Source organism: Myxocyprinus asiaticus, chromosome 8 (assembly GCF_019703515.2).
Source record: "Myxocyprinus asiaticus isolate MX2 ecotype Aquarium Trade chromosome 8, UBuf_Myxa_2, whole genome shotgun sequence".
NCBI lineage: Eukaryota > Metazoa > Chordata > Actinopteri > Cypriniformes > Catostomidae > Myxocyprinus > Myxocyprinus asiaticus.
The window spans coordinates 37,287,393-37,431,571 of NC_059351.1; the positions used below are offsets into that span (position 1 = coordinate 37,287,393).

General features: G+C 39.8%; 1 protein-coding gene across 2 annotated transcripts; it reads right to left on the reverse strand.

Moving 5' to 3' along the window:
* Positions 1–2,823: 2,823 nt before the first annotated feature.
* Positions 2,824–94,022, reverse strand: LOC127445445 (vascular endothelial growth factor C-like). Of its 2 annotated transcripts, none has more exons than XM_051705526.1 (7): positions 93,597–94,022; positions 69,412–69,622; positions 68,994–69,184; positions 43,043–43,182; positions 15,828–15,931; positions 7,726–8,047; positions 2,824–4,815 (listed from the first exon to the last, which is right to left on the reverse strand). In XM_051705526.1, the coding sequence occupies exons 1-7, from the start codon at positions 93,705–93,707 to the stop codon at positions 4,701–4,703; spliced, it is 1,194 nt and encodes a 397-aa protein (XP_051561486.1). In that variant the 5' UTR covers positions 93,708–94,022; the 3' UTR covers positions 2,824–4,700. The 2 variants fall into 2 exon arrangements, with proteins under 2 accessions (XP_051561486.1, XP_051561485.1); XM_051705525.1 differs by having other exon boundaries at positions 69,412–69,625.
* Between the last annotated feature and the right edge of the window lie 50,157 nt (positions 94,023–144,179).

Genomic DNA, 144,179 nt, shown 5'->3' on the forward strand with positions numbered 1-144,179 from the left:
CACTCTAGCTCGACCAACAGGGCAGGAAGAAGGTGAGGTCTGTTCTCCAGCCACATGGGAGTGTGAAAGAGACTGGTGGTAAGCAGGGATTTGCATCCTGTGGGTCAGGTCAGACTGATCTCACTGTGAATTCAGTGACAGTAGGTTTAAAGTTCTGCTGATTAAATCAGACTGTGCTTCCGAAATTCGAACAACTGCCCTTAGTGGCCAAAGCTGGAAGTCTTGTTGAACATATGGGCATGTGTGAGCTCCAGTTTCCAGGTGACATTTCCACAGAGGGGTGCCAAAAGCGAGTTACATTTTTAGTTGTAAATGATGTAATACAGTGAACAGGAATGCATATTTTGTTAACCAAATGCTCTAACTCAAACCCCAACCCTTAACCTAACCGTCAATGGAGTAAATATGCAAGTTTAGAGGGGAAAATTCACCCTTAGAATCGCGCTCACCATTGATATTGGAAACATGATTACTTCCTGGTTTCCATGGGACCAGAACCTATGTCTTGGAGGTCGCTTGCAGAAAATTTAAACACATTTGAACTGATGCCAAAATGTCTGATGGAAGATGGTGCTTATTAGTAATTTAGCAGAATTTCAGGGCACTGAAACATTTGGTAGCAACATGTCAATTTTCTGTGTAATCATATAGCTCGGTCAGGTTGACCAGCCTTATCATCCTATTCGATATGGTATGGACGGGTCCAGGCAATCCATGGAATATTTTTCTGCTGCAGATAACTACACTAACTAAAGCCAAGGGGTCAAGGTTAGCATGGCCTAGTTAATCCATGCTGGTACAGTAGATGCCATAACTGGCAACAACTTGGCTGCAGCAAAAAGCATTTTTCTCTGTTAACAGCCATTCACAAGTATCCATGGGTTCTGATTAAATATTTTCGCAAGCAACATCTAAATCACAATTATTTCATTAAAGTATTATAGATGGTTTTCCAGTGCCCAATTATGTCTCTTTAGCACGTAAAATGGATTCAGGAATAGATACCCAGCATTCTGGGGCCTTAAGCAGATTGGAAGTCAAGACTGTGCAAATAAATAAGAAACAATTAAATTAATGAATTAAGGTAAGGCAAACGCTAGGCTATATACATTTAGTGTAAATAGTGCCACATGCTTTTTGATTACTGGTGTTAATTGTGGCAGATATGATTTGCACAGTAATTTATTATAGTGTATTATGAAACAATATATAAAATAATATATTCAGTGATTGTAGTGTATGTATTGTGGCAGAACTAAATACACCAGTGGCAGTGTGACAAAACATGCCTGATTTGTTGTGTAATGCTGGAACAAATGTAAAAAAAAATCAAATAAACAACTCGGATGGCTGACAGCATACAGCAATTGTCTGTCTTCACTTACATGGAATGGACGTGGAGAGAAGAGTGAAACTGCCAAAATGGGGACTCAAACTCATGTTGCCCACACTTCAAGTCAACAGTTATACTAATATCACCACACAAGTTCCTTAGTATATAACTGTCAAATTTACATATGTATGTCTCCATGCCTTCTCTTCAAGGCTTACTGTAAGCCTTGTAGAGAAGGCATGGAGACATACATATGTAAATTTGACAGTTAAATACTAAGGAACTTGTTCAGTTAAGTAGGAGGCGTGCCTTCATTGATTTAGTCAACTATGTCTATAATACCCAAATAAAGTTATCCTTTAGCTTTCCTATTCATCATGTTGGGTTAACCTCCACGTGGTCGCTATAATGTGGTTCTCGCTCTCGGTGGGGCGCATGGTGAGTTGTGCATGGATGCCGCGGAGTATAGAGTTTAGCTTTTCAAGCTAAACATTTCACAAAAATGAAAACTGACTTCATACATCCAATAAAAATCTCCTTGACACCAGTTGGATAAAAGTATAGTTGAAAAAATAGAATTTAGTTCTGAGAAAAGCTCTAACATAATTTGTTTGCAGATTCTGCTTGGTTTGATATTTTTGTTTCTAAGTCTGACTAAAGCATCCAAACATGTCCAAATAATTTTTGGGGCTACTGTACATATAAAACTTGACGTAACTGGAAATGGAGTGCTTGCAAGTTGAAAACACGGATGTGCAGGCATAAATGCACAGACTGTAAATTCAGACGTTAGCTTGAGGACAGGACTCTTTGACTTGATGGCCTGCCCCTCTGTAATGCCACAAACAGAAGTGCCAGATAACAATCAACTATAACAGTAAACAGACTCTGCATTTCCCCTTAAGGTACATGCATACAATGCAGACCTCTTTCATGTGAGGATAATGTGCATGAAGAGAACAATATCCCTAACAAATTGTAACATCAAAATCCATATTGAAATAATGCAGTCAAGTTACATAACATCCATTTCATGATAGGACAGTATTGACTGCCAAATAATCTGTGTTGCAGTGATGGCAAGGTAGCAGACACCTAACTGATGCCAGGTGTATGATGCTGGATCCCTCTCAGGTGAAGAACATGGGGAAAACATAAAGCTTTTATGGACTTGAGGATTAATCTGATGCACTCTGGTCAAGGTTCCAGAGACCACACACAGTGAGGGATATTTCTAGATAATACACCAGTCAGCCACAACATTAAAACCACGTGCCTAATATTGTGTAGGTCCCCTCGTGCCGCTAAAACAGCACCAACCTGCATTTTTCCACTTACTGACATTTCTCGACATTTTTTTTTTTTTTAAGTATAATAAAATCTGTGTGACTGCATTTCCCCGTAAATTCATTGTCATTCTGCATTTCATTTGTCACTTATTTATGTTTATATTGCATAAACATGTAAGCTGGGATGCCTGAAACTCCGATCAAACTCATTTATTTAGATGTCTGTACAATCCCTAAACTTGTTTTCGTTTCAGTTTCTTAGGAATGTACAACCACCAAACAAGAATCCATGTTGAAACATAAACCTCATCCCCGTTTACCACTGAAAAAGGTAAGTGAGCCCAGGCAGAGGAGGGAGATCAGGCTGGACATGGCTTCCTCCATTCTCAAATACTCATGCCCACTGACTGGGCGGCTGTTTCTAGTTATTTCATGGTGATTCACTGTGAGTTCACACATTATTTTTCTCAGGTCTCTCCTGGGAGCTTGCAGCGGATGCAGATGGCTATGGTAGAATCTGTTACAATCCAGGCTACAGGGGAACCCTCGTTGTAGTTGGACATGGATAAACAGTGCACAATATTAGAGTAGAGAGTCTATGGTAGCCTGTCTGAGAATGCTATGTTAAAGAAAGAGGAGGAGGGGGAAGTGTAATACAGTCCAGATGCAAATCCCTGGTAAAAGTGATACGACCCTAGATTTGAACTGCCCTTCAGAAAAAGAAAAGCAGGGATGAGTGTGCATATGTGTGTGTTGGCTGGGGTTATGACACAAGGAAAAGAGGCCAACTGCTGTTTGAACATGCTAGAAGACAAAAGACATGCTGGATTTAGGTGTAGAGCTCATGATGCTTTCCATCCGATGACTGAAACTTATGGTTCCATCATGGAGCTACAGGGGGTCTCTGTGGAATGAGAGACAATGAAAAATCACACGCACACATTTGGCACACATTGGTGCAATGAATGGGATGGAAGCAGAGGTGATTTATTATTTTTACAGTGTCAAGCTGAAACAGTGGGTGGATAACAGGTGGAGTCGGGCCAATCACATTGCTTCTATTTACACATCCATTCTGCAGCCCATCCTCTGTTTTCTTTCTCACTTACTGGCATGCTTGCTGGCCACACTGCATGTGGGAGTAAGTCCAAAAAGTCCAAAACGACATCCCTCCTTCTCACTTTATACTGCTTCTATTTGAAGAGGCAGGTTGGAGTTGGTAGTATGCAGGGAATCCATCCATGTGTAATTTTTCACTTACGAAACTCTTATAAAACTGCAAAACATGTAGCAGCCATTTTCACCTATTAATGTTTTCAGGTTTCAGCTTTTTACGGTCCATGTCCGGGTTTTAGAATCCTTTGTATTCTAATGTCAAGCCGTATTTCCATGTTTTCCAATTTGAATTCATTGTTGTAAGTTACTCAAGTCCTATGATGGTCTCTTAGATTGTCAGCAAGCAATGTTTCCAGCACAAAAAACAAAACAAAAAACAAGTTGTGCATCATTTTGCTGGCTTGCACTGATTTAGTCTGGAATGATAGGTTATATATTTGGTAGTCAAAACTGATTACATTTGAATCATGTGCAGTACTATTTCAATAAGATATTCTAGCTTATAAATAAGTTAACAATATATAATACAACTTCATACTTTATTTTACGGGACTTAACATGATACAAAAATATTGATCACAGTGTTTTTTTTTCTTCGCAAGAGATTCGAAATTGCAATGAACAAGGGAGTTTCAAAACGTTTCATGGCAATAAATTATATAATCTGACAATTATCTGACAAGTAACGAATAGACAACTCAATTAAACAATAATAATAATAATAAAAAAAGGATGGCTCCAGCCTTTATAAATCTCTCTTGGTCCTTTATAGCTCCCCCCATGCCTGATATGTGCGGTTGAATGTGGACATTTCTTGTCTCTTGTTAACGAATCGTTACTCCACGCTAGTCCACATGACTAGCAGCATATGTGAGACAAATAAGCAGCAGCCAAACAACAGGACTGCTCCAAATGCCAGCATCTCCATTAGCATTCAGTGCCACCTGTCCTGTTGGTTGGGTTTAGTCCAGTCTCCCCCAGTATGTGGGTATACAGTGACACAGTTCCTCACTGAAATACTCGTTCTCCTTACATCTTCTTCTCCGGGGGTCTACATTACACGGCGGCCTGACACAACTAACAAAAAAAACAAAACAAAAAAAGAAAAAAGAAGAAAAAAATTACATTGATGAATTATGGTGATTTGTTGTTACATTTATGGTAGCTTTATAAAATGACCTAGGCATAAACAGCACATCAACAAAGTTTATTTGAAACTAGGCATGGATATTGACATTTTAATAAATGCTATTAAAATAACTTATTTTAAAATTTTATTTCCCTTCCTACAGATACATTGGCATTTCCATGTTTAGGACACTATTATGATGGTAATATATTAATATTCTTTGAAGTACCTTGAACTACCATGTAAATATACCATGGCATCTGAAAATGGTAATTATAAAGAACCATGGGATCACTATCTGATATAATCACTGTGCCATGGTACCGCCACAATATATTTTTGAAAGGGTTATTATTGCAATATAAAAACAGCTCCAGTTGTACACTATTTTTTTTCTTGTAACCTAAAAATGTGCTTTACGTGGTAACATCTGAATTATTGTAACTGGTTTTATTCATTTCAAAAATGTTATTTAATCTGACTACATCAACCTGAAAGTGATTTTTATGGGCTGGATCAAGCAGAATTAGATCCTTTTTATATTATATATTTATATATTTATATATAATCAAAATATATTGGAATGAAGCGATTAGACAGATAAATGTAATCTTTAACTGCACACTAGAAGTCCACCAACCTTATTTTGGGTAAACTCCCCCTTTTTTAAAAAAACAAAACAGAACAATACACATTTAGAGTAATTAGAATAGCAACCTTAAAACAAATCACTAAACATTGGCTTAAACCAGAAATCCCGCAATCTGAAAGATCGAGAGAAACAATATTGGAAATATATTAAATGGAAAAAGTAACATTTAAAATTAGAAACCAAAGTTTTGAATGTGAACGTAGATGGGAGTTGCTTAAAAAATGTATACTATAACATGGATAGAAGATTTTCCTCTTGTTGATTTTTGTACCTAATTAGTTAAAGATGAGATGAAGATGCAATGCTACTTCACTTGATATTATATGAAGATGTGATGCCAAATGTATTTATTTTTTTAATTATATATAACTTGTAAATGAATAAATTGTATACGTTAAATATGGAATAGGTAAAAAATTATGTTTATAAAGAACAATTGCCCGTGTCATTTTTTTTCTTTCTTTTTTCCTAATGTCTTTAAATGTTTTTGATGATTGGTGCATGTATGCTATGTATTTTTCCTCAAAAAAAAAAAAAATAAATAAATAAATAAATAAATAAATAATAATAATAATAATAAAAACAAATAAATAATAATTGCAGGTTACCACTTTTTTCAGTGTAGAAATAGTTGTAAACAACAATAACAAAATATTCTATAAATCTTTGCCAAAATGAGGCAATGAACTAAACAGGTAAAACTATACAGTTTACAATAATAAAACATTCCCAAAACATTTCCAAAAACTTATTGTGGCTATGCAATCCCCAACCATAGACATTTGATTCCTGCTTTTACATATACAGCATAAATCAGTAAGTTAGCAGTTCTGGCCCTTGGGGTTGAGAAACTAAAAGCTAAATTAAATGCTGACTATGTTGTATCAGTTACACAGGTCAGAGAGTGCAAGTTCGAAAAAACATGTTAAACTAAACAGGCTGTACTGTTATTCATCTTGGAGCTGATTTAGACCACAGGCAGATCCTATATGGGAAGCCAATGAGATCACCAGTAATCAAAGAACATTCTTGGAATCTAATTTAATCAAATATTCATTTTAAAATGTCTGTAATAGTATGTAAAATCATTTAATCAGCTGACTTACTTTGCAGATCTTGTCAAATGAGATAGGACATTATTTTTATTTTTTTATTTTTTTATCTCCTTTTCTACCCAATTTGGAATGCCCAATTCCTAATGCGCTCTAAGTCCTCGTGGTGGCATAGTGACTCACCTCAGTCCGGGTGGCAGAGGACGAATCTCAGTTGCCTCCGCGTCTGAGACCGTCAATCCGCGCATCTTATCACATGGCTTGTTGAGCGCGTTACCGCGGAGACGTAGCACGTGTGGAGGCCCACGCTATTCTCTGTGGCATCCACGCACAACTCACCACGTGCCTCACCGAGAGCGAGAACCACACATTATAGCGACCACAAGGAGGTTACCCCATGTGACTCTACCCTCCCTAGCAACCGGGACAATTTGGTTGCTTAGGAGCCCTGGCTGGAGTCACTCAGCACGCCCTGGATTCGAACTCGTGACTCCAGGGGTGGTAGTCAGCGTCAATACTTGCTGAGCTACCCAGGCCCCGAGATAGGATATTATTTAATTAAATAACATTCTGATAAGCACTAAAAATCTATATAATGACTGCCCTGTCATCATTTTCCATATAGCATTATGTAGCAGTTTCATGCAGGGGTGAGTATTGTGGTTAAAAATATAAAACCATAATTACCCTCAGTTCTGCTAATGACTTATATTTAACTCATGAACATACCACATATGCTTTATTTGTTGGTTCACAGTATCAGTAGTATATGTACAGTTTGACACTTTGCTTGGAGCAATCACATAACATACTTTATTCTTCTCTATACATGTTGACATAATGAAACTTAATCATTAGGATGTCACATTAAGTTTGAGAGGGGTTCTGAATGCATCATGGGCAGAGTTCCAGATGTGGCAAATACAAATGCTGCTCTATCAGAGGAAATAGACACCAGCTGTTCTAGATCTTTAGTTGTAAAACTGTACAGTCTCTGTCATTACAGTGTATGCGATACAGATTAAAGGGATAGCTCACCCAAAAAAGTTTCAAACTCAGCTGGCTTTCTTTCTTCCATGGTTTGTCTCAGTCAACAATTGCTTTCAGTGCATACAATCTCACATTTGATAAATTACAGCAAAATCCTTTCTCACCTGCATGTGCCTGGGTGGAACCTCCTCCCTTTTAAGAAGCACTTGTTAGGGGACTCTGTGCATTCACACACACATTTGGTGCGGTTGAGGGGCTGACTCTTAGGACACACCTTGGCACAGGTGCACTGGCAGGTGTCCTTGTTAAAGCTCTGTTGAGGCCCGCAGGTGGAGGGCTGTGCTTTACACACGCACTGACAGGTGTTCTTGTCCAGGTAGTGGTATGGTCCACAGCCTGCTGTTCTCAGCTGCATTCGACATACACATTGACAGGTCTCATTATCCAGCTCTTTATCAGGACCACAGAAGTCTTGCTCAAAAGAGTCTTCAGTGGAGAGAAGAAAAATAGAAGAAGTCCTTATTTTCATCACTTATACTTATTTTTACATTTTGTGAGGAAATCTTTGGTCAATGCTACAGAATGATTGGCCAATTCCCAGAACGTTACACAAGTAAAGAACAATGTCCAGCCTGCACATTTGTCAGACATGATAAACTGTTTAGCAATACAACATTTCTGCCCAGCATTCCTTACATTATGCTACCCCCCCAAAGGCCTAAACAGATGTTTTTCTTTGCAACTCATTAGAAACATTAACTCTAGCTAAACTGAGCAAAATGACTAATTCAAATCCTTTTATTTTGCTCCTTGTCTTGGAGTGCATAAAATGGCCTTAGTACTTGGTGGAAGAGGGGAACTGAATTTCTGTCACAACTGCTTTTGTTTTCTAGTAATAAAACTCATATAATGGTAGCCACATTATGAAGAATCTTAATCTGACCTTCCAGGTTGAAAGATTTTATAAATGGCCATGCACATAAACATCAGCTTTTTGTTAGCATGTTGCCGCTTCACAGATTTGGAGGGGGCAATGCAAAATTCATAAAATGTTATGTAATTTAAACCAGCCATTGGATACAATAAATTTTTGTTATGTGGTTTTATATTGCCGTTTCTATACATTTCTCTTGGGTACTGAACAGTTACGGTAAATAAAACACTTAATTAGGTTTTCACTGTTGGAGTGACCATTGCACAACAGAGCGTGTAACGAATGAGGCTGGTATCCCTTCAGCCGACCACCAGAGGGAGCCCTCTCCCAAATACTGACACTATACCGTTTCTTCTATGATGACTTCCTGTTTGTACTATATGAATAGCCATGCTTCTCCATTGTGACTTTGTGAAGTATTGCCAGTTTCACTGCCTTACCAAGCGTTATTCTCATTGTCTGTTTCATTGCCTTCTTGTTATGACCATTGTGCCTGTTTTACTGGATTACCGATTTTGGATTACGGTTTTGCTCTGTTTGCCTGATTGGACTGCTTACCTGTGTAACAACTACTTTGCCTGCTTCAACGATTACATCTCTGCCTTGTGTCTTGGATTTGTTTGCTGATTATAATAAACTTCTTGCATATGGATTGTACCTTCGCCTCCATGTCGAGTCCCTTACAGAGTGGGATTTTTGTTCAAATCTAATTGTCACTGTGTGTCCAACTCACATATGATTTCACAATGTATTCCCTTTAAGACATATGGGGTTTTCTTCCATCACCATATTTGAGATTCAAGTCAGGATTCATCTTGGCAGAGGTACCATGAAAAGTAAAAAAAATTTTTTGTTGTTGTGTGAAACAGAAAAATGGATTTTGACAGTTATTCAGGTACATGTCTAGGGTATTACTGAGTGTGGAGGTGAGGGTGTGGTTGAGCACCCGTCTGGGGAGAGAGAGAGAGAGAGACCGGTAAGGACATCCACCTGAGATGAATTGTGACTAATTACCATCCCTATGTTCACAGAGTCGGGGGAGATAAAAGGACAGCCAGTTCACAGAGAGAGACAGACAGACCAGAGTCTTCATGTCTGTCCCCTAAGAGAGAGAAAGAGCCTTGTGTTGTGTGAAACTGAAAAGCGGACTGTTTATTTGAGTGACTCCTAAAAGCCGTCTTGTGCTTTTAGTGAAGCTGTACAGCGATTGCTGGATATTTGTGAATAAAACGGACTCACGTGAACGGGTGAAACCGGTTCCCGCTTCGTCCTTTATCTGCCCAACCTGAACCTTTGTTACACTGGTGCCAAAACCCGGGATAAGGAGGAAGGTACACTGCTATGGAGTCGTCTTCGCCAGTGGAGGAAGTGTTTAGATCCTCACCAGCATTCGCCAGGTGCAAAACCAGGCCCTCATGGATCTGCGGGCGGAGCAGCAACAGCGCTTCGAGGCGCTCCTGAGGCCAAGAGGAGGACTGACGGGCGTTGCGGAGCTTGGCACCCTGGAGGGAGGGGCACACGCTTCGACCCCAGCAATAGTGAACCCTCATGTGATGCTGGTGAAGATGGGGGTACAAGATGAGCCGGAGGCCTTTCTGGAACTCTTCGAGCGCACGGCCCAAGCTCTGGAATGGCCGTGGGTGCAATGGGCAGTCCATCTACCACTGCTGACCGGGGAGGCCCAACTCATGGCCCAACAACTCCCGGTCGACAACCTCCTGAGGTACCCTAAGCTGAAGAAAGCCATCCTGCAGCGGGTCGGTCGCAGTGCCGAAGAGCATTGCTGGCGGTTCCGAACCCTGATGCTGAGCGAAGTCAGCCACCCGTTTGCCTTTGTTTAACAACTCAGCAATGCCTCCTGGTGGTGGGTGTTGGCCGAGAAGCCCAGCGACGTCGGGGATGTCATCAATCTCATGGTACTGGAACAATTTTTTGCCAAACTACTGGAAGGAACTGCGGAGTGGGTCCAGTGCCACCGACTGGTGGATGGTGATCTGGGTCCCCGACACTCCACAGGCATCGAGCCGGGACATACCAAATACCCGTGAGTATTGGGGGTGGGGGGGGGGTCTGGTACATACCAATCCTTGGTAGATTCAGGTTATAACCAAACCTCTTCATCAATGCTTGGTTCAAAATGGGGCATTGGATTCAAATACACTGAACAAAATTATAAACGCAACACTTTTGTTTTTGCCCCCATTTTTCATGAGCTGAACTCAAAGATCTAAGACTTTTTCTATCTACAACCGATAATTTTCTATCTAAATGATCGGTTGTATCAAGTGATGCAGGATGCTCAGACAAAAGAAGATACAACCCGGTTGTTAGTACCAAGGAGCCGTCGGGAAATGTTCCAGGGGACTCATCATAGTCCTATGGCAGGTCACTTGGGACAGGGGAAAACAAGCCGTCTCAAAGCCCATTTCTATTGGCCGAGCATTCGCAGGGATGTTAGCCGGTGGTGTGCAACATGCTGCGAATGTCAGCTGGTGAATCCGCCGGCCACTCAAAGCACCATTGCGCCCTCTTCCGTTTATCGAGGTTCCCTTTGACAGAGTTGGCATGGACCTCGTCATTAGAATGGTCAGCACACGGGCATTGCTTTGTGTTGGTTCTGGTGGACTACGCAACACGATACCTGGAAGCAGTGCCTCTTTGCAACATCTCGGCATGTAGTGTTGCGGAGGCACTCTTCAGAATAATCTCCCGGGGGATTCCGAAAAAAATCCTCACTGATCAGGGCACTACTTTCAAGTCACGTACACTACATGAGCCACAGAGAATAAAACTGACTCACGTGAACTGTTGAAACCGGTTCCCACTTCCTCCTTTATCTGCCCAGCCCAAACCTTTGTTACATTGAGGTTGGATGAATGACCTATTTATCTGTTTAAATGAACAAGAGCAGCCCAATTTTTGCAAGGAAATCTTTGGTCACCAACTGCTTTACGCTCAAGCTATATATTAGAATTTTTTTATTCATTCAAAACACACACATAAAAACATATATCACTCTACGACTAGTAAGATGAACAGAAACTAAAGCAAATATGCTGTGAAATGCTGTTTATCCATTCCAAAATATTCACTCTAGAGAATAAGAGATACAAGCACCAAACAGAATCCAGTCAAAGTTACATCAGTGCTTTTGCAATGTTGCTATGTCATGGTCAAGCCACATAACAGCTTCTCATAAATGCCCCTCTCACTAAATCATTTAAGCTTGTGCCTCTAAGGACATTCAGGACAGACTGGGGGAGAAAGTAGAAGACAGCGAGAGAGAGAGAGAGAGCGCGTAATGGTAAAGAATGACTACTGGAGACAATTTGACCCTTAAAATTTAAATCAGTGTAGCATCAGTTCCCCTCATCTAATCTGCCACTACATCTGAAGATCGTCTCCCTCCCTACCTTTGAAGTGAACATCTATATGTTTGAGAGGGAGTATAAGCATGGTCCAAAATGAACACTCACCAAAGCACCGAAGTTGAATAACAAGAACGATAATCTGTATCACGCAGATGTAAGCAGCATGAGCGATTTCAAATCAAAGACATACAAACCGTCTCAGAAAGAAAACATCTGTTGAGACTTTGGCATCTTCTAACTTTTGCCTCAGTTGAAAATGTCATATTATCAGATTATCTAGGAAGTGTTTTGTTTTGTTTTTATGTACCAACACATAAGTGGAAAATTCCTCGCATTAAGGCACCAAAACAAAAATCAAAATGTTTCTTCGCTTTTTGTGACAGATGCAGTAGATACTCTAGTATATGATGCTCGATATATCAGTTTACAGGTTAATCGGTGCAGGCAGTTGCTTTTTGGAACTATCGGTTATTAGCAAAAATGTATGCCTATATTTTTTTTTCTTTGTTCTACAGTATAACAGCGGCCTCTGGAGGTGAAAAAAAAAAAAATCACACCTCGTGGGGATTTGCAGTATCTAAATTATTCATCCTCCTATCCTCACTTTAGTGTATTTATTGTTATTTTTTAATTGATAAATCAAGTGTTCTAAATTGAAGCGAGTGCTTGAAAAAAATAAATAAGACTATGGAAAAGTGCCCCATCAGCACATCATGTGTTGTGAATAATCATACAAAAGCTCATCTGGTGATATATATATACACACACACACACACACACAGTGCATTCAGAAAATATTCAGACCCATTCATTTTTACATATTTGTGCCCAGATCATTTTGTCACTTACAGCTAGAGATCGACTGATTGTGTATTTTGATGATACCGAAAACTAAGGTGGCAGAAAAGGCAGATAACCAATTAATCGGCCAATAGTTTTTAAAACTGATTCATAAATTGCTCAAAAATGTTCTTAATTTTTCCTTACTAAGACGGGCACAGACATAGAAGCTACAAGGCCAACGTGAATAAAATTCCATATGCAGTTTATTGTGCAACCATAAAGTGGAACTTTTAACTATAAACAAAAAATACACTTACTTATTCCAGAACTCTTATTTTGAAATGATAGAGATTGTTAAAATGTTCTATATTTAAGGATTTAAGAATTTACCAAATTAAGCTTTTTATAGCTTATATATTCACTAGAATATAAAAAATATATATAATAATAATAATAATAATAATAATAATCAAATTAATTACATGGTATCCCGATTAATTAATCGAATTAATCGCATATATAAATATTTGCTGAGAAAGCCCCTCAAATAACAATAATTCAATATGTAACAAAGAAATAATTTATATATTATGTCACATTATTATGTCAATGTGATATTTAATTTTTTTCTTTTTAATAAATTTGCAAAGTTATCAAAAATCTGTTTTTTGCTTTGTCATTATGGGGTATGGAGTGTAGATTGATGTGAAAACCATAAAATAATTTAAAGCATTTTAGCATAAGGCTGCAACATACCAAAATGTGAAAAAAATGAAGGGGTCTGAATACTTTCTGAATGCACTATATAATCGGTTATCTGCCTTTTCCGCCACCTTAGTTTTCGGTATCAGCAAAATACACAATCAGTCGACCTGTACCTGTGAGTGACAAAATTATCTGTGCACAAATATTGTCACAAATACAGTATACATGGAAAAAATTCTAAATACCACCATTTTCATGGGGGACAAAAATTATATTTATTAATTAAAATAATGCAAAATATGGTTTAATGTATGGAATACCTCTGCCATTGGCAGGTGTGACAAAACAACTGAGGATCTTGACAGAGGTAAATCCACAGTGCTTAGCTGTTGGAAGTCAAGATAAGCTGATCCCCAAGATAATGTGCTATTACAGTGTGCATTTTAAAGCTTTTCTGGCAAAAGACTGAGCCAAGTAAAAAGTGATTTCCATGAAGCAAGCAAAAAGAATAACGATTCTGACACATTCCTCGTGTGTCTGCTTTAGAAAAGATTAATTTCACCTGCATTTCACTCCTCAACCTCGACAGTGGAGCTGAGCGCAAATCTTATTTCACTTTGGTGTGACAGTCAACAAAAAAATGTGTTACAGCAACACAACCGAACATTCTTTATCAACCTGTCCCTTCAAATCTAATACAGTGAATATGAATACCACATAATCAGTATCTAGACATTGGATCTTACACATGCAGTATATCTTCCTGTCTAGTTTGGAATCTGATGTCTGCTTCTTCTCTAGACTCGACACTAGTGTTACACATTAGCCTGGGGGTCTTCTGACTGTATAGCTTATGCATTCATATACCGAGTGCCCCACAGTCTCTTATGCCCACATCAGGTTTGACTTGTCACATCAACTCAGCATGAGGAAGGTACGCCACTCGAACCTGCATTTCATCATCTGCACACTTAAACTACAACTCTGTTTTGAGATTGATTAGGAGGATGATTAATTACTTGAGTTTAACAGAGCACACTTTGCTGGGGATATTTTTGTTTGCTTGAAGCATTCTTGACCAATTGTTGCAAAGGGAGAAAGCAGCTATTATGGCAGCTTTTTCCTTCAATAGAAACTTGTGGGTTTAGAGTTTAGACTGGAGGCCTTGTTTTGTTGATATGTAGTCAGGGGTGTTAATTTCTGTGTTTTGCTCTTCTGGCAATAATGCAGACTCTTGCTGTATGATGATGCTCTCTGCCTTTAGGATAAAGGATTGGCATAGAAAGCATGGTTGCACTGCCGCCACCCACTCTGAGTACAGGATATTAATTTTATACCCAATACTGAAGTTTTTCATCACTTCATTCATTTTATCATCTTTTCTAAATACAGCCAACACTAGCTGTTCACCTGTAACTTTGTTTTAGGTTCATACTATGATGTAACCACATAATCAGAATTTATGGGAACAAATGTAATAATTGAAGAATTAAGCACTGAAAAACCCATATCAGTCAACCACTAATCTGAATATTGGAAGTTATGGCCCTAGGATTATACACTGCATGCTTTTCTATGTGATTATAATGCCAGCCATTACATGCAAAGTGATATTTGTCATAACATACTAAAATGTTTCAGAGCATTTCAGTTATGAGTCATGACAACTGTGAATAGGAACATAACCAGCCCTAAACCTTAATGACTGCATTAAGTTATATAGCATGTTATTAGCATGTCATAGTTCAAGCCCAGTCCTGTGCTCGAGCCCCTCCATTATGAACAGCATGCTAAATCAGTTTAGGCTCCAGGACTATATGAACCAGTGAACTTGTGAAATACAGATATGCAGATATATACTCTACCTGTAGTGGTAATTGTGCGTGAAAAAGTTGTTTCAAATTCAATTTTGTTGAATCAATAATCTTTTAATTGAAAATATGAAAAGAAAAAACAAAACAAAAACAAAAACAAAGCTTAAGTGTGTAATATCTGTGCCATTAGCGTCACCAAAAGGGACTGCAAAAATAATCACTGTTTTCAAACAGATACCAGAAAACTCCCCTTCTTCCATTGGTTGTACAATCAGAAAGTCCCGACCCTAACACACAACACTGGTTGAGCCAATGTTGCTGTGTTGGGCTGGTCAGGATGCTTAAACAAAAAGAGGAATGTTTGCCACAAAGCCACAGTCTGACACTTTTAGTTGAAATCAACCACAAATGGCTTACTTTTAGTTGACCCTGCATATTAACCTGGGATATGAGAAATAATTTTAACAAAAAAAAAAAAAAAAGTACAAATTACACACTTCAGCTTTAAAAATTTAACAGTGATACATAAGACAAGTTTTCTCTATTCTTTGGGTCACTTTTTATATGAGCCCATTTCTTTTGCATATAGGCACAGTAGCACACCCAAACACATGCAAAATGCAGTATTGTAGGCTGTAAACATGTGCATTAGCACTTACCAGAATGTGGTTTTGAAAGAAGGGTGTCAGGCAACAGCACACATCTGCATAACCGATTACTCCAGTTGTGATTTTTTGGACATGTTTTATTTGCCCTGTGACATCTGTGAAGGAAATAAGTGATTAACAAGGAGACAGATGGTAACATTGGATAAAAAAAAAAATAAAAAATAATCTCACAACTGAAAATGTTGGTTATAACTCAGAAACTGATTTTTCAAAGTCACTTCTCTTTTGATCACAGGCTGTGTGTCTAACCTCACTGCAAATTAGCCTGTCTGCTTTTAATGATTCAGTAATAAAATGGGCAAAAACTAAATCTCTTTTTTCAAAGAGGACATTGAAAGTGACTTCACTGCCTAAAAAAGAACAATGTTTTATTCAAATCACTGACTTAATTTCTTAACTAAACACACCTCAAATGTAACATTGTGAAAACACAAATTAATTAAACAGTTGTGCCACTTTAGTGTGTCCACTTTGCCATCTGCAAAAAGCAGGTACATTTTCTAGTGATCATGGCAGCAGTAATTAATCAAATAATTATCAAATGATGTAGAAAAGCAGTGCATGCAGTGCAGTAAGTGCACTTTCGACATTTAAAAAAACAAGCTAAATCAAGTGCTTGAATTTCAATGGAGGAGCGATGCTGTACAATCCCAGCAAAGTAAGATTGTGGTAGTCTGCTACATCCTCTACAACCTGGCTCTAACAACCAGCCTGCAAGATGGGGAATTGCGGTGTGTAAACTGTATTAAGCACTATTTTTGGTGGGCCGTGTTTGAGGCACAACCTGAATTGCATAGCTTCTTCAGTGAATCGGGTGCTACAACAAAACAGACTGGGCTTGAAAATAAACAACGCTATCAGCTGGTACAATTTTCATCGTTTTATACTGTGTACTTGGTTTTGCTTGACTCTGTAGATTCTGTCCACAGGAGGGAAGAGTAAGTGTGATTTAAGACAGAAGGAAGGAGGGAATGATTCTATCAGAGTCCCTTACTTTCCTGCTAACCAGTAGCACATGGTGGAGTTGGCATGCAGGTCATATTGAATGATTAAATCATGAGCAGTATGGGTCAGATCCTTGAAGACCTTTCAAACAGCATATTCAGATGCCACAAAATCAAAATCTCTCTTAACTGATATTATTTAAGAACCTAACTTTATCCAATAACAGGTCTATTATGAGACATGACTGAAGAACACTCACATGGAAACCTAAATGTAACTTCTTTCACCCTCATTTTGCAAGTTGAAACATTCACCACACATTTCATGTCATAGTTGTGCCAGCCAACTACAGTATGTAGGGGTGGGATTTACCAGCAGTGAAATGTTTCAAAATGTTTTTAATATAAATAGTGTTATTCTTTGAATGTTGTGCAATACACCAAGTATTGCAATTCAATTCTGCAATACAATGCAAAACTTTTGTGCCTTATATTTGACATTGCTTGCAAAATACATGTTTCACATCAAGCTTATTCTTCCCTGTAACAGTGAATAAATCTGAAAAATTTTAGTGCAAACAAAGCATCATCTGTGAAGCCAAGCTACTGGTTTTGCCATCACATTTTTTATCCACTGTAAAATGTACTTCATGTGGTAACATCTAAATTAACTGGTTTCATTCAGTTCAAAATGTTATTTATTCTGACTAAATCCACCTGACAATTAGGTACACCAACAAAAGTAAGTTTTATTGGTTAAATCAAGTAGAAATACATCCTTGGGTAACACTTGCAGTTACATTTTTTTTGTATGTATTTCTGTCCTAAAATGAAACAAAGACAGAAATTTAACAACCAGGGCAGTGGACTTTGTTATATGTAGCAAAACAAAATGGTATTGAAATATCAATGCCTTGTATCAGTGTATCAATACAACTTTGTGGCATGAACAACTATGACACCAAATTTTCCATCACCTCGACTATCCATCATTGACTCTGAGGAGGGCCCAGACTTAACTTATAGATTGTCTTAAGCCAATCTCCTTGTCTGCACCAGTATCCATCTATTTTCTCATGGCCTCAGACTTTAAATCCAGGCAGCAGCTACTGGGCAATGAAATCACAGGCTTTCCCCAATATAAACTTTACTCTGGCTTTTCTTTTTTGACATGAGATGAATATCCAAAATTGGATGGAAAGTGAATGCTATTCTTAGAATGGATTGAGATTGGTGTAAAGTGTTTCTTTGCTTTCCCACGTGTGTCCAAGTGTGGACTGCAATTCGTCTGAGACTTGATATTGCCTGCAGGCAAGAAAAATGATATGGAGCAACTCATTGACAAGAGTCTTGTTCTATTAAACTGTGTGAAGATGTAATTCCTGAAGCCTCTTTGAATTTCAAGGCTACCTTTTCCATTTGCATTGAGTGTGATCAGTGTATATGCATATGGTTCTAAACATCTGCTGTGCATTTACATACATCCACAGCTGTAAGGCATCTATAAACTTCAACACCGTGGGGCCTACTGAAATCTATTTTTAATTATGTCTCCATCCATAGAGCATTTCACTATCAATGTTGGGAGCCAAGCCATTAACAAACCATTGATTCTACCTCCCAATCTTCTTTAATTATTAACACAGAACAAAATCTCAGCAACACCACTTGAAACAAGCCATGTTGTGTAGTCTGCAGTAAAACTGCCACACTCCATACAGTCCAGTCTTGACCCCTAGCAAAACAACATCCACTAAAAATCTGGAGAAACTGGTCTGACAGAGAAAGAACTGTGTTTGAAATTACTAAACCGCATACGCTGTGCATTTGAAATTTTTTTTTTTAAATAAATAAAAAAATCAGTTGTTTGAAATGACTAAACCTCATACTTTGTGCATTTGAAAAAAAATAATAATTCAGTCAGTGCACAATTAATAATTTTCAGTAAACAATGGACAATATACAACAAGAACAAGGTATGATAAAAGTTCTTCCTCCAACATCTGACCCTATGGCAAATATCTAGGGATGTTTCAAGTGCACCTGGGAAGCTCATACTGTAAGGTTGGGCATTTGTTGTTATGACACCTTTCATGATTACACATCCATTTAACATCACAACTAGGCAACTCAGGTATTTTAACATTTCAGAGTTTCATACTGGTAAATATGACTTTGCTTGCAAGTGAACGTAACTCGTAATTACTTATAATTCTGACTCCACTGGAAGGCTGTGTGGTTGCATAATGTATATTGTCTTGCATACTAACTCAAAAAACATGCATTATACAGTAAACACTTCTTTACTACATTGGGTGTTCTTCCAACATCCTGTAAAGTGTATGCACAGAAAAAAAGTTATCCTAACAACAGGTTTTATTCAAGACAAAAAGTACAAAGTATTTATCATGACTGAATCAATCTAAACACATTAGGTTAAACCAACAAATAAACTTTTGTTCCTTGTGGTAACAATTAGAGGGTACCACTTTTTACAGAGTTTGTTTACTTTAAACTAAGCCATTCAAAAAGTAAATTTTGACCTACAGACCCCTCTCTCTCTAAATTTATCCAGAGGAAATGCCAGTCATGAACAAGTTCATGGATGGAAAAAAGACAGAGTGAACAACCAGGTTGGGGCCCTTTCTGCTCTCTATTTGCAAGCCTGTTCTCCTTAATGACCTCCCTCCCATTCTACCACTTTCCTCTCCCTCTCGTTCTGTAAGTTTAAGTGGCTTGGGCATTGTGTCAGTTCCCTAGGCAGATCTGGCCTCAGAGTAATCCAGCAAAAAAAAAAAAAAAAAAAAAAAAAACAGGATCAGATGTGGATTTCCCCTTTAGATCAGAGGGACACGAGACTTCACAGTCTGCCCCTCAACCTTAAAGCTGGAAGATATCCATGTATGCGTGCAAGTGTGTTTTCTTGTGTGTTTATATGTGTAGCCTCACACCCTGCTGAGAAATTACTCAGATGTAACAGCTCCAGTTATAGGTCCACTACCATTAACCTCCCTTTGCTAAAAGGTGAGTGGTCAGGACCAGTTAGCATGACCCAAGAATGGATCATGGGGAAAGGAGGACCACTCTCATGCATAGATCAACTCTCCCTACCATTCTGTCTGCCAGTCCATGAAATCACCACCTTTTCATCAAGACAGCATGGGTGATATATTACCCATGTAGAATTGTTTGTCATTATGAGGGCACAGAATGAAAACTTGAGCCTGATCTTGAATAAGCCTGTGACCAAAGCCTATTGCTTTATGGCAACAAAGGCAACAGTAGGTTTAACTGATGCAGATTGACACAGGAGTCCACGAGGGCTGCTAGGAGGTCCCTAAAACATTTCATAGATTTATATATATATATATATATATATATATATATATATATATATATATATATATATATATATATACACACACACACACACACACACACACTGATCAGCCACAACATTAAAACCACCTGCCTAATATTGTGCAGGTCCCCCTCTTGCTACCAAAACAGCGCCAAACCACATCTCAGAAGAGTTACTGTAGACTTTGTCAGTTCAAGCCAGTCTGGACATTGTCTGTTGACCTCTCTCATCAACAAGGCATTTCGTCCACAGAATTGCTGCTCATTGGATGTTTTTTGTTTTTGGCACCATTCTGAGTAAATTCTAGAGACTGTTGTGTGTGAAAATCCAAGGAGATCAGCAGTTTCAGAAATACTCAAACCAGCCCATCTGGCACCAACAATCATGCCACGGTTCACTGAGATAATTTTTTTCCCCCCGTTCTGATGGTTGATGTGAACATTAACTGAAGCTTCTGACCCGTATCTGCATGATTTTATGCACTGCACAGCTGCCACTCAATTGGCTGATTAGATAATCGCATGGATGATTGTTGGTGCCAGACAGGCTGGTTTGACACAGGAGCCCAATGTCTGTGTTTCTTTGCCCACTCTAAACTTTTCTTTTTGTTTTTCTGTTTCAAAAGTGGCTTTTTCTTTGCCATTCTTCCCATAAGGCCTGCCCCCCTGAGTCTTCTCTTTACTGTTGTACACTAAACTGAACTGGTGTTGAGTGGGTAGAATTCAATGAAGCTGTCATCTGAGGACATGTGAGGCATCTATTTCTCAAACTAGAGACTCTGATGTACTTATCGTCTTGTTTAGATGTACATCTGGCCTTCCACATCTCTTTCTGTCCTTGTTAGAGACAGCTGTCCTTTGTCTTTGAAGACTGTAGTGTACACCTTTGTACGAAATCTTCTTTTTTTTTTTTTGGCAATTTCAAGCATTGTATAGCCTTCATTCCTCAAAACAATGACTGACGTTTCTAGAGAAAGCTGTTTCTTTTTTGCCATTTTTGACCTAAAATTGACCTTAAGACAAGCCAGTCTATTGCATACTGTGGCAACTCAAAAACAAACACAAAGACAATGTTAAGCTTCATTTAACAAACAAGTGATGGCTGCTGGAAATGGGGCCTGTCTCGATTTCAAAAAGTCAAAAATGACTTTTCTTCAAATAGTGATGGTGCTGTTTTTTTTTTACATCAGTAATGTCCTGACTATACTTTGTGATCAGTTGAATGACACTTTGGTGAATTAAAGTACCAATTTCCTTCTGAAACAGCTAAATCTGTACATTATTCCCAGATTTTGGCTGCCAGTGTGTGTGTGTATATATATATATATATATATATATATATATATATATATATATATATATATATATATATATATATGTAAATAATAATAATAATAAAAATACAATTGTTTAATAAAGTAACATTTACAGAATTTGACATATTTGATATATATATATAGTACATTTTTTTCCAGATAATATTTTAATAATTTATTTTGACTGAAGTACAATTACAATATCAAAGCCAATTATTTAATTTTGCTAACAAAAAGTTGTTGTGGCACGGGGGGGGCGTGGTCATGTGTCGGTCTGCGAGATCGTCACCTGGGTTATGATTACTCTAACACCTGTCTCTGATTATAGTGATGGTGGAGGGAGACCTGAAAAGGCATGCCAGGGCATCAGAGCAGGGGGAGAGAGCACCAGGGATGAGCTACAAGCAGAGCTACACAATTGTCCCCTTTTTGAGTTGGCTATAAGCCGTGTCAGTGTGACCTTGAATAAAAATAAAGAGACTGACATTAACTGTTTGCTGTATCTTGACTCCTCCATTGCCCACGAACCTAGAGCTTTCACAGTTCAATTTTACTCTTACTATTTTTCAAAGTATCTATACAGTATACATGAAAATGTGTAGCTGCCTTTATGTTTTAGGTAAGGGGCCCTATCTAAGGGGATCATTATATCTGTCCTTGGCATGAAAACTTTGAAAACCCTTGTTCTGCATATGATGTATGTGGTTATATTGCCACTACGGAGCAACAAGCTTGCCTTTACGACACCGTGCATCATAAACACCACTGAATGTCAGTCCGCCATGCATTCTACACATCAAACATACCATGCAAGCTATTCAAACAGATGTTGGCATAGTTAGTGATGCGGGTTGTTTACCTACAAAAAGAGAAACAGGTTGTTGAATATCGGAACCGTGTAATAAAGCAAATTGTAGATGTCGCGCCGCAATGGTTCAGTGGTGAGCTACACATGTAGGTTCCCAGTCTGTTTTCAATTACATATGCTCAGTGGCATAAGACAACACATTCTTGAGGGGGGGGATAAAAGGACTTTTGATATGGTCCACACGAGGTGGAAGACAACCTATGGGATGACTCAAAACAGATGAGTCCATTTAGTCTGGCGAGGTGTCAGAAAGATAATATATAACCCAGGACAATTTAGAGAGCATGTTCCTAATATGACAATACTGCCCTACACATCCAGAGGCTGCATTGAAATCTGTGTTCCCTCCTCAAAAGTAATTCAACCGAAAGGTCAATAAAGCCCACATGTTGTTTGTTATGGAGAGCTGTATCGTTCTTTGCTGGGGGCAATCTGAGGAGGTCTGTAGTTTAAATTATTTACATTTAAAATTCTGAAGCTGTTATAAATATACATTTTCCATATGTTAAAGTAAACAACGCCACCAGGGATGGCCAGCCTGCACTTTGAATCCCATTAAAATGTCAAAATGTAGGTAGACCATCCTCGATCACATAAACACTTACTGTATTTCGTCTCATCTTCACTCTTAATTTCTCAACACCAGAGATACTACATGTCATACCTACAATATTGGATGGCTAAACATTTATATTCCAGTAATACAAACTTGTGTAAGAGATTGCAATCAGCTACTATGACCAGGAGATATTTAAACTTAACACAGTGGGGATAATTCACTAAAGATTAATTGCACCTGCTGATAAGACTAAATTCTGCCAGGAGTGTCATTTATATTCACTTGATCTCTGTGTTGTTTTAGCACCCAATTCACTTAAGGAATTATGCACATCAGGTAACCGTGGAATACCACTATCTAGCATTTTTTACTGGAACAGTATAGCATTGATCCACTACAGGCACCTGAATTAGCCTACCAGGACTCAAAGAAAAACATAAACATATCTGCATATTTGCAACATTATTTGTACATACTTGTACATATTGCGGCAGTTTCCTTGTGCAATGGACACTTTAGAGGCACTAAAACAGCAATTACTTTTACTCCTTTTCACACAAAACACGAGTAGAAGGGCATATTATCAGTTAATAAACATACTTACTCAAAACATGCATGACTTGTAAGATGATAGATTTTAATATCTGCATAACATAATTAACTAGACTTTCATTATAAGGTTGTTCAGGTGCAATAACTTTGTGCAGTAGCTCAACTGATAAAGAGGTGCACTTGCAATGCAAAGGACAGGGTATGAATCATGAACACGTGAGTCAGCACATGACGAAAAGTGTCATAGAAGCACCACAAAATGGTGTGGTTACTTCAGCAATTGCATTTATCTCACATTTGACACTATAGGTTAGGTTTAGGTTTAAAGTTTAGGGTAGTGTTGATTTAACCCCTCAAGTATAAACCTTAAAAATCTGATTGAGGAAATTTAACATATTTTTAACACCACTTAAAGGACATTTCACCTCAAAACTGCCACGATATGTGAATGGAGCAACGTTATATCACTTTGCTACACACATTTATATATATATATATATATATAAAGCAGGACACATTTTTTCATGAAATCTTTTCGGAATTAGCTCTTTAAAATGCTCGACAACACTGCACTTTTAGATACTGGACAAGTTATAATGCTCTTCTCCATTACATAATGTAATTGCCAGAAAATATAAACAAACATCTAATTTAAACATTGACATAATTTTCTTATCACCGGCTGCTTTCCACAGGCAGTAAAATGTTAATTGCTGCAGGCAAAGTCTAATTAACATACTATTTGCTCTTTAAAGTTAGACAATAACATAATTTAAATATGGTGCAGTGCTATCTCAGCTCATATATCATTGCATGTGGTTAGTGAATAAGATGCAGGTTTTCACGCTGAAATACAGCACGCAAAAGTGGCAAAATTATAAAAATTACAAAATATTTTGTGAATTCACACTAGTATAAGGGAGTAATATACTGGTCATGAATCTGGCATGAGCATGTTGTTTGCAATGACATGGGGCTTTGTTTCTGCTGCCATTTGTGTTTTCCTTATTTACCAGGGCACGTTTCTTGGAGAGTTTTGGTCTAGTCTCTATAGCTTTCCTTAATAACAAATAAAGTACAGTGAATTTTTACTGAGTAATTTCCTCTGCATAAACAGCACGTGGGATGGTGTTTCACTGTTTCCTCAAAACTAACTGTCTTCTGATTGGGCATATTGGCATTCACACATTCTATGTGTGTTAGTACTGGATACATGGTTATATAAGAAGCCTGTAGTTTACAAAAAAGTGTGGAAAAACAATAGTAGACTGATGATTATCTGAATAAACACATCCATTGGCATATGCACATTCGACAGAGCAGCTCTAGGTCAAATGTCATTAGATAACAGTCTGAGCTGTGTTTGATAGCCTCAGTGATGTCTGAATGTTTATCCTCTGTGTGAGTCTCTTCTTCCTAACATAGTGAGTCATCACCTCCCAAAAAATAGAGAGTGAGAAAATGCATAACAAAACCCTTGCCAACTGCTCATAATCACAACCAGCCCTCTGCCATTGCCTTGCACAAACCTTGATAACACCAATAGCTTTTATATGCTGTATTAGCCTCCAAGACCACACATTTGAGGTTAAATGCATGCATGCCCAATTCCTCCTTCACGCCAAATAGTGTTGTGTGGTTTGCAACATCCTTTGATTGAATAGCAAGTCTTTGAGTGCATTTACATGCAAAATCTTACACTGATTATGCTTAATAAGCTGACAATGTGTGGGGTCATGTAAACTCTTTAGGGGTAAGGTCATAAGCAATTTAAGCAAAAAAAAAAAAAAAAAAAAAAAAAAAAGATTGGCATGTATAGATTTTTGGCCATTACCCCAAATTTCACACTGCATGTAAACACCTTTAACGGCGTTCTTACCAGCTTAACTAACATACAAAAGTGTTTAGCGCATGTCTGTTTAAGAGTTGACGTCAAAAGCAGAGAAAAATCAGATGATTTCAAATCTCAACACGTTTTTTATACGTTGATTTTAGGTAGTTATTTGTGTGCATGTAAACACACTATGTTAGCAAGCTGGATGCCTGATGTATGCGAACCACCCCAGGTTACCCCCCCCCCAGCAGCACATAGTGAGCTTGCCTTTATCAGATGGCACAGGTTAGAACAGGATTTTTCAAAATATGAGATAAGAATCAAGCTGAAATCAAGCATTCAGAGTTGACCTGGAGTGATCTTGGATTAGTCTGGCCTTGGAGTCAGATTAAATGAAAAATGTAATGTTGAAGAACCAATCCAGAGAGCACACTATACATTTTTTTTTACCAGACTGCAAACAGTGTCCCCAGCACGGCTGTTGACCTTTATATCTGTAAAGACTGCTTTACAGACAGCTGTAAATAAGTAAAAGTGCGTAAGAGTCAAAAACGTCAGCTAAAGGTAAGCTATCGTGGAAGCCGCGTAACTGCATGTCTGCATTGAACTCTCAGCCTCTAAAAAGTGGCATCTCACATACACAGACATTATGCTGTCCCCACTTGTGTGAAAGCACGAGAGGAATGAGGAGATGAAGTCTCAGTGTATCCAGGAAACCAAAACAACATATAACACACTTCCACAGTGCAGGTCGCCCTAGGAACACATCTGCTTTTTCTTAAGGAAGGCCTGGCTGTGCTGGGTGATAATGCCTCTTCCCTTTTTATTCCCCCTACTGCAAATCACTTTGACAGGGGATGGCTTAAGAAAAAAGAATGCTGAAACTCATAACAATAAACAGTTCTTTTCTTTAGTTCATTGATGGACTCATAGATTGCTGGAATAATGCCATTTTAACATGTGAAATGAATAATTAAAGAGATAGTTCAGCCAAAAATGAAAAGCTTGTGATCATTGACTCACCCTCTGTCTTTCTTTTTCCATGGAAAATTAAGGAAGAATGTTAACCTCAGTCAACATTGCCTTTCATTGCATCTTTTTTTTTTTTATATATATATTTTTTTTAAAATAAAATTAAAGTGAATGGTGACCAGTGTCAGAAATTCAACAAAAATAAATCAATAAAAAATACCCCTGAAATTCAAAATGTGGGGGCAAACAATGCCTTTGTAAAGAATGTAGCATCTGATATAATTCTTAATATTCTATTATAGACTTAGCTACACATATTATGCATAATATAAAATATAAATTAATATTGATTTAATTCTCAGGGTAAGAGGTAATAAACTCTCGATTTGTATGAATAATTTGTATCAATGAACTGATTAAATTGAAGTATTTCATATAAATGGAAGAGACACAGTGGGGGAATCACTAAGAATAAATTGCGCTCTGTAAAAGTGCCAGTTATATACATGCGCTGTCTGCACAATTCACTAAAGGAATTACGCAGATCAGGCAACAACACAAACGCGGTCACATTGTGAGCCGATTCTGAGCGCTATATAGCAAAGGATGCAGCAGACCACCATTATCTGACACACTTCCTTGCATCCTTGACATCTTTTATCCAGACACCAGAATCATCTTTTACATGCCGCAGGTGCGCTTTACACTGCACATCTGGATATATGCAAGGTTATTAGGGATGCTCCATTCAGGATTTTTATAGCCGATACCGATCACCAATCATCTTGTCACCTCATCGGCCGATCCCGATACGATCCCGATCATTTCACCTTTTATCAGGATCTCTGTCGTAACTGGCTATATATAAGCTTTCTGCACACACTCTCTGTTAATTAAATTTTCCTCTTCCCTGTGATGTCACTTTGGCTAGTTTTTCTGACAAAAAAGTTTAAAAGTTTAAAAGGCTTATTAAAAAGCTTTAAAAAAAAAAAAAAAAAAATATATATATATATATATATATATATATATATATATATATATATATATATATATATATATATATATATATATATAAGACTTTAAAACAGGTATAGGCTAACAAAATATTCTCTATATTAAGATAGATAGCCCTATAAAAAAAAATTAAGCTTTGTGTCAAACTGAAGACAAGCTAAACTTAATGTCACATTTTGGCTATTGATTCATTGTCATTATTTCATATAATTACAGTGTTCCTTATTTGATTTCTATTTTATTTATTGCATTATATTTAACTTGGTAACTTAATGTTGTATAAAGAATTATTTTATTTATAAATTCCTTCCATGCCCATTCATTTAGATGGATGATTGTATTAACAGTTAATTTTTTACTTGTTGCTGCTTGAACTTTAATGAGGGGAACACATGCTCTCTCATGAGATGAAAGGAAAGCAGAGTAAGAGCGCATGTTTCTGGACTCTACAGGTGTTACTATTGTTAATGCTGTTAAATCGGGAGATATTTAATAAAGATGTTTGAATTACACCACATCTTGTAACTCGCATTATTACTGAGATGCCTATGCCCAGCGGAGACTGAGAAGCTACCACCATGAATGATAATAAGGACCGTTTCACAGCTCGCACTGTTCTCACTTTGCATTGTCGTGTGTGAAACACACAGTACACATACTTTTCATATTCGCCATACCTCTCCCACTGCATCATTCTTAACTGCTAAATCAAGTTTGTTGTCTTACAACACTATGCCAGTATTCCAACAGTCCGTGATGCTATGACAGTGCTGCTGAAGTCTTAAAGGTGCCGCACGTCTTTTGCAACATGAGCCATCGGTTTATGCCATTGGCCAAATTACAGATCACTGATCGAGTCATAGGATGTGAATATCGGCCGATACCAATCAGTGGCTGATCGATCAGAACATCCCTACAGGTTATATCACTCTTCTCCATCATTTGATCATTATTTGATGAATTACCGCTGATATGATTGTGAGAAAATGTACACAAACATCTCTTTTAAATAAAATTCATTTTACCGCCTGCTTTCATCTGATGGTATTAGAGTGAAGTAAATTGTACTGGGCAATTTTTGTGAATAAAGTGCAATCTATACTAAGCCTAATTTATACAGAAAGGAGGTAGGCATGTAACGATACACAAATTTCACTATATGATACAATATAATGCAAAGCCTCACTATATGATATGATACAAAAAAAAAAAACAAACAAAAAAAACAGTGCCCACAAATGTTTCGCTCAAACATATTCAAGGATTCAGCATAAATGTCTTTTAAATCATAAATGACACAAAGTAACAAAAAGTAGAGCTCTATTATAAAGTAACTTAAACAGAACTGCATTTATTTTGTTTGATTGTAATGAGGAAAAACTCATATGAACTCACAATTTTCATGTTTTTCTTGAGAAAAATTAGTTTGTCAACACTCATCATTTATATTTGTATAGCACTTTTCACAATACACATCGTTTCAAAGCAGCTTTATAGAATATCATGCCTTAATATCAGTGGTCGAAAGAGTACTGATTTGTTTTTTTTTTACTTAAGTAAAAGTACTGCTACTGAAAATTAACTTGAGTACAAGTACTGAGAAATATTATGACTCAAGTAAGAGTAAATAGGTAGTTTACTGAAAATCTAAGTAATTACGCTACGTTACTTTATGAAAATTATATTATATATAGTATATACGCTTCTTTTTTTAGAACACAAAGACATTTTTGTTCTTGAAGAAACTTATGCTTCCTTTCACCAATGTTGCATTAAATTGATCAAAAATGATTATTTTAAGTGGTATTTATTCCATCGTTTCTTTACCTGTGATGGCAAACATATACTGTGTCACCTATTCCTTACAAAAGAATTCTCAAGAAAATTTTCATATTATTAGAACAATTGAAAATGGTTGCACTACCATGCGGAAATCACAATACAGTGTTTTTTTTTTCCCCCATTTGCTGAGGTATTGAGTTCTTACAAGTTGCTTTACACCTGCAAGTCAAATTTTGGTTTTAAAAATAGGCAAATAGAAACACATTTCTCCTGAAATTAAATTTTCTCCTAAAGTCTATTGTTTTAGAGAGATAAAGGCTATTCCATGCATTACTGTTTTGAAAAAATTATCTCTAACCACTATAGAGAGGGAAGTGGACGGTCAGATGCACATAAGTAAATCACAGTCTCTAGTTTGAGAAACAGACTCCTCATAGGTCCTAAACTAGCAGCTTCTAAATGCCAAAGACCTGCATTGCTGCAAGAGGATTCTTGGACAAATAGAACATTTTAAGAATACAAAATGTATTTAAATAGAAATAGCCATTTGTAACATTCAAAATGTCTCTAAATTGTCTCTAAACTACATAATGTGCATTGTGACTGAAACATATTCCTATATCAGGTTTATTCTCATTCACGTATGTCCAAGTATTTTGGCTATTAAATTAACATACAGTGCAAAACTAATATAATGCAATATCATAGAGGAGGACATTTATCCTCTATGATATTGTAGCAATTATCCAGATATGGAATAAGATTATTAAGCAAACTGTCATCAACTCCTACATGCCAACTGAATAAAATAAGGCAAAAATTAACATTTCACACTGTGTTTAGTGAGATATATGATTGATTCAAACACTAAAAGTGGTTGTTCTGTATATGTATTATTGTATTGCAATTGTAATAATAAAGTCTTAATTAACATCATGGTTATTTAACATATTGAGATATTATTATTAAGTAAATTGTAGCATTTTGTGATTTCTCATACCTTCTTTATATAACATCCATCCCTTGCGCATTTTTGGCCTCTAGCAGGTGAGACAGGGCAGGTAAGTACAATACAGTACCATAAGCAAGAGTGTTACTCGCTAGGACAGTTTATTTTGAACAAGAGGGGCAAACAGTTATGGAATTTAATGTGGGAGTACAATACTGAACTGATGTGGATTGATAGAAGTGGAGAGCCCATCTGTGCACACAATGGTGCGTGGAACCGGACGGCAGGAAAAAAATTATGTTCAGTGAAAATTCAAAAGAAGATTGCAATGTATGTAATTGTAACTATATCAGATATTATTAATAAAACATGGGAACTCATTGAATTTCTGGGATATTTTTGTAAGATTCTGTGGCATTTTTGCTCCGAGTCCCTGTTAATTTCTGACACTATTGGCATTGTATCTTTTTAAGGTATATAAAAAGTTTGTTTTAGACATATAGTAGCAAGTAAACAAGATATCCCCACATATATGTCAAACTACATTGTGTTAATGTTTGACACAGTTAAAACATTGCCTACCTTAAAACAAGTGAAGTTTGATCAGTGGTTAAACGTGTTCAGACGGTTCCCTCATACCTGAATGAATGGCTCCTTTCCAGAATAAAATGAAATATGCAGAAAATCACAGTATTACAGTTCTTGTATAGTGACATGGCAGAAAGTCTTGGAGAAGCTAGAGAAGAGAGGACACTGGCAGAGGTTTATGCGAGATGCTGTGCTCACGATGCTGTGCCCTGCGTGCTTCAGTCGTGCCACACACAGCGCATTTTAGTTTATAAACAGATTTAGCGCTTATAACTTCCTTTTTCCCATAAATTCAGAAATATTATGTTTTTTTTTTTTTTTTTGTACTTTGTAATTGTGGTGAAAAATAACTATAGTGAAGTTGAATACTTCATTTTTAATCAACTCAAGTAAAAGTACTATTATTTATTTATACTTAAAATTTTTTTTGAAAAATGTGAAAGTTACTCAGGTACTGTAACTAGAGTAGATGTAATTAGTTACTTTCCACCTCTGCTTAATGTCTTAAAGCCCCCACAGAGCAAGCTAAAGTGACTGTAGCAAAGAAAAAGTCCTTTCAATGTTATTTAGAGGTGAAAAAAAAAAAAAAACTAGAGAGGAACCTGACCTTTGGTTTTACGCTATATGTACATTTTTCCAATATTATTTAGCGGCTTGAGCAAAAGGTGCAACTTTGCTGCTGCTGTGTTTCTGCATAGCAAATCCACCTATATGCATCAGCACCGCCTCTCCGGGCTCTCAATGATACAATATTATTTTGCACCCCTAAAAGGAGGCGTGTTTGTGTGGAAAGGAATGACAATTACTTAATTAAAATACTGAAGACGCAGCACTGATTGTGCCTGCTTAAATTAGATTGCAGGTGGTTAGTGAAGAGAATGCAGGTTTTTGTGCCGAAATACCCCACACAAAAGAGGCTCAACTGTTTAGTGAAATTCACTCCAGTTTGTTTTAAATGGTGTCATTCTGCCTAACAGCTTCTTTTATGTTCCATGGAAGAAAGTCATACCAGTCTGGAACAACATCAGGGTGAGTAAATGGTGTCATTTTTTGGGGTGATTTATCCCTTTAACATCTTGAATTATTGAAGTCAACTGATTAACTTAAACGGTTCTTGTTTGTCAACACCATTAATAAATATGGGTTTGCTGACTAACCTCGCCTCACCTCCCCACCCACCCCAAAGAATCTGCCAAAAGTTGTCAACTAGTATATATTTCATCATTGACGCAACACTCCTCTCGTTCTATCTGAAAGCTGAATAACTTATTACTAACAAACAAACAAAGAACTCAGATATGCTGTTGGCAACTGCAGCACTGTAGAATACGTGTACAGGCCAGTTTCCAAAGCGTGTCACTGAGTGCCTCATTGGCATGAGTCATGCGTCACAATTCAGCACGGGCAGTACCTTAGTGTGGTTTCCCCTGCTGTTTGCAAATAGATCTCTGAACAATGCTGTAACATATTGGCTTCCATCGGCACACATGTGGGATCGATACTTTTCCTTGCAGACATCTTTCCACAAAGAAAAAAACAGACGCTGTTTTTGCACGCAAAACATGCATTAACAAATCTTTTTCATTCTTTTTCTCCCCTTTTTTCTGAGTGTGTGTGTGCCAGAGAGTCACTCCTCAGCACATCAACTTCTGTCACAAATAGGTGAAAAGGCTAATCCTCCATTCTCGGGGAGGATAGAAATGATAAACATTTACAAAAAGGGAATTACATAGGGATGAAAACCTTATTCTATGAAAATATTTGATGATAGGAATCAAGACTGTGGTGTTGTGTTTTCCTGCCTCCAGATCTGCCCAAACAGCAAAATAAAATGTTATATAATGTCCTGTTTCACTCGTCTATATTGAATGAGGTTTACAAAACGTCTCGGTTACGTACGTGACCTCGGTTCCCTGTGACGAAGGGAATGAGACATTGCGTAGCTACGCATATGGGAGTGCCTTCTTACACGACCTAGTTGAAACCTCTCTACAATAACGGCAATATTCTAATATTGGCTATGGTGTTTGATCCCCGCCTGTTTTGGCGTGAAACTGTCCGCTATAAAAACAGGTGCACAAACACCATTTCCTCAGAATTTCTGACTGAGAACAAGGAGCGCATCGCTCGTGCCTCAAAAACTCTTGTAGTGCGGCTTGCATTCACAATGTCTCATTCCCTTCATCTCAGGGAAACGTGGTTTCGTACGTAACTGACACATTCCCTTACGACTCAGTACACTTGACATTGCATAGCTATGCATCTGGGGAACAGAATCCCATCACGCCGCACTACACGACATAACTTCCCAGAGAGGAAACATGGTGCCACAGTCTTGTGGGACCGTGACCGACATGAGTATGCTGCAGTGAGTGATCCTCATGTTGGCCAGGAGGAGAGCACTCATAACGAATATATATGAACTATAGTCATATAGTATGAATTAACTCCTTATGAACCCAGTTGGGAATGGAGTTTATTTATAATGAAAGTGCTTGTGACTTTATGGTAATTTAGAACAGCCTGAATGCAGGCGGTTGTGCAAATGATGGGGAGCCGTACTTAAAGGGGAGGGCATAAGTATATATGTATTTGGCCAATGAATAGCAAGTGCTCTAAACAGAGAGGACTTGTGAAGAAAGAGATGTTACGTCTAGGTTGTAAAACCTTGCGAATGTGTTTTGAGAGGACCATCCTGCTGCAAAACATATGTCTTGTAAGGACACACCATTCATCCATGCCCATGAGGAGGCCATGCCTCTAGTTGAGTGTGCTTTAACACCAATTGGGCAAGTCTTACCCTGCGACTCATAAGCCAGGGTAATTGCATCGACAATCCAGTGAGAGAGCCTTTGCTTGGAGATGGACATTCCTTTTGTGCGTCCTCCATAGCATATAAAGAGCTGATCAGACAGTCTGAACTGGCAACGTATGCATGTAGTGCCCACACAGGGCATAACAAATGATTGTTCCTCAGCCGAATTAAATGGAGGAGGGAAGAAGGCCTGAAGGTGAACCACCTGTACTTTGAAGGGCATGGTTAGGACCTTGGGTGCATAGCCTTTCCTGGGTTTGACAGTGGCTCTTGAAAGACCGGGGCCAAACTCTAGACATGAATTGTCGACTGATAGTGCATGCAGGTCACCTACCCATTTTACTGAGGCCAGAGCCAGCAGTAGTGTGGTCTTAACGGAGAGCATGCACAATTCAACAGAGTCCAAAGGCTCAAAGGGGGACCCTGTGAGAGCTTTTAGGACTAAAGTTAAGTCCCAAGTCGGGACTGTAGCCAGCCAAGGTGGGTTTAATCATCTTGCACCTTTAAGGAACTTTATGATTAAATCATGCTTGCCTATAGAGGTGCCGGCTTCATGTGTGTGATACGCAGATATAGTTGCCACATACACTTTGAGCATGGATGGGGTGAGTCCTGCGTCTATTCGCTCTTGAAGAAACATTAGAATTTAATGTATGGGGCAGTTTAGTTCCTTGCCATGTAATAGACACCAATCAGTGAACACCTTCCATTTTAGCACATAGAAGCGTCTCGTGGATGGTGCTCTGGCCTGTAAAATGGTGTTAATGAATGAACGTGTCAATTCTGGCATAATGCAGGTTCCACAGCTGGGGCTGGGGATGCCAGATTGTGCCTTGTGCCTGAGAGAGGAGATCCTTCCTCAGTGGTATTTCCCATGGTAAGCTGTACAGCATTTCTGGAAACCATGGCTGGTTGGGCCATTTCGGTGCAACTAATAGAACCGTTTCCTTGTCCTCTCGGACTTTGCATATGTGAATAAGGCATACCAGGGGAAATGCATATTGCGCCATTGCATTCATTCCCAGCGGGGCTTGGGACTTCGAATACCAGGGGGGACAGTGGGCACTCTCCACTGAGGCAAATAAACTGATTTCTGCTTTGCCAAATATTTCCCAAATCCTCAGTACAGTTTGAGGATTAAGTCTCCATTCGTCTGGTATCACCCCTTGATGTGACAGTAGGTTCGCGTCGTAATTCAGGTGGTCTGGGACATATGTCGCTCTCAGGAAGAGGAGATGATGCTCGCTCCATAGGAGGAGGCGATGCGTCTGAGGCAAATAGATAAATTTTTGCTTTGCCAAATTTTTCCCAAATCCTCAGTACAGTTTAAACAAGTTTCCTGAATTCTGCCTTGGTGGTTTATATATCCCACAACTGTCATGTTGTCTGAGCGAACCAGGACATAACAGTTTGCTATTTCTGACTGAAAATCCTTTAAGGCTAGAAATACAGCTGATAGCTTTTGGCGCCACTTGACAACATGCCCCAGCGCGACACCTTGCTGGTAAAACGTAGGAGCTGTCCATGGTGCTATAGCAGCTATACAGTGGTGGGATACAGCTTATAGGTGGGATGCCTCCGCCATAAATCCCAATGCTTTCTGAAACAGCTTCAGTGGAAGTGTTCTCCCCAGTTTGATCTGAGACAGACACTGTAGAATGGCTGAAGCAGTAAGTCTCTGTGCTGGCATAACAAAGCTTCTGATTGCACCAGTAAGAGCAAATCATCAAGGTAGTTCAAGATCAAATCAAATCACTTTTATTGTCACACAACCATATGCACAAGTTCAACAGTGGGTGAAAGTCTTGGGTGCAGTTCCGAGCAACATAGCAGTCATGACACATATACCAATTTACAATAAACATCAGATTTACACAACACAATTTGCAAAATTAATATACACATAATTACACAACACAATAATAACATACAATGTACAGCATACAATACACACCATATAGAATACACATACACATAATATAGAATACACATACAATAAAAATAGTATATAAAGTATATATAAAATATACAGTAGGTTGTATTGTACTGTATTGACATAGTCGGTTGATAGTCAGTTGCCAGTGTGTTGTTAAGAGAGAATATAATTAATGAAAGTCCATTGTGTTTGATCAAGAGTTCAAAAGTCTGATTGCTTGGGGGAAGAAGCTGTCATGGAGTCGGCTGGTGCAGGTCCTGATGCTGCGATACCACCTGCCTGATGGTAGCAGTGAGAGCAGCCCATGGCTTAGGTGGCTGGAGTCTCTGATGAACCTCCGAGCTTTTTTCACACACCGCCTGGTATATATGTCCTGGAGGGAGGGAAGCTCACCTCCGATGATGTGTCTGGCACTTCGCACCACCCTTTGCAGGGCTTTGCGATTGTGGGCATTGCTGTTGCTGTAACAGGCAGTGATGCAGCCAGTCAAGATGCTCTCTACAGTGCTGGTGTAGAACCATGTGAGGTTGTGGTGGTTCATTCCAAACTTCCTCAGCCGTCTCAGGAAGAAGAGGTGCTGATGAGCCTTCTTCACATTGGCCTCAGTGTGGACAGACCATGTGAGTTCCTCTGTGATGTGGACACCGAGGAACTTGAAGCTGCTGACTCTCTCCACTGGTGCTCCACTGATGGTGATGGGGCTGTGTTCTCTGTCTTTTCTCCTGAAGTCCACCACAAGCTCCTTGGTCTTGCTGACGTTGAGGAAGAGGATGTGCTCCTGACACCAGTATGTCAGAGTGTGCACCTCCTCTCTGTAGGCTGTTTCATCATTGTCAGTGATCAGAACTACCACCGTCATATCATCAGCAAACTTAATGATGGCATTGGAGCTGTGTGTTGCCATACAGTCATGTGTGTACAAGGAATACAAGAGTGGGATGAGAACACAGCCCTGTGGGGCTCCAGTGTTGAGGGTCAGTGATGAGGAGATGTTGCTGCCCATTCTAACCACCTGGCATCTGCTTGACAGGAAGTCCAGGATCCAGCTGCACAGCGAGCTGTTTAAGCCCAGAGCTTCACATAAAGCTTGGAGGGCACTATGGTGTTGAATGCTGAGCTGTAGTCTACAAACAGCATTCTCACATAAGTGTTCCTTTTTTCCAGGTAGGAGAGAGCAGTGTGTAGTGTAGATGCAATGGCATCATCAAAGGAGTGGTTGTTGCGGTAAGCAAACTACAATGGGTCCAGTGAGGCAGGCAGCACAGAGCAGATGTAATCTCTGATTAGCCTCTCAAAGCATTTGCTGATGATGGGGGTCAGAGCAACAGGATGCCAGTCATTTAAGCAAGTGATTTTGGATTGCTTTGGTACAGGCACAATGGTGGACATTTTGAAGCATGTGGAGACTACAAACAAGGAGATGGAAAGGTTGAAAATGTCCGTAAAAACACCAACCCGTTGGTTCGTGCATGCTCTGATGACACAGCCCAGAATGCCGTCTGGACCTGCAGCTTTATGGATATTCACCCATGGGAAGGATCGGGTTACATTCGCTACAGAGACGGAAAGTGAACTAACCTCTGTAGCTTCGGCCACAAGAGCTCTCTCCGCGAGGAAATGAGCATAAAAAGTATTTAGGTCATCCGGGAGAGAGGCAGCAGTGTTCACGGCGGAGTTTTTATTCCCTTTGTAGTCCGTGATGATATTAATTCCCTGCCACATGCTTCTAGAGTCGGTGGTGTTGAACTGTCCTTCAATCTTGTCCCTGTACTGGTGTTTGGCTGCTCTGATAGTTTTGCGGAGGGCATAACTGGCTTGTTTATGCTCCTCTGCGTTCCCGGTATTAAAAGCGGAGGTCCGTGCATTAAGCAGGAATTCGAATTGAGGAATTCGAAGTCCGGTTTTCAGTGTGCAATTGCAGAACCAATGTCCAAACGTATTTGTCTATCATATACAATAAGGCAGACAACATCCAAGACAAAAAACATAACAACTGTAAACAAAACAAACAAAAAACTGCAATGTTGTGTCGGAGCTTACAACGCAGCAGCCATACTCGGTGCCATTTTGAGTCAGATGCGTACACTGCTCAGTCTCAGAGGGGCGAGAACCGCATCGATGCACTTTGTGAATGTGTGAGGAGCCAGAGACAGTCCGAAGGGCAGGACTTTGAATTGATACGCTGTTCCCTTGAACGCAAATCTCAAAAACATCTTGTGATGTCGTACAATTTGGATATGAAAGGACGCATCCTTCAGATCTATTGACGCAAACCAATCACGTGGGCATGCATGTGATAAGATCCGTTTCTGAGTAATCATTTTGAATGGGTGCTTTATGAGTGCGTGATTTAAATGTCTCAGGTCCAGTATTGGCAGAAGTCCGCCATCTTTCTTTGGGACAAGAAAATAATGGCTGTAAAACCCTTTTTGTGCTTGACAATTTGGCACAATCTCTATTGCGTTTTTCACGATGAGATTGTGTATTTCGGCTCGTAACACTGGCGCATCTTCAGACGAAACCGTGGAAGACAGAACACCATTGAAATGGGGTGGCCGGCGTGCAAATTGTGTCGTAAAACCATGTTTAATCATTTTTTGCACCCATTTTGAAATACCCGTTAGGGCTCGCCACGCATCCACGTAATGGGACAGAGGGCAATTTGATTTGCTCACTGTATATGATGTGACACTCACTATAGGAGAGCGGTTGCGCATAATGTGTGTACTTTGAAGAGGAAATGGCTCTTTTTTGAGAATGTGTGAGCATCTCGTGCAATTGCAACGAATGCTGTATTCTTTTTTGCACTTATTGCATTTTTTATTGCATTTATTTGAGGGCAAGACACAGAAACAACATTTTGAACAATAATGTGAACAACAATATTCCTTTCCCTACAAACAGTAGTGGGGAGATGGGGAACAGTGTTTTGTGTCTCCAATCGAGCCTTTTTTAGAGCAGACCCGGAGGGAACCGTGGGCTCTGCTTTCCGCTTCAAAGGGTTGTGATACACAGGTGCCGGTGAGGCAGCAGGTATGGGGCTTTTAGTCGGGTGCTGGCTCGAAACAGAGGGAGGGCAAATCGGCTGTGATATACTCCATTTGGGCATACAGTGTCTCATGGCCACAGTGACTGCTGCTGAGTCGCGACGTAACGCACAGCAAACTTTATTTACAGAGCTGCCAAAGATGCTGGCTGGAGTCACTGGAGCATCAAACAGAAGGTCTTTTTCCTTATCACTCATTTCTGTGAGGGTCAGCCATATTTGTCGATCCAGAACTGCCAGTTTGCCCATGGACTTGCCGATAGCCTGTGCAGTGACTTTTGTGGCATGCAGCGCTAAGTCTGTAGCGGTGCGGAGCTCTATGAATATCTCTGGATCGAAGCCGTGTTTGTCTTGAAATACCTGGAGCACCGCCATTGCGTGGAGTGCTGATCCAGTTTGTCCTGCCGCTGTATAAGCTTTTCCCACCAGTGCGGACATTTGTCAACAAGGTTTGCAAGGATGTATGGGGCGTGATTTCCACGGCCTGTTACTCGATGGGCAGAGGTGTGCCACTACCGTATCCTCCACAGGGGGTAGATGAGCGTAACTGTTTTCTTCTCCATGATCCACATTAAAGAGGATGGCGTCACTGTGCAAGCACGCCGAGAAGGGCATGCGCCAGGACTTAAACAGTTTGTTATGAACTTCGGGGAAGAATGGGGCAGATCTGCGGGACACTGCCGTTTGAAGGCGTCTGGACTACAGGAACCATTCATCGAGGCGAGACTGTTCATGTTTGTCTGGGGGAGACCACTCAAGGTGAAGCTCTTTGACCGGCCTTGTAAGGAAGCAGAGCAACTCCCTGTCAGTGGCGCATGCACATTCCTCTCCCTCGCTGGGGGGAGGGTCGGCAACATCATCCACTGACCAGCGAGAGACATGACATCATCATTATTATCCCCAGCGTCAGAACCGCTGCACGAGACCTGGCCGCCTGCTCTTTCAGAAGGCCGGAGATCGTCTCGCACATAGTGTATCAGAAAACATGTGCTTTGTAGAGATTGAGAGGCTCGTGGGGCGTGTGCCGTCATAAGGACCACCTCAAAGTCATCCTGCTCGACCTTGCGGCCCTGTTGTGCCTCCTCGTGTGAATCCTTGAGTATCACAGAAGAGGTGGGTGGTAGGGCGCATGAGGCTGAATCATCCCTCAGAACGAGGGTGATTTATGAGCAAAGCGTCTTGAGACTCATGTCTTCACAGTGATGGCAGTCTGTCTCCATGAGAGCTGTCTCTGCGTGGGCGCGGCCCAGATAGTAAACACAGCTCTCATGCTGATCTGATGACGGGATGTGTCTCTCGCACTAGGAACACTTACGGAACGACATCTTTAAAAAGATGCGAACACATAAGTGAATCTTTTAGATATATAAATATATAAATTAATATACAATATACAATTGCTTTGTAGGGATACACGAACCCTGCCGAAGCACTGCAGGGAATCAGGATGCTGAGGCCCGTTCACCAGCAAGCGTCAACCGGTGAGGCAATGTGATGGTCGCCAGAGCACTGCAGGGGAACGGAGAATTCCCGCGAAGATTCCGCCCACTGACTCACGTATATATCGACGGCGAAGGTAGAGGGCTTCTAGATAAGAGATGATAGCTGTCTTGAAAGAAGAAATTCTGAGGAAATGGTGTTTGTGCACCTGTTTTTATAGCAGACAGTTTCGTGCCAAAACAGGTGGGGCTCAAACACCATAGCCAATATTAGAATATTGACGTTATTGTAGAGAGGCTTCAACTAGATAGTGTAATAAGGCACTCCCATATGCATAGCTACGCAATGTCAAGTGTACTGAGTCGTAAGGGAACATAATTTACCTTATGTTTTATTGAATATTCCAGAGGGCAATATAATTCACTCCAATTAATTCACACCTGGTATGTGTGTTTGCAATCAAATCCAGGACCTCTGCAAGCATACCAAGCCTTTGAATTTTTACATACTGCACTTTACTCTTACAATCACTCAGGATCATAATTGTATCTCTTTTTTTTATATGTTTTCAAATTAAGTGTTTTACTGTGAATACACTGAAGGTGATACAAAGAGATCAAGATTATTTTCATGGGTCATAAATACCTGGGATCAAATCCATTAATTATGTATTTCCAGCACTGATCAGTCAGCTGCCACCACCCCAACATTAGTTGAGCAAGAAAATGTAAAAAGGTTGATCAAGAATATAGGCAGTAATGTTTTGCCAGGAGAATTATTTATTTATTTATTTTTTGCCATCAGACCACAGAAAATACATGCTTAACAAATCACTTGTCAGTAATGATTAGTTAATCAAGCCAACACATAGCATGGTAAGTTCATTAAGATTCCCTACTGGGACTTTCCTCTCTGACGAAATTCCTACAACAACAGATGAACAGGAAGTTCTCCATCAGCCTTCACAATGGGAAGCCATACCACACTACCAATATGAAAATCAATCTGATGAGCTACTGTCATTGGGTGCAGCTACATCCAAAATACATACATCAGTGTAGATACTGCTGATGAGATGCTGCACAGAGCATAAGTACATTTTAACCCTCCTATGGTCTTCATTCATTTTTAACTGGAATCACTTTTGCTGATTTAATACAAATTGTTTCCTTTATCTAAGCGACACAAGACATGGTGACTTTTCTTCCACTTGCCATCTGAACATACAACAAATATTGGGCATGATTCGATAAGTCTAAGTGTTTGTAAAAAAAAAAGAGGCACCTTTTGTCTTTGTGGTCAAAATTGACCAAACATTGAAAATAAATGGGAAACAGAGAATTGTTTTTTTTTTTTCGATCTGTCAAATACAATCAATAAATCAAACTCAATGCAGAAAAACACACACAGAAATTAACGGGTGGGACTATAAAACATCCGGAGTGCAAAACATACACACCCACTTATACACACACACACACGTTGATATGGCTATCCTTATGAGGACTCTCCATAGACAAAATTATTTTTATACTGTACGAACTGTAGATTCTATCCCCTAAACCTAAACCTAATCCTCACAAAAAACTTTCTGCATTTTTACCTTTTCAAAAAAACATTGTTTAATATGTTTTTTAAGCGATTTGAATTGTGGGGACACTAGAAATGTCCTCATAAACCACATTTATAGCATAATACCCTTGTAAAAACCAGTTTGTAAACTAAAAAAATGTCCTCAAAAGTTGTGCGGACTGTCTCACAAGGGACATTAAAACCAGTGCAAAAAATCCATCTACAAGATACATGCCATCATAACTACACAATGCCACGGATGCATGAATGCATAAAGACATCATTCTTTACTGTTCTTAATTGTTTACTGTTTGTTCTTTTTATGCATTTATTGTTGTTCATGATTGCTGTTCACCTAACTGACTTGAAAATGTTTGCATTTTTTTATTTTGTTGCTATAGACAGTTTGAAATTGCAAAATGTTTACTCTAATTCTTCTGTTTTGTATTCTAATTTAATTTTCACAATTTTGCAGTTCATTTCTCTTAACTGCAAAAACTGACACTTCAAATAAATTTTAAATGCTGAACTTTGAGAAATAATACTTTGATAATGTCTAAATATATATCCAAATGCATTACTTGTGATAAAATCTAAAATTAGGTTACAACAAGCAATCAGACTACACAGTAGGGCTGCATAGAACACTGCAGCCATCTACGGGCCTTTATTGCCACAACATGATTTTCAAGTCATGTTATTTATATTTTGTTCACCAGATGGCAGCAATCTGCCACCAGTTTAAGGCACATTCTCATAATTCTTCATGTTTCAAATGATAGAAGTGTAGGTTTTTATTGTACTAAAGTTTCGTAAATTAGCTTATTTGCATTTGCAAAATATAGAAATATAAAATAAAATGGAGAAATTTACATGCAAATAAGATCAAAATAGCATAAAATCCCAAAGAAGTGCATAATTCTATTATTATTACTTCAGAGAAGAAGAAATTGTATCATTATCATTATCATCATCATCATCATCATCATCATCATCATAAAAAATAAAAAAAAGTGTTACACCTTTGCTCTTTTCAGTCAAAAATGACTGGGAGGACCAAAGGTTTGGGTCATTTATAAAGACCACAGGAGTGTTAAAGACAGTAATGTCATTAAGTTGAATATCTCGGTGTAATATTTTATCTCTTATATAGACGTGCACACATTTTCACAACTCAGCACTTTTTTGATGATAGAAGACTTAAGTGAATAGTGAATAATGACTTTAAGAACATTATATGTGCTCCACCTTTAAAGGGATAGTTCACCCAAAATTGAAAATTCTCTCATTATTTACTCACCCTCATGCCATCACAGATGTGTTTTTAGACTTTTTAAGATTTTTAGAAGAATATCTCAGCACTGTAGGTCCATACAATGCAATTTAATTTTGGCCAGAACTTTGAAGGTTTAAATGTTATCCATAAGACTCCAGTGGACTCTATTTTTGAGTAAACTATTCCTTTAAAGGAAAAGTGGTGTTCTAATAATCATTCATATCCAATAATGATATTCTATTCCAAGCTCTCTTGGAATGTTCAAATCAACAGAGAAATAAGTGAAAACTCCAAAGGTAGAAATGTAACACGTCAAAGCATTGACATAATAGATTTTGGAGTACACAGCTTATAATTAGGGCTCAGGGAGTGTGAACACTTACTCTGGTAATGCCCTTCGTATGATTGAGTGTCGTTGTCGGTACACGTCCAGTTTTGATAGACAGCTGCAGGAAGTGTGATTTGCAAAGCTTATGGTAACTGGCTTGGTCCCTTGCTTGACAGGAACTGTAATTTCAAACAGCTGTAGAATAAAAAGGAAAAAATGACACATTTTCAATTAAAATCCCAATAAGTTGCAGACTGATTGATGAAAGATGTGAAACTAAATGTTAATATTACTTAAACTTTAAGGCTTTCTGTGCTGCATGTCAGAGTGACAAGAGTCATGAATGGTTTATGTCTAATGGTGTTCAGCAAAAAATAAAAAAAATAAAAATAATTGTGTGTTTCATCAAACAAAATGGTAATGCAAAAATGGGGAACTTGTGCAAGAAAACTTGCAAGGCAGGCAAATATTGTTAGACCAATAAATCAAAACTTCCTCCAACTATGGGGAAATGTTCCATGACGTTTATGTTGAATTTGCAATCATGAGTGGTTGTAACAGGAGTGTGATGCTAAATGGCCACATACTTGCAGAATTGAACCCTTTCTGGTTGTTTTTATTAAGATTAACATTTTTATTGATTCATAGAGATGACAAAGAAAAACAAAACATATATACAATGAATCAACATTTAACTCCCACTACTACCCCTCCCCCTCCCTAATCAACTACCCTACCACGACCCCCAACGAACATCCCCATGGTCTCACATAAGTACACACACAAAAATATTAAATAAATAAAGAAATTATATATATAATCATAAACATCTAAAACTACGCCTCTCTCTCCACAGTCCCTCCCTGAGAGTCCCCCAAAAACATCAAATAATTGCCCCATTTCCCATCAAATGAATCCCAGATACCCAGCCTTCTACACCACACCTCCGTGAAAGCTGCAACCCTCCCCATCTCCACGCACCACTCCCGAAATGAGGGCGCTCCAGCCGACTTCCATCCCCTTAAAACAATCTGCCTGCCAGTCATAACACTGGTCAGGACCCAATTTTTTGTGTATTAATCTCCTATATCGATGACCACCCCATCGCCCAAAACACAGAGTCTGGGGCAAATCGAAACCCGAGTGCCCAACACGCCACACACAAAACTCTGAAACTTCAACCAAAATACCTGGATCTCAGCAAACCACCAAAAAACATGGGCCATGTCTCCATCATCTGATTGGCATCGCCAGCAGGTGGGTGTGTCTTTAAGACCAAGCCTATACAATCTAGAGGTGGTCCAACAGAATCTATGTAAAATCTTGAATTGCATAAGGCACACCCTTGCATCTCTAGATACAGACTTGACATTTTTTAGAATCCTAGCCCACACTCCCTCCTCCAGTACCAAGTTTAAATCTTTCTCCCATAATCTCTTGATAGAAGTTGAAGCTCCGTTCCTCAGACTCTGCAATATCAGAGAGTAATACACTGATGCCTCATGACCTTTTCCAAAAGCAGTAATCACCACGCCCAGAGTATCTGCCACTTTACTGGGGTGTATACTACTCCCAAAAATAGTACAAAGCAGATGGCACAGCTGTAAATATCTAAAGAACTGAGATCTGGGAATCCCAAAATGTTGAACCAAATTTTCAAAGGATCTCAACACTCCACTCTCATATTGGTCACCGAGCATATTAACCTCCATCACAATCCACTCTGACCAGCAGAAAGGGGACTTATTAATACATAATTCTGGGTTCAGCCATATGCTCGAAGCAACATTTAAATAAATGTCCGAATTAAACTCTCTGGACACTTTTGTCCATACCGAGTGCAAATGCGAGATAACGGGGTGTAACTTAACTTCTCCGGCTAGTTTGATAGAAAGGCTTTGCAATGGTGAAATAGGGGCAAGAAATTCCTGTTCAATACAAAACCAGGGAGGGGCTCTCTCAGGTGGAAGCGACCAATAAGCCAAATGTCTGAGACTGAATGCATAATAATAAAACAAAAGCTTGGCCTAGCCCACCTTTGTCAATCAGCCTATGTAACTTATTGAAATGTAATCTGCGACGCTTACCATTCCAAATGAAGGACTTCGCTATGCTATCAAACTGCTTGAAATAAGAGAGGGGGACATCCACAGGGAGAGACTGTAGCAGGGAGTTGAATTTTGGAATACAATTAATTTTAATAACATTACCCTTCCCAATCATAGATAAATGTAATGAAGCCCGCCTGCCCACATCGCTCGAAAACATTTTTATTAAGGGGTCAAAATGAACTCTTAACAAAATCACAAATATTTTCTGGGAATAAAATGCCAAAATATTAATGCCCTGTTTGGGCCACAGGAAGATGCCCGGCTGAAAAGCCGTCGCTGGGCAGTACGCTGTCAGAGCCAAAGCTTTGGATTTAGACCAACTGACTCTGTAACCTGAGAACTTAGAAAAGGAATTAATAATTCTGTGGAGGCAAGGCATAGATCTAGTGGGGTCGGAGACCAATAATAAAATATCGTCTGCGTAAAGCAAAAGCTTATGCACCATACCTCCTGCCACCACCCCTGGAAAATCATCTTCATTTCTTATCGCAGCTGCTAATGGTTCCAGGGCAAGACAGAACAATATTGGGGAAAGAGAGCAACCCTGCCGGGTACCCCTATCCAGAGTAAAATAATCTGAAATTAATCCATTTGTTTGTACCGCCGCTACCGGGTATCTATAAAGTAACTTAATCCATCCAATAAAAGTATTCCCGAACCCGTATATTTCCAAAATCTTAAAAAGATAATCCCATTCTAACATATCAAATGCCTTTTTGGCATTAAGTGAAATGGCCGCGAGTGTGATCGTTCGCCACTGACCATACAATATTGATGAAACGGCTAATGATATCAGAAGAGCTGCAGCCCCGAATAAACCCCACCTGATCTATATGTATAAGAGATGTCATAACTTTACTTAATCGGTTAGCCAAACTTTTTGACAACATTTTTACATCTAGCTGGATCAGGGAAATTGGACGATAACTCTTACATTCGCTTGGATCTTTGTCCTTTTTAAAGGGGTCATGAATTGAAAAATCAAACTTACCATGATATCTTGACATATAAGAGTTCATTGCACTATAAAAACATACTGTAAATTTCAGAACCGAAAACTTCTTCGTTAGTCCAAAAAAAGGCTTTATTGAAACCAAGGTGCCAAAATGACTTGTTCTCTACTTTCTCCTAACTAATACATCATAGTGAGGTATTCCATAGTGAGGTAGCGGACAGAGGATTGTGCTCAAGATGGCGCCGAGTATGGCTGCTGTGTTGCGAGCTCCGACACAACATGGTAGTGTTTTGTTTGTTTTGTTTACAATTCTTATGTTTTTTGTCTTGGATGTTGTCTGCCTTATTGTCTACGACAGACAAACACTTTTGGACATTGGTTCAGCAATTTCACACCATAAACTGGACTTCAAATACCTCGATGCCGACCCGCTGTTTACAAACATGCAAGCAGAGCCCTTTGTCTGTGCTGCTCGGCCACGGAAACGCATGAGGAAAAGGGGAAACAGAGCCGCGTTCTCATCAGAGTAAGACACCATGCAAATCGACACCCGCTACCCAGTATTCTACTTGCAAAAGTTCAGTCTCTGGATAACAAGCTCTGCGAGCTGAAAGCACGGATCTCTTTCCAACGAGAGACGAGGGACTGCTGCATTATCTGCCTTACGGAAACTTGGATGTCTGCGGAGATTCCAGACTCAGCCATTGAACCCGTGGGGTTCTCCGTGCACCGAGCGGACAGAGCGAAAGACCTCTCGGGTAAAAGCAGAGGTGGTGGTGTATGTTTTATGATCAACAAATCCTGGTGTGATCAGAGGAACGTACATTCTATCAAGTCTTTCTGCTCTCCTGATCTGGAATTTCTTATGCTTCTGTGTCGACTACCGAGGGAATTCACAGCGGTCATTATCACTGCTGTGTATATCCCACCACAAGCCGACACAAACCGGGCACTCAAGGAACTGTATGGGATTATAAGCAAGCAGGAAACCGTGCACCCTGAGGCCGCGTTCATTGTGACCGGGGACTTTAATAAAGCCAGTTTCAAATCAGTCGCACCAAAATACCACCAGCACATTAGTTTCAACACACGAGGGGACCGGGTTTTGGACCAGTGCTACTCTCCCTTCCGGGATGGCTACAAATACCTCCCCCGCCCACCATTTGGCAAATCGGACCACTCTTCCATTCTGCTTCTGCCTGCTTACAGGCAGAAACTGAAACAGGAAGCACCCACCCTCAGAACGATCCAGTGCTGGTCGGACCAATCAGACTCTACGCTATAAGACTGTTTTGATCACACAGACTGGGAGATGTTCCGGTCCGCCTCTGATGACCACATCGAGCTTTACGCTGATAGCATAATGTGTTTCATCAGAAAGTGCGTAGAGGACATTGTTCCGACCAGAACAACACGGATCTATCCGAACCAGAAGCCATGGATAAATAGCGATGTTTGCGTGGCACTTAATGTGCAGACCTCCGCTTTTATTCCGGGAACGTGGAGGAGCACAAACAAGCCAGTTATGCCCTCCGAAGCATCAGAAGAGCAAAACACCAGTACAGGAACAAGACTGAAGGACAGTTTAATACCACCAACTCTAGATGTATGTGGCAGGGAATTAACATCATCACGGACTTTAAAGGGAATAAAAACTCTGCCATGAACACCACTGCCTCTCTCCCGGATGAGCTAAATACTTTTTATGCTCGTTTTGAGGGAAATAACACCACCCTCGCGGAAAGAGCTCTCATGGCCAAAGCTACAGAGGTTAGTTCACTCTCCATCTCTGTAGCGGATGTAACCTGATCCTTCCGATGGGTGAATAACCGCAAAGTCGCGGGCCCAGACGGCATTCCAGGCCGTGTCATTAGAGCGTGTGCGAACCAGCTGGCTGGTGTTTTCACGGACATTTTCAACCTTTCCCTCTCTTTGTCTGTAGTCCCCACATGCTTTAAAACATCCACTATTGTGCCTGTTCCAAAGCAATCAAAAATCACTTGCTTAAATAACTGGCGTCCTGTTGCTCTGATCCCCATCATCAGCAATTGCTTTGAGAGACTAATCAGAGATTACATCTGCTCTGTGCTGCCTCTCTCTCTAGACCCATTGCAGTTTGCTTACCACAACAACCGCTCCACTGATGGTGCCATTGCATCTACAATACACACTGCTCTCTCCCACCTGGAAAAAAGAACACTTATGTAAGAATGTTGTTTGTAGACTACAGCTCAGCATTCAACACCATAGTGCCCTCCAAGGCAGATGAGAAACTCCAGGCTCTGGGCTTAAACAGCTCACTGTGCAGCTGGATCCTGGACTTCCTGTCAAGCAGACGCCAGGTGGTTAGAATAGGCAGCAACATCTCCTCATCACTGACCCTCAACACTGGAGCCCCACAGGGCTGTGTTCTCAGCCCACTCTTGTATTCCTTGTACACACATGACTGTGTGGCAACACATAGCTCCAATGCCATCATTAAGTTTGCTGATGACATGACGGTGGTAGGTCTAATCACTGACAATGATGAAACAGCCTACAGAGAGGAGGTGCACACTCTGACACACTGGTGTCAGGAGCACAACCTCTCCCTCAATGTCAGTAAGACAAAGGAGCTTGTGGTGGACTTCAGAAGAAAAGACAGAGAACACAGTCCCATCACCATCAATGGAGCACCAGTGGAGAGAGTCAGCAGCTTCAAGTTCCTGGGTGTCCACATCACTGAGGAACTCACATGGTCCATCCACTCTGAAGTCGTTGTGAAGAAGGCTCATCAGCGCCTCTTCTTCCTGAGACGGCTGAGGAAGTTTGGAATGAACCGCCACATCCTCACACAGTTCTACACCTGCACTGTAGAGAGCATCCTGACTGGTACAGCAATAGCACAGCCCACAACCGCAAAGCACTGCAAAGGGTGGTGCGAACTGCCAGACACATCATCGGAGGTGAGCTTCCCTCCCTCCAGGACATATATACCAGCTGGTGTGTGGAAAAAGCTCGGAGGATCATCAGAGACTCCAGCCACCAGAGCCATGGGCTGTTCTCACTGCTAACATCAGGCAGGCGGTATCGCAGCATCAGGACCCGCACCAGCCGACTCCATGATAGCTTCTTCCCCCAAGCAATCAGACTTCTGAACTCTTGATCTCCCACGATCAAATACATCAGCACTGCACTTTATTATTCTTACTCTTATATCTCACACCGGACTGTCATAAATTATATTATTATTATTATATTATATTCTCTCTTAACAACTTACTATCAACCGACAGCCTGACTGTCAATACAGTACAATACAACCTACTGTACATTCTATATATACTATATATACTTTTTTTTATTGAATAATGTGTATCTATATTGTGTGTATTGTATATTGTACAGTGTATGTTATTATTTGTATATTGTGTTGTGTGTAATTATGTGTATATTAGACTTTAAGTTGTGTTGTGTTAATCTGATGTTATTGTAAATTGGTATATGTCTCATCACTGTCACGACTGCTATGTTGATCGGAACTGCACCCAAGAATTTCACACACCATTGCACTTGTGTATATGGCTGTGTGACAATAAAAGTGATTTGATTTGATTTCATTAGCACAGGCCAGCCTCTGCATAAACAGATCAACACTTACTTTATCGCCGACACTGCTTAAGCCCACCCATCAAGACACTGTGCAGTGCCAGGTTGTGGGAAACTAAATTTCCTGCATTTGCTTCGCAAGGATCCCAACATTAAGAAAGAGTGGCTGACATTTATTTTTAATGAAGTCCCTGATCGCGTTGGTAAGAATGTTTTTGTTCGCTCACTTCATTTTACCGATGATTCTTTCACAAACAAGACACAGTTCGACGCAGGCTTTGCAGAGAGACTTAAATTAAAAGTTGATGCAGTTCCAACTATATTGGACCCGACAGTGATGTCGCAACCAACAAAAGCGAGTATCCATGTTAATTGTTTTGCTTCATATGTTACAGACTGTTAGATGTGTACTGAGTATTTGATTTGATCCTAGTGATTTTAGATGCTCGTGTATTAGTTTTAATGCACTGGGATCTCTAAGCAGCATATATTTTCTTGTTCTGTTGGCATGATGGCACAATTGCCACAGATGCACCTAAAGAGTATTGATATCAGTATATTTAGACAATCTCTTTCCTTTTTAATGAAAACATGACTCATTGTAATGAACAATGTATGCGTTTGTCACTACACTGAATATATGATGAAAGATGATTATTTGATGAACAACAGTGCGACAAACACTGGTGAATGTATCCTGTATATGTTTACATGTTGCATGGTAAGTGTAGTGGCTTTCACAGTAATAAATGTGATAGCACCATGTATTTACACTTTATTTGGTACTGTCATGCGTTACTCAGCATTTGTAAAACACAGAAATGTTTCACCGTTGGAAAATGCCCCAACTATGTAACAAGATACACACGTTGTGTCACGTCTTGGTTTAATCAACAATGAAATGAATACCTATTTCACAAATAGACAAGTAAATTACTGTGATTGCTTACCACACTGTCACAGACTGCAGTATCCGTGGTGTTTGTGGAGGGGGTTAATTCGGGATCAGACTCTGGCTCAAACATGTATTGATGAATTCCTCTGGTTGTCATTTTTTTAACCATCCTAAGTTTTCAAAACAACCCCACATGCATGTAATGGCATTTACACTTATCCACATGCAAAGATGTTACCCAATAACAGCAGTGGGCATTTACACTAAGTCTACAAGAACACATGCCCCAAAAAATGGAGCATTTGAATCAGAGGCACAAAAACTGGATAGAAAATGACCAATTATTCCTAAATTATGACTACTTTCAATGAAAAAAATCACACTAACATTATAAGTGGACCTCAAGGAACATTATAAAATAAAATAAAAATCTAATTCTTGACACCTTTAAGAATCAGACTGATCTGGGCTTGTGTCATGGTTGGCAGAAGCTTTCCATTTTTTAATGATTCTGTATAAAATTCAAACAAAAGAGGAGCCAGTTCTGTAGCATAAGATCTAAACAATTCAGCGGCAAAGCCATCTGGCCCTGGAGCCTTGCCTATAGGCAAGGCCTTAATTACCTCAGCAAGTGCCTCCAAGGTTATCTTAGAATCAAGAGAATTTTTTTTCTTAGCTCTGCCTTGGCACTTTTAATATTCCCTTCCAACTCCACGAGTTCTCGTGCTTTGGATTTTTTGATGAATGAGGCATACTTTATGATCCGACCCCTAAGAAGTGCCTTAAGTGTCTCCCAAGCCACGACCACGGAGGATACTGAGGACCAGTTGGTCTCCATATAAACATTGATTTCAGCCTTTAACATTTGTTGAAATTCAGGATTTTGCAAAAGGGATACATTAAAGCGCCAACTATATGTTGGGCCTCATGTATTCAGATAGAAGACAAAGGCAGGCCTAACACAGTCGTAAAACCTAACTGAGGCCCACATACAAAGTCATAAATCTTACTGATAAAAACTGCGCCAAAATTAAACAAAGGGAGTCCAAAACAGACTACAAATCCCATGAAGCCTTGCTCACTAAAGGATCGAACTCTCAACTCCTATTGGATGAGGCACACAACAGAACGCCCCTCAACCATGACGTCATCGGGAGTAGAAATAAATCTGAGATGCTTCCGGGATTTGCTTCCATCAACTTTGCTTGCCGTGCATAGACACAGCTCATCGCTGCTCTCAGGTGTAGCCTCGTGGCACGAGGAAGTAATGTCCGACTTGAAACTGTGGCCATACAATCTCCATCTCGCTGGACGAGTTGAGATTACTCTGTGTTCCACTGAACACTCTAACGGATCCGAAGGAGACTGCTGAGCAATCCACATCTTCATCCATTTGCCAGCAGAAGTGAAGAGATAAAAGATTTCTCTTCCATCTTCAATCAAGTCGACGTTGCTGATTTCTCCGCCAGCCCGCCGAGAATCAGCAGCCGTAACGCCTGCCGACAGAGTGAGGAAACGGCGTCCCGTCATCACCCGAGCCTTGAGGAACCGAGTCGGAGTCAAACGACGGATGAACACACATTCTAGCTGCATCCTCATGCGATTCAAGTAAGAGATTTACGTCTAGGCAGAGATAGAATATTATAGTGTGTTATTCTTGTGTATCAAGGTTATTGATTGTACAGTTTATGGACCGCCGAGTCTGCTCATTGCTGCTAATAATACTCTAGGTATTACTGTAATGTACTGTTATCACGAATGAGATCTGCTGTGTTGTAGTCTAACCACATTGGACTGTTGTGTATTTCTGCCATCGCGGGTGAGACCGGCACACTGAGTTTATCCATTAAAGAATCAAAGGCCGCGGGACGGTTTACGAGCCGTCCACCGCGTCTCTGAGTGATAAACTAACAGCTGCTTTCTCTCCCACAATCACGAACCCGGCTTTGGTGCCATCACTTAATTCTCTCTCTCTCGTACTAACCACACACACACACACGCGACCCCTCACAAACATTTACGCACACACTTTTGGCTAGTAGATAACTTCGTGATAAAGCTCAGCTTTGTCCCTAAGCTATCGTACAAGCGGATACACGCGGTAAACTGGCAGATGCCATTGACCAGTTTCTCTCCGCCCACATTCGCGGCCATATTCTCTGGCTGGAAATCTCGCATGACGTACTCTCCACGAGAGTCACGTCCGCCATTTTGTGCACGTTACACCTTACACACACACACACACACACACACATACATTCACACACACACCTACCGTCCTCTCGTGTGTTATAGGCTTATTTTGGTTACCATATCTAATCATGTCACTGTTCAGTTTGTAGTTGTAAGTCGGAAGTTTATTGACTGCATTGTATTGATTATTAATTGATATTACTGCATAAATAAACTTTGTTATATTTCAAAGAGAAGTGTTTTGGTTTGTTTTACATACACCTGTGTCAAATGCTGATGGGATGTCAGTGCGCAGATTCAAGCCTTCATTGTTTTTTTTTCCGAAAATCTATATTTTACGGATGTCAATTTTCCTAAGAGAACAATCTAATATTGAGACTGATATACTATCTGGTTATTAGTCAGGGTGGTCCCCCGGCGATATTAGTCCTTATTAATATTCTATTGATTTTTGATAATTGATAATTATCTTTGATGACTGTTGAATTTGAAGGATCAATAAGCTAGTGTTAATTTTAATCAATGTTTCATCGATGTTAACAATTAACAATTATCTTTGATAATTGTTGATTTAAAGGATTAAAAAAGCTAACATTGATTCAAATCAATGTTCTACTGATTTTAATATTTAATAATTATCTTTGATACCCCGCACACGACAGCGCCAACTGGCGTCCATCCCTCTAAACTCAAACGGTCCATGTACGCCTACGAGAGCCCCTGCGACAACTTTGCCATCGGATTGCTCAAGTCTGGTGCTTCTATTAAAATTTTGTGAGACAGAAATACACAACAGAAAAGAATCTCTAAAACAAACTCCAGCCAAAAGGCAGAATAAACACGAAGAACGTGTAGATTCATGTATGCGATCCTGCATACACATGAGGGGACATTATATTTTGGCTTCGCTATACGCAACACATAATTTAAAATTAATTTAAAATGAATGGTCTAATTTCAGAAGACTCTGGACTGTCAGTAAAGGTTTAAACTTTGAAAGCACTGACTCATATGACAAAACATCTCGGTTACATATGTAAACTTAGTTCCCTTTGGGGAGCGAGACGCTGCGTATGTTCGCTTTGGGACACCATCCGAGTGTCCCATGGTCTGAAGCCCTTATACAATCACGCCAATTTATTGGCTGATGGTCCTTAAGCCACGGCCCCCAGGGAGCTATGTCACAGGCTCCATAAAGGTGCTTTATTTTGCACCATCGAGTCAGATTTCCTGCAATATGCATTATCCTATGCAGCTGCTAGAGAGTATAGCCAGCTAAGCAGCATCTCGTTCCCCTCAGGGAGCCATGGTTACGTACGTAACCGAGACGTTCCCTTTTGGAGAACTCGAGCTGTGTATGATCACTATGGGAATGAATACATTCATGCCAAGCGAACAGTGGCTGCCAAGCCTGTGTGGCAAGCATATGGCGGCGCACAAGCAAGCTAAAGCATCAGAATAAAAAAGGAATTATGAATTTACTCCTGTTTCAACAGAGAGAACCTGAGAAGCAAGAGTCAATCCCACGTCCAGATTATAAAATCTAACAAATGTATGCAGAGAGGACCACCCTGCCACCATACAAATTTCCTCCAAGGATGCACCTCTAGCCAAAGCCCATGAGGATGCAATGTTCCTTGTAGAATGGGCTCAAATACTCGAAGGTGAAGGTAAACTGTGCGCATTGTAAGCACTCGAAATTGCATCAATAAGCCAATGAGACAGTCTTTGCTTGGACACCGAAACACCTCTGTTGCGGCCACCAAAGCACACAAACAACTGTTCTGACTTACGCCACTGGCTAGTGCAGTCAACATAAACTCGCAGCACCTGAACAGGGCAAAGCATATGTAACCTTTCATGCTCTTCCAACTCAAATAGGGGAGGAAAAAAAAGACAAAAAATTAATGGTCTGCGAACAAAACAACGTAGAAATAACATTGGGAAAATAGCCCAAACAAGGTCTTAACACAAACTTTGAATACCCTGGTGCAAAATCCATACACAAAGGATTGACCAACAGGGTATGCAAATCACCAACTCTCTTAAACGATGCCAGTGCCACTAACAGTGCTGTCTTGAGAGTAAAAAAACTTATCAATAACTGTTTTCAAGGGCTTGAAAGAAGCACCCGAGAGTGCCTCTAAAACAACATAAATCCCATAAAGGAACGCGGATGGGATGAAAAAGTCTAAGTCTGAGTACCCCACACATAAAGCGAGAGACAAGAGAAAGTCTACAGACAGAGACTTCATTGATAAGCACGTTCACCCGCTATAGCGGCAACATAGACTTTAAGTGTTGCCGCGGCAACCCCTGCCCCGAAATGCTCTTACGGCTAATTGTCAAAATCTAATTGTCATGATTGTATAAGGGCTTCAGACCACGTGACTCTCGGATGGTGTCCCATAGCGATCATATGCAGCTCGACTTCTCCAAAAGGGAACAACATTGTGCTGATCACAGCAGAATTTGTCTTTGGGAAAAACACCAACAAAACTACATCTGGTAAGAAACCTAATTAAGTTTTTACATTTAAACCTGTTTGAGTCAAAAGATAACAGTCTCTAGTTTCATATGATATGCCATTTTTTAAATCTGAGCTATTTATTTTACTGTACAATAGTGTACAATAGCGCTATTTTTCCTTAGAAAGCCTATATTTACTGTGCATTACCACATTAAGAATCAATGTGTTCATCAAAAAGCTGAAACATTTTGCTTTCATAGGCTTTATATGGAGTTAGGATAAAAATAAGGTGCATTTTGAACTGTTCTGAGACCAGTGCAGGCAGACAGCACACTGGAGTTTAAGTCATTCACTAAATAGGGCACAAGGGAGCATCCTATAGCTTTCATATGCAGACAAGCAGTGGCGAATTCTCAGGGCAACAAAGCCTTCTCTGCTGGCCTAACATGCCAAATAAATAAATATTTTTCATCCTTTCATTCTCAATCAACTTTTTGCCTATGTATTTTTAACCGCTTTCCACTCTTAATTAATCTACAAACAAATAGAGAAAAAAGTTTATCCAGTCAGAATTTATTCCTTGATGCTTACAAGCAAAGTGTGACAACTGCTTCACAAATGACATGCCCGAAGCAGCGTGTGAGTCTGAGCCCCACCCCTTCAGGCATTCAGAATTTTTACAGAATCCCTCAACAGTGCAAACGAATGATCAACTGAAGTCAGACTGTCAGATTCATCAGCCAATCAGATTGATTTATTTGTTCATGGTGGGTGGGATCTTTAGCATATGTCCCGGTCAAGGCCTTCTAGCTGGCCTTGAGTGACGCAATCATGCTTTAAGTGATGTACGTAATTTGAAAGCGAAGAGCGAGATCTTGCTGACGAGTCGGCTGTCACTGCCACATCACCACTGAGAAAGAGATCCTTATGGATTTAAAAACAGGAGATGTTCTGCATAACAGTGTGATTGCTTAATTTATTAAACAGGAAAGGAGGACTGATTTTCACTTCAAGCAAATTGGTAAGTGCTTTTTGCATTGTTATAGCAACATCAGGAGTTTTCTAAGTGTAAATTAGGCTGCCTGAGCATTCAGTGTCAGTTCAAGTTTTGAAAAGTAGTGCTGCGTTCCATTCAACTCGGAAAGTCGGATTTTACAACTTCCTACTAGGAAAAGTGCAATGGAATGCATCTTTAAGTCAGAATTACAACTTGTAGGCTCGTGCAGAAATTCTCAACTCCGATTTCGCCGAGATGCAGGGGCATGATGTCACACAAACATGTCGACATACAAAGTAAGTGATAAACATTCGCTTTATTAAGTAATATCGTAAATGAGTTCGTTTCCACATTACATGATATTAAAGCTTGTTTAACAAATGCCTGCAGAAACAGGTGTATAAAACATTATAATCTCTTTTGATAATCGTATACCTGAAGCACAAATGCTAGCGCTGCAGCACTGTTTATCAGTTGGGTTGCTAGGAGACATCTCTAATGAGAGTCAAACCCCTGCTAAGCTAACGGGAGCATTGCAGTTTTGTTTCCTTAAAGGTCATCTTCAGAATATCTGGGAATGGAAAGCATTTATGGTCGGAGATATCAAGTAGGAATATCCCTCATCCAATTTGAACGGAACGCAGCATAACTGTGTACCCTGACTAAATTTATTGCAAGCAACATTTAAATTGCAAATATTATTATACAGATTTTTCCAGGTATTATAGACCTCCTTGGTAGATTCATGTGAAAAATTATGATTTTTGAATGTCTGTTCAGGAGACGTTCATTTCACAAAACAGTCGTGCTACAGTTAAAATTAGGCTTGCTTGAGCATTAAGTGTCGTTTCAAATTTTGGCTTTCGTGCGTGGACGTGTTTTTAAAATGTCAATTGGTATTACTATTTAGCTGCGACATAATGTATGATGCCCAAAGGCATAGGGTGTCTTATTCACTGTGAAACTGTGTTTTCTTAATCGCATGAATCACACTGAAGTTCTAGACTATAAAGGTGCAGTATGTAAGATTCAGAAACCGTTGTTATTAATGACACCTGTGGCCATTAAGTGAACTGCAGCTGCCTGTTACTCGTGATCGCGCGCACACACTCCATAGGGACACGAGCATCGACCAAAACAAAGAGACTGAACGTGATTCGCCGGCATCATGATGACAGATGAGGTAGCATAATTAAAATTACACACTTATGATTGTTTTACTACAAACTTAGAAACTTTGTATATTATATTTGACTCTCCAGTGCTGGAACAGGGCTAAAACAAAGTGTTGATACAGGTCTAACTATGCGAGACTGTAGTTTGAAGTAATCACTTTTCTTTGCATGATACATTGACTGCATTTATACGATAGCCTCTGTCGGCGTTAGCTAGCTAGCCAGCTTTACCAATAGCTGTTAGCTACATTTGGTGGATGATGACAGTAGCTGTTTATAAAATAGACTGTACCTTATAAATATGTTGAAACAATTCAGTATTGATTTGATTCCATCACAACTGTCATTTTGATATATCGATTCGCTATTGTTTTATAATAATAGAATGTATATATTTTCTGTATATCCAAGTTATGTTACGCTAATGAATGGAGCTTTTTGCATTATCTTAAACATTGTATTGCATTCATTTCATGTGTTACTGTAGTTTACTTTGCTGAATAATAACAGATTAACATTATGTCAGTTACTGTGAATCAGCATACCTGGCTGTAGAAGATCGCTGAAATTATTTGAAAGTTATGAAGCAAGGTAGCGTGCAATTTGTCCGTGTTAACAGGCAAGATCAAGTTAGCTAAAATTACACAGATCAATCCTTATGGCACTATATTTCACATGCTTTGCAGTTATGTAAGCTTACCTGTCCAATAAGAAGAATGCCAATTCAGGGTCAGTTTTGATCCCCAAAACCAAATGAAGGTCCCTCCAGGAATCAAATGCCCTGCTGATGTTCACTCTAGTTTTCGCTCGACCACGATCACGTTCCGCTTAGCCAGACGGGATTCAGTAAATGTTTTATATTTTTTTGGCTTACTCTGAGTTTGTGTAGGAGTCGGTGTTGTGCTGGGAGCCAGCCATTTGCTGGATTCCTTCTCTAAAATAACATTACCTAGTGTTGCAGACAGTCTGTTGACACTGTTGAATAGCAGAAGCACTGAGGCAAGGCTCTCGGGAGCGCGCATAAACGTCACATCCTTTGGATTTTCCTGGCAAAAGCGACCCACTCCCGTCGCATGAAAATCAGTCTACAGGCTTTAATAGGCAACCTAGGAAGTCCAGGAAGGGCTCATTTTTTACGTTGCGTTACAAGCCGTTCACACATTCTGACCAAAAGTTAAGTTTCAGGCTGCAGACCACTTAACATGGTTGGCAGATATGAGACAAGGTAATCAGTAATTAAATTCAGAATTTATAATTTATTTATTTTATAATGTTAACAGTGATTGGATGATGCTGGCCATTACTTTGAATCAGAAATATTTAGTATAAATAGTCAAATCAAGTCAATCATTTTTATTTGTATATTTTTTGTATTTAGTTTGGTATTATTTAAAATTTTACAACATATGGGGACATCAAGATTTAGGAAAACTTTTTTTTTTTTTTTTGGCATGTTTATTAGGTGTTACTAGCTACAAATCAAAAAGGGAAACGGAAAATGCACACAGGTCTCAGGAGGTAAAGGCACATACCTTCAAATCCTTTTAGCATGACAACAAACAAACACACAAAAATCTCTGGAATGTGAAACCTCCTCCCACATCACCTTCCGTAGGACTTCATTCTGACCCTTACCCCCTGGTTGGCTTGGCTCACCAAACTCCACAGGGTTCCCCCTTGCCCGTCACTGGACCCATCTTTTACTATGCCTCTGACATTCACATGAGCATCAATTAGACACATGCTAATCACAACGCTAGATAAAGACAACAGCCTTAGCATGCTTAATCCCTGAAAAACTACTGTATTGGATCACCATCAATCCAGGCTGCATTGACAACATAGTGTAAGAATGTCTCTTTCTCACTCTCTCTGTCTTTGATGTTTGCAGAACTCCATTATTCAGTTGTTAACTTATTTTACCAAGACAAGCGATCAAAAAGCTGTTCTTGCTCACTCTGTAAATGTGTCAGCACACCAGTCTTCATAATAAAAGCACTTTACAGCAGTATTTACAGTCCACTAGGACTGAGTATTATGTGGGTGCAGGTGAGACAAGGGTCAAATGAAACAGAGATCCATTTAATGTTTTGTTTTTTTATATGGTCTCTCTCTCTCTCCCTCCCTCTCGCTCTTTCTTTCTCCATGCTAGCAATTTACTTTTTATGACAATGATGTGGTATATGTTATGATAACATTATATTGTTCTCAATGTCAGTATCTTTCAAATACTAATACCAGTTCCCTGTTGGGAAGACCAGTATTGCTGGTTATCTGCATTTATTGTATATTTTGGATGACGGTCCCCAGTTAGGGACGGCATTATGCTGGTGTCCCTACCATACATCCTACTCCTGTAACTATCTTAACCAGCAAGCCTTCCTTGGCCATCAAGTTACTTCAGAAATTTTGGCCAGCACTTATTGCTGATGAAAAACAGGTAAACTATATAAACTATAAATTTTGACCAGCACCAAACCAGCATAAACCAACCTGGACCACCATGGAACTAAATGCTGGTCTATGCTGGTCTGTAGTTCACATCTCAAGTTCTCAACCATGCTTATTTGATATATATTGTACTCTTGACCCAGACATTTCTTCAATGAAAATTGGTGCTTGCAATTTCATAGACCAGATCTTACTAAAATATTTTGCAATATCTTCCAGCTGCATCTGTTGTTTAGGCTTTGTGCCCAGAGTGGGAGTGTTACGTCTCTGGTGCAGTAGCATGGACATGAAGACCTTGACATGCTTAGGCGGCTCAACTGGTGGGAGGGCGTCATGTTTTACATCACAGGAGGACAACCCATCTCCTGCTGAGGTCAGCCCACCCAAAATAAGTGGGCAATTAAAGGAGGCACATAATTCACAGCCATGACCTCCCAACCAAACCCCTGCTTCGTCCACAACTCCCTAAATCAAAGCTTAACAGATCATCTAAATTCTCTCTACAATAGGGAGCAGGCTTTAAAACAAAGCCAGTGCAAATCAAATAATCTATTGAGCAATGCCTTGAGCAAACACACACATTGTGACTAATAAAGTTTAATTACAGCACTTTAATTGCATACATAATACATTTTTCTGTAATTTTTTAAAGCATGTTAAAAAGCCAATGATTTACTTGTTTGCCACAATAATGCAATGTTTTGAATTATCGTTTTCATTTGGGGAATTGTCTTAGCAAATATTCATATATGCAATTATTTGTGATTCAATTTGATAAATAAAATCAGCATCTCATAATAATTCATTTGATTAAACGGATTGCTTACCCAAAAAGGAAAATTATGTAATAATTTATTAATATAATTAAATAATTAATTTAATAATTTATTCCCCTCATATTGTCCCAAGCCCATATACTTTCCAACCAAAAATAAGATGTCAGTCAGAATAAAACTAAGAAAAAATATCCACTTAAAATGAATGTGTAAGGAAGGAAGGAAGGAAGGAAGGAAGGAAGTGATATGGGTTTGGAACAACATGAAGGTGAGTAAATGCTGAAAAATTATTATTATTATTTTTTTATGTGATCTATTCCTGTATATATATATATATATATATATATATATATATATATATATATATATATATACTTATTTAGCCAACTTAATTTTGGAAGTGTTTTTTCCATTAATTTCTTCTATGGGGATTTCATAAAATCCTTCATAAAACAGTTCTAAACCGTGAATCACGCCATTACATACTTTTATTTAAAGCAAAACATTTTTGAAAATTGGACAAAAAGACAAAGGTTTAAGACTTTTTACTTATCGTCTTTAATGAGGGCATGAACTACTATACAATCTCATAAAACTTTGTGATTGATGTAATCGAAATAAAAACAATGAAAATTTATAAAGCTATTAATTTAAATGTTGATAATTATAGAAACAATATAGGTAAATTTTATTGCAAAGTATTCAGATATCTGCAAATATATAAGTAGTTTGAGAGAGTAGGAAGACCATTTCGATTGCACCATTCAGTGCTTCATGGTAGTGAGCGGTCGTTGCAGAGCTTTGTTGCTTTGTTGGCCTTGATTCTCTGATTGGTGGAGTGTTTCTCTTCAAATCATGGGTGGTGTAGTTCTTCACCAGGAAGTCTCTTATCAAACACCATTTCTAAAAATTAAGTTGAAACAGCGCAGACTGATGGCTTCAACAGAAGCATATCACCATCAATTAATGAAGTTAATTAACAAAAGTTCGGGAGAAACCTGCCCATTTAATCAACTAATTAGCTATAGAATATATAAGCCGCTGCTTACCTCTCCCTGGCGACGGTCCTTTTGGCATTTGGCCCTGCCCACACACCCATGATGGCAGACTGCGATGACTCACTGCTTATAAATGTCCTCTCATCAGATGAAGCTCTTCCATCGCACGTAATGCTGTTATTCGACAGAAGCTGCCGCAGCAGCTCATTGTTTTTATCTCTGGTGGCTATGGCATCCACCACTTTAATTCCGCCTTTTTCTATTTGATGCTGACCCGAGCGTGTGACTACCTTTGCGAGCGGCCAACGCTGCCCTCATGCAGCCTTTGAGATTTCCTTTTTATCCAAGTTCCTTTCACGGCAAGTAATTTCACGTGGCAGCCATCTTCGGAATGCTCCCAGGCAGGCTGGGCAGCTACCTAAACAAGCAGCATAGGCTACAAGTACAGCTCCTATCCACTTGAACGGGGAAAGACATCTCCAAATGGTTGATCAAGTTTACGATTTACGATTTTAAAACCAGCAGTAAAAATCTGACAACAATGGTATCATAAATTATGCTTCTTTAGCTCAGATCACGCTAAAAATGTATTGCTATTTTTCAGGCCTGTTCAGCTTATGAGCATGTGCATTCTCTAGTTGATTGACAGGCGATGTATGTAAAAAGTCATTGGCTCTTTCACCTGTTAGGTGGGACTTCCTTTCTTCAACAGTCAACAGTTCCAGTTTCTACCACTGATTTTAATACATGTGGTCCATCTTGGCTAAACCGTCTCTGTTGTTATGCAGCTCTTTAAATCACGCAGCACCATCACACCTAAACTAGCAGCCACGGAAATACCATTCATGCATGTGAACCATTCTTATTATAATCGCAAAGACATTTTTTCCTGTATTTCTGCGTGCCTTCATCAGTTGAAATATATTAAAGCACTATATTACTATTGAATTAGTAGAGTTGAAATCGGATGAAGTTTGAGGTCAAGCCAATCGCAATTCTGCGCACAGCATGGAGCTTTGTGTAAACATGCTCAAATCAGCACCGGATGAATTCGCCTCGCTCTCTCTCTTTTTTTTTTTTGGTGGAATATCTATAAGTATTTTGCCATTTGCATTACAATGTTTAATATTTAAAGTATACAGGAGCGTAGCAGGCAACCCCCCCAATAATCAAAGCAAGGAAGTACAACCCCACCCCAAATCTATGCCCTTGGAGGTATATGAAACCAGATAATATCTTTTCTCATTATAATGAAACCACGAAATTAGTAAGCTCAGTTGTAATTTATTTGTAGAAAACCTTACCATTCTTTTTTTTCCCTATGCAAGTACATTTAAGAGTTAGCATTCACTTCTTAAAGTGTCGCCAGTAAAGCTTCAGCTCTTAAAATCATAAAGCAGCACTCTCCATTAATAACAGGTACTGTTAAACACAATATGCAGCCCTCGTGCTGTCGCACATTCAATATCACTACGTTTTCCCCCACAGTCTTGTACTAGACACAGTAAGTTTATCCTCGATCGACCTTTACAGTTCACGTCATTTTAAGTCAATGACCTTAATACCGTATACCCTTCCACCATACCCCTACCTTGCACATACATTACCACTTGCACATGTACAAATGCCATTCTGTTATATGTCCTAATATTTGTATGTCTATTTATACTCTTACCTTGTTTTATATTCTGTGTCTCACTGTAATGTTCTGTGTGCACTTGTTTCTCCTATCAACAAAAAAAATTCCTTGTGTACGTATGAAAACTTGGCAATAAAACTCATTCTGATTCTGATATAGCCTGCAGCCATTATAAATGTGTCCAAACTGGTTAGTACCCACAAATGCTCCAGTTAAGTTGGGCGTACACCCGCTTGTGTCCTTCTCAAGGTTTCTTCCTCTTCACATGCATTATTTCTATAGAAGCTGAAAAAGTTGATTTGTGAAAATACTACAAAATTAACTGAATTAAATCTCCTGAGCGTCAAAGCATTCAGTAGGCAGTGCATAAAGCTTCATTAATTTTAGCAAATACATTAACTACCATGTGGTTCTTTTGAGTTGCAGACGCCTCCTTAATTTAATTATAAATTATCACATAAAAATAAATGTAATCCAGTAGTTTAATTATGTATCCAGATGGGCATGTATGTATCCTGATTACTACATTGATGGTCCAGAAACTTAATGCAATAAACTATAAAATACTTTTTGTCCAAGCAACCCTTCGCCCATTCGTAAGTGTATGCAGACAAGTACAATAACGCTGCATGGTAAACTAAACCCGCTTTTATTTTCACCTGCTGTGACCTCTGGGTCACCACGATGGCTCCTTCACGCAACAGAACAAGAGCTGTACATGTTCTATTTCTCTACTTACTATGGCCCGCTAGCCAGCAAGTCCAATACCATATTTTCATCCACAAGTAAGTAAAATCGATTAACATTATCTGCATTGGTGCAAACTAAGCCCCTTTAGCCGATGTGATTGCAGGTCATTGTGGTGTTCTCCCTCTGTTATTATTATTAACAGACACCACTCCATGCTCATTCTTTCACCCCTGTGTAACGTTGGTGTCTGGAGTGGAAGAGGAAGAGGGGAGATGCAGGAGTAGAATCTTTCAATCTTTTAATACAAACGCTGGAGTGGAAACAAACAATAAATCTCAAAATGCAAACTTAACACTAAGTAACACTTCAATAACTCAACGTAACACTTCAAGGACTGACAAATGACTGAACAAAACTAGAGGGTATTTATACACAGGAAACTAATGAGGGAATGGGAGGCAGCTGAGGATGACGATGAACAGATGGAAGTGATTAGGGCAGTGAATTCTAGGAAATGTAGTGCAGGGGAAACTTCAAAATAAGAGTCTTGAAGAACATGATGGAGACAAACTGTGACATTACCCCCCCTTTAAATGGTGACTCCTGGTGCCCAAAGACGGGGTGGGTGCCGCAGAAGATGAAGGATCCCAGGAGGATGATCAGGAGGCCTAGGGGGCGGCTTCAGGGCTGGGAAAGGATCCGGAGGCCTGGGAGGCAGCTTCAGGACTGGGAATGGATCCGGGGGTCTGGGGGGCGGCATCAGGGCTGGGAATGGATCTGGAGGCCTGGGAGGCAGCCACAGGGTTAGTACTGGGTCAGGAGGCCTGGGAAGCGGCCACAGGGCAAGGACTGGGTCAGGAGGCGGAACCGCTGGAGGAGGAGACTCTGGGGAAGCGGGCAGATGGAAGTGTCTGAGGGCGGAGCAGAGGAAGAGTCTGAGGGTGGAGCTGAGGGAGGTGGAGCCAAGGGAGGCGGAGCTAAGGAAGGAGAAGCCGTGGGAGGCTCGAGGGGCGGTGCCATGGAAGGCGGAGCCATGGAAGACTCAGAGGGCGGAGCCTTGGAAGACTCTGGTGGTGGAGCCGTGGAAGGCTCGAGGGGCGGAGACACGGAAGGTGGAGTCATGAGAGGTTCGAGGGGCAAAGCCGTGGAAGGCAGTTAAGCAATTTGACTATTTCAATGTGCTTGTACTGGACCATTATCTGTTATCATTGCTCATGCACATATAGGGGTTTCTGTGGGCATGTTTGTTTTCAGCTGCTGTCTACAAGAGCTTGATCCATTATATTTGTAGGATGCATGTGCCGATTTCACTATAGCTCCCTCTATAGGTATACAAGGAGGCCTGCAGATGTCTGGTTCCCCCCTTTTTAAATGTGTTTGCACATTGCACATGTATGCTTTCCTTGCTCTGCATTAATTTCTCCCATCAGATGTCGCAGGTCTTTCTACTGCTCTATAAAGCGTATGTACATATATTCTCCACACTTTCTTGCAGAGATGGCTTTCTTTGGCCTCCATTTAATAATTAATAATTGTATTTATTTATCACACATTATACATTTTTACACATATACAGTGAAATTCTTTTTTTTTTTCACATATCCCAGCTAAGCTGGGGTCAGAGTGCAGGGTCAGCCATGATACGGCACCCCTGGAGCAGATAGGGTCAAGGGCCTTGCTCAAGGGCCCAACAGTGGCATCTTGGTGGTGCTGGGGCTTGAACCCCCAACCTTCTGATCAGTAACCCAGTGCCTTAACCACTGAGCCACCACTGCTGAAAGATGTTCAAGGACATCTGCAGATGTCCCCACCGGTACTTTCACATGTGGCTCATGGCACAGTCACCTCTTTTCTTCACTACCTTTAGCATAAAAAAGAATTCAAACCCATTTCTCATTAGAGCATCCCTCAATCGTTCATCTTTATCCCATCACTTTTGTTGAGGTAACATTTTACCATCTCCACATTCCACATAAGAACTCGGACCAAAACAGTTTTCCCTAAATGGATAATCAATAAAAAGCTTTTTGTCAGATCAGAGAACTGTTGACATGCAGAGTCTGGTATGGGAACCAATGTGCAGCAATCCGGAAATAATTATGATTGGGGAAACATGCAGTCACACGACTATAAACACTCTCCCGTTCAAATGCAGTGTGGACCCCCCCACCTTGAGGCCTCTCATTCGAATAGCAGCATAAGCCTATGTGAACAAAGGCCATTTTGGCTATTTTCAATTTACCTACCTGAATTCAATTTACTTCTTGCCTTAAGAAGAACCAAAATAAAATCTCTAAACAATCCTGACAACTGACAACAACAAGGCCAACGATGTTTTAGGTCACCTGATTGGATTTCCACATAACCGGCATAGTAGTTAACCTCTTAAGTCACTTTTCTATATACCGGTAGCAACTACAGTCAAAAGGTTCACCCTAGCAACTAATTGATTCTCTCGTCGAATGCTGCACAGCCCATGTTTGAGGTGTCAACCCATTCATATCGCATAGAGGGGGCTCATTTTTAAATCCTTATGTGTCAAACGTCTTTTAATGGAGCACAATTGGCTCTTACCTCTAATCAAAATCTAGGGGCGTGACTTTGAACATGCAGCTGTCGCAAACCTCTTCCCTCGGCACCACCCCATCATTCGAATGCAGCATGGGCTCTCCCATTCAGATGCAGTGCAAGCTTCTGCGCATTGGTCGCGGGCTCTCTCATCCGATTTGCAGTGTGGGCTCTCCCATTCAGATGCAGTGTGATCTTTGCGCATGGGGAGGGCTCTCCTGTCCGAATTGCAATGTGAGCTCTACCGTTCAAATGCAACACAGGTTCTCTCTTTCGGATCGCAGTGTGGGCTCTCCCGTTCAAATGTGAGCTTGTGAGCTTTACGTTATTTCCATCATGGGCTCTCCCGTTCGATCGCATTGTGGTCCCTCCCATCCGATTGCAGTGTGAGCCTCGGTTTGGATGCAGCATGGGCTCTCCCTTTCGGACCACAGTGTGGGCCCTCCCGTCCATTTGCAGCGTAAGCTCCTTTCGGATACAGTGTGGGCTCTCCCATTCGGATGCAGTGCAAGCCTCTATGCATGGTCGCATACTCTTTTCTCCGAATCGCAGTGTGAGCTCTCCCGTCTGAATGCAATGCAGGTTCTCATGTTCGAATCACAGTGTGGGCTCTCCTGTTCAGATACAGTGAGAGCTTTGCGCATGCCGTGGGCTCTTCTATCCAAATCGCAGAGTGAGCTCTACTGTTCGAACGCAATGCAGGTTCTCCATTTCGGATCACAGTGTGGGCTCTCCCATTCAAATGCGGTATGAGCTTCATGTTATTTCCATCATGGGCTCACCCGTTCGAATCGCAATGTGGGTTCTCCCGTTCGATTGCAGTGTGAGCCTTCATTCGGATGCAGCGTGGGCTCTCCCTTTCGGATCGCAGTGTAGGCTCTACTGTTCGAATGCAGTGGGAGCTCCATGTTATCTTCATCACTGGCTCCCCCATTCGAATTGCAGTGTGGGCCCTCCCGTCCGATTGCAGCGTGAGCTCCGTTTGGATACAATGTGGGCTCTCCATTTCGGATGCAGTGTGAGCCTCTATGCATGGTCGCAGGATCTCTTATCTGAATCGCAGTGTGAGCTCTCCCATCTGAACACAACGCAGGGTCTCACGTTTGAAACGCAGTGTGGGCTCTCCCTTTCGGATGCAGTGAGAGCTTTGCATATGGTGCGGGCTCTCCCTTCCGAATTGCAGAGCTCTTGTGTTCACAAGCAACATAGGCCCTCCCTTTCAGATTGCAGTGTGGGTTCTCTCATTCAAATGCAGTGTGAGCTCCATTTTATTTCATCCATGGGCTCTCCCATTTGATCGCAATGTGAGCCTCCGTTTGGATGCAGCGTGGGCTCTCCTTTCAGATTACAGTGTGAGCTCTCCCGTTCGAATGCAACACAGGCTCTCCCTTTCAGATTGTGGTGTGGGCTCTCCCATTCAAATGCAGTGTGAGCTCCATGTTATTTCCACTATGAGCTCTCCCATTTGAAATGCAGAGTAGGCTCTCCCATCCGTTTGCCATCCGTTTACAGCCCATCATACCTCCGGATTATTCCCTCTGGATTTCAGCTAGCTCAGCCTTTTGGACACCGTTTTGGACAAAGCCAAGACTCAGTCTAATCACAGCTCCCACCAGAGCAGGTTTTATTCATTTATCACCAGGGAGTGATACCTTTTACTGCCCTCACTCTTGTATTTATTATTAATAATTTGCACTTTTCTCATAAACCTAGACATTCCTGCTGTTCTCACATTTTTTGGGGGGCCTAAACATCTCGCTTAATAATCAGCTTGGCCGCACCATAATTTGTTGTACTTTGCATATACGTCTAAGTATATACGCTAAAGCGCTTGCTGTCCTCATTTTACCGTAAGCACTTTTTGGGTGTTAAATTAGTGCTCGAGTCGAGCCTCATCTTCGAGCCCCTCCTTTGCAGACAGCAAGCCACATATGTTTTACCTATATCACTCAAAGATTATATGGGCAGGCAAACTTGTGAAATTGTGAAAGTTAATAAACACAGGTTCAGGAGGAACCTGCCCATCTAATCAACTAATTAGCTGTAGAATATATAAGCCACTGCTTACCTCTTTTGGTATCCATTCACCTCCCCATCTCCTTCTCCTATTTTAAGATTTCCTGCTCTAAAGCTATCCTAATCTATTCACTAGTCCCAAAAGGGGGAGGGGAGGGGGGTAAATTAGTGCTTGAGTCGAGCCTCATCCTCAAGGCCCTCCTTTGCGGACAGCAAGCCACACACGTTTTATTTACATCACTCAAAGTTTATATGGGCAGGTGAACTCATGAAATGATTTTGGAGTTCATGGTAAGTCTCTCTTTAAAGTTTTAAAAGATATTGTTCAAAACGTATCTGCCTATGAAAGAAAATAATGGAAATGTTTACTTCCAGAATCAGATGGTTGCACTTTGTTGAGGACAATTTTACTCAATACTGGTTCACACCCTCCTTCACACAAACAGATTTGTGGATGCAGAAACACACTGAAAGAACCACTCACCGTCTTGCTGATGTAGGAAGTGCTGATGTTCATGCACTGATGCTCTTCACTGTTACAGCAGCCTCCACATCTGTAGACAGACACGCAGGGTGGTTTATAGAAGGTGTTTGTAGCTGCCCCAAACTCTTTCCCCACATCTAAACAAACTTGGCGTGGCATGCACAGGGTCTTTCTCCACTCTGTCTCAATACCTGTAGGACACGTGGCAAGAGAAAAGCATCCATGTTATGCACTGCAGTTATTGCAGATCACAATGTCTGACAAATTCTTGGCAGCTTAAGTACACTTTGTGTCAGGATTGTCAAAAAAAGCGTCAAAAGTAAAACTTGACAACTACAGAAATCTTGACTGTAGGAATATAATGAGAGAAAACACTGCCAGCACAGTCTGTGCCAGTCCTAAATTATCACTCACTCACTTTTAAGCATTTCAAAGTTGAAGTAAGCAGCCGCAAAGGAGGCCTCCTCCGACCTTGTTTCTGTGGAGCCGTGCTCTCTGTGAGGGAAGCGTCCTCCTGCCTTGGAACGACACTTCAGCATGCTCCAGTAGCTGGGGTAAACTATCCTCATAAGTTCATCCACGCTACCCGCCGAACGCAACTGTTCAACCAGGTCTGGCTCTGAATGCTCCTGCTAAGGCACAGAAAAGTCACACTGAGAAAAAGCAGACTGTCAGCCCTTATGTTACCAAGACGTTCAGAGAGATTCACTGTCATTGTATGGTTTCGAACAATATGAGGGTGAGTAAATGGTGACAGAATAAAACATTTGGGGATGAACTATCCCTTTAACCATCAGGCTGTTATGGTACTTTTTTTTGCACCTTAACATGTTAACCTTGCACCTATGTATCAACAAAAGCATTTTTCAGCAAGGAGTTACGGCCCTAAAGGACAAAATGTTTTGTTCTTTCACAGTCACAGTTAACCTTTAGCTTGGAAATGATACAATTTATGATAATGGAAATGGTAAACAGATTGTTAAAGGTAAACAAATTTAGCTTGCCGTCGGTGAAGGACTCAATCTCTAAAGCCGGGTGTACATGGTGCGAGTCCTGATACTCGGGAGGTCATGAGCCCCTGCACACATTATGAGTCAGTTTATCTGAAAATCGTACATGTGCAATCGGACATGACACGACTTTAGGACCTGGTGAATTCCGAAGCAATCACACAAAGTTTTGCAGTATTTATCATTATAAGACATAAAGCCAGAGGAGGACATTGCTTTCATTCCTTGTAGCTTGTGATTTAGAAATAAAAAAGAAGACTGGCTGCATTAGCTGAAAACACATCAGCAGATTTATATATATATATATATTGTGGCAGCGGGGGCGTGGTCAAGCATCTCTCCGGAGAGAGAAAGCGGTAAGGGTGCTTACACCTGAGCTAAATTATGTCTAACACCTGTCTCTAATTTCAGTGAGCACGGGGAGAGCGGCATAAAGAGAGCGACACAACACTCAGTCGAGAGAGAGACTGGATATGACAGAGCCGAGCCAGAGCAACGAGTCCCTAATAGTGAGAGTTTATTTGTAGAAACAGTGTGTGTTAGGGTTTAGACAGCGTATAAAGGTAAACTGTAAAGTGGTGTCGAGGAAGAGGGGAAATAAAGCCTCACCTGAAGAAGGAAAACTGCTTCTTGCGTCATCTTTTACATATATATATATATATATATTAGGTCAAAAGTTTGGAATAATGTATAGATTTTGCTCTTATGGAAAGAAATTGGTACTTTTATTCACCAAAGTGGCATTCAACTGATCACAATGTATAGTCAGGACATTAATAATGTGAAAAATTACTTTTACAATCTGAATTTTTTTTTCTACTTCAAAGAGTTTTCATTAAAAAAACTCCACATGCAGCAATGACAGCTTTGCAGATCCTTGGCATTCTAGCTGTCAGTTTGTCTAGATATTCAGGTGACATTTCATCCCACTGTAGAGCTGAGGAGGGCGGGGCCGGGCTGGAATGAGACACACCCGGTCCCCAATCAGCCTGATGGGGCGCGCGAGGGATAAAGGCGGCCGGAGACGACAGTTCGAGAGAGAGAGAATTACAGACAGCTGTGCTGCTGTTTTTGGTTGTGTGTGTGTTTTTGGTTAATAAATTATTATTTAAGTTGTCAAGCCAGTTCTCGCCTCCTCCTTTCCTCGAAACCCCCTTACACTGGTGCCGAAACCCGGGAAGGAGGAGGGATTCCCGTCGCAGAGTCCTCGACACTGCCGTCCACCCAGGGGAGCGCCGCTGCCGTCCGACGGGGGATGGAGTAGCCCGACTACCCGGACGCGGGGAAAGGCCGCCGTCCGCGAGGCGAGTGGGGACGGGACTCCCCGACCGCCTGGAGTGAGGGAGTCGCTGCCGGGGGCAGAGGAGTGCCCTGCCGTCCCCCGGGAACGCGGAGGGGTCGAGAGAAGACCGCCGTCCGCGGGGGGAGGAGGGAAGCGACTCCCCGACCGCCTGGAGTGGTAGGGCCGCTGCCAGGGGCGGAGGAGAGTCCCCACGGGACGCCGGGAACGCGGAGGGGCGTTCTGTCCGCTGGGGGTCGGAGGTCTGACTCCGGTCCGCCTGGGTAGGAGGGCTGCAGTCTGCCTGAGAGGGTGGAGTAGTGATCGAGGACCACGCGACGGCGCATCAGAGAACCGGTGAGTTTCTTTTTCTCTCTCTCTCCTCTCTCTCTCTGCCGCTCCGTGTTGGCCTTTCCCTCGCCATTTTGTGTTGTTGTTTTTCCCCTCCTGTCTCCTCCCAGGTCGAGGAAGGCGGGGAGGACCCGCCGGCAGTCGGGGCATAAGGCACGCCCCCCCCACCCGGAGAGGAAGGGTGGGGGGGATGTACGTCATGCCGGGGGCTCCCCGGCCTGAGGCAACGCTGGGAGGAGTGTAGAGCTGAGGAGGGCGGGGCCGGGCTGGAATGAGACACACCCGGTCCCCAATCAGCCTGATGGGGCGCGCGAGGGATAAAGGCGGCCGGGGACGACAGTTCGAGAGAGAGAGAATTACAGACAGCTGTGCTGTGTTTTTGGTTGTGTGTGTGTTTTTGGTTAATAAATTATTATTTAAGTTGTCAAGCCGGTTCTCGCCTCCTCCTTTCCTTGAAACCCCCTTACACCCACGTTTCCTGTAGCACTTGCCATAGATGTGGCTGTCTTGTCGGGCACTTCTCATGCACCTTACAGTCTAGCTGTACCCACAAATGCTCAATGGGGTTAAGATCCGGAACACACTTTTCCAATTATCTGTTGTCCAATGTCAGTGTTTCTTTGCCTACTCTAACCTTTTCTTTTTCTGTTTCAAAAGTAGCTTTTTCTTTGCAAATCTTCCCATAAGGCCTGCACCCCTGAGTCTTCTCTTTACTGTTGTACATGAAACTGGTGTTGAGCGGGTAGAATTCAATGAAGCTGTCAGCTGAGGACATGTGAGGTGTCTATTTCTCAAACTAGAGACTCTGATGTACTTATCCTCTTGTTTAGTTGTACATCTGGGCCTTCCACATCTCCTTCTGTCCTTGTTAGAGCCAGTTGTCCTAGATTTGATCAAAAATTACTTTTGGTGCTGTTTTTTATATCAGTATTGTCCTGACTATACTTTGTGATCAGCTGAATGGCACTTTGGTGAATTAAAGTACCAATTTCCTTCCGAAACAGCAAAATCTGTACATTATATACAGTGTATATACAGTATATTTAAAGTGCACAAAATGTACAAGATTAAAAAGAGCGCAAAATTCACGCACCGTTTCTGACAGTTATACTTGGATTTAATCTAAGCGCAAACATTACGTTTAGTGCCATATCAAGAGTTATTTTAGTGGAGTACAGGCTACCTGAACTTTTCAGCTCTAGATGTAGGCTACATCCTTCTCATCTGTGTCACTGCTTGCATGTTGTTAGCAGACATTCTGAAGAAGATACAAGAGAACAGCATGGCATTTCTGCAGAATCCTTCCCAGTGATGTGGTCGTGAATAATATGGGAAAACCCAGTTTTCCCCAAATGTGTAAAAGTTTCATTAACACTCAGTTTATATTGATCGTGTGAGTTGTAACACCTTCTCTTGATTGGTCAACTTCAGGTAGGTTGCCAGATTGGCCCAAATTTTTTAAACATTTTTAAAAAATTATCGGGAGGTCGTGAGCTGCTCGTAAGCCACTCGGCTCCACTCTTAATTCCTCTCACACGATGCGAGCCGGCGACCTCACGAGCACCAAAGATTTCCACGCGATTTCTCCCGACTGGAAAAATCACACGACAGTCGATAATCACACTGTGTACGCCAGCCTTAAATGTTCAAGAGGTGATTGGCTTTTTACGCTAAAAGCAGGACTTCCATTACTACAGCCGCCATATTTCTCCCATTCATTTTTCTACAAGTGGTAGTTATCCTACTGTCTTATACTGTCTCTGGTTACACTCACTGAAGAGTGTGAAACCAGAGATGATAGCTACATCAGGACTAGTCTTACTAAAGAGTGTTACATAAGAGTTGGATCAATGTGCTGTAACAGAAGATACCTTTACACAACAACAATTATGCCAATCATATTAGACATATCCCAGAGTAACTGAGAAAAATATAAATTGCTGTCAAAGCGTTTTTAAAGCATGTTCAAATCACCCATTAGTTTAGAGAAGATTGTGTGTGACTCAGTCTTTGGAGATATGATCTTATCGCAAACACACCTCTATTCAGCCTGATCTCATGAAAATTATGTGACCATGGCAACATTTTTGCAAAACAATATTACGTGCTTTATTACATGTTTCGCTGTAGTTTCCCAGTAAATGTCCTCGTCTGTCGTAATCAGACGAGGTTATAAAAATGGAATTTTACATTGAGGTTTCAATGAGTAAAATGTACCTCCCTAACCTAAAACTTTAGCCTAAGCCTAACTAATAGTGTCCTAAAAGCAAATGAGAGGTGAAAAGCACATTCTCTGAAGAAACCACATCATTTCGTGTTGCTTCTATGACACGTTGGTCTCACGTGTCAGCTTGCGTGCTTGGCTGGGCTCAAACCTCAGTCTCATGAGTCCAAAATCCAACACTATATGAGGTGAGCTACCGCGCAAGCTAATCACATTTGAAGTGTGTAAATAGGCGGTTCTCTAACACAAGCATTAAAATGTATAGTTTTTCAAATGATGTGTTACAGTAAAAGTGATTCAATATTATAACATAGCAGTGTGTGAGTAATGGAGTAAAAAAGAATAGTTCATAAAGTCATTATCAGCCATTGTGCTTGTGATTTGAGTGAAAGTGAATAAAACACACAGTTGTTGTAACTGTGTAGAAATGTAGAACACAGCACATAAAACTCAGTTTGCAAAAAAATTTATATTAATGTTCAGTATATGAGACTAGTTGTTTGTGATAAGAGCACAATAAAACAAATGTAAAGTTATACAAATAGAGGCAACCTAGAGTTAGAATGGCACCATTTAGGTTATGCTGTTTGCCCCTCTGTTTACTTGCTTTTAGGAGAAGCTTTCTTACCAAACGACTTCAGGAAAAAAAGAAAATCAACAAAATCTCTAAAAGTTTGATCCGTTTATGATTCCAATAGCATTTCTCCATTGCATTTTATCGAGCTGACAAAACAAACCAATTGGCTGCCAATGTAGAAATGTGTGAATGTGAGGTGTATGATTTGGAACACTTTTCTGTCCTATGAGATATGAAAATCATGCCACAATGAAAGGAATGGTCATCAAATGGTCTCCAGCAACTCAGCCAATTGACAGTATTGCTCTCTTAGTAAACTGATGGATGCCATTCAAGGTTGTCCGTGGAGACCTAGTCATGTCTGTCTGAAGCAACATGCAATCAAACCCCCCAGGCCTTGACCTCTCCTAAATCCGCAGCGGAATGAGAGTTTGTAAGAAGTGTTAAAACACCAGCAGCATCTGGAAACAGCCTGAAGTCCCTGATGGAAAATGATACTGCTGTCTGGGACATTCCAGGAAACATGCCCAGTTTACCCACATCACTGATCATGGCAGTCGATAAAGCGTGCATGCTCCCAAACTGGTGGAGGTGTTAAAAAAGTGAGAAAAATACTTCTTGAGTTGAGTCTCTCATAATTCCCCTTCCCTCTTTCAGAGCCTTGGTATTGGCCCAGTTTTATCATATTTAACTGGTTTACGAATATCTCTGTTGTAGAGCTCTTATTGGGCAACTCACCATGATTACAGAAAGATAATTTATTATCTTAATAGGTAGGAAATGAGCTTTCTCTTTCTAAAATACACACTGTTACATTTTCCTGTAAAACCCATTATTTACCTATGACAGGAATGTTTGGCCGGTTAAGTATAAGCAGTGCTTATCTCACTTCAAAAGGAGATCCTCAGAACAAAAATTTTTAGAGTACGACAGTTTTTGAAGGCTTTTGCTTGAAGGCCATTTTTCATGATCCCACCCTCGATGAAAAATGTAACCATTAAGATGAAGTATGAATTTAAGCCTGCATAGTTTTACATTTTATCATAAAACCGTCCATGCAGTAGCTGAAAAAGGCTTTAAACTTACAACTTTAACCTGTGCTGAAAAAAATGTTAACCCAAACATTGCTCAAAACAGTACTAGCAATCATGCGAACGTGCCCTGCTTCCACGAAAATGGGCTATATGCAGGCTGTATCCCACCACTCAGTCGGTGAAGCACTCAGAGGGAACCCCGCTCAGACAGCCCTCTTGTGACGTGTTTACCGGGGAACTTTTCTTCTAGTGACTAGCAGTGGGACATCATGAGCAGCTTTCTGCTTCTTCTGAGCATTGAGCTTCCTCATGATCTTGCATGTTGGGGCTTAATTTCATTATATTGTGGCTTATTTCTGTTATTACTATTATTTTCTCGGCTAATTTGGTTTTGTTTGTCCCACTGTACATTTCACCCAGAAACTGGAGCTCACACATGCTCTTACTGTATGTTTAAAAACACTTCCCATTTCAGCCACTGGGGGAAGTGCTTTGAATTTCAGTAAGCACAGACAAAGTTTAGCTCAAGAAAAGTCAACGTACTGTTTCCGAATTCACTGTGAGATCAGTCTGACAGCACACCATGGAAAATAGCTCTAATCATGGCAAGAGGAAAAATATAATTCTTGTAGAAAATGACATTGACACCCTTCTGTTTATTCAGGAAACTCAAATAGCACAAAAAGAGTCTGAACACGACTATTGTATGTGGCCTCTTCCATGTCTTTGTTTACAGTGATTCCTGAGATAACACACTGGTCTGTTTCCTACCAGAAACAATGGAGACTGAGAAAATGATGTGTGTGCATGGCACACAGACACATTCACACATTAGTCTGTCCCAAACTTCAGGTTTGGTAATTGTAAAAACACCAATACAAAGTCCTATTTTTATTTTTCCGTGACAACTAAAATAAAGGGAGTGATGGGGGGGAATACAAATGGGAACCATGAAGTCTGTGGGCAGCTGAACCAGTAATGACATTCATTGTTACATTATTGTGGTTGTTCTGGATATTAGGGACAAATTAATTCATCAATATCACATGGGAAATCATGTTCATGCCCCGAAAATCTCCCGCACTGTGCCTTTGATGTCACATCTCTTTTGATCTCTGGCTACAGAGAGAGACTACATTTGCACAGAAGTAAGTAAAATAAAGTTGTTTTGGTCTGAGTACTGTTATTGTTAGGCTTAGGTTTGGGTTTTGGGTTAGAAATATATTAATGCAATAAATGTTGCCGAGAATCAGATGCCTTTCACATTTACAGAAGTGAATAACACTGTTTAGGTCTCAGTACTGTTACGGTTAACGTTAGGTTAAGGGTTTTGGCTAGAGTTAGAAGTGTATATTACAAGCAGGGTTGGGAGGTTACTTTTGAAATGTATTCCACTACAGATTACAGAATACATGCTGTAAAATGTAATTTGTAATGTATTCCGTTAGATTACTCAAGGTCAGTAACGTATTCTAAATACTTTGGATTACTTCTTCAGCACTGGTAGATTTTTTCACTTGTTTTGACTATAAAAACTCTGCCAGTACAGTAGGACAAAATACACATGTTTAAAATACATTCTCTGAAAAACCTAAATATCTTATGCAGTGTTGTTTCTAAAACAATCAATCAAATTGATCTTGTTTTAAGGATTTTTAGATATTTTTACAGGAAAACAATACAAAAAATATTTTCAAGAATACGATTTTTGCCCAAATATCAAAGAAATTATGATCCAACATGAATTTTATTGAAAAAAATATGATTGTGCCTGGTAACATGTGTGTGTAAAATGGCTAGAAATAGCATTTTAGCTTAGCATAAAGCTGACAATTTACACAAGGTTTATTTCTATTTCTTCTGCTCCAAACTTACTTCAAACTTACTTCTCTGTCTGCTCGTATGAATGTTACATCATAAGAAAGTGTTTCACCGCTGTTCAAATGCACTTTGGATTGCATCATTTATATGTATACATTTTTCCATCTTAAAGGACTAAATATTAAATGAAACAAATGACAATAAAATGCAAAGTAATCTCTTCAGTAATCAAAATACTTCTGGAATGTAACTGTATTCTAATTACCAGTGATTTAAATTGTAACTGTAGTGGAATACAGTTACTTATATTTTGCATTTTAAATACGTAATCCAGTTACATGTATTTTGTTACTCCCAACCCTGATTACAAGGCACTCTGGAATACTCGATTCTGATAGGTCAATGGTCCCATCTAGAGGTCTGATACTTCTGAGTAACAACCGCACATCCACATATCAGACCGCTCATCCGGGTATTGCGAGTCATCTTTCCTGTTTCTTGGATTACCATGTGACCTCTACAAGTAAACTAATAAAAAATAATTTTAATGCAAATCAATGCTTCATGCCCATTTATTTACTTATTTGGCAAGTAGACTTGTAAAAAGGTGGACAATGAGCAGTCAGACAGTCATTATTTACAAAATAAACACCAACAGAGCTCTGACAGACACCGGACAGCCTCATCTCACATAAAAATCGGCAAGTGTGTGCTGATTTTTCTTTAGCCGAAATCAGTATATGCTGATCAAATTTTAAAACACTGCCCCCAGAGGCTAAAGTGGTAAGTGTTTTATAGCATACAAACAAGTGTGACATCCATTTATGTCCAAGAGAAGTCGCCAGAAGCCAATTGTAAATAGAATTGTTTTCAGCTGTACAGGGTGTAAAACAGTGAAAAGAAATGCTTATTTTATTTAATCTACACCCCAGCCAAAACCCAAATCTAACCCTAAGCATTAGTAAAGACAAAATGCAATGTTAGGAATAAAAATGCAACCTCTTTATCACGCTTGTGATTGTTTATACAAACGTGATTACCCCCTTGTTTGAATGGGGATTGAACTGTGGTCTCCCAGGCAACTGACACAACGCATTACCAGTCATGCCACGAGGGAAAGTAACTGTTGTGGAGACGTTGCAAATATGTCTGATGGAAGATAGGACATGTCAGTGAGTTGGCATGCTGTTGCCGATCCTGGGATACCAGAACTTTCGGAAACAGCATGCCGACTTCCAGTGTGATCATGTTGCACTGGAGGTGGATTTCAGCTGTTCAGTGATTTCTTTCTTCAAAAATAATTACAACAAAAAAACACAAAGACAGCTTACAAGTTGCTGGTTTTTACAAATCTCTGAATGAGTTTGCTTTGGACACGCAAGTGCAGAAAATGTGTTAACTAAAAGATCTTCAATTTCAATTTAACAATCTAATATACAGTTTAAATACACTACATTCAAAGATGTGTAGCTTAAATATATTAAATAAAAAATAGGGTTAAAAATCATCAAAAATAAAAGCATGGCTCATTAATTGGGTTAAAGTGAGAATGACATAAATAAGGGGTTGCATTTGGCCCCTGAAGGAAAATTATTAATTTGAAGTTATGAATAGATGAAAGAAGCATGCGACTTTAGTGGCCAAACATGGGCCAAAATATCCTGTTAACCAATAAAAAATGCTTGACTACTAATGCTAGAAAGTGTCTCATTGATTGAATCACAATGGACAGCAGCTAAATACACAGGATACCATGTCAACTGCAAAAAAAAAAAAAAAAACATGATAGGATTCCACATTTGTCAAATCATCCCAAAGAAGATGTCGACTACATCATGATTACCACATTTGCATCATTAGAGAGAAGGCTCATGTCAGACATCCTGAAGCAATATGCAGTCACCGGATGACTTAGTGTTTCCTCAAGCTAACCACAAAACTTGAATCTGACACAATGGCAAAACGAAATCCTTTTATGGCTATGAGTTTAGCATTTATACCCTTAGCTGATAGCAGTATCCGGAGCGATTTTGGATAAAGTTTCACTGAATGAATTCCTTTAGCCTGAGTCAAAAATACTTCATATATTTTCCAGGTTCATACAGTTTTCATTTCCATTACAAAACACCTCCCTTCTAAACTTTTTCATTAAAATGTAATCAGAACTTCAGCCTTCATCACAATCAAAATATGATTCTTTTCAACTAGCACAACTGACAGCTTCATATGCAGCATATATATATAAAATTGACTTTTCCATTTTTAAATATTAAGAACACAATTTAACGCAGAATGAAATAAAGAGAAAGAACCAATAATCTTTTGCTACACACATCTCAGCCACAAATTTGACAATGATTTCATAAATAAATACTAGTGCTGTCGAAGTTAACATGTTAATAACGTGTTAACGCAAAATTCGTTTAACGGCACCAGTTTTTTTTTATGCCGTTAACACCTAATATGACCCTTTGAATAAACCGTAGTTCATGGGAAGCGAGTCAATTTGCACAAACGCTGCTAATGTAACATGCATTGACCGTTGGGAAAACAGATGGTGGGACACATTATGCGGGTACTTGCGGCAAGCATTTGATCAATGTAGCACAGCAGTAAAACATGCCCGCAAAGCACAGATAGAGCTCAGAACTTAATAACATGATTGCAGCGGCAAGACAGCTGCCATTTGAACACCTGCCTTTCACTGCGAGGCGCGGTACGAAAGTTGCGAGGTGCGGTGTGAGTACGAACTGAAAGAGTGAGCGCGAGGTGATCGTCTGTGTTCCGCGACCTCTACCGGGTCCTTGAATAATGTATAACGTGCCAGTAAAGGCAGCTGGTGGAGTTTCTGGTGCCCCCCTAGGGAGTTGATGCCCTACGCAGACTGCGTAATATGTGTATAGGGAGCACAGCGGCGGTACTGATTACCGGCTAACGGAAACCCTGCTGCTGTCTCCGAGGTTCTGTCACAGTGTCTCTGTTTGATAGTGCACTAGCCAATGCAGAAACGATGCAGAGACATTGCTGGAACCCTGTAGGTAATCTACACTGTAATTAACCCATTTATCCCACCGGTTACAATTGTGTAAATGACAGTGCAGACTTTTTTGCATGAGTGGTGCAAATAGTCACATGACCAGAGCTATTTAATTCCACTGTGCTCCTGGAAAGATAATGTCTGTCAAAATTCCATAAAAAGAAGTGAATAAATCCTGTCAAAATACACTTACAACTACCATATTTTGTACATAATTTTAATTGAGTTGTGTTCATTTTCTGTTGTTCAACTCTGTTGGTGGGGTAAACTTTGTGTGGATGACTGATAAATACATCTGGATGATATTTTAATCGTTTGACAGCCCTAATAAATACAATAAAAAAAACAGATTTCTGGTCTTTGTATATTTATGGTTCTGTTTTCATTCATAGATGCAGCCAAACATAGTATTTGTTGAAATCTTTTCAGAATGAATCTGAAATATGCCTTTTTGATGAGACAAAGGCCTCTCAAGCAGTCAATTGTGTATTATATCAGTGGTTCTAAACTAGTTTTGCCTCCGGACCTAGAATTTAAATCAAGCTGTGACCCAACACAGTATCAAAAATCTTCATCAAATAAACAAAACTTTCTGTGAAACATAAAACAAAAATAAAATATATTTGCATATTACCATGAACTGCGTATGACCAACAATATGCCAAATTATTAACATGACATGCAAAATTATCAACAAAACATAACCACACACACACACACACACACACACACAAAACAGTTGTCGGCTTAAACCCCATTTATCCTCGCTGCAAGAGAACATGTATTTGGAGAATGCAGGGATGTCACACAACCTGTCCATGTTGGCGTCTGCCTAATTTGGTTAGATTCTACCAAGTGGCAGATGAAATTGTGCCAAACTGACAGAGTTTGATTGGATACACAACCTCTGACATCAACAACAAAGATATTGAAAACATGTTCTCCTCCCTATTAAAAGTGAATAACCCTATTTATTTTTTCATTCTAAAGTATATAGTTTATATACATGGTTGGGGAGTAACGGAATACATGTAACAGGATTACGTATTTAAAATACAAAATCTAAGTAACTGTATTCCACTACAGTTACAATTTAAATCATTGGTAATTAGAATACAGTTACATTCAAGAAGTATTTTGATTACTGAAGAGATTACTTTGCATTTTATTGTCATTTGTTTCATTTAATATTTAGTCCTTTCAGATGGAAAACATTTATACATATAAATGATGTGATCCAAAGTGCATTTGAACAGCGGTGAAACACTTTCTTATGATGTGTTACATTCATACGAGCAGACAGAGAAGTAAGTTTGAAGTAAGTTTGGAGTAGAAGAAATAGAAATAAACCTTGTGTAAATTGTCAGCTTTACGCTAGGTTAAAATGCTATTTCTAGCCATTTTACATACACATGTTACCAGGCATGATAAAAAAATGTTATCAAGTAAATTCACGTTGGATCATCATTTCTTTTTTTCTAATAAGACCTTTGATATTAGGGCAAAAATCATATTCTTGATAATAATTTTTGTATTGTTTTCCTGTAAAAATATCCTTAAAACAAGATCAATTAGATTTACCTTGATTTAGAAACAATACTGCATAAGATATTTAGGTTTTTCAGAGAATGTATTTTTAACATGTGTATTTTGTCTTACTGTACCGGCAGAGTTTTTATAGTCAAAACAAGAGAAAAAATCTACCAGTGCTGAAGAAGTAATCCAAAGTATTTAGAATATATTACTGACCTTGAGTAATCTAATGGAATACGTTACAAATTACATTTTACAGCATGTATTCTGTAATCTGTAGTGGAATACATTTCAAAAGTAACCCTCCCAACCCTGTTTATATAGTACAGACAAACAGTACTAAAGATTAAAGTTATAGTGAAAAAGACCAAATGCTCTCACTCGGATGTATCATACGATATTGTAGAACATCACAGATGATCACTGAACTCAAGGGGGGAAAAGCCCCTGCTGTGGACACTCTGGAGTTGAGAGCAAGGTAGTATGGTGCTGTGCTCACTGGACTTGAATGATGTAGTTGAAGTCTGCTGCTGAGGGCATGTCTGGGGCTGTGTGAGCAGACATTCAGAATGAGAGGAAGATGATCTGAGATATCATTAACCCGCTAATGACTCTAATGATCTCCTAGAAACTTTAGAACTGACTGCAAGCTTTGACTCCTTGACCTAAGGAGAACTGATTCCTTGGAGAATAGGTCTGCCCACAAGAGTAACTGAGACCCTCTTCGACATTCAACCTTTCCACATTTCAGATAAACAATCCTAATCTATTCCTGAAGCTATTGAGATGCTCCCAGAGGTAGAGTGCTGCACTATGGGCCTCATGAATGCTATATTAAGGCCACTCATATTATTCTAAGCCAGCCGCTGGACACTGTACACACGCTAATGCACAAATGCATGCGCTTTTGAGACTAGACCATCCGCATATAAATTATTTTTCCAGGCTTTAGCCTGCTGCCTGCTAGACCCATTAAAATGAGCTAACATTGGATACAACACAGAGTGGATAATAGTGGATGACACTGGCTACGTTTACATGCACCCTCATCATGCGATTACAATGCGATTAAGGCAATACTGCGATTAAACTGTTGCTCGTGTAAACAGAATATTGCAGTTGTGATATTGTGATTATGCTAATAATCAGAGTAATGATAATCGCAGTAAGATATGTGGAGTACTCCTATTTTATTCGCTATATACTGGCATGTAAATGCTTTAATCGCATTTCTTCCACTCTGAACCAATTATTTTTAGTGAAACAAAACAGACATAGTAACCAGTGTAATCTGACAAACAAATTACTCTTATGAACCTATTCTTTTTAGTGAATCAAAAAAGACAGCCCATCCAGTGTAGTCCGACAAACAAATGACTCTTATGAACCGATTCTTTTTAGTGTATCAAAACAGACAGCGCATCCAGTGTAGTCGAATCACTGTTATGAATCTCGCCTTTGTTCCTCCCGCTCACCACCAGAGGGCTCCATCACGTGGGGATTGACTTTAACTCTCTGGACTCCATTTCCCATAATCCCCGTACCTGTCAATGATTACCTGTTCACCTGTTTCCAATTCATGAGGCTATTTAAGTCTCACTCGCTGTCATTGCAAAGTCTTGTTTTGCCCAGGCTGACATTTCGGAGCGTTTTCTGAGTTTGTTGCATTTCCTGTGTATTATCCTGGACTGTTTACCCTGTTTTTGATCCGTTGCTGCCTGCCTACTATTACTGCCTTGTTTATCTGGATTTAACCTGTGATTGTCTGCTGCCTGCCCCGACCTCTTGCCTGGTTATTGAATATCCTTCTGGACCACCTTTGATATTACTGCTGCTAATGATTTACCTCTGCCTGTCTGAATTACTACGTTTATTGTTATTAAAAGCTGCACATTGATCTCAACTCCGTTGACTCATCATTACAGAAGACTTCACCACAAACCGATCCAGCGGCTTTTTACAACTAACCACCGAGGTCTAAGATCCTTCATCAAACCCAGCAGCACACCCGGACTCAGCTAGAACAATTCACCACACTATGGATATAGCAGCATCCTTCGTTCAATTAAGCCAGGCACACTTATCAATAAGGGAGTACTCCCATTTCTTTTCCACCGTTGCTGCCCACACTGGTTTTGATGCTGAAATCCATATACCGGATCGGACTCACAGCACGCCAGTGGAAGGAACTGCCAGACTCCGGAGACTACACGGGGAGGTATATGTGAGGCTAGTACTCGAAACACTCGCTTCGGGGGAGCCTCCTCTCTCAATCCCGATCCTGGATTCTAAGTCTTCTACGCCATGTCACAGCCATGTCTGAGTCTGCTCCACACCATGTCACAGCCACGTCTGAGTCTGTTCCATGCCATGTCACAGCAACACCTCAGCCTTTCCCATGTCGTATCACAGCCAAACCTCAACTTGCTCTACGCCTTGTCACATCCACGCCGGAGTCTGCTCCATGCCATGTTTCAGCCATGCCTGAGTCTGCTCCATGCCATATCACAGCCATGCTTCAGCCTGCTCCATGCCATGTCACAGCCACGCCTCAGCCTGCTCCATGCCATGTCACAGCCACACCTCAGCCTGCTCCATGCCATGTCACAGCCACGCCTCAGCCTGCTCCATGCCATGTCACAGCCAAACCTCAGCCTGTTCCATACCATGTCACAGTCAAATCTCAGCCTGCACCATGACATATCACAGCCACGTCTGAGTCTGCTCCATGCCATGTTTCAGCCATGCCTGAGTCTGCTCCATGCCATATCACAGCCATGCTTCAGCCTGCTCCATGCCATGTCACAGCCACGCCTCAGCCTGCTCCATGCCATGTCACAGCCACACCTCAGCCTGCTCCATGCCATGTCACAGCCACGCCTCAGCCTGCTCCATGCCATGTCACAGCCACGCCTCAGCCTGCTCCATGCCATGTCACAGCCAAACCTCAGCCTGTTCCATACCATGTCACAGTCAAATCTCAGCCTGCACCATGACATATCACAGCCACGTCTGAGTCTGCTCCATGCCATGTCACAGCCAAACCTCAGCCTGCTCCATGCCATGTCACAGCAATGGCCAACGAGTCAACGCCCATGCCTGCCATGGCCAATGAGCTGGAAGCCTTGTCCGTCCCAGAGCCAGCGTTGCCAGTCTCGCCCGTCCCAGAGCCAGCGTTGCCAGCCTCGCCCGTCCTAGAGCCAGCGTTGCCAGACTCGTCCGTCCCAGAGACTGAGTTGCCAGCCTCGTTCATCCCAGAGCCTGCACAACCAATTTCAGCCTCCCGGAGGAGGAGGAGGAGAAAGGCTTCCGTTTCCAAGTATCAGCCTATGTTCACGATCACAGAGGTCGTTTCCAGATCTCAGCCTATGTTCATGACCACAGAGGTCGTTTCCAAGTCTCTGCCCATGTTCACGACCACAGAGGTCGTCTCCAAGTCTCAGCCTATGTTCATGATCACAGAGGTCGTTTCCAAGTCTCTGCCCATGTTCACGACCACAGAGGTCGTCTCCGAGTCTCAGTCTATGTTCACGACCACAGAGATCGTTTCCAAGTCTCTGCCCATGTTCACGACCACAGAGGACGTCTCTGAGTCTCTGCCCATGTTCACGACCACAGAGGTTGTTCCCGAGTCTCTGTCCATGCCCACGACCACGGAGGTCGTTCCCGAGTCTCTGTCCATATCCACGATCACAGAGGTCATTCCCGAGTCTCTGCCCATATGCACGACTACGGAGGTCGTTCTCGAGTCTCTGTCCATGCCCAAGACCACAGAGATCGTTCCTGAGTCTCTGTCCATGCTCATGACCACAGAGGTCACTCCCGAGACTCTGCTCAGGTTCGTGACCTCTGAGGTCATTTCCCAGGCATCCTGGACTCTTAGTCTCGAGCCTACCACAGTTCCGCCTTCTACGGCTTCGCCCCTCGAGCCTTCCACGGCTTCGCCCCTCAAGCCTCCCACGGCTCCGCCTTCCACGGCTTCAACGTTCAAGCCTGCCAAGGCTCCACCTTCTACAACTTTGCCCCTCGAGCCTGCCACGGCTCTGCCTTTCATGGCTTTGCCCCTCGAGCCTCCTACGGCTCCGCCTTCCATGGCTCCGCCCCTCAAACCTCCTACAGCTCCGCCTTCTACGGCTCTGCTCCTCGAGCCTCCCATGGCTCCGCCTTCCACGGCTTCACCCTTCGAGTCTGCCACGACTCAGCCTTCCATGGCTTCACCTCTCAAGCCTCCTACAGCTCCGCCTACCACGGCTCCGCCCTCAGAGTCCTACATGGCTCCAGTCTCCAATCTGGGGTCATCACCCAGGCCTCCTGACTCTGTTTCAGCTCTGTGGTCATCAACCAGGTCTTCTGATCCAGTCCCTACCCTGAGATGGCCTCCTGGGTCTCCTGGTCAGCCGCCTGATCCACTCTGGTCTTCTGGATCTCCTGGCCGTCTGCCTGATCTGCTCTGGTCCCATTGGTCTAATGGGACCATTGGTCTCTGGGGATTGACTTTAACTCTCTGGACTCCATTTCCCATAATCCCCGTACCCGTCAATGATTACCTGTTCACCTGTTTCCAATTCATGCAGCTATTTAAGTCTCACTCTCACTCGCTGTCATTGCAAAGTCTTGTTTTGTCCAGGCTGACATTTCTGAGCATTTTCTGAGTTTGTTGCATTTCCTGTGTATTATCCTGGACTGTTTACCCTGTTTTTGATCCGTTGCTGCCTGCCTACTATTACTGCCTTGGTTATCTGGATTTAACCAGTGATTGTTATTGAGTTATTGAATATCCTTCTGGACTGCCTTTGATATTACTGCTGCTGGTGATTTACCTCTGCCTGTCTATATTACTACGTTTATTGTTATTAAAAGCTGCACATGGATCTCAACTCTGCTGACTCATCATTACAGACTCTTATTAACCGGTTCTTTTAATAAATCCTTCAAAAAGACTCACAAATTGACTGACTAATTTTCCTCATGCCCAACTGTATTTAAAATACATATTTGCAACAAGATTTTTTTTAATATTATTTAATAAAAACATCACATTTCTCAGTGAATAATCAGAGTATTGCCAAGTAGCATGTAAACTGGATTGAAGAGATTTGCCCAAATCATGTAAACATCTTAAACTAATTATTCCTTATACTCTGATTATTGCAATAATCAGAGTATTGGTGTACATGTAAACATAGTCACTGTCAGTGTCTGGATGAGCACATTCAAAAACATTGCATTTGTCTTCTAAATGCAACTTACAAGATATAACTAAAGTCCTAATTACTATTTATGATACATTTATCTGATTTTGTGTTGTATTGGTTGTACCACACTATTTTGTGCAATGGCATTGTCTCTCTTACAGATGCTTTTGTGGTTTGAACTGGAGCATAAAGCAACCCAGAGAAATATGTGATCTTAAGTCCAATATTTTAGATGAAGTCAAGTTCTTAAGCTTATTGGCTCAGATAATACAGAGCTTGCATCTCCACATTGAATGGTTTCAGTCTCATCAGAACCTCTCTTCCTCTTTTAAGGAAAAAACCTTTCTTGGTCTGATCTATTTCACGTGTGCAGGCAGGCATGTGTCAGGATGCAATTACTGTGCACTTCTGATGTGCACTTGGTTAAGATTTCTGTGGTGCAATAAAGCTATTAGCCTGGAGGATTGCCCACTACTCAATAAGACCACAGGGATATTAGGCTTAATGTTTTGTAACCCAATTCTTGAGCTTTCCAAAACATAACAGAGCTCCACACAAAATCCTCACGAAACTCCCTGTAGGCACACTTAAAAACTATGCAGATATAGAGGGGCCAGAGGATGTAGTTCTTGATTTGACATACTCAAAACATCATTGTATGAAGCAAGTACCCAGTCTGGACAGAAACTGTCAAGAGCAACATTTATATGGTTTAAGCAGCATCCTGTCAGTGAGCAGTAAGTACAGGTCCTGGCATGTGGAGAGCACATCTTACTTAAAGTTTAAAGGAAACTCTAATATGTCCAAGGCACTAATCCTTAAACCTAAGAACCCTTTGGTACCTGGAAAGATCACCTAGCAACATTATATATTAATTACAGAATACAATGATGACAAGTAGTGGGGATTACATGCAGTGTCATACTGTAATAAAAGCCACATGACACATAATTAAACTAATGTAATAATCTCTTGACTTCATTTCCACAAGTGATAACACTTAGTGCATAAAATATGTAGGATGATATATTGGTTTTGAATCAAACTTTTTAGTGAGAGTTTTCAGAAAACAGAGCAAGGTTTCTACACAACATGCAGCATGCCTGTAAGAGTGGTCATATCCACATATTCAACAAAGCCCAAATCAAATATATCCACATGTGAATAACATTAAACCTCATTGGTTCAAACCATTATACCTCACTGTGCATCTTTTTACCAAACGTCATGACGTCATTACACAAGAACCAATATGCTGACCATTGATTTAATCTGAGAGTGAATAACGACTTAAATATGGGTCTGTTCATCATACATATTAATCATATCACTTCCAAATACTTGGAATATGAATAATTTTGGAATAGAGTTGCATAAAGTACTTTTATGACACTTGGGTGCTTTTTTAAGCCTTAAAGTGAGGCACTATCCACAGCTATTTTATGGAAATCAGTATGCTTGGTATGGATGCCGATAATCAGAATTGTATTCAGATATAAATAGGGCTAATTGTTGCACAATCTTTTTTGTCTCTTCATACATATTTCTCAATATAACTTTAGTAAAGTGTGAGCAGCACGGTAACTTAAATGGGGTTGCACACCAGACGTGTCTGGTGGACGACATGGTGCATTCAAAAATGTAAAAAAATTATTTTCTATGAAGGTATGCACACTGCCGCCGACAGTTGCCCGGCTACGACTCCAAAGGATGCATCAAAATTCTGCAGTGCCACGGAGTGCAACTTGCATAGTTTTCCATTAAATTCAATCCAAATCATTAAAAAAAAGGACATGGATTATTTACTCTAGCCATCACTGGATGATACAGTATATTGTGTATATACTGTATATCTTTCAGATAAACTACACAATGCATTTTCAGTTACAAGTATGTTTTTTTTTTTAATTTGACAGCTTGCATGAAACCTATTCAAGGCTACATACAGAGAAATTGCATAAGAAACTTCACCATTTCTAATTGTTCAGTTTGCGCAGTTACACCAGTTTCATAAACTAACCTGTAAACTCTTCAACGTCACTTTGTTCATTCTTGAAGAAGTACAAAAACCTTCATAGCTTCTGTGTGTATGGTGACTAGATTCACAACTTTGGACTGCCAGTCTGCCACCAGCACAGCATCAGCATGTCCTTCAGTGTTAAGTACAGTAAATATTATATCACCCTCCCAAAACTATTACACCTGACTACATTAAACGGAAAGCCAACTGACCGTGAACTGTGAAACACACAAATTAGGCTTCTAATTTAAATGTCAACTAATATCGATGCCTCAAAAACTTATCGCTAAAGTAACATGCTGTAATCAATGTATCTAAATTTTCATAAATAATGACAGAAATGTCTTTTTTTTTTTTTTTTCTTGTGATCTATTCCTTTAAGATATTGATTCAGGCCTAGTCCTACAGTTCACACTCCTAGAGTGGCCCACACAATGGCTACAATGTGAGCGATAAAAAGGTTCCTAAAAGAAGGTACTGTAGGTAATAAAACCCATTTTCATTGATCTGGAATTTTCTGCTCTAACACACATTTTAATGCTTCTCCATGCAGAGGAAATTGCAAAAGCAGGCTCAGATCTGCAAAAAGGGCAAAACACAAGCACCATGAAGAATCTCAGTCTCCCAGCTGTTTCATGCAAACTGCTGTGCAACAGTCAGTTAAATTCCTCCGCTGGAGGGGACTGAGATACATCCAAATAACCAGTTTACAGACAGCAAAGAAAGTAGCAGTCTCACATTTATTCAACTCAAATCAAATGTACTATCATTCCAGATTTTAGAGAGAAAGGACTGAACTGAACATTCCTGTGCATTCCTGTGTCTGTCTGTGTGAGAGTGAGGGACTGAATGAGAAGAGAAGGACTGTGGGAGCCTGTCAAATCTTTAGTTGGTTGTGCATGTACAATACACACTAACTATTGCCACAACAGCCTCATCTAAAGTGCATTTTGATTTAATTAAATATGTACAGTGGCCCCCAAAAAGTATACGGACACTTAAGTCACACTAAAAATACTTTTCATTGCATAGAGAATAAAATGTCAAACCAACTGGCATCCGTCATCAAAAGATGCCAGAGCTCAAAGCCATTTTTTTTAATCACTTTTAACTGGTCTCAAGGTGATTTTTAGTGGACGTAGGAAATAAAGTCCACTCAAGTTCACACAGGCGTCCTAGCAAAGTAACCACAGGTATACAGTAGTTCATCACATTAACTACTGTATGTTACATGTTACACTACGTTTAACAACCAGAAAGAGTCCAAATACTTATTTTTTAACAATATATATCTATTGTTTTATCATTTGAGACCTACAATAACTAAATTCTTTTTGCTAAATGTTTTGCATGAAAAGTGTGTTTGTGTCATATTTATTTTAAATAAATGCAACGTGGTTTGATATTTTGTTATATAATGCAAAGACATTCATACATTTTTAAATGTGGATTAAGCGTTCAAATACTTGTTGGGGTCACTGCATGTCAGATCACCCACTCCATTTTTTCAAGACCATATGCAACATTTCAAGTTCTTACTAATGCACAGGAGCACACATTTTACAATTATGACATTTAAACGTTTAAAAGTAACAGCTATTGAAACACCCCATTTGCAACAGTTGCCTAATTCAAAGAATGGCTGAACTGCTGACCTTCCCTGCTGCCAAGTTTTCTTGCTTATATCATCTTGGTGTCTGACTACCCCTTCCCCCCTGGGTGAAAGCAAAGCTCCTCTAAAGTTGTGAAAGTGTTGAAAGGTGGCTGAGTCAAATCTGAAGTTAAAGGATGAGAAGTGCTGGCAGGAGGATCAGCTATTAGAGTGGGGAAGATAAGAGAGGCAGACGTGAGTAATCGGGTTCCACCTGTGCTAACTTTCTTACCTGGGAAGTACAAATGGAGACGATGTCCCTGGGGAATCCCTCAGATATCACCAGGGAATACAAATAAACAAGCAAGTGGTTCTCTCAAAATAAAATAAAGAAAACTCTTTTTGTGAGAGAAAGAAATTGTGTGTATTTTTTTTTCCTATGGCTAGAGGTGCTTTTTCATGGGTGGTTGTTCTTCAAGAATTCATCATTAGAAATAAGACACAGTCATGCAGACTGAAATATAATGCTTACTCAAACCAGTGTCTCACAGGAGAATTGCAACATACTGTATAGTGGCTAATAATAAAAAATCCCACCGACATGGCAGTCCCTGTGAATGAGGTTAAGTCTGTAGCTTAACCTTTAAAGGAATAGTTCATCCAAAAATGAAATTTCTCTCATCATTTACTCACCCTCGTGCCATTCCAGATGTGTATGACTTTATTCCTTCTGCTGAACACAAATGAAGATTTTTAGAAAAATATATCAGCTCTGTCTGTCCCTTCAATACAAGTGAAAGGTAGCCAGAACTTTGAAGCTCCAAACAGCACATAAGTGCAGCATAAAAGTAGACTCCAGTGGTTGAATCCATGTCTTCAGAAGTGATATGATAGGTGTGGGAGAAAAAGATCATTAAGTCCTTGTTTAATATAAATCTCCACTTTCAAACAGCCCTACTTTGCGCATTCAAGAGAGGACCGAGTTCTTCTTCTGTTTTTTGGCGATTCACATTCTTTGTGCACATCACCACCTACTGCGCAGGGAGGAGAAAAAAGGGAGGGATGAAGGAAAGAAAAATAATAAATAAATCATAGTTGCACAACAGCCCATTGGGTGGTGATATACACGAAGAATGTGAATCGGCAGAAAACAAAAGAAGAAGACCTCTCGTGAACACGCATAGGAGGACTGTTTTTAAAGTGCAGATTTATAGTAAAAAAGGACTTAAATATTGAGCTGTTTCTCACCCACACCATTCGTATCACTTCTGAAGACATGGATTTAACCACTGGAGTCATATGTATTACTTCTTAGACTTCTGGCCACCATTCACTTGCACTGTATGGACTAACAGGGCTGAGATATTTTTCTAAAAAATCTTTGTTTGTGTTCAGCAGAAGACAGAAAATCAAACACATCTGTGATTGCATGAGGGTGAGTAAATGATGAGATCATTTTCATTTTTGGGTGAACTATCCCTTTAAGACTACAAATCAGTGGGTCCAACACCATATGTGTTCAGACCAAGCACCCACATTTCCCAGGCGACACAGGGAGAGACTTACTTGACGATAAGTATAGTATATATGTAAAAAGACATGATTTAAAATTACTCATGATTTACAGGACAGCTTTGCCCAACAGATGAGAGATAGCCATGAATGAAATGTCCAAGGGAAAGAAATAAGGTCAGTATATTAGCTGAGCACTGACTGATGCCAGTGAATTATTGAGGACCAACATTGCTATCAGAGTCGCCAATCCCATATATTCACATTCTGTACAGCCACATGTGCATTACAGAACAATTATTCAATTCCATGGCATAAGCACAAGACAAAAATGGACTGAAAATAAACCATTAGGAATTCACCAGGATTTTTTATGTTGTTGCTGTCACAGTTAGGGTCAACTTACTTTTCTCTCTGTGAATTCCAGCTAAATGAATCTTAATAACCATTGAATTTCACAGTGACCCAGATGAGTTTGAGAGAGCAGTGAAAACAAAGTGTGTCTAATTTTATGCAGTCATGATCAGTGGATGGCCCATGTCACACATTACTGATGGGAAGCATTTCAAGATATTTTCAAGATGTCCACATTGCAGTGTATAGCATATGGTATCATTTATATACTGTACATAATAATATTCCATAGAGTCTTCTACTGCTGTGTACCAAATCAGAATGCTGTGTCAGAGTATTTGTGTGTGTAATGGCTGTGTATTTTTAAACATAATGCTGGTGGGCGTGTAAGCCAAAAGCAGTACAGAGACCAAGATTCTGATTTTTAATTTTTAATCCTCATCATTAATAGACATCATCTCTCTTGTGTGCAGACAGGCCACTTTGGAGCTCCTGGGGGAATAAAAACTAGTAGCCACGTTAATCCCACTAATTAAGTGTATTGCATGATCAAATGGACACGTGTTTAAGATTACATCTCTTTCTCCTGAAGTCTCTCCCTCTTTCTCCCACATAAAGTTGCTGACCCAATGACACCTGCTTCCACTGTTTATGGCAATACAATTGTGCTCTCAAATAATCTCCTTTTCTAATAACTCTTAGACTTACAAATTCCATTAATATGTTTATGTAAAATGACCTTTAAGAAATCAACCAGTATTCTAAACTTGAATATATAGGTTAAGTATCACAACAGCCTGATGCCATTGATATCCCTGGATACAACAAAGATGTGTTGGAAAGATGTGTTGATATATTTATCCCAATGCTTCAAACTTCAGTAGACAGTTTGACAATAAATTAACAAATATATAGCTTGGGTTTCCTTCAAGCTGACTCTAGATACATTTAACATGTGAAAATCGAAACCAAGGTCAACAAATCAGCAACAAGGGCATTTAATAAATGATTCATTAAACACATTTCCCTACTTTTATAATGACACAAGAACTTGCCAGTGCTTACCAGGGCATCCGCTTGATCTTCTTCATAATCGTAGTATTCGTGACTTGACTCCAAAGCAAGGTTTGCATACAGCAATGCAATACAGAAGACAGAAATTCCAAATAAGTGCATTTTAGAAAGAAAGAAAAATCTCAGAAGTCTGAGCAGTCTGTTGAAAGTTCCTCTTTTTCACGTTGCAGCTTTCAGCAGCAGGTTTCAACAAAACTCTGTCCTTCAACTAACATAATACACATCCAACATGTTAAGAAAGGATAGTTGTTGAGATACTGGTCCATGGAATGCACTGTCTGGAAGCTCTTCCCTTCACAAGCGGCTCCGAACATCCAGTCCGTGCGGAGAGAGATCGGTGTGGAAGTGCGCTGAGTGCTCAGTGGCATCTTTTATGCAATTTCACGGCGTTTTCACTTTGGATTCTTCTCCTCCCCCTCTCCGTTTTCCCTTGAGTCTGCCTCTCCGGTCGCTGTTATACACATTCCGAGACATCAAGAGAGGAGTATGAGTCATGGCACGCGCGCTTTCTCTGGTGTGGTTTTTATCACCGTACAGTCGATAATGTTTTTTTTTTTTTTAACAAATGCGACTACAGTGCGCCAAACTCTGTGTGCGCATTTTACGCACGAGCGCGCTAACTAAATCATTACAGTTAGGGGCCGTTCACATCGAACTCGTTTTTGCGTCCGTCGTCTCCAATGTTTTTTTTCATGGAAACATGCGCTAGACGGACGTCTTTGACAGTTGCGACTTATTATGTTTTCAGCGGTTTTTAGACCCTTGTCAAAAATAAGTAAACAAACAAATAAATAAATAAGAACGCGTCTTGAGACACCTGCGTTCTGTCACAATCGTTGCGTTGCGTCTATCTATCTATCTATCTTTTTTTAGCGAAATGATACGTTCGGTTTGAACGTCCCCTTAGATTAGATTAATAAAGTGTAAATCTCAATTGTCAAATTAACTACTCGCGATTCACCTGTCCTTGTTGACAATGAAATGTGTTATGCTGAAAATTTACCAATTTCAGTTTATATTTCAATATATAAAATAAAATGAAAATACATGAAAACAATAAAGTATTAGTAGTAGCCTAGTATATAAGAACAAAGCAAATTAGATGTAGGGTGAATTCAGGGCCATTGAGACTGGATTGAGTAATGTACTGTAAATAATGTGAATAATGGCGAAACATTCATTCATTACATTTACATTTACATTTATTCATTTGGTAGACGCTTTTATCCAAAGTGACTTACAAAAGAGGAAAACATAAGCGAATCATCTTAAGGCGACAGTGGTATGAAAGGTGCTGTATTACAAAGTTTTACTAGCATCAGAATAGTATTCAAAACAGAATAAAGTGCAACAGGAATGTTTTTTTGGTTAAGTGCTCATGGAAAATATGTGTTTTTAGTCGTTTTTTTGAAGACAGATTGTGAGTCAGCTTCACGGATGGAGTTGGGAAGGTCGTTCCACCAACGTGGTATGATGAAGCTGAAAGTCCGGGAAAGTGTTTTGGTGCCTCTTTGTGTTGGTACAACAAGGCGACGTTCCTTAGCCGACCGCAGGCTTCTAGTGGGCACGTAGCTCTGCATAAATGATTTTAGGTATGCTGGAGCAGACCCAGTGACTGTTCTGTATGCCAGCATCAGAGCCTTGAATTTGATACGTGCATCAACCAGCGGAGAGAGACAAGGAGTGGTGTAACGTGCTCTCTTTGGTTCATTAAAGACCAGACCTGCTGCTGCATTCTGGATCATTTGCAGGGGTCTAATTGCACATGCAGGGAGGCCTGCAATGAGAGCATTACAGTAGTACAGTCTAGTTATGACAAGTGACTGGACAAGCAGTTGTGTGGCATGTTCGGAGAGGAAGGGTCTTATATTCCTGATATTGTAGAGTGTAAATCTACGTGATCTTGCAGTCTTTGAGATGTGGTCTGTGAAATTTAGTCTGTTTTCGATGGTTACCCCTAGATTTCTGACTGATTTGGAAGGCGTTACTGTAGTTGCACCCAGCTGCACGGTGATGTTGTGTTCAACAGCAGGGTTGGCTGGAAAGACAAGGAGTTCAGTCTTGGCTGGGTTGAGTTGCAGGTGGTGCTCCTTCATCCAGGCCGAGATGTCTGCCAGGCAGGCAGAAATTCGAGCAGTCACTGTGGTGTCGTTGGGCTGGAAAGACAAGTAGAGTTGCGTGTCATCAGCATAGCAGTGGTAAGAGAAACCATGTGCCTGAATGATGGGTCCCAGTGATGTTGTGTATATAGAGAAGAGGCCCAAGCACTGATCCCTGAGGTACCCCAGTAAGTAGCTGATGTGGCTTGGATACCTCACCTCTCCAGGCTACCTTGAAGGACCTACCTGAGAGATAGGAGTTAAACCAATCAAGCACAGTTCCTGTGATGCCCATTCAAGGTTCTTCCATTCAAAATATTTCCATTCATCCATTCTGATGACAAATTGAGATTGAGATAAGCCACTGCCACCCCAAAAAAGCATGATATACAGTTAAAGTCACCAATCTGTGCTCAATTTAACAGTAAAATAAGTGAGTTGCTTTTGGGGAGGTTTTAATTCTTCTGGAGGGTTCTTTTCCATAGGGGGTCTTTAGTCCTCAAGTTCACCAATTGCTCTTCTAATGCTGTGGAATGCAAGTCCCCCTTCAGTCACTGTTCCAATCAACACTGTCAAATGGTTGCTTTTAATTTCATGATCTCTTCAAATACTACTTCAAGTAGCAGGCTGAACATGCACTATCTGTCAAAAGCATTCAGTGTTAACACTTATGGTATATTTTGAATAGACTCAAAGGTAAAGGATTTGGGAATGATAAACTAATTAACCATAACCATAATTAACCATGCCACTATTAAATACTTATATGAAAACAATGCATGTTTTATTGCAATAGAGAGAAACCAAATTTGTTTCCCATTAAATAAAGTCTTAGAAATAATTTTTTTTTACCAAATTATTACTGAAAATGTAAATAAGGTTATTGTTAAGGCTGAGGATATAATATAGCATTGCAATTCACTTGCTATATTGGAGATTTAGTTTTCATGTTACAATCACTACCAAAGGCTCATCATGCATATACTTGGCAGTGGCCAGTACCTTTGCCTGCTTACTTGGCCTTCTCTTTGCACATGAACAGTGTCTCATTATGCTTCCCTGAATGCTTTGATTGGTCTAAGACTAAAAGGCCAAGGTTCAGGCTGGTTTTATACAGATTAACAGAGGTCACTTTTGCTTTGGCATTAATGCACACATTATTTCATGAGAGAAGTTAAAACACTGTCAGCCATGAGTCTGGAGCTGCTTTAAAAGATTAGCTACAACTGATAGCATCTTATTGAGAAGTCAAAGGCATTTGATTTCCTCAGTGGAACTTTTGACAGCTTTACAGAAGCTGACTGCAACTTTCATGCTTTTGTTTTGCATGACAATTTACATCCTTGCACATTTTGTCTTCATTTGGCCCACACGTATCAAGGAATCTGGTATTAGTGTCCAGATTTACACTCCTTGTGCTTTGTTCTCTGAAGTTCTTTTGAAATTAGTGCAGCTTCATGTAGGATATCTGTAATGTCTTCATTATGAGAAACTGTCAGTTCTGACTTTCACAAATTCAAGACTGATCTAAGGGGTTTGTCTAACATTATTTAGTTCCTTTTTTGCTACTCATTACAGATGATGTGTCTTAACTATTAAAATTTATATTGGCTTTCAACTCTCTAGTGTATGTTTACCCTGAGAGACGATAAACATGCATATCCTGTTAGAAGCTTAATACAATATCATTACAGTATGGAACTGAAGCCAACCGATTATAAAGATGTGATAAGTTATCTTGGGCTTAAATCTCCTAAAGTATTTGTGTTAATGATGTTGCTTTAAATTCACTTTAACTCAGAGAGTCATTTCTCAACAATGTATCACCTGCAAATTTCCTTTTAAGTTTCTATTCTATAGCTTTTTCATTAACACCCTCAAGAGAGCAGAGAACCATAGAGATCAAAATAAAAGCTGACTTTGAAGATGTGCTTTAATCGTAAATCTTGCTCCAGTTCCTCCCAACACACTTTTGCGCTACACCTGGACTAAACACAGGTCCACTGGCTTCATTGTGTGCCGCCAACTATGAGAGCCTGGGTCAGTCTGTGGTCCAAAAGGAAGACACCACCACAGGAATTTATGAGGGTCCTCATGGAACAGTGACCCAGCACTGTTTAGCACTTTTGCTTGTCTGCATATGTGTGCACAGCTTGTTTTCACACACTGGGAATTGCTCCTGCTGCCGGAACTGGGAAACAATGGGTGTGGGAGTCCTGTGACTGGAGCCGCTGCTTTAGAAAGCGCTGGACCCTGTTAATGCTGGAATTTGCGGTGTCCCTTGAGTTTCAAACAACGGCTGAGTTGGGCAGGGTAGATCGATGAGGATAAGATGGCAAGGTCACAGGGGGCAGACCTAATCTTGCATTCCCCAGCATTCCTTGGCATCCTCACTTGGTTTGTCTGTAATAAATTGCATCCATAGAGTATTTTGACATCAAAAAAATGTATAGGAATGTAAATATATCTGCACTTCATGTTTAGTGCGAACAAAGATTATTATTACAAAATTATTAGAAAAACTAACATTTTCAGGATTTCTGTGCCACTAGCATTAACCAATGGAATAGCAAAAATTGTGATTGTATTCTTAAAGGTTTCCTGAACTAATGCAGTTGGTTGGTCAATGATGCTGTGTTGGGCTGGTCAGGATACTCAAACAAACGGAACAGACTTTTAGGGGGAATCAACCTACGAATGACTTTTGTTGTCTCTGCATATTTAGCTGGGATAGGAGAAAGTATTTTAACATTGAAAAAAAGGGCATGCTAGAGCATGCCAGGGCCAGTTGTGTTCCCACTGTCACTTCCTGGGCTTAATATTTTTTTTGTTTGTTTGTTTGTTTTTATTTATTATTATTACTATTATTTATTATACCAACAAGCAACAGATGACTACATACAGCAACAATGGGGACATATGGACAACACAGTCAAATACAATGAAAGCACATTCAAACAGAATGCATTACATAAGAATGAAATTTTCTTTATGACAGTTTTAAGATTTTTTATTTTATTTATTTTTCATTATCCCCTTTTCTCCCAATTTGGTATGCCCAATTCCCACTACTTAGTAGGTCCTCGCGGTGGCGTGGTTACTCACCTCAATCAGGGTGGCAGAGGACAAGTCTCAGCTGCTTCCACTTCTGAGACCGTCAATCCACGCATCTTATCACATGGCTTGTTGTGCATGACACCGCGGAGACTCTGCATGTGGAGGCTTATGCCACTCTCCGCGATCCACGCACAACTTACCATGCGCCCCACTGTGAGTCAGAACCACAAATCGCGACCACGAGGAGGTTACCCCATGTGACTCTACCCTCCCTATCAACCGGGCCAATTTGGTTGCTTAGGAGACCTGGCTGGAGTCACTCAGCACACCCTGGATTCGAACTTGCGACTCCAGGGGTGGTAGTCAGCATCAATAAGTTTTAAGAATATTAAATGTTTTGGATGCTTTGGCATTCAGAGGTCTAGACATTTTCTCTAATGTGGCAAAAAGGGTCAGCAGAAAACATTCTAAAGGTTTAGTATGAATAACTCTGGCTTTGTGAATATGAAATTTACCCAGAAGACAAAGCTATATTAAAGTATAGTCAAAAGTAATTTCATTTAAATTAATATCTGAAAGAGATGTCATAGTTTCTGTAATTTGGTCTTGAAACAAAAACAATTATACAGCAAGTTCTGTCCAGAAATATTCAGAGCTGGGACAATGATAAAACAAGTGTAAAACACTTTCAACTTCAGATTTACAAAAAGATTCATTTTCAAAGAATCTGTTTTAGAATTTGTTGCAAGGGTAATAATTGTGAGTAATTTTGAAGTGACATTTTCTGATTTTACTTGGGATAAGTAGTTTGTGAGGAGAAATCCATAAATTACTCATGTTCAAGTTTGGATACAAAATAGTCAATTTAGAGCATATTCTAGAGGTATTTGTATGATCAGAGAGAAGATAATTTCTAATAAAATAATTATTACACCTATTATCTAGTATATTAAAGCCATTAATTGAAGGTATGGGAATGTGGTTAGACAAAGTCCTATAACTTAAGTGTGCTCTAATTAATGATTTTAATCTATGTGAAATACTTTTAAATTTGAACTTTTAAAGAAAATGTTGAACCCTTTAAAGTAACAAACTCATCCAATGAAAGTAATTCCCCTTGTTCACTAAAAAGATCAGTAATAAAAAGTAAATTTTGTGTCACCCACTCCTTCAAATACAGTGATTTGTTGTCTTTAAGAAATTATGATTGAATGCAATCTTCCAGGAATCAAGAGCTTGTTTATGAAAATTTTAGAGTTTGATAGGTAGTTTACTTCATTTAAAATTGTAAGTCAATAAAAACATAAGGTCACCACATCATTCAAAAATCTGACTGGGAATCCAGAACCAGGGTAAGTCCCTACTAAAAATACATTTCTTAATCCAGTTAACTTTGAACACCTGGTTGATTGTTTGAAAATCAAACACATTAAGACCACCCTGCTTATAACTTCTAATCAGGGCTTTTCTTTGAAAACATTCCATCTTATTTCTCCAAATAAAACAGAACAACAAAGAATCAATAGACTTGTATATTTTTTATCAACATACAGCAAGAGAGCAGGGTATACTGTGTGTGATATACCCTCAGCTTTAGTCAAAAGAACTCTCCCATAGACAGTTAAGCCTCTCTGCAGCCAGCAATTTAGAATCTTTTTGGTTTTATCTAATTTTGGTTGAAAGTTTGGGTAAAGCCAGTCAGAACCTGATTTGCATATGTCAATACCAAGATATTTAACACTAAGTTTCACATCAATTCCATTTACCGAACTTTTAGCTGATTTATGCACATACATAATTTCACTTTTTCTGGCATTCAATGCAAGACCAGAAGCCAATGAAAAATGATAAAGATTGCATAAGGCAACTGAAACCTGTGACTCATCTCTCAGAAAGAGACGTCATCAACTAGTTGACTAACTGTAAATGTGTTTTGACCAATTTTTATACCTTAAATGGCTGAGATTTGGACGAAAAAGTTAAGAAATTCTGCAGTCAAAAGAAATAGTAAAGGCGAAATTGGACATCCCTGACAAATACCGGGCAAAGGTTCCAGAAGCTAAAGAGACACAACTATTTATGTAATTGTTAAGAGTGCGTATCATGTTTATAAAAGCACTGCCAAAACCAAATGTATTTAAAGCTTAAAAAATAAACAATGCTCAACAGTGTCGAAGGCTTTGTAAAAGTTAATAAATAAAATTATAGCCTCTTTGTTTATCAATTCAGAAGAATATCTAAGATCAGCATAATGTTGTTGGAGATTTGCCTTTTAAAAAAACAGATGGGGTACAAGATATGATATTATCTAAACAAAGTTTAAGTTTATTAGGGATACTAATAATTTATAATCTGAATTTAAAAGAGTGATGGGGTGCCAATTGTCTAAGTATTTTGAGTCTTGATTTGGTTTGGGTATAAGCGTTATGATACCCTGTTTCATTGATTCTGCTAATTCCCCATTCTTTAACAGAGTCCCAGAAGACTTTATAGAATTCAAAAGGTAAGCCATCGGGCCCTGGAGATTATTGTTTGATCTACTTTTCACAACATTATAAAGCTCATTCATAGTAAAAGGTTTCTCGCCGAGCTTGATGTTGTATTCACTAATTTTGGGAATTACAGATTGAATTTGATTAAAGAAAAGTGTTGTAGCTTGAGGGTTACATAAGGAGGTATATCATTTTTGATAAAATGTAAAAATATGAGATGATATAAGATTAGGATCACTAGTCAAGTTATTATTAATATAGAGAGATGAAATGTTCTTATTGTTTCCATGTTTCCTCTCTGAGCCCTGTGAAGGGTTTAGGAGGAGGTGTTGCTACAATTTACAGTGAAGTTTTTGATGTTACTCAGGGGACAGGATACAAATTTAAGGGTGTGTTCACACTTGGTAGGTTTGGTTCGATTAAAACGAACTCTGGTGCGATTGCTCTGTTAGTGCGGTTCATTTGAACAAGTGTGAACGCTGCCATCCAAACCTTGGTGCGCACCAAACAAGCAGACCGAGACCACCTGAATAGTGGGTCTCGGTCCACTTCCAAACAAACTCTGGTGCGGTTCAATTGATATATGAATGCAACATGGACCAAAGACATCTAAACGGACCAAAACAGTTAGTAATTTGCCTAATACTGACCTCAAGCATACCTGGTTCTTCTCATCATAGGATCTATGTTGCCCATTACAGTTCGGTACAGGTGTCGGAACCGCCATCAGCTGTCCTTGCAGCATATCTTCATTTGTGTGTGCAATGGAGGAATTCCTGGCACTGTTTTGACTCCTTTACACATTTTGTTAGCTCTTCGTTTGTTCTCAGCTGGTAAAAATACCACCATATATACATATATAAATATAACGAGCGCATTTAGCCCAGCAGCCAGCATTGTTTTGGATGTTCGGAAAGTTCCGTCGCAAAATATACGTCATAAATCTGTCCAATCAGGTTGTGACTTTTTCCTGATGCCTTTTGTGTTGTATCGTTAGGTTCAGTGTTAAAAAGGCCAGTGTGAACGCTAAGCAAACCAGGACTAAATGTGTCATTTTCTTTTTTGGTCCGGACCAAGAGGACCAAGAGAACCGAACTACAAGTGTGAACACACCCTAAGTCTTTTGAACTAATAATGCAATGAAACGTGACATCGTCAGATATAAATTAAAAATCTCTGTCATCTTTTACTCTTGCTACAGTATATAGATAACCTGGGCTATATTCTGTGAATTTGCACATTTGTTTTTATCAGATCTAGTAGTTACTGTGGATAGAGCTTTGATAGTTGGTGACTTTAGCATTCACATAAATAATTATATTGATTTTCTTAACTCTTTTGGGGTCAGACAAAATGGGACAGGACCAACTCATCGCCATAATCATACACTAGATTTAATTCTGTCATATGGAGTTGATGCTGATAATATAGCAATTTTGCCACAGAGCGATAGCATCTCAGATCATTACCTTGACTCTTGTATGCTACGATTAGCTAAGGTCACTCAATCTACACCATGTTATCATTCAGGTAGAACTATTCTTTCGACCACTAAAGTTAGCTTCACTAATAATCTTCCAGATTTGTCTCAAATACTCAGTAAGCCAAAAAGTTTAGAAGAACTTGATGTACTGTAGTCACAGAAAATATAAATACAGTCTTCTCTAGCACTCTTGATAGTGTCTCCCCCCTTCAATTAAAGGAAATTAAAGAGAAAAGCCCCGCACCATGGTACAATGATCGCACTCATGCTCTTAAGAGAACAGCTTGAAAAATGGAGCACAAGTGGAAGAGTACAAAATCAGAGGTATTTCGCGGTGCATGGAAGGATAGTGTCTCTAGCTACAGACATGCACTAAAAGCTGCCAGGTCAGCATATTTTAGCAAACTCATAAAAAATTACCACAACAATCCAAGGTGTTTATTCAGTACTGTGGCTAAATTGGTTAGGAATAAAGTCTTGACTGAACCAGATATTCCATCGCAGCACAATAGTAATACATTTTTTTACTGATAAAATTGAAATCATCAGAAATAAAATTGGAATTATGCAATCATCTGCCACAGCACCTAAGAAAACAGTGTCAGGGGTCATGAAGAGCTAAAAAACTTATTGAAACATCAAAAGCAACAACACGAACAGTATGTTAGATCCTATACCAACTAAGCTCTTAAAAGAGGGGTTTCCTATAATCTCAGAATCTCTTCTTAATATTATTAACTCCTCGCTATCCTTAGGGCATGTCCCAAGAAACTTTAAGCTGGCAGTTATCAAACTGCTCATTAAGAAGCCACAGCTTGATCCTGGAGAGTTGGCAAATTATAGACTGACCTCAAATCTCCCATTTATGTCGAAAATACTAGAAAAGGAAGTGTCATCCCAACTATGTTCATTTCTACAGAGAAATGGTATTTATCAGGGGTCTTCAAAACAATTTTCGGACCGAGGACCCCTTGCTAGGTAGAGAGACGAAGCCAGGACCCTTGTTACATACTGTATTAAATTGAGTGTTGTGTTTTATGCCTATAAAAATGTGTATGGTAGGCTACCATATTATTGTATGTACATACTGTATGATGTTTATATTGCAAAGCTATTAAAATAGTCATTAAATAATGTACAGCAGAGGTCTGCAACTTTTCTGACATAAAGTGAAATTTTTCATTGTCCTCATTAATCACTGTTCCATACCCCCTCCTTAATAAAAGGAAAAGACAGATAGATAGATAGACAGACAGACAGACAGATAGATAGATAGACAGACAGACAGACAGACAGACAGACAGACAGACAGACGGACAGACAGACTAAAAGACAGATAGAAAAACAGACAGACAAACCCTGTCCATGCAGAATAAAACCATTTTATAAGGTTACTAATTTGGAGTCTTCATCTCATGTGAGTGATCATTTTATACATATATTTTCAAATTAAATTTCATTAGGAGTAAAACTTGGCAATGAGGAAAACAATGACCGAGCGCACCTTTAATTATGTTATTTTGAGAGTAACATGTGTGTGTAACGTTAAGGACCGTGCATGCCAGCTTAATAATCTCAGTGGTAACTATTTATTTACACCAGGCATGTAGGCTATTGTTCTGAAATCAAAATGCAACTAATAATAAAATAAACTGTAGGCTGTCATCTGCTCAACCGCACAGCACGACCAATGCAAAGCAGATGCGTTTACTCACGCGACCCTCTACTGTAGCGCTGCTGAACCTGATGTGTGTCGTGCTTTGAACGGCTCGTGATGAGCATGGGCACGTGAATGGTTGGTCTGTGCTGCGCGCTTCTGCTCAGTTTTGTCATGCTTTACTAGTGTTTAGCATTCCAATCAGTTCATAACTAAATACACAAGATGCATGAATATGATCAAGGATTAAAAAGAATGAGGAAGATTTGGCATGCAGTTTATTAGAGTATACACTGTAAAAAAATGTTAATCCATGTTGATGGATTAAATTACGTAAATACGTAAATAAATATGTCTATCGCTTGCGTGTGAGTGATTATTACAAGTACCAATGGTGGATCAAACAATAATTTTCAGACCCCCTGCGGTACAACCGCGGAGGGCTCAAGGGTCGAGGACCCCCTGTTGGTATATATGAATAATGTCAGTCAGGATTTAGGCCCCATCACAGTACATAGACTGCACTTATCAGAGTTACAAATGACTTGCTCTTAACAACTGATCGCGGCTGCATTTCTCTACTAGTGCTTTTAGATCTTAGTGCTGGCTTCGACACCAAAGATCACAACATTCTCTAAGATAGGCTTGAGAATTATGTTGATATTTGTGGACAGGCATTAGTGTGGTTTAGGTCCTATTTATCAGACCACTACCACATTGTGTGTGTAAAAGAGGAATTGTCAGATCAAACAAAAGTTAAGTATGGAGTGCCACAGGAATCAGTTTTAGGGCCTCTGCTTTTCTCCTTATACAGTATTTGCATCCCCTGCGAGACATTATCAGGAATCATGGAATACATTTTCACTGTTATGCCAATGATACCTAACTTTATATTCCTTGGAAACCCGATGACATTTCACAATTCTCCAAATTATCAGAGTGTATCAATGAAATCAAAGACTGGATGGCTGAAATTTCCTCCTACTCAATTCCAACAAAACAGAGGTACTGATTATAGGACCAAAAACCTAAAAAAAAATAAGCTGCTGAAATATATTTGGACTCTCAATGGATGTATTGTTATGTCGTCTTCAACAGTAAAGAACTTAGGTGTTATATTTGATACCAATCTGTCCTTTGATATATCTAATTTCCAATGTTTGTAGAAGAACATTCTTCCACCTCAGAAATATTGCTAAGTTATGACGCATTCAATGCAAGACCAGAAGCCAATGAAAAATGATAAAGATTGCATAAGGCAACTGAAACCTGTGACTCATCTCTCAGAAAGAGACGTCATCAACTAGTTGACTAACTGTAAATGTGTTTTGACCAATTTTTATACCTTAAATGGCTGAGATTTGGACGAAAAAGTTAAGAAATTCTGCAGTCAAAAGAAATAGTAAAGGCGAAATTGGACATCCCTGACAAATACCGGGCAAAGGTGCCAGAAGCTAAAGAGACACAACTATTTATGCCATTGTTAAGAGTGCGTATCATGTTTATAAAAGTACTGCCAAAACCAAATGTATTTAAAGCTTAAAAAATAAACAATGCTCAACAGTGTCGAAGGCTTTGTAAAAGTTAATAAATAAAATTATAGCCTCTTTGTTTATCAATTCAGAAGAATATCTAAGATCAGCATAATGTTGTTGGAGATTTGCCTTTTAAAAAAACAGATGGGGTACAAGATATGATATTATCTAAACAAAGTTTAAGTTTATTAGGGATACTAATAATTTATAATCTGAATTTAAAAGAGTGATGGGGTGCCAATTGTCTAAGTATTTTGAGTCTTGATTTGGTTTGGGTATAAGCGTTATGATACCCTGTTTCATTGATTCTGCTAATTCCCCATTCTTTAACAGAGTCCCAGAAGACTTTATAGAATTCAAAAGGTAAGCCATCGGGCCCTGGAGATTATTGTTTGATCTACTTTTCACAACATTATAAAGCTCATTCATAGTAAAAGGTTTCTCGCCGAGCTTGATGTTGTATTCACTAATTTTGGGAATTACAGATTGAATTTGATTAAAGAAAAGTGTTGTGGCTTGAGGGTTACATAAGGAGGTATATCATTTTTGATAAAATGTAAAAATATGAGATGATATAAGATTAGGATCACTAGTCAAGTTATTATTAATATAGAGAGATGAAATGTTCTTATTGTTTCCATGTTTCCTCTCTGAGCCCTGTGAAGGGTTTAGGAGGAGGTGTTGCTACAATTTACAGTGAAGTTTTTGATGTTACTCAGGGGACAGGATACAAATTTAAGGGTGTGTTCACACTTGGTAGGTTTGGTTCGATTAAAACGAACTCTGGTGCGATTGCTCTGTTAGTGCGGTTCATTTGAACAAGTGTGAACGCTGCCATCCAAACCTTGGTGCGCACCAAACAAGCAGACCGAGACCACCTGAATAGTGGGTCTCGGTCCACTTCCAAACAAACTCTGGTGCGGTTCAATTGATATATGAATGCAACATGGACCAAAGACATCTAAACGGACCAAAACAGTTAGTAATTTGCCTAATACTGACCTCAAGCATACCTGGTTCTTCTCATCATAGGATCTATGTTGCCCATTACAGTTCGGTACAGGTGTCGGAACCGCCATCAGCTGTCCTTGCAGCATATCTTCATTTGTGTGTGCAATGGAGGAATTCCTGGCACTGTTTTGACTCCTTTACACATTTTGTTAGCTCTTCGTTTGTTCTCAGCTGGTAAAAATACCACCATATATACATATATAAATATAACGAGCGCATTTAGCCCAGCAGCCAGCATTGTTTTGGATGTTCGGAAAGTTCCGTCGCAAAATATACGTCATAAATCTGTCCAATCAGGTTGTGACTTTTTCCTGATGCCTTTTGTGTTGTATCGTTAGGTTCAGTGTTAAAAAGGCCAGTGTGAACGCTAAGCAAACCAGGACTAAATGTGTCATTTTCTTTTTTGGTCCGGACCAAGAGGACCAAGAGAACCGAACTACAAGTGTGAACACACCCTAAGTCTTTTGAACTAATAATGCAATGAAACGTGACATCGTCAGATATAAATTAAAAATCTCTGTCATCTTTTACTCTTGCTACAGTATATAGATAACCTGGGCTATATTCTGTGAATTTGCACATTTGTTTTTATCAGATCTAGTAGTTACTGTGGATAGAGCTTTGATAGTTGGTGACTTTAGCATTCACATAAATAATTATATTGATTTTCTTAACTCTTTTGGGGTCAGACAAAATGGGACAGGACCAACTCATCGCCATAATCATACACTAGATTTAATTCTGTCATATGGAGTTGATGCTGATAATATAGCAATTTTGCCGCAGAGCGATAGCATCTCAGATCATTACCTTGACTCTTGTATGCTACGATTAGCTAAGGTCACTCAATCTACACCATGTTATCATTCAGGTAGAACTATTCTTTCGACCACTAAAGTTAGCTTCACTAATAATCTTCCAGATTTGTCTCAAATACTCAGTAAGCCAAAAAGTTTAGAAGAACTTGATGTACTGTAGTCACAGAAAATATAAATACAGTCTTCTCTAGCACTCTTGATAGTGTCTCCCCCTTCAATTAAAGGAAATTAAAGAGAAAAGCCCCGCACCATGGTACAATGATCGCACTCATGCTCTTAAGAGAACAGCTTGAAAAATGGAGCACAAGTGGAAGAGTACAAAATCAGAGGTATTTCGCGGTGCATGGAAGGATAGTGTCTCTAGCTACAGACATGCACTAAAAGCTGCCAGGTCAGCATATTTTAGCAAACTCATAAAAAATTACCACAACAATCCAAGGTGTTTATTCAGTACTGTGGCTAAATTGGTTAGGAATAAAGTCTCGACTGAACCAGATATTCCATCGCAGCACAATAGTAATACATTTTTTTACTGATAAAATTGAAATCATCAGAAATAAAATTGGAATTATGCAATCATCTGCCACAGCACCTAAGAAAACAGTGTCAGGGGTCATGAAGAGCTAAAAAACTTATTGAAACATCAAAAGCAACAACACGAACAGTATGTTAGATCCTATACCAACTAAGCTCTTAAAAGAGGGGTTTCCTATAATCTCAGAATCTCTTCTTAATATTATTAACTCCTCGCTATCCTTAGGGCATGTCCCAAGAAACTTTAAGCTGGCAGTTATCAAACTGCTCATTAAGAAGCCACAGCTTGATCCTGGAGAGTTGGCAAATTATAGACTGACCTCAAATCTCCCATTTATGTCGAAAATACTAGAAAAGGAAGTGTCATCCCAACTATGTTCATTTCTACAGAGAAATGGTATTTATCAGGGGTCTTCAAAACAATTTTCGGACCGAGGACCCCTTGCTAGGTAGAGAGACGAAGCCAGGACCCTTGTTACATACTGTATTAAATTGAGTGTTGTGTTTTATGCCTATAAAAATGTGTATGGTAGGCTACCATATTATTGTATGTACATACTGTATGATGTTTATATTGCAAAGCTATTAAAATAGTCATTAAATAATGTACAGCAGAGGTCTGCAACTTTTCTGACATAAAGTGAAATTTTTCATTGTCCTCATTAATCACTGTTCCATACCCCCTCCTTAATAAAAGGAAAAGACAGATAGATAGATAGACAGACAGACAGACAGATAGATAGATAGACAGACAGACAGACAGACAGACAGACAGACAGACAGACGGACAGACAGACTAAAAGACAGATAGAAAAACAGACAGACAAACCCTGTCCATGCAGAATAAAACCATTTTATAAGGTTACTAATTTGGAGTCTTCATCTCATGTGAGTGATCATTTTATACATATATTTTCAAATTAAATTTCATTAGGAGTAAAACTTGGCAATGAGGAAAACAATGACCGAGCGCACCTTTAATTATGTTATTTTGAGAGTAACATGTGTGTGTAACGTTAAGGACCGTGCATGCCAGCTTAATAATCTCAGTGGTAACTATTTATTTACACCAGGCATGTAGGCTATTGTTCTGAAATCAAAATGCAACTAATAATAAAATAAACTGTAGGCTGTCATCTGCTCAACCGCACAGCACGACCAATGCAAAGCAGATGCGTTTACTCACGCGACCCTCTACTGTAGCGCTGCTGAACCTGATGTGTGTCGTGCTTTGAACGGCTCGTGATGAGCATGGGCACGTGAATGGTTGGTCTGTGCTGCGCGCTTCTGCTCAGTTTTGTCATGCTTTACTAGTGTTTAGCATTCCAATCAGTTCATAACTAAATACACAAGATGCATGAATATGATCAAGGATTAAAAAGAATGAGGAAGATTTGGCATGCAGTTTATTAGAGTATACACTGTAAAAAAATGTTAATCCATGTTGATGGATTAAATTACGTAAATACGTAAATAAATATGTCTATCGCTTGCGTGTGAGTGATTATTACAAGTACCAATGGTGGATCAAACAATAATTTTCAGACCCCCTGCGGTACAACCGCGGAGGGCTCAAGGGTCGAGGACCCCCTGTTGGTATATATGAATAATGTCAGTCAGGATTTAGGCCCCATCACAGTACATAGACTGCACTTATCAGAGTTACAAATGACTTGCTCTTAACAACTGATCGCGGCTGCATTTCTCTACTAGTGCTTTTAGATCTTAGTGCTGGCTTCGACACCAAAGATCACAACATTCTCTAAGATAGGCTTGAGAATTATGTTGATATTTGTGGACAGGCATTAGTGTGGTTTAGGTCCTATTTATCAGACCACTACCACATTGTGTGTGTAAAAGAGGAATTGTCAGATCAAACAAAAGTTAAGTATGGAGTGCCACAGGAATCAGTTTTAGGGCCTCTGCTTTTCTCCTTATACAGTATTTGCATCCCCTGCGAGACATTATCAGGAATCATGGAATACATTTTCACTGTTATGCCAATGATACCTAACTTTATATTCCTTGGAAACCCGATGACATTTCACAATTCTCCAAATTATCAGAGTGTATCAATGAAATCAAAGACTGGATGGCTGAAATTTCCTCCTACTCAATTCCAACAAAACAGAGGTACTGATTATAGGACCAAAAACCTAAAAAAAAAATAAGCTGCTGAAATATATTTGGACTCTCAATGGATGTATTGTTATGTCGTCTTCAACAGTAAAGAACTTAGGTGTTATATTTGATACCAATCTGTCCTTTGATATATCTAATTTCCAATGTTTGTAGAAGAACATTCTTCCACCTCAGAAATATTGCTAAGTTATGACGCATTCAATGCAAGACCAGAAGCCAATGAAAAATGATAAAGATTGCATAAGGCAACTGAAACCTGTGACTCATCTCTCAGAAAGAGACGTCATCAACTAGTTGACTAACTGTAAATGTGTTTTGACCAATTTTTATACCTTAAATGGCTGAGATTTGGACGAAAAAGTTAAGAAATTCTGCAGTCAAAAGAAATAGTAAAGGCGAAATTGGACATCCCTGACAAATACCGGGCAAAGGTGCCAGAAGCTAAAGAGACACAACTATTTATGCCATTGTTAAGAGTGCGTATCATGTTTATAAAAGTACTGCCAAAACCAAATGTATTTAAAGCTTAAAAAATAAACAATGCTCAACAGTGTCGAAGGCTTTGTAAAAGTTAATAAATAAAATTATAGCCTCTTTGTTTATCAATTCAGAAGAATATCTAAGATCAGCATAATGTTGTTGGAGATTTGCCTTTTAAAAAAACAGATGGGGTACAAGATATGATATTATCTAAACAAAGTTTAAGTTTATTAGGGATACTAATAATTTATAATCTGAATTTAAAAGAGTGATGGGGTGCCAATTGTCTAAGTATTTTGAGTCTTGATTTGGTTTGGGTATAAGCGTTATGATACCCTGTTTCATTGATTCTGCTAATTCCCCATTCTTTAACAGAGTCCCAGAAGACTTTATAGAATTCAAAAGGTAAGCCATCGGGCCCTGGAGATTATTGTTTGATCTACTTTTCACAACATTATAAAGCTCATTCATAGTAAAAGGTTTCTCGCCGAGCTTGATGTTGTATTCACTAATTTTGGGAATTACAGATTGAATTTGATTAAAGAAAAGTGTTGTGGCTTGAGGGTTACATAAGGAGGTATATCATTTTTGATAAAATGTAAAAATATGAGATGATATAAGATTAGGATCACTAGTCAAGTTATTATTAATATAGAGAGATGAAATGTTCTTATTGTTTCCATGTTTCCTCTCTGAGCCCTGTGAAGGGTTTAGGAGGAGGTGTTGCTACAATTTACAGTGAAGTTTTTGATGTTACTCAGGGGACAGGATACAAATTTAAGGGTGTGTTCACACTTGGTAGGTTTGGTTCGATTAAAACGAACTCTGGTGCGATTGCTCTGTTAGTGCGGTTCATTTGAACAAGTGTGAACGCTGCCATCCAAACCTTGGTGCGCACCAAACAAGCAGACCGAGACCACCTGAATAGTGGGTCTCGGTCCACTTCCAAACAAACTCTGGTGCGGTTCAATTGATATATGAATGCAACATGGACCAAAGACATCTAAACGGACCAAAACAGTTAGTAATTTGCCTAATACTGACCTCAAGCATACCTGGTTCTTCTCATCATAGGATCTATGTTGCCCATTACAGTTCGGTACAGGTGTCGGAACCGCCATCAGCTGTCCTTGCAGCATATCTTCATTTGTGTGTGCAATGGAGGAATTCCTGGCACTGTTTTGACTCCTTTACACATTTTGTTAGCTCTTCGTTTGTTCTCAGCTGGTAAAAATACCACCATATATACATATATAAATATAACGAGCGCATTTAGCCCAGCAGCCAGCATTGTTTTGGATGTTCGGAAAGTTCCGTCGCAAAATATACGTCATAAATCTGTCCAATCAGGTTGTGACTTTTTCCTGATGCCTTTTGTGTTGTATCGTTAGGTTCAGTGTTAAAAAGGCCAGTGTGAACGCTAAGCAAACCAGGACTAAATGTGTCATTTTCTTTTTTGGTCCGGACCAAGAGGACCAAGAGAACCGAACTACAAGTGTGAACACACCCTAAGTCTTTTGAACTAATAATGCAATGAAACGTGACATCGTCAGATATAAATTAAAAATCTCTGTCATCTTTTACTCTTGCTACAGTATATAGATAACCTGGGCTATATTCTGTGAATTTGCACATTTGTTTTTATCAGATCTAGTAGTTACTGTGGATAGAGCTTTGATAGTTGGTGACTTTAGCATTCACATAAATAATTATATTGATTTTCTTAACTCTTTTGGGGTCAGACAAAATGGGACAGGACCAACTCATCGCCATAATCATACACTAGATTTAATTCTGTCATATGGAGTTGATGCTGATAATATAGCAATTTTGCCGCAGAGCGATAGCATCTCAGATCATTACCTTGACTCTTGTATGCTACGATTAGCTAAGGTCACTCAATCTACACCATGTTATCATTCAGGTAGAACTATTCTTTCGACCACTAAAGTTAGCTTCACTAATAATCTTCCAGATTTGTCTCAAATACTCAGTAAGCCAAAAAGTTTAGAAGAACTTGATGTACTGTAGTCACAGAAAATATAAATACAGTCTTCTCTAGCACTCTTGATAGTGTCTCCCCCTTCAATTAAAGGAAATTAAAGAGAAAAGCCCCGCACCATGGTACAATGATCGCACTCATGCTCTTAAGAGAACAGCTTGAAAAATGGAGCACAAGTGGAAGAGTACAAAATCAGAGGTATTTCGCGGTGCATGGAAGGATAGTGTCTCTAGCTACAGACATGCACTAAAAGCTGCCAGGTCAGCATATTTTAGCAAACTCATAAAAAATTACCACAACAATCCAAGGTGTTTATTCAGTACTGTGGCTAAATTGGTTAGGAATAAAGTCTCGACTGAACCAGATATTCCATCGCAGCACAATAGTAATACATTTTTTTACTGATAAAATTGAAATCATCAGAAATAAAATTGGAATTATGCAATCATCTGCCACAGCACCTAAGAAAACAGTGTCAGGGGTCATGAAGAGCTAAAAAACTTATTGAAACATCAAAAGCAACAACACGAACAGTATGTTAGATCCTATACCAACTAAGCTCTTAAAAGAGGGGTTTCCTATAATCTCAGAATCTCTTCTTAATATTATTAACTCCTCGCTATCCTTAGGGCATGTCCCAAGAAACTTTAAGCTGGCAGTTATCAAACTGCTCATTAAGAAGCCACAGCTTGATCCTGGAGAGTTGGCAAATTATAGACTGACCTCAAATCTCCCATTTATGTCGAAAATACTAGAAAAGGAAGTGTCATCCCAACTATGTTCATTTCTACAGAGAAATGGTATTTATCAGGGGTCTTCAAAACAATTTTCGGACCGAGGACCCCTTGCTAGGTAGAGAGACGAAGCCAGGACCCTTGTTACATACTGTATTAAATTGAGTGTTGTGTTTTATGCCTATAAAAATGTGTATGGTAGGCTACCATATTATTGTATGTACATACTGTATGATGTTTATATTGCAAAGCTATTAAAATAGTCATTAAATAATGTACAGCAGAGGTCTGCAACTTTTCTGACATAAAGTGAAATTTTTCATTGTCCTCAACATTCTTCCACCTCAGAAATATTGCTAAGTTACGACGCATGCTCTCTGTTGCTGATTTTGAAAAACTAATTAATGCGTTCATGACCTCAAGACTAGATTATTGTAAAGCATTATAGGAAGTTCAATCATTTAACTTCAACTGGTTTAAAAAGTAGCAGCTAGAGTGGTATCTAGAACCAAGAAATACAATCATATTAGCACCATTTTATCGTTGTTACATTAGCTACCTGTTAAATTTCGTATTAATTTTGAATTTCTGTCAACTACGTACAAAGCTTTGAATGGTCTAGCTCAACAGTACATAAGTGACCTTCTGTTACGCTATATTCCATCACGTTCATTATGATCACAAAATTCTGGCCTGTTAATAGTACCTAGAATATCCACAAAAGGAGGCATTTCTAATTGGCTCCTAAACTATGGAATAGACTTCCTAACACTGTTCAGGACTCAGACACACTCTCTCAGTTTATGTCTAGACTAAAGACTCATCTATTCAGCCAGGCATACACCTAATTTATCAGTCAACTCATAGTTATGTTGCTTTAGTTAGATCTGCCGGAACCGGAAACACTTTTCATATCCTATAACTCTGCAATAAATTGAATGGCATCTACGCTAACATTATTCTATTTGTTTCCCTGTTTCAACATTGGAACACATATCCCGAGGTTACCAGAGTCTGCCAGATCCAGTTCCTTTCCTGCTTGGTGTCTGACTCCCACTGCTATGTGTCTCTGAGTGATGACAACTAACTGCAGTCTGTGCCAGCCAGATATCACTTCAGTCTACTATGATTGACTTCACAGAGGATGAACTGATGCCAACTCCAACCGTAAGACATGGGATACTTCATGTGCCATTGCCTGAACCTTGGAATTAGGATGGACCTCACTGAACCTCACCGAAATGACTTGCCAGTTGAACTGCGATGCACCTCATTGATCTCTGCCTGCAACACTTTGATCTCATGATGGACTACACTCTTAAAATGGAATACATAGACCAGTAGTTCCCAACCCTGTTCCTGGAGGCCCCCCAACACTACACATTTTGGATATCTCCCTAATCAAACACACCTGATTCAACTCATCAGCTCATTAGTGGAAACACCAAGACCTGAATTGGGTTAGTCAGAAAAGTGAGATATTCAAAATGTGCAGTGTTGGGGGTCTCCAGAAAGAGGGTTGGGAACCACTGAATAGATTATCAATGAACAAAAGCCTACATCAGCCAAATAACAAAGGACAATGCATCTATTTGAACTTCTGCAGTTAATCCAGGATGGACTTCAAAGAGACAAGTCATTAATCTTACAGTTCGTACAAAATCTTGTTGTTTAAACAGTGGACCTTAACACTTACTTGATTATGATTCTAAGATTTTACAAATATTACAGTTTCATTTTCTGTTAAAGCATGTTTTTCTGCAAAGCTGCTTTGAAACAATGTGTGTTGTGAAAAGAGCTATACAAGTAAAAATGACTTGACTTAAGCCAAAAAATAAGCAGAATTTTTCTCTCCAAACTCCAAGCCATTTCTCTCTCGGTCTGATAAAGGCACCCCTTGTTTTCTCTCGATAGAAGTCATCCAGCCTACCTAATAATATATCAAGGGACTCGTTGTCATCTTTACTAATATTCGAATTTTTCAAAAGTTAATTCATCTTTTTTTTTTTTTTTATCAGAATTGAATATTTCTTATTCTGTTCAGCTACTCTACTTTTTCCAAATTAATAGAACATTTTCTGCACTCATATTTAAAAAGCTCCCATTTTTCAATGGCTGAGATATCTGCCAAATACTTAATATTGTCTGTAATATTTTTTATTTCCTGACAAATTTGATTCAGATAACAGAAAGAGCAGTTTAATTTCCAGTAAACAGGTTTTATTTTATTTATTTGCCCTGTCCAAACATCATATGACTCCTTGTCATCTTCACTAAGATTAGAATCTTTCAAAAGCTCATTCATTTTTTTTTTTTTTAATAAGAATTGAATACTCCTTATTCTGTTCAGCTACTCTACTTTTTCCAAATTTAATGGAAAATTTCCTGCACATATTTGAAAAGCTCCCATATGGCTCAGATATCTGGCAAAGACTTAATATTGTCTGCAATATTTTTTATTTCCTGACAATATGATTCAGATAACAGAAAACAGCAGTTTAATTTCAAGTAATCCGGTTTTTATTTAATTTCTTTGCCCTGTCCTTACATCAGACAAAACTATATCAATGACTGCATGATCAGTTAAAGGTGAGGGTGAATTTTCTGCAGAAACCAGATAAGGTATTCAGCAATCTGATATCAACCGCAGGTCTATGCGTGATTTTTGAGAAATCTGACTTAACCCAGGTTTAAATGGAGCTTCCAGTATTTAAATATATTTGTGAATCGATCAAATTCAAACTCTGACATAATTTTCCTATAATTTTCATTTTCTGAAACTTTTCTAGGAGGATATCTGTCAACCATGAAATCTGGTGCCTCATTTAAGTCACCTCCAATCAGGACAAAAGCAGAGGGATATTTAGACTTTAGCTTAATGATGTTAGAAATTGCTTAAATATAGGAATATTCAGGGATGACCTATTGAACCCGTATATATAGACCATTATGAAAATATACTATCAATTAAAATTAACTATCTACCTATTGCTGAGGAGAATATCTGTTTGACCTTTCCTTGAAATCCACTATTAAATAAAATCCCACTAGATGAAGTGGATCCATGACTGAATGAAACATTGCTCCCCCATTGGCTATGCCAGAGCTATTTTCTATACTGTGTATATTGTATACTGTATATTGTATATTTTTAGAAGTATATTGTATATTGTGTTATGTGTAAATTAGATGTTTATTGTAGATTGGTACATATCTCATCACTGTCATGACTGCTATGTTGCTTAGTACTGCATCCAAGACTTTCACCCTCTGTTGCACTTGTGTATATGGTTGAGTGACAATAAAGTGATTTGATTTGATTTGATTTAAGTGAATGAAACTGGAATGCCCAACCAAGAAGCTCTAGCACCCAATGGTCAACGGATGTAGAAAGGAAGTCCCGCCTTGCAGGTAAAAGAGCCAATCACCTTTTAGATACAGACATCGTCTGTCAATCAACTCACTAATGCGCATGTGTCATGACCTCGGTCTGACAGCCCTCTCCTTTCTGTTGTCTGTTAATGTGTCTGTTTCTGTCTTGTGGTTGGGCGCATGGCTCTGTTGTGTTCCCTATCTGTCACTCACTCGACGTTGGTGTCGATGTAGTGACACTAGGGGTCACTCTTGGGAGCCAGAGACACCTCTGGTCTTTGATAAAAGGCCAATGAAAATTGGCGAGTGGTATTTGCATGCCACTCCCCCGAACATACGGGTATAAAAGGAGCTGGTATGCAACCGCTCATTCAGATTTTCTCTTCGGAGCCGAACGGTCATGCTCATTGAGCTGAATAGCACTGTTCATTCACCTCTGCTGGATCTGATGGTGCATTTCAGCGGCTTCTCCCTCCTCTGCACTGGTGTACGGCAGAGAACGCCCCTGGACGCTTCGGCAAAAAAACTAGAGAGTATATTTTCTAAAAGAGCATTTTTCCCCTCTAAAAGAGTATATTTCTCTAAAAGAGCGCACACACGGAACGTCTTTTTAAAGACGCGTCTTTCTAAAGATGTCTTTCCGTTCGTGTGTTATTCCTGGTTGCGGTCGTTTTCTCTCAACTTCGGATGGTAATGATCATCGGCCAAGGCCTACAGCGCTGCTGGACAAGCCGCCTCTGCCCTGCACGCCATGGCTCTCCTGCAGGTCCACCAAGCCAAGGCACTGAAAGAACTGCACGAGGGTAGTTCCGCCACAGATTTGATGCAGGAACTGCGCTCGGCGACCGTCCGGGCGACGAAGGTCACGGTGCGGTCTCTCGGGTGGACGATGGCCACACTAGTGGTCCAGGAGCGCCACCTGTGGCTCAACCTGGTCGAGATGGGCGAGGCCGACAAGACACGGTTCCTTGCTGCCCCCATTTCCCAGGCGGGCCTATTCGGCAACACCGTTGAGGACTTTGCCCAGCAGTTCTCGACGGTAAAGCAGCAGACGGAAGCAATTCAGCACATCCTGCCCTGGTGCGGCTCAAGACCCCGCACCCCATCTGCTCGTCGCCAAGGGAGTCCCCCTGCGGTGACTGCACCGGCTCCGCCGCATCCGCCCCTCCGGCCTGGCCCCGGCGTGGAGCCCACCGCAGGAAGCCGACGCCACCTGTCTCACAGCCGGCACCGAAGAACCCACAGAGGTCTTCGAAGCGCCCCTGAGACGGGCAACCCAGGGACGAGGGAACCCACTCACGTGGAGCTGGTAGAAAGATCACTCCATCCCCCGGTGGAGGGCTGGGTGGAAAATCTTTTGTTGCCTTTTTGTTTGATTTCGCCGCACGCCCAAGTGGCTGCGGTACCCAACAGTTCAGCAAAAGAGCGGCTTCCTTCCTCCCTGGGTCACATACCCAGTGTGTACGGTCGTCACCACGACTACCGTCCACGGGCTTTATCTTGCAGGATTGGCGCTCCAGCGGTGCTCTTTCTGCCCCTGAGCACCCAGCTGTGGCACAAATCCACCCCCGATGTGACAGCCTCCACGGGTCGCGAGGACAGGCCTCTTCCTCCCCCGTCCTAGGCTGTTCCGGGGGTGGTCACAAGGAGCCAGGTAAGTGCTTCGATGTCCCTAGACTCAGCACGGCCACGACGTGCTGTGGCACCTCGCACTCCGCCCCGCTGCGAGACCCCACCTGCCGGTACGTCCGACGACATTGTTCCCTTGGTCCCCCTCGCACGGAATTTGGACGCATGGCTTGCGCTTCCCAATCCATCGCGGTGGTTGATCCGGACCATCCGACTCGGCTAGGTGATTCAGTTCACCAGGCGCCCGCCCAGGTTCAGCGGTATTCACTTCACCTTCATCAAGGGTGAAAACGCTGTTACCCTGCGCTCGGAAATCGCTACCCTCCTATGGAAGGGCGCGATAGAACCTGTCCCTCCAGCCGAGATGAAGAAAGGGTTTTACAGCCCCTACTTCATCGTACCAAAGAAAGGCGGTGGGTTGCGGCCAATCTTGGACCTGCGAGTACTGAACCGGGCTTTACACAGACTCAAGATGCTGACGCAAAGACGCATTTTAGCGAGCGTCCGGCATCAAGATTGGTTCGCGGCAGTAGACCTGAAGGACACGTACTTTCACGTCTCGATCCTTCCTCGACACAGACCCTTCCTGCGGTTCGCGTTCGAGGGTCGGGTGTATCAGTACAAAGTCCTCCCTTTCGGCCTGTCCCTGTCTCCTCGCGTCTTTACGAAGATCGCAGAGGCTGCCCTTGCCCCGTTAAGGGAGGTGGTGATGCATATGAAGCCGCTTTAGCACTGGCTCCTGACTCGAGTCCCGAGACGGGCATGGCACCACGGGACACACCACGTGGCCATTACGTCGGTCTGTCACTGTCTTTTCAGCCCTTGGACCGACCTCTCGTTTCTACGAGCAGGTGTTCCCCTAGAACTGGTCTCCAGGCGCGTCATGGTCACGACAGACACCTCCAAAACAGGCTGGGGTGCTGTTTGCAATGGGCACGCAGCCACCGGCCTCTGGACGGGTCCGCGGCTGCGTTGGCACATCAACTGCCTCGAGTTACTGGCAATTCTGCTCGCCCTGCGGAGGTTCCGGCCGTTGATCCAGGGCAAGCACATGCTAGTTTGGACAGACAGCACGGCAGCGGTAGCATATGTCAACTGCCAAGGCGGTCTGCGCTCCCGCTGTATGTCACAACTCGCCCACCGTCTCCTCCGCCGGAGTCAGCAGCATCTTAAGTCGCTGCGAGCCACTCATATCCCGGGCAACCTCAACACTACAGCGGACGCACTGTCACGGCAGGTTTCCCGCAGGGGAGAGTGGAGACTCCACCCCCAGGTGGTCCAGCTGATTTGGAGTCGATTCGGTCAGACACAGGTGGACCTGTTCGCCTCCCAAGAATCCTCCCACTGCCCACTCTGGTACGCCCTCACCGAGGCTCCCCTCGGCACACAGCTGGCCCCCTGGCATTCGCAAATACGCGTTCCCCCAGTGAGCCAACTTGCACAGACTCTGTGCAAGGTCAGGGAGGACGAGGAGGAGGTCGTCATAGTAGCACCCTACTGGCCCACCCAGACATGGTTCTCGGACCTCACGCTCCTTGCGACAGCTCCCCCCTGGCAAATTCCCCTGAGGAAGGACCTTCTTTCTCAGGGACGGGGCACCCTCTGGCACCCACGCCCAGACCTCTGGAATCTCCATGTCTGGTCCCTGGACGGGACGCGGAAGACCGCGGTGGTAGACACGATCACTCAGGCTAGGGCACCCTCTACGAGGCGCCTGTATGCCTTGAAGTGGCGTCTGTTCGCTAAGTGGTGTTCTTCTCGACACGAAGACCCCCAGAGATGCGCAGTCAGATCAGTGCTTTCCTTCCTGCAGGAGAGGTTGGAAGGGAGGCTGTCCCCTTCCACCTTGAAGGTGTACATTGCTGCCATAGCAGCACACCACGACGCAGTTGACGGTAAGTCCTTAGGGAAGCACGACCTGATCATCAGGTTCCTAAGAGGCGCTAGGTGGCTGAATCCCTCCAGACCGCCCCTCGTTCCCTCATGGGATCTCTCCGTAGTTCTTCAGGGCCTACAGAGAGCCCCCTTTGAGCCTTTGCAGTCAGTCGAGCTTAAGGCACTCTCCCTGAAGACTGCCCTCCTGACTGCGCTCACTTCCATCAAGAGGGTAGGTGACCTGCAAGCGTTCTCTGTCAGCGAAACGTCCCTGGAGTTCGGTCCGGGCTATTCTCACGTGATCCTGAGACCCCGACCGGGCTATGTGCCCAAGGTTCCCACCACTCCTTTTAGGGACCAGGTGGTGAACCTGCAAGCGCTGCCCCAGGAGGAGGCAGACCCAGCCCTGGCGTTGCTGTTTCCGGTGCGCGCTTTGCGCATCTATTTGGATCGCACGCAGAGCTTTAGACTCTCTGAGCAGCTCTTTGTCTGCTTTGGTGCACAGCGGAAAGGAAGCGCTGTCTCCAAGCAGAGGATTGCCCACTGGCTTGTTGATGCCATATCTATGACATATCTTGCCCAAGACATGCCGCCCCCGGTAGGGCTACGAGCCCATTCTACCCGTGGTGTAGCGGCTTCTTGGGCCCTGGCCAGAGGTGCCTCTCTAACAGACATTTGTAGAGCAGCGGGCTGGGCAACACCCAACACCTTTGCAAGGTTCTACAACCTCCGGGTGGAACTGAATTCATCCCAGGTAGTGGCATGCAACTTAAGCGGATAAGCCCGGGATAGCCAGCCGGGTGTATCGCTTGCACATAGCACCTTCCACCTCCTTTTGAGCTGAAGACGTGCGCTGTTAATTTCCAGTAGTGTTCACAAAATTTGTTCCCTGGTTGACTTCCTCCGAGCCCTGTGGCAGTCGAGTTTTCGGAGAGACTCACTGCTGGCCCAGTACACGCTGCTAACTAAGAGCCCGGTTCTGGGGTAGGTGCTCCGCATGTGGCGGTTCCCTGTAAGGCTAACCCCATGCGATCTATATCTTCCGCTAATTCGTTTCCCTGCTGGCAAACTGCATCTTCCTTGGGCAGAGCTCCTCTGCCCCAGTCTCCATGTTGTAGTACCTCCTCCCCCATTGGGCAGGATCTACCTTGAAGGCTCTCCACATGGTTGGAAAGACCATGTGACGTATTTTTCCACTTATATATCCCCCCCTCTCTGGGGCGAGGTGTGGTCTCCGCGATGTCCTCCCCTTGGGAGGGACACCCCCTGACTAGACCTGGCGGCCCAGTCGGATAATCCCCCTTCTTTTTTTAGGGAGTGGAAAAAGAGAAGGGGAAAAGAGGCCACGACTGGGTTAAGGCCGTCTCTATCTTTGGGTAGTCGACTTGTCCCCAAAAAGGGCCGTTCGACACTCATAACTGCATTGGGGGAGGTTACGTGTCGACCTGGTGTGCTGACTATGAGGCACACAGCAAGTCTGCCCACCACACACCGCCAGTTCACGTAACACAGTTCAGCCTTGTGGCGTTTTGTATAGGGACCCCTAGTGTCACTTCATCGACACCAACGTCGAGTGAGTGACAGATAGAGAACGTCATGGTTACTGGTGTAACCTCCGTTCCCTGATGGAGGGAACGAGACGTTGGTCCCTCCTGCCACAACGCTGAACTACCCACTGAAATGGCTGGACCTTATATCGGCTTCTCAGCGTAAAACCTGAATGAGTGGTTGCATACCAGCTCCTTTTATACCCGTATGTTCGGGGGAGTGGCATGCAAATACCACTCGCCAATTTTCATTGGCCTTTTATCAAAGACCAGAGGTGTCTCGGGCTCCCAAGAGTGACCTCTGGTGTCACTACATTGACACCAACGTCTCGTTCCCTCCATCAGGGAACGGAGGTTACACCAGTAACCATGACGATTTCTGTCTGCCATGCGCTCTCCTTATCCTGCTTGATTGTTTCCTCTTGCCACGCCTCCTCTTTTGGTCCTCATGTTGATTGTCTGCAACTGTCCCTCATGTATGTTCCTCTGTATATTGTGCCTTCTTCCCTCTATTTTTTCTAGTCAAATTGTTTTGTTAGTAAGGTTGTTTGTTCCTGTTCCAGTCTTGATCCTGGTTGGTCCTAGTTATTTGTCTTTTTTGTCTTCAAACTCTTTATTCTAGTTTATGTTTTGGTTTGTTATCTCTCTTTTTATTTTATTTTTTTATTTTTTTCTGTTTTAATGTTTACTTTCTCTCATTCCTGCGCTTGGATCCTTCCTGCTAATGTACCGTAACAGCATGCGCATTAGCTATACAAGCCAGGAATTTAAGCATAATGAGAGAGGCACAATTTATGATTTCAATATAATAAAATTTTATAGCTGATTTGAAATGTTCTTTGACCATAATCTTGACCTATTATTATTATTATTATTATTATTATTATTATTATTATTTATTTTTTTCTGCCCAATGTGCTCTAAGTCCTCGTGGTGGCGGAGGACAAATCTCAGTTGCCTCTGTGTCTGAGACCGTCAATCATAGCTTCACACTATTCTCTACGGCATCCACGCACAACTCACCATGCACCTCACCGAGAGCGAGAACCACATTACAGCGACCATGAGATGGTTAACCCAACGTGACTCTACCCACCTTAGCAACTGGGCCAATTGGTTGCTAAGGAAGCCTGACTGAAGTCACTCTGCACACCCTGGATTCAAATTTGCGACTCCAGGTGTGGTAGTCAGCGTCTTTACTTGCTGAGATACCCAGGCCCCCGACCAACAGTTTTTTAATTATGGACAATGGACTTAAATCAGTAGGCCTCTGTCCTGCTAAACAAATATCATTGTTCAGATAATATGTCCAAAAGTCTCCAGTTAACTTCACTTTTTGTGGGTCGGGGGATTTTTGCTAGTGAAAATTTTGAGTGGCTAGTGACCTTGGAAACTAATAACCACTGTGGCCAGTGAGCCAAAAAGTTAATTTCAAACCCTGGAGGCATCATTTCAGGTAGGATGCTGCCATAGAAGACAGCTGCCTACGTAGGCAGTAGACAGTGAGGCAGCTCACTTAGTTTTGGATCAGACCCTAATAACTGTATATGACTACAAATAGTCTAATTCAAAAACACAGATTACCCTTCTAAGAAGATATGCAAAACTTAAAATCCAAATACCCCTCCCAAGAGGCATTTTGTCAGATCAATACCCAATATTGGACCCAAATAAAATTGAGATATAAACATAAAATAATATTAAAAAATAAAACAACAATAAATAAAACAATAGTAATCCAAATAAACTAACGATTAGATAATGTTTGTCCAGGTAGATGTGATCGCAAAATCTAGGTGAAAAAAAAATAAAAATTCTGCATCAGCAGTGGCCTGTTTAGAAGGCATTCAAAGCCATTCTTCAGTATCTTTAATCGTAGGAACTTTGACTCATTGATCAATATAATTTAATAAAAGTGAATGTTTATCACTAAATTTGTACATCTCTGGGTGCTGACATGTTTTTGTGATGTCACCTGGATCTCGGCAAAAACAATTGCAGACACATTACAAATCCGTTAAGATGCACAATGGACAGAACCCAAAGGAAGAACTTTCCAGAGTTTGAGATCATAGACAGTGTGCTGGGACTTCCCGCTGTTAGTGGAGAGACCACTCAGGACACCATCACATTTAAATTCGGTGAGTTGTCAGCGGTCCTTTTCTTGCAAGCTAGCTAACGTTTACATACAATATAAACTTGATATTCTATATAACTAGAAAACATGCATATTTGGTTTGGTTATGATCCGAGGCTATTGGCCCCAGCTGACCAGTTTATGGCCCTGGCTCGCACTGGCCCAGTAGTGGAAAAGCGGTTATTGACATTTGCCCATCAAATTACACTCGCGAGAAGGTTTTCAAAGTAAGGGACTGTTGAAGTGACCTCTTAAAAGCCTTCTTTTACACATGTAAAAACATTCCTGCTCACATACACATACTCTGGCATTCGAAAGATACTAAAAAGCGAGAGAATGGGGAGGGGCGAGAGAGAGAGAGAGACAGACCTTCCACCTCTGGCCTGCTTGCATTCGTATGGAAATAAGTCTTCGTGAGAAGTTTACATTAAACTCTGAATGAGGATTAACATGGCTCCCGCTTCACTAAACACAACAATTACTGAGCACACATCTTCCTTCAGACGTATAAATATTGCCTGTACTGGTTTGCCACAAGCAAAGCCACAAACAAATTGTATTTCTTTGTACAGAGTAAAAGAATTTACTAACATTTACAAATAGATGAATAGAAATTCTTCAATAGAATAACTTTGGGCTTTAAACTTAATAGCATGGGATGTTATGATTTTGTGTCTATATGTCTATTCTTTTTAAATGAGGTATGCTTATAGAAAAAAAGAGAATTGGATGTATGGATGTATCTTATTAACACAAAAATAAGGTAAACATTTCATATCAACCTCCTTCAGTACATGCCAAGGAGTACCTGTGAAATCTGGATTGTCAGTATAATTCAAGGACCTTAATGAGACAATTGTCCACTGTCGCTCATCATTATTTACTTCATATAATGGATGGATAATGGACTCATGGATTGTTTGACAAGGACTGACATGCTTTATCTAACAAGCATTGAGGGCAAAGTTGGGCTTGGCAACAAAACCTGAAAACTTTTAAATCTTAGTAGAACTCAGGTTTGCCTAAATGTTCATATACCAACACGCTTATACATCACACTAAGTGTGGAGGAATGATGCCTCTGACATTTACAGAACATAATATGTAATCTGTCTAACAGACAGATTTGTCCTAACTGGCCCTTCAAGCCTCAAACAGTGGGCCATTTTCTCAGTGTTATCCTATATGGAGATTTAGTCTGTTTTCTTAAGGATATAATCAAGCATGTGTTTCAAGTTCTGATGTAATAAAAAATGTTGTTGCTGCGAACGGTTCCCATGGTGATCATTCATGGGGATTTTAGATTTTCTTTTTTACCACTTATTTGGTCCATGCTCATTCCTTTATTATTATTATTTCAAAGCCAATTCTTTGTTAAGAGCTCTGTCTAATAATTTGCTCTTTTTCAGACAACATTATGAGTAATAAGGATAGCAGTCTATGATTTGACGTCTTTGGAAAATATACTTTTCTTTTAAACATGACCCACAGGTTTCATGGAGGAAACAGGTTTTACAGGAAATCAGAGCAATAAGACTTTGGGGCAACAATAGTGGTGAGTGTGTTTGTGTCTATATAGTAATTTGACAACATATTAACATTCTTAGCCACTTTCAAGGACTCGTATGATAATGGGCACAAGGTCTTATACAGATTACATAGTTTAGTGACACTGTGGGTTTGGAAATCCCCCAAAAAGATACACTTATAAAAGAGTCTCTTGGGCATCTGCAGTTTGACCTTTAAAAGATGCCACTCCAAAACAACAACTGTCTCTTTTAATGACTTTATATAAAGCTAACACATTTTTAGCTGTTGGGGAAATTAAGTCATAACTGGTCTAAGAAGATAGCAGAAGTAAATGACAGGGTGGTATATTTTTCATAGAATTTTCTTTTGGGGAAAGAAACACATCACTTCGCATGAAAGTTGTGTAAACAAAGTGTACAATTATGAGGGGGATATTGTATGAAATCAAGTACAACCTTGCCAAAGAAAATTTATTTGAGAGAGAAAAAAGTATACAGGACAGAAATGCCAATAAAACTGATGACAGACTAGATGATTTTGGCACCAATTTTCTTCAAACTAAGACCAAGCTATAGGACTATATGATTCTTCATGGTGTTGGGCCTCATGTATTCAGATAGAAGACAAAGGCAGGCCTAACACAGTCGTAAAACCTAACTCAGGCCCCCACATACCAAGTCGTAAATCTTACTGATAAAAACCGTGCCAAAATCAAACAAAGGGAGTCCAAAACAAACTACAAATCCCATGAAGCCTTGCTCACTAAAGGATCGAACTCTCAACTCCTATTGGATGAGGCACACAACAGAACGTCCCTCAAACCATGACACCATCAGGAGTAGAAATACCTCTGAAATGCTTCCGGGATTTGCTTCCAGCAACTTTGTTCACCGTGTATAGACATAGCTCATCGCTGCTCTCAGGTGCAACCTCGTGGCACAAGGAAGTAACGTCCGACTTGAAACTGTGGCCATACAATCTCCATCTCGCTGGACGAGTTGAGATTACTCTGTGTTCAACCGAACACTCTAATGGATCCGAAGGAGACCGCCGAGCAATCCGCATCTTCATCTGTTTGCCTGCAGAAGTGAAGAGATTAAAGATTTCTCTTCCATCTTCAATCAAGTCGACATTTCTGAGTTCTCCACCAGCCCGCCGAGAATCAGCAGCCGTGCCCGCCAACAGAGCGAGGAAACGGCCTCCCGTCATCACCCGAGCCTCAAGGAACCGGGTCAGAATTAAAGGATGGAGGAAAACACATTCTACCTGTGTCCTCATGCGATTCAAGTAAGAGGTTTATGTCTGGGCAGAGATAGAACATTATAGTGTGTTATTCTTGTGTTTCAAGGTTTTTGCTTGTACAGTTTACGGACCGCAATGTCCGCTCATTATTAATACTCAGGGTATTAATTATCACAAATTTGTTTTGCTGTATTGTGGTCCAACCAAATTGGACAGTTGTGCATTTTCGCCATCGCGGGTGAGACCGGCAAACTGAGTTTATCCATTAAAGAGTCAAAGAACGCGGGACTTTTACGAGCCGTCCACCGCGTCTCTGAGCGATATACTAATAGCTGCTTTCTCTCCCACGATTGCGAAATCGGCTTTAGGGCCGTCACTTTATTCTCTCTCTCTCTCTCTCTCTCGTACTAACCACACACATACACACTCACTCTCACACACACACCCTCTTGTGTTATAGGATTATTTTGATTTCCATATCTAATCATATCACTGTTTAGTTTGTAGTTGTAAGTCAGAAGTTTATTGACTGCATTGTATTAATTATTAATTGATATTGTTGCATAAATAAACTTTGTTATATTACAAAGAGAAGTGTTTTGGTTTGTTTTGCATACTCCTGTGTCATGCTGACGGGATGTCAGTGCTCGAATTCAAGCCTTCATTCATTGTTTTTTACCGAAAATCGATTTTCTTCGGATGTCGATTTTCCTAAGAAAACAATCTAATATTGAGACTGTTATACTATCTGGTTATTAGTCCCTGATTCCAGGGTGGTGCCCCATCAATGTTAATCCTTATTAATATTCTACTGATTTTTGATAATTGATAATTATCTTTGATGATTGTTGAATTTGAATGATCAATAAGCTAGTGTTAATTTTAATTAATGTTTCATCGATGTTAACAATTAACGATTATCTTTGATAATTGTTGATTTAAAGGATTAGAAAAGCTAACATTGATTCTCATCAATGTTCCATTGATTTTAATAAGTAATAATTGTCTTTGATAATTATTAATTATTGCTAATAACCAAACTTGCTCCTAAACGTAGCGCACTACATTTACTGGAGCCCCATATGAGGTTTTAATAAGTTAGATTCAATTAATTAATTTAAATATTGATTAATAACTAAAGAAATAATTATTAATTATTTCTGATAGTAACACTGATCTAAACAACCAGTAAAGCCCTACAATGGTCTGCTGGGACAGTATGTTATGGCATAATTTTTTGTTAGAAATTTGGCTGACAATTCCCTGAGTGGTCATAATGTACATTGAAATGAACACTAAGAAAACATAGATGGTCTGATGGTCAACCAGCCTTGCTAACATAACCTTCAACCCATGTGTTATGAAGTGACTCAAAAGCCAAACGTACACATGGGTTTGTTCCCAGATAAGGGGCAGATACAGAATGGCTAATGCAGACTGATCGCAATGTTATTATGACAACAGCAGCTCAAACGTTGTGCTGCTGAAATCAGTCAGTGCTTACCTAAATTTGAACTACTGCCCCCAGTGGCCGAAGCTGGAAGTGTTGTGAAACTGAATGTGAGGTCAAGTTTCCATTTGAAATGTCCACAGAGTGGTGCCAAAAGCGAGTTGTAAATAATGTAATACAGTCAAAAGGAATGCATATTTTATTACCTATGCCCTCTAACCCAATCTCCAACCCTAAACCCAAACGTATTAGAGTAAAAATTTAATTTGAGAAAATGCTCACTTAATGCGCTATCAGTAGTGTCAGAGGGAAAGGTGAGCACATTTGAATTAAAGTAAAAATATCTGAGTGGGGATGGTGCTTGTAAGTAATTCAGTAGAATGAAATTTGAGGGTACATGAACATTCGGAAGCAGCATGTCAATTTCCTGTGTGATCATGTAAGCTTATACTACCATATGTGTACATACAGTGATACACCAAATGCAAATGTATGATGTGTATGTTTGAAAAAGTGTCTCATTTGCTGTACTGAGGCTTCATGGACTGAATATCATCATATGGGAATTGGGAACTGGGGAAAGTGGGGAAACCTAAAGCACCTGCCAGTCAAACAACAAAACCAACTGTTTTTCTTCCAAAGGCTGAGGTCAGATATCTTGTGAATTAGGAAAATTACCCCACCAGACAAGCTGACAAGAGGTAAAGAGAGAGAGATAGAGAGACAGAGGAGGTATGTTTCCCATGAACGTTTGCCAGGTTCTGTCGGACTAATCCGCTGAGAGAAACAAACCCAGTGTGTTTCAGGGCTTTGGTTAAGTAATGAGGAATTCTTGCCTCAATCTCAATAGGAGAAAATGGGCTTTTCTTTTCTTCAGGACTGCACACAGACTGATGTCTTAACCTGCTTAGTTATCTGAGAAGCAAGCTTTGCAGACATTGACAAGCTTATATATTTCACATTAACACAGATAAGTCTTTGTCAAATAAGTCTTTGATGAGTGCATGTAAGTAATAGCCAAATTCAGGCATGTAGAGCTGGATGTGAGCCATGCACACAGAGTTCAGAGTTCTGGCTCTGAAATTAAACAGAGCCTTGATCAGCCTCACCAGGCCCAGATCTACACTGTTAAAAAAAATCCAGTTGTTTTTACAAGAAAAACAAAAACACTGGCAGCTGTGGTTGCCGGAATAATTATGTAAAAAATACAGTAAAAATGTAAACAACTTTACATAACAACTGTAAATTGTTTTTACGGTATATTTTACGGTGCAGTACCGTCGTTTATATTATTAAATTACCATCAGGGTAACATGTGAAATTAAAATTATGTAATAAACATTAACTAAACTACATCAAATATAACACCCCAAAGCACAACCCCAATTCCAAAAGAGTTGGGACAGTATGAAAAATGCTAATAAAAACAAAAAGGAGTGATTTGTAAATCATATTCACCCTTTGCTAAATTGAAATCACTACAACTACACATTATATTATGTTTTACCTTGTGAATTTATTATTATTAAAATTATTATTATTAATGTACAGTAATTTCAAATCAGATGATTGCTCCAAAAAAGACAGGGGCAATTTAAGACTAATAATAATTTAACGAGTTAAAATAACAAGGCAATGTGAAACAGGAGATGTTAAACAGGTGAGGCAATCGTGCCATAGTATATAAGGAACCTCCAAAAACAGCCTAGTGCTTCAAGAGCAAGATCATTTGAGACTTGCCAATTTGTCAATAGATGCTTCAGCAAAAAATCCAGCACTTTGAGAACAATGTTCCCCAAATACAAATTCGAAGGATTTTGGGCATTTCACCCTCTACAGTGCACAAAATAATTAAAAGATTCAAGGAATCTGGTCAAATCTTGGTGCGTAAAGGGCAAGACGAAAACCATTTCTGAATGTGCGTGATCTCTGATCCCTCAGACATCACTGTCTTAAAAATCATAATTCATCTGTAATAGATATCATGAACATGGGATTGGGATTACTTAAGTAAACCTTTGTTAGTCAACACCATTCGCTGCTGCATCCACAGATGCAAGTTAAGACTTTACTATGCAGAGCAGAAGCCCTACATCAACACTGTCCAGAAGCGCTGCCGACTTCTCTGGGTTCTGTCTCATCTTAGGTGGAAAGTAAAAGAGTTGAACCATGTTTTATGGTCCGATGAGTCCACATTTCAAATCGTTTTTGAAAAACACATCTGTTGTGTTCTCCGGGCCAAAGCGGAAAAGGACCATCCAAGCTATTATCAGTGTCAGGTTCAAAAGCCAGTAACTGTATGGGCCAGGGTTATGTCAGTGCCCATGGCATGGGTAACTCGCACATCTGTGAGGGCACCATTAATGCAGACAGGTATGTAAAAATTTTGGAGCAGCATATACTGCCATCCAGCACCGTCTTTTCCAGGGACGTCCCAGCATTTTCAGCAGGAACACTTCAAACCACATACTGGCCAAATAAGCAGAGAGTGCGGGTGCTAGATTGGCCTGCCTGCAGTCCTGAACATCTCCAATTGAGAATGTGTGGTGCATTATGAAGTGCACAATACGGCAACGAAGACCCCGTACAATGGTGCAGCTGAAGACCTGCATAATGGATGAATGGGGGAAAATTCCACCTTTTTAACTTAAACTTGTGTCTTCAGTGCCTAATTGCTTAATAAGTGTTATTAGAAGAAATGGTGATGTTTAACAGCGGTAAACACTCGAATGTCCCAACGTTTTTGGAGTGTGTTGCAATCATCTGATTTGAAATTACTGTACATGTACATTAAAAAAAAAACAATGAAATTCACAAGGTAAAACATCATATAATGTTTAGTTGTAGTGCTTTCAATATAGCAAAGGGTGAATATAATTTACAAATCGCTCCTTTTTGTTTTTATTAGCATTTTCCATACTGTCCCAGCTTTTTTGGAATTGGGGTTGTACATAACTGATATTAAAAATAAGAAGAAACATAACTATTCCCATAATGGTCATGCAGGGAATTCTGGGAACGTCCGATTACTGTTTTTTACCATAATTTTAACAATAATTTACCATAAAAAGTGCATGTACTCTCTTGTTAAACATAATATCAATTTTAACCATTAATTATACGGGAAAATCATACTTTTTATTTTTAAAAATGTAAAAAAAAAATTTTTTTACAACTTTTTACCATAAAACTACATGTATTGTCTTTTTATATACATTAAATAATAATAATAATAATAATAATAATGTAACGTATATTTTACGGTAACAACTCGTTAACCAATTTTTTTTATTTTTTTTTATTGTAGCATTTTGACAGTCTTTTACCATTAAAATGATGGACATTTTACAATTTACATTAGGGGGCAATGACACATGAGTGTTGTTGGTGGTGTTGCGCAAGTGTGTCTTCTATTGACGGGGGGTGTACAGGTGACCTTTGATCCAGCGCATTTCGTTAGGGTTAGCACCATGACAATACAATTCGATCCTTTGCTACATTTGTGCTTGGAGGGACATAGGTATAATTCTTTCTGGTTACCTGATTCCTCCTTAAAATAAGGCAGGAAATCACCAATTTGTTTTATTATTATTTATTTATTTATTTATTTTTGCTAAACCCCTATGAGCTGAATGATGTGCTTTAATTCCAAATGGCATTTTATGTGAAGTTAACCTTTCATAATAAAATCAATTTTAAAACATCTTTGCATGTTCACTTGTGAAATATTGCTGTTGTTATTTTTAATTTTTAATGAACCTTTTTACCTTTCTTTTTTATTTTATATACTTTAATTTATTTCAGCATTGACATGTCCACACTGTAAAATGTGGTGACCTGCAATTGTTACATTACAAAGCTATGTACTGTATACTTGATATAATGTATGACTAATGTGTTATTATTTCAGTACAGTGGTGTGGGTATTTGGTCTGACAAAAACCTCTGCACTGTTGCAGGTAGGAATCAACTCAAAATAAGTAGAACCTTCATTTGAACGGGGTTGACCCGCTAATGAACTTAATGAAATCCAAAGAATGTACAAATGGACGGCAGTATGTGCTGCTCCAAAATTTGTACATATCTGTCTGCATTAATGGTGCCCACAGAGATGTGCGTGTTACCCATGCCATGGGCACTGACACACCCCTGGCCCATACAGACACTGGCTTTTGGACCTGACGCTGATAACAGCTTGGATGGTCCTTTTCCTCTTTGGCCCAGAAAACACAACGGATGTGTTTTTCAAAAACGATTTGAAATGTGGACTCATCGGACCATAAAACATGTTTCTACTGTTTTACTTTCCACCTAAGATGAGACAGAGCCCAGAGAAGTCGACAGAGACCATACAAAGATGTGTGAAAGGCAAATAAAATCACTACCTGTCAAAACAGTCAGGACACTCTTCATTGCTATGATAGCTCTCAGTGATAACATGACCTCATTACCTTGGTTTAGTAAACTATAGGAAAACAGCCTACAGTACCCCAATGGGTCTTTTTTCTTCTTCTTCTTCTTCTTCTTCTTCTGGGGCAATACAAGGCATCACTATAGCATTATGAACATTTTATGATAGTGAATGTATGCATTGTTTTTAGTTTGTCATTTTCATTTATTGTAACAGGGTAAAAGGGAAAGGAGGAGGCGAGAACCGGACTAAGCATCAAAGTAATATTTAATTAAACAAAAAGACACAACCACAAACACATACAGGGCAGCTGCCTGTAGCTTTCTCTCTCCCGAACTGCTGCCTCTGGTGGCCATTATCCCTCTCGTCAGCTTGATTAGCCTGATTGGGGCCGAGCGTGCATCATCACGGCCCGGCCCCGCCCTCCTCCTTGCCACATTTATATTTGTGTTATTTTTGTATGTGCATATGATGCATGAAATAGGATTATCTGGGTTTAATGTTCAGATCTGAATCTGTTGCGTAATAAGACACAGTCATGTAGATGTTCATTGCTGTGCCATTATACTGTATGAATTCCAAACCACTAAAATCCTCCATGCTGACTGTTTTTTTTTTTTTTTTTATAATACTGTGCAGCATAACGTATGTAGAGGAGCTCTGCTGTTTCATGGTTTTCTATTTAGCTATTGCAGGATTAATGTTATTCTACAAAAGGTCTGCAGAGTAACATTGGGCGACACTGGGCGAATTACATCTTTTAGGCTCTCCATACCCGAAAAAGTTGCTAACTAATATGATTTACAGATTATACTCTGTCAAGTGTAAACTAAAAAAAGATTAAACATTAAATACACTCAAGGGACAGCCTGATTGAAGAATCTAAAATAATAAACAATATAAACAATTCTAACACATGAAAACAGCTGTCTTTCTAAGCAGAGATTCTGAGCATTTAAAAACATATTTGTTTTGGATTATGTACAAGTATTGTGGAAAGCCAAATTGATTCCCACATCATAGCAAAACAGACTTAAGTGGTTGAAGCAGCAGTTTGAGTGCTGCAGCACATGGGGCTACACTACAGAATAACAACAGTAATTTAGCTATTTTACAATGCCAACGTATCTCTTTGTCTGGTTTGAAGTTCACAGTTATAGTCAACATGTTGTGCAGGAAGGTAACATCACAATTTGGAATCCTCTTACCTCATTAATCTAAGGCCACGTCCACACTGATATTTTTCGGCTGAAAACTCAATTTTCCATTTCCTTACGTCACCGTTTTACAAAGTAATAGAGAGTGTTTTCAAAAGTCTCTGTTTTCGGTGGAGGAAACGTAGTTTCAGTGTGAAAGAGAGGCTTAAACAAAAACCGTTACCATTAACAAATACTTTACATACTGTGACACTGATCTCAGACCTGTGTAAACAAGTGTGCTACTGTATAAGTTTTTTTGCCATAAACCTGTTCTAAATAAACAGTGTTCGTTAACACTGCTCTGGTTTTGGGAGTGATGATGAGTGATTTATTTTTACTGTTGACAGCATGGAGGTACACAAGTGTAAAGGCTTTTCAAATTTCAATTCTCATAAATCAGTGGTGATGCAACGTGAGCATCCTGCACGGGAGAACTGTGAAGGCCTGGATTTTACGGGAAGCCATAGAGTGGAAACTTCAGGCCACCATGGAGGTAGAGTCATATTTAATACACACAGAGGCTACTCATTCTGTTCCTCAAGCTTAGAGTCAATCATCAGTGCATATTTTCTTCAGGTTTCAGCTGTAAAATTTTACACATAAACACACATTCATGTTTGATACAAAAGTCTTCAGTTGGTGTTTGTAGATACGTGATGCACATTTGGCCATAGGTGTATATTTTGATCGTCTTAAATAATTTTGGAAGTATCTTGTGTCGAATGATTGTTACAATATTCATAGCTTAAATTTAATAAGCATATTTACATATATGTTGCATAAGTTTTCTGTAAAGCATGTGCATGTGTATACGCATATTTAAAAAAAAAATAAACCTCATTAAGTTAACAATTGCAATATACCACTTTTTTCAGTGTAGTATAATACAATGGTTTTTTTGCCCTAGTTATACCCAACAATTACAGTAAATGAAAAAGAGGTTTCTGCAGCAGATAATCAAGTTTTGAGGAAATTGCAGTAACTCAGCATGGCATTTTCAAATGGTGGATTAACAAGAGTAGGCCTGACTTATAGGCTTGATCATGGTGGCAAAGTTGTTTTAGGTCTTGGAAAACACTCAGTAGTAAAGCCAATGCTTAGACCTCACAAGAATCCAAGATCTTTTTACATATGGAATAGTTATATTTTTTGGCTTCAGATATATTGAACATTCCTTTTGATTTGTGTTCTATGTGATACTCCTATATTTGAGTTTTATATTTCCTCATGTAGAGACTATAATACTCCAGTAATGTAGGAGGGTGAAGGCAAGAGGGAGGGTTGAGATTTAATGTTCCCATGGTCACACACCATTTATAACACAATGAGACATATACAAAGTCAGCTTTTTCTTTTTCATGTCTACGTGTGCTTAAGGCCCTTGCCAGGTTTGTCTGGAAACCTGTGCTGTTTTTGCTTTGTGATTTTAATAAAATTTCTCATACATATGAGGGGAAGTGTATTTAATAGAATACTGTAATTGCATTCTTAAAAGCAGTTGATGCAGGTAGTTTTAATCAATATTTTTGAACCTAATATCTTTTAAAGGTAATGGAGGCCGTTCTTTGAGTAAATGTGTGCAGTAATCTACACATCATTTTTGTTTTTTTCTTCTTTTTTTCTGGTTACATGATTCCTTTTTAAAATAAGAAAGGGAATCAGCAATTTGTTTTATTAGTAGTATTTTTATACACTGGTGGCCAAATGTTTGGAATAACGTGGATATGTTGCTGTTTTGTAAGGAAACTGGTACTTTAATTCACCAAATTGGCATTCAGCTGATCACAAAGTATAGTCAGGACATTACTGATGTAAAAAAGAGCACCATCACTATTTGAAAAGTCATTTTTGATCAAATCTATACAGGCCCCATTTCCAGCAGCCATCACTCCAACACTTTATTTTGGAAAGAGATGTGGAAGGCCCAGATGTACAACTAAACAAAAGGATAAGTACATCAGAGTCTCTAGTTTGAGAAATAGATGCCTCACATGTCCTCAGTTGACAACTTCATTTAATTCTACCTGCTCAACACCAGTTTCATGTACAACAGTAAAGAGACCACTCAGGGGTACAGGCCTTATGGGAAGAATTGCAAAGAAAAAGCCACTTTTGAAACAGAAAAACAAAAAGAAAAGGTTAGTGTGGGCAAAGAAACACAGACATTGGACAACAGATAACTGGAAAAGAGTGTTATGGATTTTAACCCCATTGAGCTTTTGTGGGATCAGCTAGACTGTAAGGTGCATGAGAAGTGCCTGATAAGACAGCCATATCTACGGCAAGTGCTACAGGAAGCGTGGGGTGAAATGTCACCTGAGTATTTGGACAAATAGACAGCTAGAATGCCAAGGATCTGCAAAGCTGTCATTGCTGCACGTGGAGGATTTTTTGATGAGGACTCTTTGAAATTGTTTAAGAAGTTCTGAAAATTGTTTTCAAATTGTAATAGTAATTTTTCACGTTATTAATGTCCTGACTATACATTGTGATCAGTTGAATGCCACTTTGGTGAATAAAAGTACCATTTTCTTTCCATAAGAGCAAAATCTGTACATTATTCCAAACTTTTGGCTGCCAGTGTACATTTATTTACTTATTTTTGCTAAACCCCTATGACCTGAATTACAGTATGTACTTAAATTGTAAATGGCATTTTATGTCAAATTAACCTTTCATAATAAAATAAATTTTACAACATCTTTGCATGTTCACTTGTGAAATATTGCTGTTGTTATTTTTCATTTTAATGAACCTATTTACCTTTTTTTTTTTTAATACTTTAATTCAGCATTGACATTTCCTCACTGTAAAATGTGGTGACCTGCAATTGTTACCTTACAAATCTATATACTGTATGCTTGATCTAACTTTAAAATGTTATATTATATATTTATTTATTTATTTTGTTGTAACCTGATTTATTCAGGTTGATTCTGAATTTTTAAATAATATTTGTGAGCTAAATAAATCCTGTTTTAGATGTAAGATGTTTTAAAATTTAGAAGCACATTTTTTAGGTTAACATTTTTTTTTTAATCTCATAAACACTGAGCAGTTCCAGTTTGGAAAACGCTCAGATAAGGAATTCCCATTTAATTGGTCTGTTTTACAGCAGAATCCTTCACTACTTTCATCCTGATTTGCAATAATTCATATTTATTTTCAATGATTTAAAACACACAAAAATGATATATGTAAATAGCATGATAATTTCTGAAAATGTTCAGTCCAATAAACCAATAAAAGTCTGCGAGCAGCAGTGCTGTTTATTGATACTTACACATGTGGCTATGTCTTCTCCCACAACAAAGAAATTTGAGCAGGGGCCATCAGACCTCTGGAAATGGACACATTTTTACACTCAGTGTAAATGGCTAATTGATATTACAAAAGACGTGCCACGCTCCCTTTCTGTCCCCTGGCCATCTTTTTCTCTTTCCCCACCATGCATTTACATCTTCTATTTTGACCTATAGAGTTTTACTGTTGTACCACTACATCCATCATGCTAACATCAACCTGTTTCAACAGCCAAAAGAAAAACTATGGCCTTTCATGCCTCGATTTTAAAAACATAATTTCAAGCTTCTTTACATACAGAAATAAGGGGCACAGCAGTTCACTGTCTCTCTGTGGCATGTTGCAATGATCCCATAGGTGCCGAGCATCACTCATCAAATGCACTAACCTACTACTGTACAAGTCTGCGTTCTGTTTACGATACAGAAAATGATCAATCCTTTTTCCAGTGAAGCTTTTTACATCAGCATTCCCATAGTAATAGCTACAGTTAACTGTGTATAGGACTAAATTTTAATGTAATCTTAATGTAATATTCCGGGTTTATACAGGTTAAGATCATTCGACAGCATTTGTGGCATGATGTTGATTACCACAAAAATTAATTTAGACTCGTCCCTCATTTTCTTTAAAAAAAAAAGCAAAAATCAAGGTTACAGTGAGGTACTACAATGGAAGTGAATGGAGCCAATTTTTGCAGGGTTTAAAGCCAGAAATATGAAGCTTATAATTTTATAAAAGCACTTACATAAATTCTTCTGTTAAAACTCATGTATTATTTCAGCTGTAAAGTAGTTTAAATAATAATTTTTACAGTCATTTGAGGGTTTTAGGGTTTGTTGACATTACATTGTCATGGCAACGAAGTTGTAAAATTGGCTATAACTTTACACAGAAAAGGTTAGTAAGTGATTTAGTCACACTAAAATCATGTTTACATGCATATTGTGGCTATACATCTGAAACATTAAGTATTTTAACTTTCCAAATTTGGCCCCCCTTTCACTTACATTGTGAGTGACTCACTGTAACCTAAATTTGTGTTTATTTTGTTTTGTTTTTTTTTAAGAAAACGAGCAGCAAGTCAAAATTTATTTTTGTAGTAATCAAGATTATGCCACAAATGCTGTCGATTGAGCTTAACTTGTGTTGAACCCGGAATATTCCTTTAATGACAGATTTATAGTATTACAAAAATACATCTGTTCATGTTAACATTTATGAACGTACTATGCTTTGAATACATTTGTTTAAATATGTACCAGCCCGAGGAGGAGAGCTTCACCATCTGAGTCTCGGTTCCTCCCAAGGTTTCTTACTCATCTACTTATAAACATCTAAGCGAGTTTTTCCTTGCCAATGTCCACCTGGACTGACTTACTGAGGGGTTTTAAGGCACTATTCTTTGTAAAGCGGTTTTGGAACAATAACTATTGTGAACAGCGCTATACAAATTCAATTTAATTGTTTCCTGACACAGGTCATGGGCTAAAACATGCTTTTAATTCATATTAATAATAATACCAAAATAATAATAATAATAATAATAATAAAAACACCATGAGTTATTAATCTGTTTCTAGTTCATAAATAAAAGAAAACAATGTGACTTTATCGATCTGGTCTTTGGTGTATTTGTACATGGACACAGATCACGAGACAGCTTTTTGTAAACAAATGTGTTCCAGGCCGATTATTTTGTGTTTCCTCTCAGGCATGATGTGTTCCACAGCTGTGTTATCTTCATGCTATTTAATTATGAGCAACATAATGCCACTTGCTAGAAGGATATTAGCTCACATTTATTGGTTTCATTTTGTTTGAGTGATCTATGTTTTGAATTAAATAATTATTTGAGCCTAGGACATAACTATCCATGGCATCTCCCTCATATGGGCCTCTGTGGTATGCAGCATATTTCAGTTTTAGCTAATGCATTTTCTCTGCTGAAGTCAAAACATAGTATTTCTTGGAGTAGTGTTTCACTTTTTTTCCATAGTCTTTAACACTATAAGGGATGGTGCTGATGATAAATGTCTTTGCTGAGCTGGCTGTTTATTGAAAAAAATGGTGCTGACTACATTGGGTAACAAATATTACAGTGCCATGGAGAGTGTGTGTTGTGACCTCAACAATTCCTTACAGTTAAAATTATGTGTTGATAGAGTCACCACACTAATATGTCTGAGGATGGCAGAAAAATGAAAATACATAAAAAATGAGGGGTCAAAGTTTAACTGGTTAGCATGGAACAATTGGCCCCTGCTGGTAGATGCCATAACTACACCATCTGGATCCAAACAGCATCTTTCTCCATTGATGGCCATTTAAATGTAGCTGTATATTCTGACAATATATAATATATTATAATATAATATAATATAATATAATATAATATAATATAATATAATATAATGAACATATCATATCATATCAGATAAAATAGGCCTAATTAAATTGATAGTTCACACAGAAATGAAATTTCTGTCATCATTTACTCACACTGCCACCCTGGATATTTCATTTCACTCTGTAGGTCCATACAGTGCAAGTGAATGGTGACCAGAAGTTTGAATCTCCAAAAATCATACAATTCCGGTGGGTAAATCCTGGATTTAGAATTGATATGAAAAAGTTTTGGTGAGTATTTAAGTCCTTTGTTTTCCATAAATCTCCAACTTTGACCCTGACCAGTAGGTGGTGATATGCATGAAGATTGCTAATGGCCAAAATACAAAAGAAGAGGATTGTGGAAGTGAAAGTGGACATTTATAATAAAAAAGGACTTAAATATAGATTTGTTTCTCACCCACACCTATCATATTGCTTCTGAAGATAAGCATTTAACCACTGGATTCTTATGAATTACTTTTATGCTGACTTTATGTGATTTTTGCAGATTCAAAGGTCTGGTCACCTTTCACTTCTATTGTATGGACCTACAGAGCTGAGATATTCTTCTAAAAATCTTCATTTGAGTTTTGCAAAACAAAGAAAGTCATACACATCTGGAATGGCATGAGGGAGAGTAAATTATGAGATTATTTGTTTTTTTTGGGTGAACTATCCCTTTCAAATGAGGTAATCCAAAAAGGTATGTTTTCTCTGAAAGTTGCTGAGGTAGGCTACATTAGTATACTGTAAATTGATTGGACGCCAACCACAAATTGGAATACTACAACACCAAATGTATTCAATTTTGGCTGTTCCTGTTACTCAAAGCAGAATTTTGACCAGCGGCCCATCATTCAGCATCTTCACCATACACTCCTCTTTCAAATCTGACAGCCCACAGCCGTGTTCTCCATTGCAACAGCAGCCTGAACATACTCGGTTCACCTCTTATTATAACACAAGCCAGACCCCCAGCAGAGAACTTACACTCTTATAGTTACATTTTTGGATGAAGTCCAAATCAATCAGTTTTGTGGACCCAGGCCAGTGAGTGAGAAAGCCATACCTCACATTATAAACCATGTCCACAAAACATGGCCCTTCCAGGAAGCAGTTTTTAATAGAGGATATACTGTAGAGTGTCTTTGGGGTATTTACAAAATTCTTTTAATAGAATGCAAGGTCTGCTTTGCCATCCAAAGCTTGTTTTGAATTCAGGACTAACAGAAATCAGAATTTAATGAAAGTATTGTTGATACTCAGGGTCAACAAACTAAATTAGTTTCCACCACTAAATAACTAGGATATTTAAAGGATGACCGGATTTCCTCTAGGCCCCATATACAGAACTTGTGTGCACTGTTGTGTCCAAAACACTCTGCTGCCCATCTTTGACAGGTCTGCCATTTTAAATCTCAGTGGGACTAACCACTGAGTTACATAAAGTTTCAATAAATACATCGGAAGTCTATGGGGAAAATAAAGTCATAAAACAACAGTCATGAACACAGGTATTTGCCATGGTATAATGACAGGGACTGATGCATTTTCAAAGAGGCTACTATAACTGAAGTGTCAGAGTTGGCTGAAAGGGGAAAAATTTAGTTACAGTGTTGTTTTGTTGTGTTTTGCTTGTTTCAAAATAGTAATAAAAATGTAATCACAAAAAAATAAAAATAAAATAAAATAAAAATTAGTTACAATGACTACATGTTTGAAGTCAATTAAATCTGCCCTCTTACTGTTCTGGTCATAACCCATGAGGACCAGGTGTCTTGATGTTGTGTATGTAATATATTTCCATTTATAAAACAGGCTAGTTCGAAGCTGTTAAAATGACTTTAAACCCATGATGCATATTTGTCAGTAGCTATGTTGCTTTGCATCTGCAAACAGCCTACCAAAGAAATAATGAACTATGTTACAAGGCAGAAGAGTTACAGTGATTTTACCACAAGTAAGTGGCTTTGCATCATGCCTAAAAAGAACTACAACGCTTACCCCTGGAAAAAATACTGTAACTCACAGTCCAGAGTGGCTTATTGCTAATTATATTGATTCGTCATTTTTTGCCCTTTAAAAACTCTAGCTCCTCTAACTCTATTGTGGAACTCCACTGTAATTTTTTTTTCTTTTTTTTTTTTTTGTATTGTTGTATAGTATACAGTTTGAAAGAGCAGGAATGCGATTTCTCACCAGTCATTTGGAAAAGCTTCTCCAAGGACACTATAGGGAGTCATCCCACTCTGCTCTCATGACTTACCATGACTGTTCTGTCTTTCTTTGGACCTGACTGTTTCTAAAGAAATGTGTCAGTTGTTTGACTTCAGCGTTCTGCTCCTTAGACAGTAAACCACTGTTTATTTTTCTCAATCATAAAAGCTTAAAACCCCTATGCACACTTTACATGCTCAACTGACTTAAAGAGCACCTATTATTTTTTTAAACATGCTTAATTTTGTTTTAAAGGTCTCATACAATAGATTTACATGCATCCAAGGTCAAAAACACTTTAATTTGCTCATAATTTAAATTGCAGCATTACCTTTTTTTTCCAGTGTCAAAAACGGCTCGTTCAATGATCCATTCTAAAGGATTCATTCTAAACTCCTCCTTTCAGAGAGCCTACTCTGCTCTGATTGGTCAGATGTCCCAGTCTGTTGTGATTGGTCTACCGCTTAGTGTAGTGTTTGAGGGCGGGTGAAAGCTGTTTGCGAGCAGCCAATGAAGACCAGAGGCGGGTTTTTTGTTACCAAATTACGTAGGTTAGTACAGGAAGTAAGTCTGGAATTACTAACGACTTGTTTCAGGTGTTCAGAATCGGTTCTTTCTTTTGGGAGTCATTAACTCCATTTGTCATGCACTTTGTTTTTTGAAACTTTGCAGACTTTTTTACATTCACAAACAGCTATATAACACACTACATGAAAGGTAATATTTGAAAAACCATAATAGGTGCTCTTTAAGCATTGCTGTTGTAACGGAGTTCATGACATTTTTACTTGTGTTTGCAACTGTGATTATGCAACTGATGCAATTTAAAATGTTGTCTTTAACATTTTTTTGTGGTCACATGAGCCATCTGTTATTATATCCAAATATTAGAAATATCTATGAATTGTGACATATTTAGTCTAGATATGGCAGCCATAATGGAGACACCAGCATTTGCAATGCAACTCAATATCACTGGTTAATTCAAAACGTGCTGCGGAAAATTTCTGTTTGTGTAAAAGACTTGCAATATCAGATCAGTATCTCATAGTTTGCAAATTGATTTGATCCGCTATTGCTCAGAGTACAAACTCCAGAACCCAGTGCAAGGCCTCTTATCAGTCACACAGTTTTGGAAAAAAATAAATAAATATTGAAACTCAGCACAGCTGCTAATGACCCACAGGGCCTTTAGGATGAAGAAGCTATGATTTCTCCACAGCATCTGTGAGTTATGAGTGTGGATGAAAGATGGGCATAGGTGGTGATATCAACGTCCCGCAAGGAGGCTGGTCATGAGTCACTGGTGCCTGTGTGGTTACTAGTAAGGTCAGATGCCAGACAGTGTGTCATGTATAATGATGTGGGGCATGATAGGTAGTAACTTTCACTTACATTTAAGGCATAACTGCCCATGACAAACAGCAGCTAGATATGCTTTTACTCCAGCCATTTGTGGAGTGGAAAACGATGACATTCTATATGTCATATGTAATGATCAATGGTTCCTTGTCAGGCCCCTATATATTTTGTTTTTGGGGCATTGCATCAGTGTATGGGGATGCTGGAAATCCTTTAATAAAAAATGTCTTTCTCTCTGCTTCTCTCTTTTTCTTTGTCAAGACATACCATGTTAATGATAAATAGCAATCCTCTGCTTAATGATCTTTCAAAAAGGCATCTTCGACTCCCACTTCCCACAAAAGCTAAATAAAGTGCTCTGCCTTTGACATGTCTCAATATGGGGATCTGAGGTCCACATTAGAGGGTGTCTCACTGATAACAGCCTCCAAATCCCTGCCCTATGTCAGGGACAATGCTCTGACCCGCTGTGAACTGAGAAATGAATCTCTGTGAGACAAAGGATTGATGTGTTTTTTAAGGGCTATTTTTAAAGGTTATTTTCAATGAACTGTTTTTCTCCCATTATATTAATTGTGCTTCACATGTTCTTTGATTGAAAACATGAAAACTGTGAACAATCCTATAATCATCATAATCATAATTACAGACCTGTGAAGCACTGCTAGGGAATAGTATTTGCTCACACTCTCTGACAAATGAACTGCTATCCAGTCTAGTTATGCTGGGCTACCACAATGACATTTCCCATACACTGTCTCCTGTTCTGCAATGCCAACAAAAACCTTGTCTGTCCTCTACTGACAACCACTCAGAGTAAGTTGCCATGACAGTGGAAATTGTATGGTTTCACAGCTACAAGACA

Excerpts from the sequence above, each read along its gene's own strand:
- LOC127445445 (XM_051705525.1), bottom strand. The coding sequence starts at position 93,707 with ATGCACTTATTTGGAATTTCTGTCTTCTGTATTGCATTGCTGTATGCA. Across the intron at positions 69,626-93,596 it reads AAGATCAAGCGGATGCCCTG|CAGGAGCATTCAGAGCCAGA; the intron begins GTAAGCACTGGC and ends TCTGTGCCTTAG. Across the intron at positions 8,048-15,827 it reads TCTTTCAAAACCACATTCTG|ACTCTTTTGAGCAAGACTTC; the intron begins GTAAGTGCTAAT and ends TCTCCACTGAAG.